We start from the raw sequence: 104,744 nt of genomic DNA on the forward strand, positions 1-104,744 counted from the left end.
CTAGAGGGTAATTGATGTAATTTGAAGTCTAGAGGGCCACATAAAAAACTACAGAAGGCCAAATTTGGCCCCTGGGCCTTGTGTGTGACACATGTGGTGTAGATGTATGTTTAGTGTTGTTATCCTTCCACCTTTGCCTCTAAGCTCCACCCTTCTTCCCATGAGAACAGTTTCCTCTCAGCAGGACTCTGCTGCCACCATGTGGACGGTGTGTTCATGTTAAAGTGCAGCGTTAGTTCTCCGCCACACTAACTGTTTTGCATGTAAGTCGGAAAGTTTGATTTAATTTTCCTCTGTGCAGAGCCCTTTCTTCCACATTTCCAGTGAACGTGACATCGTGACTTTCTTGCAGATTCTGTTTCAACAGTTTTCTTGACTTCTTTGGCAGCAGATTTGTAATGTGCTGTAGCAGTAGTTACAGTCAGCTGTCTCCTGCCTGAGCTGTGGATGTCTGCAGCTCCTCCAGAGTTACCTCTTGGCTGCTCCTCTAATCTATGAGACCCCGATCCAGTCTACAGTTGGTCAGATGATGTGGTGATCAGAACTCTGAGAGACTCTCCACAGCTTCCTCCCTGAGCTGCTGCCGGGTTCCTCCGTCTCCATGATGCTCTTTGTTCACTAATGTTGTCTAACAAACCTCTGAGCCAAAGAGTAGAGCAGCTGGATCTGCACCAGATAACATTCCCCACAGCAGGCCTCGGTTTACTGATCATACGACTTCTGAAAGCAATTATTTGCATTGGCTTTTATTCAGGGATTTTAGGATAAATGCTAGTTAAATGCTTGTCCTTCCATTTCTCGAGTATATCCAAACATTAGTATGAGATATTTATTATAGGATGAAATATTTTGAAGCTGTGAATGCTAATTTAAAAATGAATAAAACCGGTTTACTGCAGTGATCAGTTCCAGCATCCTCTCCTCATTCTCAGCAGATTTTCGATGATTTGCTCCCCATGGTTGTTTCTTTCCAGTCTTCAGGAACTTGTTAATTATGGATTCCTGTAGTTTAGAGGTTAATTCTTATGAAGATGCCACTTCATTTTGTTGATTTCTTTTAGTTGGCTTCATTGTTACTTAATTTTTAAACAATGTAGTTTTCGGTGCTCTGTCATCATGACCCTTTGACCAGTTTCTTAGTAGTTCTCTTCACATTTCCAGCTTGTTTTTCCTTGCTTCATATTGTAATGATAAAAGACAGTCAGCATGTTTTACAGTGTTGACTCACCTTCTTGTGGTTACAATCAGCTGTTTAATATCACTTTTCTCTTGTTTCCTGTTACTCTGCGAGTCGACATTATCAATAAGCTCTGTTTCTACCTGCTAACTCATTTGAATATTTAGTTTGTTACTGTAAGATATTTTGTCTTAAAGGATTCAGATTGTCTCTTTGCCATTTTTTTTTACCTTTGTTGTTTTGGTCTTTCTTTCTGCATTTTTAGGATAATCACAGCCATCTACTTTATGTCTGTTTCAAAACCAGCAATTTATCAAACAAATGCTCCATATTCAACTCATTATTAGTTGTAAGGAATATGGCATGAAAATAAATACAATCTACCAGCAGGCCATCACCTGGTTCAATAAGGGTTCCTAATGTTTCATATCTTGTGTGAGGCACAATGACTGTATTACATACAGTATTGAATTTTAATTTCAGCTCCAAACGTTCACAAGAAATTAACTAAAAAATATTGATTGTGACCTTGATTAGATTCTTTTTGGCTCCAAAAGATTTCTGCACAAACCTCGTCAGCAGAACCGGTTCATACAGCTGACAGCAGGGAAAAGTGGGTGAGATCCTAAATCTGCTGGAGTTCCCAGAGAGGACCTGGGCATGCACAGGGAGAACATGCGAACTGCATGCAAAAACACCGCCGGCCAGGATTTGAACCGAGGACCTTTATGCTTCAACTGCACCCTGCAGCCCCTCCTGCGTGGAGGGGGAGGTAACAAGTTAATGAAGTCTTGTTAGAAAACTCATAATCACGTTCAGTCAGATCTTCAGAATTGCTTTAGTTTGATTTTCCAAATTAAAAAATAAGGTTTGCACTCTTTCTTAAAAACTCAATTCAAAGCATTCATTGTTTTATGGTATCATTTTCATGCGTGTTTATTTTTGTCTCAGTGATCGGTATCATCCAGGAAAGAAGCTTTTTTTCAAGTGACCCAAGATGCTTTGATCTTAAAGTACATTACAAGCATGACGGTGCAGCAGTGGTGCATGTTCACTCACCCACGGAGTAATCACTGACTTACCTCTTGTCTCAGTCAGAGGCCATTTATAGTAATCAACCAACGGCGTTTTCTCAAAATCCACAAATATGATTTTATGGAAAGCTGAGAAATGTTCTAATTCTACTGATTAATTCCATTTTACAAACTACTTCGTTTAGCCTGATTGAGTTTCAGTTTATTGGACCACAATCCTAAAGCTTTAAGACATCAGATGGAGATGTTGGTGCTATTTATGAGTTGTAGTACCACAAAGATGGTGCGATAACTACAGTGCTCTAAAAGTATACATACAAAGAGCAGATTACAAATCATTTCATTTATTAAAGGGAAAATAATCAGTCAGGGGGGAAATACGTTTGCATAGCACTTTAGGTGGAGTGCTGTTTAAGATGACTGTATATTAAACTATTAAACTATAACAATTTAAATGCACATCCATGACTGCTGAGATTAGACTCCAGACTGATGTTACCATTGGTTGTAAAGTTGGGTTGCTAAGATACCATTGCAGGCAAGAGAGAGACGGAGGCAGTGGGTGCTGGGTGCATCTGTGGTTTTGGGGGAGTGAGCATGTGGAATAAGATGGTGCTGCCACTGAATACTTATCAGACAAAAAGAGAAGCGGGAGAGAAGGATATGAGGTGGTGGAGGTGTGGGGGGCACGGAAAGTACAGAGGGGTGCAATGTAAAGAATAAGAAAGAAATTAAGAATATGCAAAAAGTCACTGAAGGACAGGAATGGAAGGTTGTGAAGATTACCTTCTGACAGTGACGGGTTGTGGTGGGAGTGTTAGCCGACAGAAAATGGAATCGACTCTGTGTGAAAGACCTGAGGGATCGGAGTGGGCTGCTGAATGTAGGTGGAGATGAGAAAGCAAGAACTGTGAATAAGAGAGTGCGATCAGGCTCTGCCTCACCTGTCATCATAGGAAAATAATATATAATGATAAAATAATTTATATTGCTATTTTCACCTTGTGGTTTGTATAAAGCACCTATATTTCATGTAGCTTAACAAATTCTGATTGGTTTTTCTTAAAAATCGCTGGATTTTCGCATTTTCCCTTTCAAATCCTCGGAAGCGCAGCTGCAGGCAGTTCTCTTGCCTCATGGCAGGGGGCGCTCATGATCCCAGACATTGTGACTCTGCAACTGCAGAGTAAGAGACAGTAACAGCGAGCTAGCCATACAGTAAAGTCAAGTGCAGCGATATATTTATAGTTTTCTCCTCTTACCACAGCAATCACTTATTAATAATCGCAAAAACCATAACCTACTGCAACAGACTGAATGTTCTGCTCTTTGTGTGGGAAATATTTGAATATTTGGTTTTTTTGTGTGTGGCGTTGTTGTCAGTTGCTATGGCAACGAGTCTGCGCTGCGCTGATACAGAGAGCGAGTAAGAAGTGGTTTTGAGTTGTACTTTAACAGTTTTTTCCCTTTGCTGTGGAGCCCAGCACGAAATGAATAATATCTACATGTCCAAGTTTGATTGAGTTAACGGAATTATTCTACGGCGGCAGCGCGGCTATGGATGACGTAAAAGAATAGTCTTTTTCCCCTCCAGCTTTGTCCGCATGCGCGAAATTTCCTTATGTAAACAATAACATGCAAGGGGTCTATATTTGTAAATCTGATTATGATTAAATCAGTGCCTCACCGCACGTCACTGCAGAGGATACACAACAAAACTAAACGTATACTTGTGACAGAACAATACAAACCAAACACTGCTTGTTATTTACTAGAGTAAGGCAGTTCAGCTAATATACAGGAAGTTTGATAACATCAGTCATAAAGACAAAATAGCAGTATGTCTGTATTTTTTATATATTTGGGTGTTTGGAGAGAATTTCACATCAGTTTTAACTATTTAATACTGATCAAATGAAAGTAGCATCATCAAACCATGAAAACTGAAAAGCCAATTTAAAACTTTTGATCTTTTAACTAAACGAATTTAGTAAACAGTAAATTCCTCATAAATGTATTGTTAAACTCTATCCTAACCCTAGCATATTTCTACTAAAAACACCTAACAGTTGCATTACAGCAGATGTACGTAATGTGGTTACACTGTACTTTGACGGAGGTCTGTCCTCACTTCACACAGTCCCAGTCAGTTAGTTTGATGTTCCTGACGGTTGAAGTGAGAGTGAAGACCTCAGTGAGACGTAAAGAGCCACCAGACGCCTGCAGAACCCAACCATGGCTGTAGCAGTCTGGAGCAGATCTGAAAAGAATTTGACATCAGCCAGTTCGGTCTGAGTCGGCACGATTTTCAAAACAACTTCCACTACATTCTGCGTCACTCAGAGAGCAGTTGCTAAGTTCTAATGCCCTATAAGGTTATCACAAGACAAGACAAGCAGCAACCTGTAGTCAATGGAAAGGAGGATCATAAACTCATCTGAGTTATTTTTCTAGTTCCAACTGTACTGCGTGTTGATCTTTTTTTTGTTTCAATTTTCTGCATGCTAGAAATCTCCTGAGAGCTCCTGACCTACTGCCATCTTAATGCCACCCAGGATTTGTTGCCAAGATCCTTCAGAGACCAGGCCTTTTCACAGTGACACACTCTTAAGCCTGTTTGAATTGTGTTGGAACATTTTTAAAAGTTATGATTTTCTTCCATTTAAACAAAAAATTCGAGGATGACACAACAACCCAGTGGTCACACGTGGAACCCCTCTGGAATGTTGCCTTGTTGCACCGTTGGGTCCCGCTGCTGCTGCCAGATCTCTGTCAGAGAAAGGAGACAGCTTGCACTAGTACTGCTGCAGAGTGAATGAGCTTTAGTCAACACTATTAACACCTCACCACAAAATGGAAACTGGACATTTTATTTGACAATCACTCCTTCTGGGAAGCAACTAAACTGTGCAGCGCTGCTCTGAATAATGGTGACTCCTTGCTTAAAGTGGCGCTCTCTCCTCTCAGACTCGGCCAGGCTGGACTTGTCTCCACACCTTCAGAGTTGTGAAGTCGACGAGAACAATGAAGCCACAGACATTTACACTGTTGTGCTGCCACAGCGAAGGCAGTGAGAAGGCAGAGGCATTAAAAATGAAGTATAAAAGGAACTTGTTTACGTTTTAATTCATAATGCCTGAATGCTTAATGAATAAAAAAAAAATACAATAACTGCATTGTTGCAGTTATGCTGGACACTCTCTCATTGTTACCTAATGATAATAAGAGGTCACAATAATGTATCTACACAGTAATACCTGCAGCGATCCACATTACATGAACATCAGGTCAAAACATAAACCTATTTATAAATACCGATGAAAAGTCAACTCCAAAAAGTCTAACATTCCAGACATTTAATTTTATTCCTGAAGTTTCTTTAATGGTTGATGTCAAAGTTTTAAAAACTTTATGTGTTTTCTGATGAAGAGGCTGGCCGGCTGATTCCTCTCTGGATATTTATTAGCTGCATCAACACAGGTGGTAAATGTCAAACAAGGACCTGATCCAGGCTGGAAGGAGGCGATGTCCTCCCTGCCAGACTCCGTTTTATAGAAATTATACTCACATGTCAAGAAGATTACATCGTCATAAAGTTCCTTATCATTTAAGACGGACTGGTTGAGGGATTCAGAAGAGTGTGTGTGCGTCCAGGGAATGTTTGTGCTTCAGTCCTGCGTTATCTGCCTCGCGACCTTCACCGCTGGCTCCAGTGTGGCTCCTCAAAGATTAACACATCGCTACGGCACAGAAAACTGACCCAGCCATTCTGACCCGCAAAGCCTTGCAGGTAAGTAATTATTATCCTTCCATAATTAGAATTTTTCCATCTTAACACTGAGAAAAAAGTTTGAAGTAGACAGCTTGTAAGTTTTCATGGAGCCCCTGAGGTTTAAGAGGCTTAAATTCTTTCTTCAGTCATAATGAATTGTTGAACTGAGTCCATCAGGCATCGTTACCTTCAGCACAAGTGACCAAATAAATAAACTCAACGAATGAAGATGAGTTGCACTAAAATATACTGTGGATTGCTCTCACAGCAGCACCAAAATAAAGAATAAAATTTGAAATAACTTATAGAATAAAATATTGTCCAGTCCAGTATGAATATGTACACTTAACGACCAAGTTTTGTATTGTATCTGGCATTGCTAAAACTACAGGCAGACTACAATTATAAAACAGAGCAGAAAGTCAACACCATCAGTCAGAATTCTCTTTCTGTTCCCCATTGGCCCAGTTCAACGAGAGGAGGAGGCACAGACTGAGGAAGGCTGATTATTTTATATTGGTTGACAAAAATAAAGGGACAGAAAACTCCAGTATGTAGCTGGAAATGAATCAACAGACAACATATAAACATTTCTGAATCTTCAGCCATTTCTGATATGAATATGTCTGTCAAACTTGCATTTATCAATATTAAATACATTTTCCAAGTACCAAGTACATAGCATAATTCACACAACTGCAACATCACTTACAACTTCACAAATGGTGTTGCAGAGATAGTGTAATATAAATATAAATATAGAAATAGTGTAATGTAAATATTAAAACCATATTAGCATAATGTCATGTAAGCATCACTAACATGTTAAAACAAAATGTTTTGGACTGTCTTCGATAAAAAATAATAAAAAACTTGTTTTAAGATAAGATAAAATAAGATAAGATAAATCTTTATTGTCATTGTCACAAGGACAACGAAATTCAAAGGGTGCCATCAGTCGGTGCACATGCCCAAAAACAAAAAATAACTGTCTCACAATTCACACACAACGCAAGAATCAACAAACAACTGGCAAAAAAATAAAAATAAGAACAGCCACATTCTCACATACATCATTTATGATGATTAATGGTTGTTTTTGATTGGATTTAGTTTTGTAATTGTTATCGGGTAGAAACTGTCAGCAGGGTGTGTTTATAGTCAGAACAGACAATTAGAACGGTAATCATTTATGACTTTATTTATCTAATTATGTCTTTAGCTTCTTAAACTCCTTTTTGTTTTCTGTTGTTGTTGTTTTTGGTTGTTGTTATTTTTCCCTCTGATCTCCGTTTGTTGTCTTTGATAACTTATGACTTGACTAACCGTTTCCTCCAGAGTCAAATCCTTGTACATTTGAAGTCTCTCGGCTAAGTTGGTGTCCCTCAGTCCCTCAAGGCGATATCTTATTAACTCAGCATGCAGTGGACCGTAACTGTGGTTTTCATCCAAAGTATAAAGTGAGGTGACAAATGAGTCAACAGTCTTATTAGCTTGCTCTGTTGTTTGATTAAACTGGGCTCTCTCATGAATGTTTTTTTTTTTTTTCTTGGCACAAAATGTGCATATAAATTGTCTCTTACTGCCCTGTATTGCTGTCTCTGCCTGTCCAATAAAGTGAACTTTAGCAGTGCAGTTAGCCACTCAGCTAGCAGCTAGAGAGAACAAAGATGGCTGCAGCTTGATTAGCATCGGGGCAAGCATCTAGAGCTGCGGTTTGTTGCCTCTCATCTCTGGGACTGGAGTGAACGTAGACAATGTCACAGACAACATGTCTTTCTGGGGAACATATAATCCACAGATTCCTTCTGTGGAATTTTAAATAAATCAAAGCCCAAGGCTTATTTCTTCGGCCAGTATGCAGCTTCCAATTGCACAAATAGTAGCCTGCAATTGTACTTTGGATCCAGCGCTTCTTTAAAGAAACATTACCTCCCTTTTTTAGAAATTAGTCCCTCCCAGGCAGAAAGAGGAGAGGGACCTAATCACGCAGTGACAGCCACAAACAGAGCAGCAGCTTCTAGGCCTGTCATGTTAACTCACTTTGCTGGATGATAAATTGTCCCAGAAATGACTGCATTAACAAATCAGAACCAGGAAGAGGGTCTCTGAGCTGTAAATCATGCTTGTGTACATGCTGCTCATTGTGCTAATGTTGGAGAAATAACTTGCCGTTACAGGAAAACTGTTTATCCGCCATCATTGGTGGCCATGCTAGCTAGCCTTAGCATTCATTTAGCAGAGTGCAAGGGGGAGAGTGTGAGTGGTGCGTACACAATCTGATTGACAGCGCTAAAACCCTCCTCCTGCATCTGATTGGTTGCTTTTGACCTAGTAGTGTATTTCTGTAGTTAGTACTGATGAGAAGCCAGAGGAGCTTAAGTTTATTGCTGCACTGTCACATTATGGTTATAGTTTTAATAAATATGTAAGTTAGTTTGCAAGTTACATACTGCAGCTTTAGGTCCTTGTCGTGGGGTTGAATACTCAGAGTTTTCTTTCCACCTCTTCGTCCTCCTGGAACCAACAGTGAGTTAATGCAGTGCATTCTGGGAGTAACGGTTTTTATTCCAGCCTCTTTGTTCCCTGTAGTTCAGTCGTTCATGGCTGAAGGGACAACAGTGGTGTTGGAGACTCCATAATTAAAGGTAGAGATATAGTAGGTATAGATTGTGTGATAGACTGAGGTAGAAGGAGCAGCTGAACAAAACAAAGAAGAACACTCCAATCCTGTACGGGTTTCCCATGGCTACCTTTGTGAAAGACACCAAAACCAAAGCAGACAGCAGGCTGCACAGTACTGAGGCTCAGGGCCACTTCAATCTGACAAAATTCGGCCCAGATAAAGAGCTGCACAGATAAATGGACAGGCAGGTAGATTCTCTCACACATGCATCCAGAAGCTGCACATTATTAACTTGCATACTCAACACAGTTACAGCTCTGAAAGCAAAATGAGGATAAATATTTGATAAGGGAAGCCTTGTGAGTCGTATTTGTAGACAAATCACGTTGCTCCAATGTCAATGGAAGACAAAAATAACAATAACACACCCTGCTGGAAAAGATCTAGGTCAAACACATTGTAGATTCTCCAGATCTTTATGTTTGGACTACACCAACAGAACAAAATTCAACATATTCTCAGGATTTTGAGAATTTTTTTCTTTCTCTTCCAATTTGTTTTGGTCTAGTTGGCTAAAAACTGCCATATCAAGGCAGTTTCATAAGTTGAAGATAGTCAATTTTGTCCCAATTCAAGCATTCCAGTTCATTATGTATCATTAGCAGAGGCACCAGCAACGCTCTGATTTACTGTTAAAGGGGCAGTGATCTGTAAAATAAATTTTACATCCTGTTACGATTTTATTCCCTCATCGAAAACATACCATGCAGTTTCCAAGCTTTTGAGCTGGAGGATCATGGAGCAGCCCTCCCCCGCGACTTCTCTACTCAACTCCTTCAGACTAGCCAGCAGCAATTAGCAAATACCTTGTGCAGCTGCACATCTGCTGAGCTCATTATAGCAGCTATTCAGAGCAATGCTGGTAAAAACGTTGTTAAACAGTTAATAGAGGAGCCTTGTTGTGATGACTTCCTGAAGGCGGAGATTCAGAAAGAGAATGAGTTTCTTAAAGAGACAGAGACCTCTGTAGTTAAAGGCGTTAAATTAAAAAGTCAAATTACTTTTAAGTCATATCTTATATGTACCAAATTTTTGTAGCAACTGAAGGTAACATAGGTTCTTGATTGTGCTATAAAATTTCACTATGTGCCTGGAAAATACATATTTGTATTTAATTTGTGTGCATTTAAAATGTGTACATTTTAATTTTAAAATGTACACATTTTAAATGCACTGGGCCCTCTGGCTCTGTTTCAGCATCTTAGCATATTTGTGGTGCATAAAACTGAATACTGCTCCTTTTTGTTTGGTTCTGGATCTGGTTCTGGGTTGCAATGAGACAACCAGTTTAAATAAAAACAATTTATCAACTAACAATATTATTTTTAAAGTCTAGTCTAGTCTGGGTGAAGTGCTCTGTCCTACTGGTTTTAGTCAGTGTGATGTAAGAGGAAAAAATGACTAATTTGTAAGATATCAGTTACTTTTGTACATTTGTCTCATCAATGATTTTACCATAGTAGTTCTGCTTATTACCTGAACCCGCTCAGTAAATAGTGTTAACTCTGACTTCAAAGTCATTAAAAAAATTCACAACATTGTGAAACTTCCTCTTAAAGGGGACAAGACGGATTGAATCTCACAGAATCTCACAAATAAAGCCAACAATCGACAGACTCTGAGATACGTTTGCCTCACAGAAAAGTGCAAAGCAGCAGTGAAAATAAAAGCTATTTTGAGCTTTCCTTTGCCTCCAGTAGTCATAAATCAGAAATATGAGGAATCGTCAACAGCACTAATGTCTCCTCACAGAAGGTGAATGGGCCATAAAGATCGCAGGTTCCTGACATGATGTAATTGTCCGTACCGGCTGATGATCCACACCAGCAGACGTGTCCGAAGGCCAGACGAGGAACATGCTGTCAGAATTTATATCTCCCACAGCTGCAGTCTTAAAATATTTTATTAATTTTCTTCCACAAAGCATTGTCGTTTTTATGTAACTGTTGTGCTTTAAAATAATGTCAGGTTTTATCATTGGGCCTTGGGCGCTTCACATTATTAAATCTACTCATCCTTGAAAAAAGGGTAGAACACCTCTGGTGCTGAAAACACTGTTGTATGAAGGAGTGATGTCCTCACAAAGGCAGTGAAACATTTGTTCCATAATCGTTTTTTTTTATTTTGTAAATTTTTTTTCCACACAAAAACAAACTCCTCTGTACGATGTAACTTGCTTCCTTTACATTAGTATTTATTTTTGCCACAATATTATAAATTCCAGTGTATGTAAAGAAAGCTTTACAAACACCAAGGTGACCAAAGATCCTTTGTTACCCCGACTAGATCTGATCTGGATTCTAAATTCAAAAGATGTTATTTTACCTCTGCCCTTAAACCAGTCTTATGCTCAATGTACAGGCTTTAGAGCTCTTCTGGTTTGTCCAACATTAACCCAAAGTCTGGTACAATTCTGTAAATACACTGTGTGCTATCACAGTTGAAGAAAGGATTCAATGGGGTATTAAAAACAGCTATCTGGGCGTGCCGTGGTGGCCATATTTGGAGGCCTTGAGGTCTCGACGCGGCCGTCGCGGATTCGACTCCCGGACCCGACGACATTTGCCGCATGTCTTCTTCCCAGTTTCCTGTCAGCCCACTGTCATATAAGGGATACTAGAGCCCACAAAAAGACCCCCTGGAGGGGTAAAAAAAAAAACAGATATCTATTGTATGGATCCAACACTGTGTATTTTTTTTTACCCCTCCAGGGTTTTTTTTGTGGGCTCTAGTGTATATGAAAGTAGGCTGACAGGAAAGGGGGAAGAAAAGAGGTGAAGACATGCGGCAAATATTGTGTGGTCCGGGAGTCGAACCCGCGACGGCTGCATCAAGGACTCAAGGCCTCCAAACATGGGTCGCGCTAACCACGGCACGCCCAATCCAACACTGTGTATTATTATTTTTCTGTCTTATGTATTAGTTTTTGGAGGCCTAGACGTATTTAAAAATTCACAGAATCTTAAAGACGTGTCAGTTGTTCATGAAATACTCCAATTTTAGGGTTTTCATAAACGCCTAAAAACAACAGAAATAGCTCCAGAGCATCATCAGCAACTTTCAAAACGCCTTCCCCATTTAGCTTACTTTATCTCAGCGGTGAAATTTGGTACACTAGTAGAACTTCCCCGCACTTACACAAACGTCTCCACCCATTTTCTAAAAACTATTTAGTTCTATCCTGTTTTTGCCATTTTTAGCCTATGTATCAATCAATCAATCAAATTGTATTTGTATAGCACATTTCAGCAGCAAGGCATTTCAAAGTGCTTTACATCATATCAAACACAGAAACACAATGCAGCATAGAATCAACAATCAAAACACCACATTAAGTCAGGTTCCATCAATGTTTCAATCAACTTGAAATTCTAGTTGAGTTTTAGTTGATTTTCTCCAATTGTTTGTTTTGTTTTTTGCTGATCGGTTCAGAAAGACCTTATTTTACATCTGCATTCTGTTTCTTCATGGTGCTGGCAGGCTGTCTCTCAGGCTTTTCACTGTTTCACTGTCAAGATTAGTGTAGAAGGAGCCACAACCAAGAATTGAGTACAGAAAACATGGACATTACAAAATCATCATGCTAGATTCAAATGTGACCACATACATTTTGGGTAATACATTACATATCACTGTGTGTGGAATTAATCCATGTGCTATTTGCCTGAACTTTTTCAAGAAATTACATGTTCCATGATATTCTCATTTTTGAGAGGCAAATATTTATTTTTGCAAAATGTATTCTTAATTTGAAGAAAAATGCATCAAGACGTTTGCTGTGCTTCTTGTCTTTCATAGTGATCGTTTAATGTGCTGTGAAACCTGTTTTATTTTTTTAACTTGGGACAACCATATTAAGATTTTTTTTAATTGAAATGATGTAAAGACTCTTCCCAGCAGCCCAGGTTGAATTATGTCTGTATAACAACCTTGGATGCAAAGTTGTTGAAACTCAAGTTGGGTGGAGAACGTCTGTGAACATCATTTTCTTTTCCCAGATTCTCTTTTGGATTCAGGTTTGGTCCATGAAGAAATGGAAACGTAAATGTCTTGTTAGGTTTACAGCTGGTCCGTTTAATTAAATGTTTAGTTGTGACATGGTGACTCCCTTCACCTGAACAGTCTGAGTGGTTTAAATTAGTGACGTCACAGGCATCACATTTCTCAATAAAATTAGTAAATATGTTATATTTTGTGTTTTACATACCATCAAAACCAAATCATTTCAGCACAGATATAAAAAGCCAGTCAGGTTGTAACCTCATCTCAAAGTTTGAAAAGAGCTCAGTGCTAAAGTTGTTTGCTGTCCCCTACTGGACAAAGGTTTAATGTGTATAAAAGCTAGAAAGAAAAATCACATAAAATTACACATAATTACAAAGTTATTACATTCTTTCCTAAATATTCTTGTGATGTGACAACTCCAGAATAAATGACTAATTGTTTCTTGATGCTCTTTGCATAACTTACCGGTGGGGTCTATTGTTCCGCACTTTTTAATGTCTACGACGGCGTATTAGGGCCATTGCAGATCAAGATAAAAAAAAAAGGGTACATTTCTGCCAAAAAAAACTCAGTAATTTTGAGATTAATCTCAGAAATGTTTTAGAAAAGAACTTGGACATTTCTGAGTTTGAAGTCAAAAAATGGGCAGGTTCAGAATTACAGATCATATGTGTCATTTTATGTTATTTTTCTTAAAAAAAAAATAAATAAATAAAATGTGAACAACACATATTAGTGTTGTACACTCAGAGAGGATATAGGATGACAAGAAGTTCTAAGTTCGTGCTGTGAACTGATGGTGACTAAGTTATTACTGGAGAATGCAGCAGCAGGGTTTTAGTATCAGTATCAGTGACATTTGGCAGTTTGATCCATTAGGCCAGGCTCCAAATTATTTTTTTAAGCTTTGATGTATCTGTTGTGTTGCTGGTTCACAATAGTTTCTGTTACTCGTGGAACAAAATTCTCACATTTGTATCAAACTAACTACTAGCTGATTTTTATTTCATTTCTTTCCATAGAGTTGTTTATTAAATATTTTTGCACTTTTAGAAAGAGCGCCTCTACAATGTTAAACCTTCAGAGGATATAAATAAATTTCTGCCTGACAAAAACACACAAAAGTAAATCACTTATAGCCTCACAGCTATTAGATTTAAGAAGAAACTTTTGGTACCTCTGTAAAGGTAAGATGTCATAGAATGGTTTTCTGGTGTCAGCACCATTGTAGCTTTGACCCTGCCTGAAATATTAGGGACAAAATACAAAATATTTTGCATTTTTTGAACCTCGCCAAAATTTTCTTTGAAATAAACATTGCAAAACACTACCAAAATATTATTTATAGCACAAAAAAGTAGTACAGACTTTTAAATCTAAATGTTGTGTAAAAGTATACCAAATCTGGACTCAATCAGATGAATCATATTTATTTTAGAATGGTATTAGTGAGAAATTTCTTAGGCGGAGAGGCCATTTTGGCACATTTATCCAAAAATGTCACCAAACTGTGCCAAATGTGTTTTTTACATCAATACTGGGGGTTTGTTAAAATTAAATAGCTTATTACCATCTAATGATACTTTCTACATATAATATAACCATTGGTCATGACATTTACCCCATTTATATGCAAAATGTACCATTGTGCACAGTATAATATGTATAATAATGATGAACTGAAAGCTCTTTCTTTGATTCCAAATAGAAAATTTTTATTGAAACAAGGTAAAACTGTCAAAAATACTTTTTGAAGTAATTTCCAAGAACAAATAAACAATTTTGAAAATCCACCACCACCACCACCACCACCACCAAAAAAAAAAAAAAAAAGTTCAAAAATAAAAAAAAACTACACAACTACACTACCACAAACTACAACTTTTTGTGGTAGTCCTCAAAGCAATTTCTGTCTGGCTGAAGACAGAGGGCAACGTTACATTTGGGACAGTACAGTGGTGTTTTTCTCTTACTGCCATTCTGCTTGCACCACACACAAATCCTTCGCTTTTCCTCTGCTGTTCCCCCAAAGTATCTGGGAACTGACCCAGGGCATTTGAATGCACCGGGTTGAGCCGAAAATGATGTGCTTGGTTGAGGACAAGCCGTTTCTCCTTTGGACTCCAGTATGAGCTCCTCCATGAGTTTCTCTCTGAATTGCCGTTGGGAAATGGCCTTTTCCTCTCTTTTTTCTGCAAGCATTTTGAACATAATGAAACTATTTACAACAGAAATGTCAATAAAATGGTAAAAAAAAGTCTTATACCACTTCATTGTCTTGTTTCTGACTGAGTAGTATTGGATCAGGGCATCAGACAGATCAACTCCTCCCATAAATTTATTGTAGTCTTTCACAGAGTCAGGAACGGGAATATCTTTCACTACCCAGTGCCCTGCCTCTTTGACTCTCCTCTTTACAGTTGCTCCACTGAAAGATTTGTGGAAGGTGCTGCAGACCGTCACCTCCTTGGAGTCCTTCCACTTGTTAAATAGGAGTCCATCTTTTCTGATCCACCGCATCTCTCCCTTCTGTGCAGATCTTGGAAGGTTGTTCAGTGTTGTTTTGAAGAATCCCACACGATTTTCCCGGATGGTGCCACATGCAGCAGTGCTGTTTGAAGCCAGTTTTTGAAATAGGTAAGGACTACTGTAGAAATTGTCCACATATAAATGGTAGCCCTTTCCTAAAAGTCCAAAATCCATGAGGTCCATTACTGATGTGGTGCTGAGATCTTCTTCCCGAACAACGGCAGACTTCCCCTGGTAAATGAAAAAATTCCAAGTATAACCAGTCCTGGAATCAGCCAAAACAAACAGTTTATACCCAAACCTGGTAGGCTTGTCCCTCATAAATTGCTTGAAGTCAATTCTTGCTTTACTGGCCACCATCCGTTCATCAATACATATTTCTCGCATTGGTTGAAAATGAGCCTTGCAGGCAACTCTGATGTCGTCATAAAGTGGTTTCAGTTTGAATAGCCGATCATAGTGAGGAGTTCCCTTTTTTTGCTCATTTTCTTCATCTTTTTTGATGTTGGACAGGTGAAGGGACCAAAGGATGGACTCAAATCTGTCACGGGTCATGCAGCTACGTGGAAATGGAAAATTATATGGCCATTTTGTTCGCCAGAAGTCTGGCTTTGAAGGTACTTGTACCAGTCCGCTGAATATAATTATGGCTAAAAATTTGTAAAAATCGCCCACTGTCAAAGGTGACCATTTGAATTTTTTTCCAGCTGCAAGTAAACGGTGTGCATTTTCATTTGTGTTTTTGATTATTTCCCGAATGGTGTAGGCACTAAAGAAAAGCTTGAACAAGCTCAGGGGTGACCAACCTTTTGTAGAGTCAATCTGAGGTCCTGGGTCTTTCTTTGGAGTAAATAATGGACATCCGGGCTCCGTATCAAGTTCCTCTATAGTGTGCCAACAATCCTCGCCTTGTTGTTGGTGCGCTGAGGAGCTGACTTTCTGTTGTTTCCTTGCCTTTTTGTGTGTGGTTGTTGTTCTTTTTGGGGCTGGAGCGCTTCCACGCCCTGAAGACCTCAAAGGAACTGTTGGAACATATTCTTCATCAGCCTCTCCTGCACAATCTCCACTGTGGAAACAGAATGAAATATATTGAAGACTAAATTTGACAAAAAATGACATACTGAAAATGAAGCTGCATCACATAGTCTTATAAAATAAAGCAAACACACCAATGTTGCACTGTGACAACACATTTCTTATTTTGTAACAATTTTTTTTGGCATAATGGACATCTTACCTCAAAGAAGATGAAGAATCATGAGAGGTGGGGGGAGGTTCAGCTCCATCTGAGCTTGATGGTTCGGCTTTCACTTGACTATAAATAACAATAAAGTATTTGAAGAATGAGAGGTTTATTACAAAGTAATGAACCAAAGTAAACATGAAATCCTTACTAGTAAAATAAAACATATTTTAGTAAAACATAAATAAACAAATAACCACATGGTTTTACTTCCTGCCGTTATTACAAGCATATAATCACAGAAATAAATAAATAAATAAATAGAACCAAAACATCAAATATATTGTGCGAAATTGCGGGGGAAAACTTACATATCACCGAGATCAAGTCTCTCAGCTGTGTCCGGCTCTTCCTCTTCCTCCTCGTCCGAATCCCACCAGCTATCAGAAGAGTCTTCCATCTCAACATCGCTCCGAAACATTTCTTCCACTGACATCTTCCTCCGCGCCATTGCAGTTGGGCTAATTTTTGCTAGAGTTAGCTCCGCTCGTAGCAAATCGAAAAACCGTTGTTCTGTCGCAGAAGGCACAAGTGACATGAGAATTCTCGCTGTACACACCTTATTTGAATGCTTCGAACTACACCCATCGAAACCTATCCCGAAAAGAACCATTCACTGAGCGCATTTGAATAGTGTAGCTAGCGCACGGAGAGCGCAGACGTTTAGATCGGGTTCCGGAAAATACGTCATGATTTTGCATAGCCGACATCTTGTGCCATGCTCTGAGAGTCTTTCCACTGTCTCGTGAAGCCACAAAATGGCCGTGATGATCAGCTGATCGGGTGTTTTCCGGGCAGTTGCGTCATCGCCCGAGGACCTTTATATCTCATCAGCTGTTTTTAAATAGCTCTAAAATCTTAACATTGTGGGCAAAACCTTTATGCGGAATAATTTTTGAAAGATTAATGCCTCTTTTAGAGGATGATAATAATAAAAAAAAATTAAAGGCACGTGGAGCCTTTGTTTACAGAGCAAGCCGAGGTCACGTGGCAGCTGGACCCACCGGTCGGGACAACACAAAGCCATGTGTTGTCTGACCCGTGTATCTATTAAATGAGTGCTGTAGAAACGTATGAATTAATTACAGTAGTTCTCCAACACCGCTCACGACGTTGCTAGCTGCTGCTAGCTTTAGCTACATTCAGTAAACATATTGTGAAGCACAGCCGCATTATTTAAAACCCAGGTTAGATAGAAATGAAGCAAGCGGTGGTTTACTGTGTTCTCAGTTGATCTCGAAGAGAACGAGCAAAGTATACAAGTTCAAAACGGAATGTTTTAGCTGCCATGCTACATGGCCCTGACAGACAAATATGGCGGCAGTCACCAGAAAGGCGAGATGCTACAAGACTTTAATCGTTAACTACTTTGAGAAATCTACAACGAGCAGCAGAAATACATAATAGAGAATACTTATTCACACTTCAGTAATATTACATTCTCCACAGTATGATAAAAAACAGTGGATGGAGGTGGATTTTACAGGCAGTCTATCATACCTCTCTTGGTAGTGATGTGCCGAGGCTTCGAGGCGTGTGTCGAGTAATGGAGGGAGCGTTTCCGTAAAGCGCGTATCGAAGCCTGCTTCATTTAGGGGAGGAGCCGAACACAATGACGTCCGAAGCCTCGTTTCCCGGCTGTACCACGTGACTGCTTCGGGAAGTGGCTCAGAGTTTGGCGCGGGGTTTGACAGCTTTAGAAACCCCACAGGCTCCATTCAAAATGTGGGTTGTTGTAGGCGAGTTGCGGTCAGTTGAGAGAGTGGATAGAGTTTTGATAGTTTGGATAGCAGAGTTTGTATAGTGGTTATTTAGTTTGAGACAGTTAGTTTGGTGTTTGGAGAGTTTAGGAGAGAGAGAGAGAGAGAGAGAGAGAGAGAGAGAGAGAGAGAGAGAGAGAGAGAGAGAGAGAGAGAGAGAGAGAGAGAGAGAGAGAGAGAGAGACAGACAGACAGACAGACAGACAGACAGACAGACAGACAGACAGACAGACAGACAGACAGACAGACAGATAGATAGGAGATTTAGGAGCGCGAGGACAGGATAGGAGTAGGATGGAGCCGGCGAGAAAGAGGAGGATTTCCCCTATGTGGGAACATTTCTATTTGATAAGCCCTAACAAGGTAAGGTGAACTGAACATTTGCAGATGCATTACGTTTGCTTATGAGGAACTGTATTTTTCACTGTTTCTTATTTTCTGTAAAGGTGAGGTGTTTATTGTGCTCCAAGGAGTTGGGGTACAATAATAATACCTCATCCATGTAGTGTCAAAAAAGAGAAATCGTTTGAAACCAAAAACTGTGGAGAAATTGTTGTTTCTTAATAAAAATGCATGAAATCATCCAAGTTACACAAGCATTAGCCTATTCACCACCCCCTCCCTAGTTCCACAAGCACTTTCACTGTCCTCTGCCTGATTAAGCCCAGGCCATTTTTCTAGAGTCACAGAAAACCATTATTACACAACATGCCATATCACATGACACATGACTATTTTGGGAATAATTACACACAGAGAATACATTCAAACAATATTTTATTATACACATATGTGTATGCATAATTTATATAGACAAATGATTTCGTCCTACACCTTTTGTGAAGTTATTCCCAAGAGCCTTAATAGACAAAAATTCAATGCATCACACGTGTTAAGATACAGCTGGCTGTGATTATACACCTGGCCAGTAGGTGGTTTCGTGTGCACATGAAGCTTCAAGAAATGAACCCTTTCTCGAACCAGTTGGCTCAAGTGGTTCAATGCCTCATGAGGCTTCATCTCACCATCACTATCTCTTGGACATTGCTGCGAAAGGGAAAGAGGAAGGCGAAGAAAGGAATTATGGGATATAAAGTTGAACACAAATCCATCCGGGTCATCAGTCTGTGAGATGTTCAGGTGCTGTTGGAAAAATGTAAACCACTTTACCATTCAATTCCATTGCTTTAAGATATGGCTTTTTAACCGAGTTTAAAAAAAATAAAAATCCAGACTATAATTTATAAATACATAAACAAGTAATAATGATATCCATAAAGCAAAACTCATGCTATTTACTATTTTAAACTCTATTGAACAGCTTCTGTGTAGTTTATATGTTTCCTCAAACCATTACCCAGATATGCTTCGGTTAGTGAAGAGTACACAGTTTAATATGATTTGTAGTCAAATCTTAATGCTGTAGTGATCAGGACAGCTTGACTTATTTCACTATTAAAATCGCTAGTTTGATGAAACCTCAGGCTACCACCCAACACACTGCTACTTTCCTCTATTTCAGCGAACAAAAAAAAATCCTCATTTATGTTACTGTCCATTTTTACAATAAAGGCATTACTGAACGTTTTTTTTCTTCCACTTCTGATAAAAGTTAAAACATTAGATGAGGAACAGCCCTAGGATCAAGCTTTTCAATATCCAGATTAAATCCCTTTAAATTAACATTTTGGCCTCAATTTATGTTTTCCAGTGAAAAGAATTGAAGTATGCACCGATTACCATCTCTAAAACCCTGACCTGCCAATTTGGATTTTGGCTAATACTGATTTTCTTTCTCTGAATTGTTAATATATCAAGAAAGTCACTTAGTTGCCAACAGTGGGGTCACTATTAACTGCAAACATGCAAAGATGACCTGGTCAGCCCAACCTCTCTCATGCAAGGTCGGCTGATCTCCCAAAATTAAGAAAATCAGGGCCGATCTTGCAGCACTGATTTCTTCACCTCGACGCCTCCAGGTGTTATTAAACATATACCCAACTACATTTTTAGATTTATGCTCACATTTCAGTGCACCATCTAGTGGCAGCTCCATACGTAATGCAGGATCATTTAAAACTTGGACACACAGAACCCATCACTGAGCTCAGTTGTAGATGAACAATTTTATCCCGTCCGTTCTGGTATGAACGCCAAACAAGCAGGACAAGCAGCTTGGTGAACAGTTTTTATTGAAAACAAACAGGTTCTCTTCAGGCGATGCTGCCAGCATTGGAGGCGATCCTGGGCCACAGGTCAGCGCACTCTTTGGCCACTGGTCCTGTGATGGCTGAACCTGAACATGGATACAAATAAAAATCTGTCACTATTGGCTAAACATCAAGCTGGTTACCAAGTAAGGCACAATTCAAAGGTTTTACATTAAAACTGATAAGGAAGCCAGACAATGATGTGAGATATGAATAATATGAATACTGTCTCATCTCTGATTGAGATAAGTCAGTCACTGGGTCACTGCCTTCTCACCCAAAGAGATGAACTCAGTCTGCCCTTCTACGACAACTCACCCAGCCACTGAGCAGACAACGCAAGTGCTTTTTGAAGGGAGTGTTGGTTTAACAACTGCACCTAAACTAACCACGACATGTTGATGCCCTGGGACTGAACAGACCCAACCATGAGTGTGTTGGTGTTCCCTGGTTTCATCCCCTGGTTCTAACACGGATCTCTAAACCCACCTTTCATTTCTCCTTTGTTGTTGACGATGACACCAGCGTTGTCTTCAAAGTACAAGAACACACCGTCTTTTCGCCGATACGACTTCCGTTGCCGTATCACAACCGCAGGATGCACTGAAGGAACATTAGAAAACCTTTAGCTCCTGGAATGCATTACATCTATAATTTAACTCATTAAAAAATGGAGTAAAAATAAAAAACATTGAATATTTTACCATGAACACCTGATTTATGTTCCTGTTAATGCAGGACGATACGGCTGACAATGTATCACAATATAAGGGGTTCATATCAGACGATAGATAATTATTGATTAGTTTTTCGTTTTAAATATCTGACATGCTGCTAACTGCTAACACAACCTTTCCTGTTTTAACTCAGAATGATAAGATTATTTTCCTGGCTCTCCCTCAGACCAGCTGTTAACACAATGCTCTGGAGGGTCAAAGGTCAACACTTTTACACCATAATTCTTTTCCTATAAATTTCTGAGACGATCACTTCTCAAGTGTTAAACTGAAAAGTTACTTGAACCCTAAAATCAGCATGCAAGTCTGTCAATAAATAAATACATAATCATATGATCAATTAATGTGACCTCTATCATTTCTACTTGGACAAATATTGTTAAACAGAAGCTCTCCTATAAAATCGTTGAAAAGCCGCCATTTTGAAAAAACATTTGGCAGCCACTGTGAAGCAGTGAGTGTACACAACTTTTGCCTGTTATGTACACAAATATTGTACACAATATTAAGCTGAATGATTAATACTTTCTGAAGTGCAATTTTGGTTACAGAAACTTCATTATGCATTTTAATTACGGTTTCGTTTATGTATTTCAAATATTTTTCAATTCTAGTGTTGAATGTTCTTTAGACAATAACGTTTTATTTTTATTTATTTTTTGACATTTTAGAGGTTGTATTATGTTTGTTAAATGACAGTATTACCATTTATTGCTGTAATTCCTGGGACAATCCATCATCCCGCATAATTTATTATGACGGCCCGTATTGTGAGGATTAACTGACGACACAGAAGCATCAGTATGAGCGGAGGTGCTGCAGGCTGGTCAGACTCACCCTTCTTCCTGAGCTCAGGTTTGCCTTTTTTCACTGTGGCCATGACCATGTCACCCACTCCTGCAGCCGGCAGACGGTTCAGACGCCCCTTGATGCCCTTTACAGAGATTATGTACAAGTTCTTGGCACCTGTGGGACAGATGGGGCCCCATCAGTGAAAACAAGCGTCATGGGAGACATGAAGACATTAAAGACTGAGCAGCTTGTCTCATCCCTGATTGAGATCAGTCAGCCACAGTGAAGCTGCCGTCTCACCCACAGTGATGACTTACTGTCTCCTTCTACGACAACTCACCCAGCCACTGGGCAGACAGAGCAAGTGCTTTTGGAAGGAACATTAGAAACAAAACCTACCACCATTTTGTTTCATGTGGAACAATGGCTCTCCAAGTACAGCTCTGCCTGAACTTGATTAATAGTTTAAGAGAAAGAGACATGGGGGCTGAGTACTTAAGACCAAAGTGTGTGATTTAAGAACCATTATGGGTAAAAATAGAAATGTATAGCATTGTTTTAGATTTAGACTGCTAAATTTAGATTATTTACTTTTTAAAGGCCCCCTCTCTGATGACATCATCTTTCACTGCAGTCTGGAGGTCCATCATTAAGAGACGCAACATCACTTCAGACAAGAAGTCCTTGAGGCATTCTTTAACCAGGTGAGTAGTTTCATTTTATTAGTACGTCATCTGGTATTTATTAAAAACAGCAAAAGCAAGAATTTTTAATTTTTGAGAACCTTCCCCAGACTTTGTGGCTTTAAATGCAAAACTCCCATTCAGAGCATGAAGCTCTGAGTGGGAGTTTCAGATGTGTGCTCCCATTCATGCTCTGAATGGGAGCACACATCTTAAAAGTTACTATGATACACAGAGATGCAACTGTAGGATCCAGTTGCTTTTTTCTGAGTGGAAACCAAAAAAATAGTGTGAAAAACTGAATCTTAACCATATTAATGGCAGATTATTGTTCTCACAAGATGCTTCATTCAGTCATTATTCATGGAAACAACATAACTGCCCGTTCTCGTCATCTGCTGTTTAAACATATGTATATCTTCGGCCACATACCTGTGTTGTCAGCACAGTTGATGACCGCTCCCACTGGGAGACCCAGTGAGATACGGAACTTTGCACCAGATGAACCACCACGTCCTGAAATAGAGAAAACATCATGATCTTCTGCCTGGAGCCTGTCCTGAAAATTACTTACTTTAAACTGCAAAAATATAAGTAACAAGTTGGACTGTCACTATGTTTGCAGATCAGCTGTAATAAGCAACTTGAAAACCCGGCTTAGTGCCAACCATCACTGAAGTGACCATGTGAAGTTGTCTGCTAGTCTGTCTGCTCAGCCAGTTCTAATACAATCATTCATTAAAGTTAACAAAGCCATGTGTTGTCTGACCCGTGTATCTATTAAATGAGTGCTGTAGAAACTTATGAATTAATTACAGTAGTTCTCCAACACCGCTCACGTTGCTAGCTGCTGCTAGCTTTAGCTACATTCAGTAAACATATTGTGAAGCACAGCCGCATTATTTAAAACCCAGGTTAGATAGAAATGAAGCAAGCGGTGGTTTACTGTGTTCTCAGTTGATCTCGAAAGAACGAGCAAAGTATACAAGTTCAAAACGGAATGTTTTAGCTGCCATGCTACATGGCCCTGACAGACAAATATGGCGGCAGTCACCAGAAAGGCGAGATGCTACAAGACTTTAATCGTCAACTACTTTGAGAAATCTACAACGAGCAGCAGAAATACATAATAGAGAATACTTATTCACACTTCAGTAATATTACATTCTCCACAGTATGATAAAAAACAGTGGATGGAGGTGGATTTTACAGGCAGTCTATCATACCTCTCTTGGACATTGCTGCGAAAGGGAAAGAGGAAGGCGAAGAAAGGAATTATGGGATATAAAGTTGAACACAAATCCATCCGGGTCATCAGTCTGTGAGATGTTCAGGTGCTGTTGGAAAAATGTAAACCACTTTACCATTCAATTCCATTGCTTTAAGATATGGCTTTTTAACCGAGTTTAAAAAAAATAAAAATCCAGACTATAATTTATAAATACATAAACAAGTAATAATGATATCCATAAAGCAAAACTTATGCTATTTACTATTTTAAACTCTATTGAACAGCTTCTGTGTAGTTTATATGTTTCCTCAAACCATTACCCAGATATGCTTCGGTTAGTGAAGAGTACACAGTTTAATATGATTTGTAGTCAAATCTTAATGAATGATTGTATTAGAACTGACTGAGCAGACAGACTAGCAGACAACTTCACATGGTCACTTCAGTGATGGTTGGCACTAAGCCGGGTTTTCAAGTTGCTTATTACAGCTGTTATTACAGCAATGGAATTGAAAACAGCTTTGTATTCAATTAAAATGCATAATGAAGTTTCTGTAACCAAAATTGCACTTCAGAAAGTATTAATCATTCAGCTTAATATTGTGTACAATATTTGTGTACATAACAGGCAAAAGTTGTGTACACTCACTGCTTCACAGTGGCTGCCAAATGTTTTTTCAAAATGGCGGCTTTTCAACGATTTTATAGGAGAGCTTCTGTTTAACAATATTTGTCCAAGTAGAAATGATAGAGGTCACATTAATTGATCATATGATTATGTATTTATTTATTGACAGACTTGCATGCTGATTTTAGGGTTCAAGTAACTTTTCAGTTTAACACTTGAGAAGTGATCGTCTCAGAAATTTATAGGAAAAGAATTATGGTGTAAAAGTGTTGACCTTTGACCCTCCAGAGCATTGTGTTAACAGCTGGTCTGAGGGAGAGCCAGGAAAATAATCTTATCATTCTGAGTTAAAACAGGAAAGGTTGTGTTAGCAGTTAGCAGCATGTCAGATATTTAAAACGAAAAACTAATCAATAATTATCTATCGTCTGATATGAACCCCTTATATTGTGATACATTGTCAGCCGTATCGTCCTGCATTAACAGGAACATAAATCAGGTGTTCATGGTAAAATATTCAATGTTTTTTATTTTTACTCCATTTTTTAATGAGTTAAATTATAGATGTAATGCATTCCAGGAGCTAAAGGTTTTCTAATGTTCCTTCAGTGCATCCTGCGGTGGTGATACGGCAACGGAAGTCGTATCGGCGAAAAGACGGTGTGTTCTTGTACTTTGAAGACAACGCTGGTGTCATCGTCAACAACAAAGGAGAAATGAAAGGTGGGTTTAGAGATCCGTGTTAGAACCAGGGGATGAAACCAGGGAACACCAACACACTCATGGTTGGGTCTGTTCAGTCCCAGGGCATCAACATGTCGTGGTTAGTTTAGGTGCAGTTGTTAAACCAACACTCCCTTCAAAAAGCACTTGCGTTGTCTGCTCAGTGGCTGGGTGAGTTGTCGTAGAAGGGCAGACTGAGTTCATCTCTTTGGGTGAGAAGGCAGTGACCCAGTGACTGACTTATCTCAATCAGAGATGAGACAGTATTCATATTATTCATATCTCACATCATTGTCTGGCTTCCTTATCAGTTTTAATGTAAAACCTTTGAATTGTGCCTTACTTGGTAACCAGCTTGATGTTTAGCCAATAGTGACAGATTTTTATTTGTATCCATGTTCAGGTTCAGCCATCACAGGACCAGTGGCCAAAGAGTGCGCTGACCTGTGGCCCAGGATCGCCTCCAATGCTGGCAGCATCGCCTGAAGAGAACCTGTTTGTTTTCAATAAAAACTGTTCACCAAGCTGCTTGTCCTGCTTGTTTGGCGTTCATACCAGAACGGACGGGATAAAATTGTTCATCTACAACTGAGCTCAGTGATGGGTTCTGTGTGTCCAAGTTTTAAATGATCCTGCATTACGTATGGAGCTGCCACTAGATGGTGCACTGAAATGTGAGCATAAATCTAAAAATGTAGTTGGGTATATGTTTAATAACACCTGGAGGCGTCGAGGTGAAGAAATCAGTGCTGCAAGATCGGCCCTGATTTTCTTAATTTTGGGAGATCAGCCGACCTTGCATGAGAGAGGTTGGGCTGACCAGGTCATCTTTGCATGTTTGCAGTTAATAGTGACCCCACTGTTGGCAACTAAGTGACTTTCTTGATATATTAACAATTCAGAGAAAGAAAATCAGTATTAGCCAAAATCCAAATTGGCAGGTCAGGGTTTTAGAGATGGTAATCGGTGCATACTTCAATTCTTTTCACTGGAAAACATAAATTGAGGCCAAAATGTTAATTTAAAGGGATTTAATCTGGATATTGAAAAGCTTGATCCTAGGGCTGTTCCTCATCTAATGTTTTAACTTTTATCAGAAGTGGAAGAAAAAAAACGTTCAGTAATGCCTTTATTGTAAAAATGGACAGTAACATAAATGAGGATTTTTTTTGTTCGCTGAAATAGAGGAAAGTAGCAGTGTGTTGGGTGGTAGCCTGAGGTTTCATCAAACTAGCGATTTTAATAGTGAAATAAGTCAAGCTGTCCTGATCACTACAGCATTAAGTATCTGTTTTGTAGATGTGGTGCAAAGGTTTGGATTCAGATAGAAAACCAGTTTGCCAGGAACCTTTCAGGCTGCTGATCTATAAAAGACCTGGATAAATGATTGGTTGGTTTAGAAAATAAGGTTCTGGTTTGGACAAGGCGATTCTAGAGGAGTTGTGAAGATCATCCAAACAGTAGGGGGCGCCTTCAGAAAGTTTAAAAAAGTGACCAGATGAAAATCTTGAGTGGAGGAGGGAATTGTTCAAAATTAAGAACCATAATAAAATTACAGAGATTTATTAAACGAGGAAAATGGGCGTCCAAAAACTAGATAGTCATAAAGGACACAAAAAATCACGGATAAATCAACACAGATATTTATGAAAAGATTTGGTCTGTGGCAGGTTCAGAACAGGAAACATCTGTATGCGACACATACAGCTCTACAGAAACAACTTCTATTTGCTCATCAGAATTCAATAAAACCACATAAACATATTCACATTATCTACAAATGTCTATTAAATACATAAGGAGGTTCCTGCATCTTTCTCCCAGTGTTAGTATTTATTTAAATGTTTTCACACGATACATTTATAATTTCACTCTTTTTGTGGTGTTTATTGCATTAGGTTGTTTACTATTTTGGGTGCACACATTTAGTAAACACCTTTTGTTTATTTGAATCATTAACTACTTTTTTTTGCTGAGTTTGAAGGACTGGCTGGGGGAGAGGACTGGTTGAAAGACAAACCATTATTTTTATTTTTATCTACAACTACTACTCAGTGGTAGTTGTTATTGTGTCTTGTCTCTATGCTGTAACTGCGAAGTAATTTCCCTGCTGGGATGAATAAAGTACTTCTATTCTATTCTATTCTATTCTAAACCAGGAAGTGGAACAAACCATCAGGCTGCTGGAAGCAGGACTTGATGTTAAAGAATCTGCCTCTCTCTCTACTAACAGTATAACTGCTAGAACATTTTTGGTGTTAGGTTGTTTTGTTGTAGTCAAAATGTTTTGGTTTGAATTAGTTATTTATGTATATTAATTGTTTGTCTTTGTCTTTTCTCCACCCCTCCTCGTTTGTGTAGGCCAGTCTTTGTGTATAAATCCCTGTGTGTTCATTGTGTGAGGTCAGTTTTTGGTTTGTTATCCTGAGTTAGGTCTGCCTTAGTTGATTTATTTTGGGCCCATTTTGTTATATTTTTGAGATTTGATGTTGGAAGTCTTTTTGTGAAGAATTTTTGGGAAAATAAATAGAAAATATTTTTTTATATACGCCTTTGTCCTTGTGCCTTACTGGTCGGACTGTAACAAGGTCCAAGTCACATTTTTTAGGAGAATTTAAATTTTCTCTTGTTTTCTGCAATAAATGTAAAAAACTGAAAATGTGACTCATCACATCGGCTGAACTGCACAGTAGCATCAATTCAGATCAGTTAATCATAACCAGATCAATTTCTCATAATCATATCAGAATATGTTAACAAGATAAGTTTATCTTAACCAGATCAGTGTAGCTCCACTCAGTCTGACAGGTGAGACAGAATGGAGTCAGGATGTGTTGCTGCAGGTGAACATTAAATACGTTAAAATATGGTAATATAATCAAATATGTTTTTGTAAATGTATATATTTGTTAGTACAATATTCACATGTCATTACTGTAATTCCAGTTGATTAGTGTCACAGTTAGAGCTCCAGACAGAAAGGTCAGGTAGTCTCAGTGAGAACATCAGAACGGTTCTGGTTCTGGTTCTGGTGTGATGAGGTTTCTTCAGTCTGTAACAGGAATTATTCGGACTTTGACAAAAACTAAACAGAATCTGTGTGTCACAAACAACAGATGTGGGCAACATCTGGCTTCCACCAGATCTCACCTGTTTGAAGTTGTGACAACAGTCGCTACGTTTCCGACACTTTTGACCATTTCCTCCATGTAATGTTGCTGTTAGTAACTCTAATTTGATCTAATTTCATCGTTAGGATGTATGTCAGTATTTATCAGTGAACCTAAACTTAACTTAAATAATGCTGAATGCTGGTGAGCATCAGGAACCAGGGGCTGGAGTCATGATTCCCAAACATTCACTGCTCTGAGTCCCACTGACTGAGAACTGGGGGTTGTTTGTAACTGACCAGTAACTCTGCTTCAGTCAGTTTGCTTTAGGGTATCAGATCCAGTCTAGGGAACAGTCTCCCCGCCACGTCCTCATCCATGGGGGCGTCGGTGCGGGTACGGAGTGTGGAGCTGGGCAGGGAGCGCTGTTCGCAGGTGGCCTGGGGGTGGGTGTGCCACGTTCCGTCCCTGTAGGTGCAGTAGCACACCGTCTCCTCGTCGATGTTCACACGTTCCCCTGCCGGGATCACCCTGCTCCCGGCAAAACAGTTGGGACCTAAAAGCAGAGAGACGGTGCAGGGCTTCACCCAGTGCTTCCCCACAGGCATTCATTCGGCTACACATAAATGTTAGTTAATCAGTTAAAATTTTACTTTTGGAAAAGAATAGCAAATACAAAACATGGTTTCACTTATTAAGGAATAAAAGTAAAGAAGTAAACCACATACTCTGAAGGTAGCAGACCTGCATCTAATCTTCTGGTTTGAAGAGTTTCAGTCTGGTTTCAGAACTAATCATAACGCTGAAACAGAACTACTGAAAGCTACGAATGATATTCTCTTGGCTTCAGATAATGGACTATCTGTTCTGGTTTTGGTCTCAGAGCTGGTTTTGATCCAGTCCAACACAATATTCTCTTAGAACATCTTGAACATGTATGTAGATATCAAAGGAGCAACTCCAGACTGGTTTAAATCCTGTCCGTCTGACAGGTCCCAGTTTGTCCATGTAAACGATAAATCTTCCCTCTCCAGATTTACTTGTGGAGAACTGCAGGTCTCTGTGCTTGGACCGGTTCTTTTTGCAGTATGCTTCCAATTGGAAAAATCACCAGACACCATGGGAATAATTTTCACTTTTATGCTGATGATACCGAGCTTTGTCTGAGGTCCATAAATCCTGATGACTCCAATCCGTCAGGTTTTATGGCCAGACAGACGTTGTTTTTGGACCAGAGCCACTGCCTTTTATTAATACCTGGATCACGAATGATGAATTTTAGCCTTTATCTCAATATTTTATCATGATAATTTTGATGAATGCAAAATGCTTGTTTGTTGTGTTTTCCTCATGTAAAGCACATTGAATACATTTTTCTCCTGAAATGTGCTGTAGAAGCAAACTTCCCTTGTCTTGATGTTCTCTTTCTGAAATACTGTGTTACTTCTATGCTAGTTCCTTCCTCGCTCCTTCCAAAAAGTTCCACTTTTGTCTCAGCCGTCCACAGAATATGTCCCCAAATATCTCTGACCCCGAGATGCATTTAGGTAAATGTGGCTCTTTGTGTACTTTCAGGTCTGGAAGCCATTTTGCCCAGCCTCTCTTATTGTTGAATCATGAACTCTGTCTTTATATGGCATCTTGGATGACCTGTTGATGTACTCTCTGAGTGACCCGTTCTTGGAAAGAAATGAGCCTACTTCATGTTGTCAGACAGGTTCTGTTTAAGTGATTTCTTGATTCTGCACACCTGGTAGTAATCACACCTGGCTGATGAAACTGAACTCATCTGTCCACTAATGAGATCAAATTCTTTAAAAAGAGGGCAGCACATCTTAATACAGGGTCAGCTTATTTTTTACTTTTAACAAATGAAATGATATTTTAAAAACGATTTTCTGTCTTCACTCTTGCTATCTTTGATATTAAAATGTGTTTGATGAACTGAAACATCTAAGTGTGACTCATTGGAAGGGAGCAAACACTTCAATGACACAAAAAAACATTTGATCATTTTCATCTCTCAGTCCCAGGCGGTTCCTTCATGTGGCAGCGACATTTGAAACAATTAGCAGCAGCGGGAGGCGGAGGGGACAGGAAGCTCAGTCAGTCTGAGGCCAGATCCCACCAAGACGCAGCTGACATGAGGGAAATTGGAGCGATGGCAAAATAAAATAAAAAAAACAATGACGCAACAAACCAAACCATCTGTTCCGCTGCCTGTAAAGACGTAACTGGATGGCACAAATTTACTCTCGCTGCCAAAGCAGCATGACCCCGGAAGCAACACCCAGAGCCTGCCCAGGTTCCAGTTGAGGTCAGACCATTGCTTTGCAACTTGTGTTTTTTATTTTTTTTAAAAAGAAAAAGAAATGCAGCAGTGCACAATGATTAGATTTTTCTGCAGCTCTCCACACTAATTCCACTAATATTTAAGAGGGTCTTAAAGGCTGAGAGGACGTGTGTGTGACATAACAGGGACGCTTCTGTAAGCTGCAGGGAGGCTGAGGTGATGTAAGCGGCGCTGCAGGGTGAACACACACACACACACACACACACACACACACACACACACACACACACACACACACACACACACACACACACACACACACACACACACACACATACACACACACAAACAGCTGCAGTAATGGCCTCAACTGACTTGAGGTCTGGTCTTAAGTGATGGGGAAGAGAACAGGCTTTAACTTACTGTTAGTTTATAAATCACTGAACGGTTTAGCACCACAACACATTACAGATCTGCTGCTGCTAGATAAACATTCTCTGGTTTTCTAGACACAAACTCACCTGGTTAGACTTGTTTTTGAGCCATCATAAATGAAACATTAACTAATATTTTGATGTGAATTGATGGCACTTGACAAAATGAAATGTTGACTGGTTTTCTTAATTGTTGATGACTTTGTGTTTTTGTGTTTTTATGATGTGAAGCACTTTGAACTGCCTTGTTGCTGAAATGTGCTGTACAAACAAGTAAGTGAAATGCTCAGCCATAACAATATGACTGGTTGTGAGTGAAGAAGGTGGCCTGGTGAATTATCTGACACCAACACACATAAAATCAGACATAATATCACAGCACAATGATGCAACCAACACAAATTTTACACGACTTCAGTCAGTCCTCTAGGAATCCTTCTACTGACACAGAGCTAAACGGGTTTAAATGACCCACATCTTAAAATGTACACTAAAGCCAACGTATAGGTTCATTCCTTGTAATCCCTGAATTCTAGTCCTGTCATCTGCTTTTACTAATACATGTGAAAGAAAGGTCTGCTGTCAGGAAGTCAGTGACCTTTCAGAGTGGAACCAGGACAGGATGCGACCTGTACAATAAATCCAGCCAAGAAAGTTCCTCTCACTCTGTATTCCACAGTGGTGTTCTAACCAGGCTGAAGCAGCTGCTTTTCTTCCTGTAAAGTGCCTTGAGGTGACGTTTGTTTCTAATAACATAAATGGATTTATCTGAACTGGGAACTGTGTCTTTGCTCAGCCACATTCAGGAGCCTCTGGAGCTTCACCGGTACTCACAAGTAAGAAGTAGAGTCTGGGCAGGGATTAAAAGTTTAAGATGAAACCATTTGGATGTTTGTTTGCTTGTGTTTTTTACTGTGTTTTGATTCTTAACCGTTTGGGGGCCAAAGTGGGCCCCAAAGCAAGCTGGTGCCAAGTTTTGTCAGATTAGTTTCAGAGAGCTTTGAGTTCTTTCAGAATAAAAGAAGTTTATTCTGCGTTTTTGCTTCCTCTCCTCTCAAACCTGCCTGGATATGACAGAACAGTCCCTGAAGATGGAGAGAAGGGTGAGATAGTCGTAGTTAGTGGGTTTTGCAGCAATGGCAGCACTGATGCCATTGCTGCCAGGTTCCACCAGGTGTTTGCTAATTGCTGCTGACTAGTCTGACGGAGCTGAGTGGGGGAGAACTGCTCTGAGACTCAGAAGTTTGGAAGCTGCAGCTCAGAGGAGGAGCTTCACCTCAAGGGCGGGGCTAGGTCCACCCAGGCATTTTGCACTGTGGAATGGTTGCCATGGAGATCAAATTATTTCTCATACATGAAAAAAAATCAAGGCAAGGCAACACTACAGGTATGTTTTTGATGAGGACAGTTGTTTATGTTTGTTATATATGTGTGTGTGTGCGCAGGGCTTGTTGTTTATTCACTCTTTCATCTATTGTTCCATAATAACACACCTCAGATACTGAGAGCTGTTTGGTTATTATTTCCTAATAATCAGATGGGGCCCTGACTTAATGACTCTGATTAAAACCTCCAACTTTGGCTCTTGTTAAGAGTTACTCTTAGCTAAACCAAAACATTACTGTACAGTAACTCAATGCATTTATTCTTATTAGACAGATATTTTTTTTTATTTTGTGGTAGCATGTCTAACTAATTTCAAATCGCCAAAGGCAGTAAAGTTTGACAGTGACATGACTGGAGCTGGACCAGTCTTACCAGTCTTACAGATGGGACAGCAATGGTTGGGCTCATAGGTGGGGTTCACGCAGTGAGGGGCCGGGCAGTCGGAGATGCTGCAGTACACCTCTCTGTTGGCCTCGCAGCGACACCGCTCACACCTCGACACCTGGAAGACACGAGACGCCGCGGCCATGTCCACTTCATTCCCAAATTATTCCCAACGGAAAATCTCAAAAACAATTATAAAATATAAAACAAAGTCATGCTTTGAAGTTCGAAAGGATCAAGCATTGTCACAAAGTGGAGAAGAGTTTGGAAACAATAGTGTGAACTTGATTCGCTTTTTTTTCTGTTTCAAATTAACACTTTGAAACAGACATGCAGACGGTATTTGGCTCGGGCTGCACCGATAAATCGGCATCGATTTCCTTAATTTTGGGAGATTGGTGATCGACCGATGCTTACATGTGAAGCTGATCTTATCCACTGATCTTATCTACCTCAGCAAAGGTCTAAATATCAGTCGGAGGGTCAGCCTCATGAGGTGAACCGGCACAGGGAGTGGAGGAGCAGGACGGGACGGGACGGGACCGGACAGAGAGGAGGGATGGAGAAGTCTGATTCTGTCTCACCCTGAACTCCTCCAGCAGTCTGTAGGTTTTGCCTCCGTAGACGCAGACTCTGGCCATGGCCTCACACACAGGGCAGCACGCCTTATACCTGATCCGTGTGCACTGCGGGTGGATGCGGGGACACCTGGGTCGGACGCACACGGGGCCGTCCACGGTGCAGGTGCAGGGGCACGCCGTGGGGCTCGGGTAGTAAACCTCTCCGATGCTGTACACGAAGCCATGGTCGTCAATGCACCACTTGCCCCGGTAGTCCCCAAACTCGTAGTCCGGCTCTGTCTTGGTGGAGTACTCGTCCGCCGCGCGCCCAGGAATCAGCAGCAGCGCCGCGAGCGCAACGGAGAGGCCGGGGAGCGCGCGCTTCACCATGGTGGCCAGGTTGAAGTGAGCGGCTGCTTCTGCTGCGCTCCAGTGAGCGCATCCTCACACTCAGCGCATCCTCACACTCAGCGCATCCTCACACCGACAGGGCGGCAGTGACGCGCGTGGGCGTCACTGCCGCCCTGCATCCCGCTGGTTCACCCAGAGGCTTCAAAAGTGTCAGGTTGTTTATGGATCTAAAATATTGATCTGACTAAACTCTTAATGGATTTCTGTCTTTATGGTTTTTATTGGTTCTCAAAAGAGAATGAACTTTGGAAACAATCTGCCACTTCATTAACAATAAAACCAGGGGCCCCAAACGGCACGAGGTTCTAGTCGGGGGACCCTTTGCAAACTCAGACTACGCTACTAATGACACTAATTTTCACTTTTTTTCTCACTTTTATTTACTGTTCAATAATTATTACATTCATTTAGCATAAATGCTAACGTCATACTTTCTGATTTTAGTTGGCAACAAGCTATGTGGTGGAAAACGTTTTGCCAAAAGATGACAGGCAAATAAAAAAAATCACTTTAGGACTCGGGGCATTATTTTAGGAAGGTCGCAGTTATGACTTTATTAATCTGATTTATTGTGTGCTTAGCTTTGTCACTTTACTTTTATGCCTTTATTTATTTTACTGATGTTCAGCGCCTAGTTTCAGCTGTTATTGGTGTTAATGTGTTTTATAAAGAAAGTTCATGATGACGTTGAATACATTACCAGATCAAATTTTCCACCACAATCCCCTCTTTCAATAAGAAAATTTCTTATTTTTATATTTATCCCATAAAATTTTATTTCCTCTCTAAAGTTGAGTTTTTTTGCAGCAGGGCTGCTGGACGGTTCCTCTGCTGCTTTTCCATTTCTAGTTTGAGGAGTAAAGCAACGTGATACATTTGACTGATAGCCAATCAGAAAGAGGACTATGGTAAACATTGTTTTTAATTTTCCCTTTGTGTGGCAACAATAATACATAGCTATTTTAACCCAGATTTTATAATGATTAAAATAATTACATTCATAAAATCCATTTATTGGATTACATATTTTCCTCGTCTTCCCTCTAACTTCCTGAGGTAATAATTTTGGTTGCAATTTCATAAAAGAAAAAATGTGGGTTCACTTTTCAGTTATATGTTCATATTTGTAATTCATTTAAAAATGTCAGTTTCATTCTGAACTAAATATTTAAACATTTTTTGTTAAGTGAATTGAGATGACTGAATTGCCCCTTTAAGACTAAAATGAATTGAACTGAACATAAGTTCACATGGAAAGGTCATAGTGCATGTTAGGTTCATGCTGAAATGTCATCTATGAGCTAAATATGGCCAACATTTTGTGAGTAATGTACATCAAGGTAAATAAAATAAAAAAAAACAGTCATTCACCCACAGATTGGGAAATCAAATTTATTTGAATCAATAAGATCAGACAGTACAAAAAGAGGCAGATTACTAAAAGGTCCATTTCAAATAAGAAACCAGTCCTTTGAATGGATAAATGAGGTTACCTTTGAATGGGTGGTCCATGCACTTCTCTGATGTATGTAAATGATTCTAATGTCAGCAGAAACAGGTAAATAAAAGACAGTCAGTAGAAAATATGATGAAAACCATTACAGAAACAACATGGAGGACATATCTGGTGTTTCAGCAAAAACATGGGGATGAAAGAACGATGCTGACTTTAAACTCACCACATCATCAGATATCAGCTGGTTTAGTTTTATTCCACATATTGTAAAGGTTCCTCATATCTACAGGAACCTCAAACTGTTGCAGATTCATACTTATCTGAGCATGCAGAAGGTTGGGAATCAACAGAAACCAAACAGAGCTTCTTCCAGCCAGCTGAGTCAGAAATGTTTCAGAAAAGCTGAGTTGGTCAAAGTGAAGGTTTACAGGTGGAGTATAGTCTCAAGTGTGTGACAGGAAAGCAAGAAGTAACAGAACCAGTTGTGTGTTCCCTACAGACTAGCAGAACGTTGGTCTGTCAGGTGAGCGGATGGAGCAGTAATGAACCTGTCTGGTTCACAACTTTACCACTAGAGGGCCCACCTCTACAGCTACTACTCTGTTCTAACTAAACTCACACATCGTACTGTTGGCTACTCTGATTGGGCAAAAGTAGAGGTGGTGGGGGGGCTACTTCTTCTGAGGAGGTTGGGGGTCCTGCAGCCCCAGGGTTGGGGGCTTCCTGTCCCACTGAGGGGTCCGATGACGCTGTGGCCCCGACGCTGCCATCTGCTGGAGGGGGCAAGCTGTTGCTATCATCACTGGGGGCGCTGCTGACCGGAGTGCTGCTCTCCCTTGGGGGCTCAGGGGGAGGGGCTGCTTTATCAGAGGCAGATGGGGGGTCAGGCAGGGGAGGGGCAGCAGACTGCTGGTCAGAGAGAGGCTCAGCCGGCGCCACCTCATCTGGGGGAGCAGGACACACACATGTTTACACACTTAAAGGTGACCCATCATGTTTCTTGAACAGGTTAGGGGGGAAAAAACAACCTTTTTTGCACAAATCATTCTTAGATAATGAGATTTTATACTGTTCAGTTCTGCCTACTGTGAGCTCCTTTCACAATGAGCTGTTTTAGTCTGCTGTCACTTTAGACCAAACAAGCTCCTGGCCACGCCCCCTCAACAATGTGAAAATGGCTGCAAACAGGTGTGCATCTGTGAAAAGCAAAAGTGGAGCCTCCTGCACAACCAACAAGAATGCAGCAAGTGGTTTTTGGATGGTAAGTCAACAACAAAGCTGGTCTTTTCCAACAAGTTTTGCTGTACAGCGAATATAACAGGAAAACCAGCTGAGCAAACGGGCTGGAGCTACAGTGGGGTTGCTACAGATCTGCTGTTGGTGTATCAACCTTCCAGACCTCTCAGGTCTTCTGGTTCTGGTCTGCTCTGCATCCCCAGAACCAAACAAGAAGCAGCATTCAGCTTCTATGCACCACAAATTTGGAACAAACTTCCAGAAAACTGTAAAACAGCTGAAACACTGAGTTCCTTTAAATCTCAACTAAAAATCCTCCTGTTTAGGATTGTATTTGAAACGTAATCAATTACCAATTTTATGATGGAACCTGACTTAATGTCGTGTTTTGATTGTTGATTCTATGTTGCTTTGTGTTTCTGTGTTGATATGATGTAAAGCACTTTGAAATGCCTTGCTGCTGAAATGTGCTATACAAATAAAATTTGATTGACTGATTGATTGCTAGGTGACCAGCAATGCCTGACGATTTGTGACATTACATTCTGGTTTTGAAATGACTCATCTTCCAGACACCAAAAACATAAACTTATTGTGCTGCTTTTAGAAGCAGTAGTAACCACATGGAACAACAAAGACGCACAAAATATGAATTTTACACAATATGTCCACTTTAACTCTGAAAATGAATCAAATATTTTGGTTAAAGTGATGAGTTTTATAAGAAAGCTCCATTGCGTGCTCACAGCGTGGAAGCATTAGTACCTGTCTCCATTGCTGTGGGCTTGTCTTCCTCTGTGGTTCCTGAGGTGGTGCTAGCGTTGCTCTGCTCTGCAGCTTTGTTGGCTGCAGCTTCCTGTTGCTGCTGCGCTGCTTTCTCTGCCTGCTCGGCCGCTTCTCGCTCACGTTCCTCGGCTCTCCGCCTGGCCGCCTCCTCTGCAGCCGCCATCTCGGCCGCCAGCTTCTCCATGTCCACCTCTACCTTCAGGCTGCACAGCTGCACACGAGACAAGGCCAAACACAGCACTGAGTACAGACAGGCTGTTTCAGGCAGGACGGTTTTACAACATGAACAACATATTTCCTCCACAGTTTTAACAGCTGTGGACAATACAACTTTTATTTTTTTAAATGCCAGACTGTAGAGGTCTGGCATTTAACAGATCAAACTAAACTCAGATACTGGTTGTTAAAAACATCTTGAGGCGACCTGGAGACGGGATTTAGGATGAACCTGGCACCTTCCAGCACTAGATATTCAAAATTAATGGTTGGATTTGATTGGATAACAAAACTTCAACAAGAGAACCAACAGCAGAAACAATTGACAGAATTCTCAAGCTCATTAAATAACATCATTTGTTGTTATGACTATACTTGTTACTTATGATGTGTCAGGGATAATCATATTTTACATATTCTTTTAAAATCATTTTTATCTATTTGCTTGTTGTTGTTGTGGCAAAATAATTTCCCACATGGGATTAATAAAGTTTTTCTTTCACAGAACGAGAATAAAATTGGAAAGTTGTGGAAAGAAAATATCAAAGTGGACAAAAATGTTGCGTACAAAACAGAAAATCAATAACTGAACTGGAAGAAAGCTGAAGGCCAGGGGGAAAAAACATGTCCTGATCCTATTTTTATAATTTCATAATAATTTCCACAAACACACATTACACCTGTAGCTATGGTGAGGCTGGATCTTATTTAGCTCCAATCGTTGAGTGGAATCTCACCCGCTTGAGTTCAGTGTTGAAGGAATCAGTAGTCTCCAGGAAGCGTCTCTTCTTCTCTTGGTGGCGATCTTCAATCTGCAGAAGCTCTGCCTCCAGCTTTCTCTGAAATGACCCGCAGACAGCCACTCAGAGGAAACCACCATCAACCTTAGCATAACCAACAGCAACACGCCTCATCCAGCCAACTAACCTGGTGCACCATGAGGGACTGGACCTGCCTCTTGAGGACCTGCATGCGGGCCGTGGTGACCACAGAGCGGACGTCGGGGACGACGATCTCGCTGAGGATGTCGCTGATGAGTCGGTGGTTCCTCTGGAAACGAGCGGCCGCCGAGTGCTTCACTGAAAAGCCGTCATCGTAGTCTGGGCACAGAAGGAAAAGCCAACATCATGCTTCAATTAGCAGCTAGCTAAACCAGAGCTGTCCAGTTAGCATGTAGCGCCTCAGCTCCCTGCGCTGGTCCTCTGGAGGTTCAAGGGGGCTTGTGAAAGTGAACTTGCCATCGGGGTCCTCGGCAGGCTGGATGCTCATGTACGGCTCTCCCTTGTCCATCCGACTCTGCCTCTGCCTGCTCTCCTCCTCCAGGGCAGCTTCAGCGCGGTTCTTGGCGTTCACGTAGGCCAAGTAAGCTGGAGAGTTGTGGTAAGCTTTCAACGAGTCGTTGTACTCGATCTGCAGGCAAATACGCTCAGTTAGGAGCCAACCTCCAGGAACGGATCAGCAAACATCTGGATAACGCTAGGAGGGGTCCAACAACTGAACCATTCATTTAGGAATCAGTTATTGATTCCTAAATTAATGGTTTAGGAATCAATATCCACATTATTTATTTGCATATTGTAATGTATTTCTAATGTAAACTTTAAAAATACGCAATATGCAAATACATAATTTTATTCTGTTTGTAAATAGGAAAACCTTTTAAAACGCAATAACAGCATTTCTTTTGTGAATGCTTAATCATAGCAAAGGACACATCGGCAGCATAAACAATCCTATCAACAGGTACAGTGCAGAGCTAATCTGATGACTGCTTTCTTGATTAAGTAAACAGATATCAAAATATGCTTAAGAGATTTTTTTTTATTCTTAAATTATAATCAGGTGAAGCTAGGACTATGCCACTTCAGGAATTTAGGGTAGAAGACACTTACGTTTTTTTGTCATCTTGTATAAAATATTTGGAGGGTTCTTGTACACTTTGGACTTAATTATGTCAAAATGTTGTTTTTGACATAAAGAACATTTTGTCAAATGTTTTGTACTCACTTTTGACTGAGTACAAAAGTGAACAATTAAAAACTTTAGGGCTGAAATGATTCTTCGAATGATTGGAGTACCTCGGTTATTAAAATTCCTCGAGGAAAATTTAATAATAATCGATAATCGATAGATTTCCCGATTAGTAAAATATTCGTTTACAACAGCCCTAAAATAATTACTGTTCCGCCAAGTCTGGTAGCAGCAGCAGAGAGCAGACAGCTTGCAATAATAAAACTACAGATTTATCATTCATTCTATGAAGTCCTGTGTCTAACTGTTCACTAGTTGTACATTATGAGTAGCATAAGTGAAAACGCACTTCACTGCTTCATCACAATATATAGACTAATCAAATATTGACTGAATTGATCTAGTAATAACTAGGTCTTGGACTTTAATCTGTTCATTTTGATGGATTATGGATTAATAACATATATCTTAACGTGTCTAACTTTTAAAACATACAAACGCCCTGATATGAAACCTTAGTATTTTGTTTCTAGTATAAAAGTAAATCTGAGGCGAAACAAAGCGATGAAGGACAAAGCTGCTTCAGATTCATTTCTGCTTCTAAAACAGATCTGCTGAAAAACATTGTTCTTGTGTTCAAGTTATGCTAAAAGGAGTTAGCCTGTGCGTGAAGCTATTAAAGCCTTACATCTCCATGCTGAACACGTAGCAGCAGCAGAGACGTCCCCAATGCTAACGTTCCATGAACGATCCTTCTCCCCTCACAGAGGACTGCTAGAGGACTGAGTACGAACCTTTTCAGCTTCGTACTCATTCAGGTAGTCCTGCTTCTCCTCGTCAGTCAGGTCCCTCCACATCCCTCCGATAATTTTCCCAATCTCCCAGAGCTTCAGGTCTGGATTGGAGGCTTTCACCTGGTCCCATACCTTCAGGGTGATGCAAGATGCAAACATACGGGCACAGACCATCAGATCACATCCACTTTAATGAGAGAACTAGAAGACAACAAAGAAATAAAGGAGGAAAAAAAACAAAGACAGAAGCAGTAAACTAGTATTTATTTTTTGCAGAAAGACTTGAGGAAACAAAATAGAAGTGCATCTCAGTAAATTATAATGTCCTCAAAGAGGGTTTTTTTTTCAGTAATCCAACTCAAAAAGTGGCTAAAGTGGGTCATTGCTATAGTAATAACTGTGTGTAAATAATGTGTGTTGCAGTCAGAGTAATCATTTCAAATGACATTAAATTTGCGTTGTATTTGGAAATAGAAGGTGTCAAGAGTCTGCAGAGTGGAGAGAAACAGAATCCAAGCTGCTGAGGTGTAGAGAGGTTTCCCAGTCAGACCAGCGTTTCCCTCTGCAGACAAGTTTTATGGAAATCCTGCTTTTGCTTTCCAGGATGTCTTGGTACCGGCCCACTCCACAGAGAACCAGAACCTGCTTTAATAAACAGAATGGCAGCACGTTGTAGCAGCTCTGTTATTTTCATTGACATTTTTCAGTTTCACTCCTCTCTTTCTGGGAAAAAAATGCTTTTTATGGACAACTGTTCATTCTTGTTTTCGATTCTGTCCAGCTGGATTGATTTTTGCCAATACTTTTAATACTTTGTTCTTTTGCTATGCTGCGTAACAATAACAACATGATTTAATTTCCCTTTGGGATCAATATAGTATTTAGCGAGATCACCAGTTCAGCACCCACTATACTGTAACACATCATTCTAACTGAACTATTCAATATTAGGCTAATAAAGTTATTTACAGCCAGTGCAGATCTCCTCTCTTCACCCACATGCAGCTTTGCGTGGTCTGCAGCTGTCAGAGGTTTGGTTTTTAGTACAGCGTCTGTCTGGGGTTGCCTCCCGTTCAGCCTGCTGCACTTTTCATGTCTGATGGCTTATTTTACCAACTGCCCTGATGACTGCAGCTACATCTTCATTTTTCCTCTAATTGGGACCAAAAGAGGAAGAAATTATCATTTTCATTTGTCCTCTGCATGCTAAATATGAATGAAGTTTATTTTTGGTAAAAATTAACTGTTTGAGAAAAACCCCATCACCATCGATACGTGACTCTTATTTAGAGGAACTCAACACATCTCACTGAGTCGATCTTACAGTGAACAAAACTTTTTTCATATTCCTGGTAATTAATGCCACAGCCACTGAAGTTGGGGAAATTTTTCCTGTTTATCGGCTCACATGCAGATAATGATATTCACTAATGTCAGTTTGGTAGCATAACTGTGATAAACAGCTGTAGTACACTGACAACATGTTGGCTAATGCTGATACGGCAAGATAAATACAGGGTAACCATGGCAACCAGTGACAGCTTAAAGGCCAGCACTTGCCTGTGTTTACAAATAGGTATACCTTTCAGAAGGCAAACCTTTCTATGGTAAAAAATATCTTTTTGTTGGTCTGTGTAGTATTCTAATTTCTGACAAGTCGATTTGGAGTTTCTAATAGCTGTGAGCCAGAATAATCCAAACTTACTGAAATGCATGCTGGAAACATAGAACTCCATCTGATTCTTCGAAATGAATTACTGAAATAGATTTGGATTTCCCTGATATTGTAATTCACTGAAATCCACTTGGAAGATGAAACATGGAGCTGATGGATTTATGGCTGCACAGTCAGAGAGCAGAATGTCTTCAGCAGCATGTAAGGATGAGATTAGAACTGTAAAACTATGAGAGCAAGAGAGGAAATAAGAGCAGCAGAGGAAGTGAATGCAGCATCAAGAAATAGAAGATGCTGGAGAATTAAAAGCTGATAGAATAAGAGTGGAGTTGCTCCACTTAGTGGTGGAGGAGGAGGTGGTGGTGGTGAGGCGTCATGGCTTGGCTGTTTCCCGCCCTCAAACCCCTGCAGACTGTCAGGGGAGGGGAGGACAAGCAGTAAAAGCAGACACCGTAGATGGGTGTCTTACCTTCCTGCTTACCTTCCGGCTGTACCGCATGTAAGGCATCAAAGGCTTGTCTGGAGGTTTGGGAGGCTTTGGGACGGTGATCCCTGACGAGTTCTGGGGAAAAGGAGAGGAGAAGAGAAATGAAAGGATTTCAGGTGGGACAGCAGCATGGGGGGGATGAGGAGGGAGAGACAGCAGGTGAGGAGGAGGAGAGAAGAACAAAGTGATCATAGAACTCCAGCTCTGGAGGTCCACTGTGTTATCACACACACCACTAATCCCTTCCTCCCTCTTTCCTCATGGTGTCAGCTCAGTGACCTTTACCCTCTTTAACAAGCAGTCAGCTGTTTGCAGCAGAGCACCATCTTGGCTGTCATTAGGAGAGTGTTAAATACACTGCTAGCTCTACAGCAGCTAGATGCTACAGGTCTGTTCCAGGGTTGTATGAAGAGCAGATGGCAGTTGAAACCACAAGTTTACATACACCACTTTTCCCCCCACTCAAAGTCTTAAGTTAAAGTAGACCAGACTTTTCTAGTTCTCAGTCAGTTACAATCACTGATATTTCTATTTGCTAGAACTCAGAATGTGTCATTTATCTATTGATGTCTTCAGAACCAGACATTTCCATCCATGTCCTCAGGGTGTGGTAGAGTTGCTCTGAGCTGGATGGCGTGGGTCAAAGGAGTCCTGGTCTGTTGGTCCTGACAGAACCGGCTCAGGTCTCCTCACTCACACACCTACAGCTTCTCTACTGGCCGTACATCACAGTTAAGATGGTACAAGCATCCCTGTTTTTCCTCCAAATGTAACCATGGCCATCATCTACTTGTATTTCCATCTGTGCTGAACATAAAACCAGTCACAGTAGTGTGTTGGTTCTGACCCACTCCAGGTTCCACTAACGGCTGGGATGTTACTGCACTCCTTAATGATTACCATTTGGTTTTCATGGAGCTGAATCCAACCAGATTATTCAAATTAGAGCATCTACATAACATGTTTTTATTCCCATTAGCCATTTATTCTGATTATTCATGTCCATGTGAATGTGGCTGATGTCCCATCAGCTTCAACAGCATCTTAAGGGCTTTAGCTTTAGCTCTGGAGTCAATCTGCATATTCTGGACCAGAACCCGTCTCCTTGCTGAGTGGAATAGATTTCTTTTATTCTAACTGAAATAGAACAAGAAAAGTTTGGCCTGATTTTACTTTAAAAAGAGAAAAAAAGTGTCTTTTATTAGGTGCATCTTCTGGTTTCAACTGTATATCCAATACAACAACAACAATTATTTAAAAATTAAGTCGGCACAATTTAAGTAAATTATTAAAAACTATCACTTAAAATAGCAAAAGTAATATTAACTGCAATTATTCCAGGTTTTTCCATGTACTTGTGATGTTTTACCTCCATACAATGTCCTCACCACTCTGAGCTTTAGTGTCTGTTAACAAAACCGACAGCAGGCGAGGCCACAGAGGACAACTCAGCCCTCATTTCCAACGGTACGGGTCGGTTCAGTGTGCCATTTTATGATCCAGCATATTCGAATGTTTCGACCTCCAGCTGGACTCCGACTGGGCAGGCGCTGCTAAACCCAAACACCTGACGTAGCGTCATGCTAAAGCAGCAACAAACGCGATGCACCGCTATGTTTTGTCACAGGTAAACAGAATTTATCTCCTTTTTTGAAAGAAGAACCAATTTTATTACCTAAAATGCAATAACAGCATTCCTTTAGTGAACAACTGATTGTTCACTAAACGATCTGCAGTTAAAAATCCTTCTGACATCAACAAGAGCTCAGCTCTTTCTGCTGGAATTATCAATACAGTGTAGGACTGATGTATTTACTGGATTTACTGATTCAAAATTGGAAATTTTTCTTAACAGAATGTGAACCAGGTGAAGTTAAAACTGCTGCTTGAGAAGTTCTAGGTAGAACAGATTTAAAGACAAAGTTTTTTTTCTTATCTTCATACAAAATGTCCATATTTCTGTATAGTTTTGGCTCTGTGTTTTTTCACCAAAATGGCCTTTTTGTATTCTGTAGAGTCCTTTTAATTACTAAATTAGTTGAAGATTATTTCAATAATGAATTCAGCCTCATTAAAAAAAGAGGGTTAAAAAAAACCTTTTTGCATTCACACACATAATTATTGTTTTCTTAATGCTTCCCGGAAAAGTCAATAACATATCAAATCATATTCCACCCCCACCACCCCCCAAATTTCCAAGTCCCGTTTTGAAATCCTTCTTCCATTCATTACCCTGCTGGAGCCTCCGGAGCTCCCTCCCAGCCGGAGGTTGTTGTAGGCCAGATGGCTGTAAGGGTTGTAGCCCACAAACCCTGGGGTGGAAGGCATTTGCTGATGGAAGACAAATGAGACAAAACACGAATGAGAAATGGCTCACAAACAAGAGGAGGAAGAGGGACAAACATAAAAAAGTAAAAAGAAAGAAACAAAAAGGAGTGGAAAACATGAGCAATTGTTTTGATGACCTCAACATGCAAGGGAAAAAAGAAAGAAGTGGCCAGCAGGCTGGCATTCAGAGTGAGAGTGCAACATGTCAACGCTGCATGGAGAATTAAAGCTTAGTTTAGTTTCTGTGGAGAATAAACTCTGGGCCCGAACCGTTCACAATGTTGCACCCTGCTGCTGAATGCGAGAAAATGAAATGCTGGGAAAAAAAAAAAAAAAACACAGACCGCTGACTCAAGTTCAATAAGATGTCTACCCAACCTAGGAGGATAGAGATCTTGACTCAAACAGCTACATTCTGTTCAAAGACTAGAAATGGTTTTAAAATGGAAAGAAGCAGGAGCCAAAGTGATTATGGAGAGCTGAACAAGATTTGTGGCAACCTTAGTGAGTTCAGATAGAGAGAAGGAATATGGAAAAGCAAAAAGTAGAGGACAGCAGCCCAGCTGTTGGCCAGCTAGGAGGAAAAGAGGCTGCAGCTGCTGGTTAGATACTCACTGTTGTTGGGGCGGGAGGGGGAGGTGGAGCGTAGGATGGGCGCTCTGTGCAGGAGCAGAGAAAAGAGACGCATGACAACCTGAGTCTGATCATAGTGCTCAGAATTACAGCTGCACTCAGAAATCAGAGAGAGAAAAGAAAAATATCTGGTATATATATATAGTCAGTGAAGAGTTCACACTCACACAACCCTCAGAGTGGAAGATGCTACTAAAGAAAATCCCAAACTAGGAAAAGTAGGTGCGTTTCCACTGACCATATAATTGCACAATTTCACATTTCAAAAATAAATCTACTTAAAGGAAATGTGTTACGTTTTGGTGCTAGGAAGAGATGTTTTTTTGGTTGTATCAAAGTTGGTTTATTTTGCAAAATTGCAATGGAAGCACTTCTTTTCTTATCACATGAGTCACATGACCAACAACTGGATGTTGCCACTGACACAAACCATGAAGAAGATGACGGGAAGCAGTTGGAGAATGAGGACGCTGCATGTTTATTAATGACTTATCACAGGAGCAAACTTCTTCACGTGTTAAATAATTGCGTTTATTTAATGGAAATTGTGTTTTTTCTACATTGACAAATTTGTGCGCACATTTGTAATGGCAACGCAGCTTCTGTTAGCCATTTTCAAAATCAGCGAGGTTTTTAAAACAAAATGTTGTATCCTTCTATCAGTGTTCAGAGATGAGGTCCATTGGACCCCACAAGTTTTTATTCTGTGCTCGCCGTCCGGCAGGGTCGCACTGGCCCCACGAGCGCTTTACCGCAAGAGGGTCAAAGAAGAAAACCATTTTTCTCCTGAAGAACGTCTGTGTTTATTCAGATCAGTAGAAACAAACAGAGCAAACCTCTCCTGATAATAAGAGCTGTGAAAAGGCCCCGCCATGTGGTTTCTGAGTTTCTGCAGCACCGGAGTCACATGTCAAAAAGCGAACACAGTGTGACATACAGACGCTAATGTTAAAACAGAAACTGCAGCAAACTAGATCATCAGGTCTGATATTCTACAGACAGCTGGAGGATTTGAAGCATTGAAATAATCTTTTTTTTTCCTGAAATCATTTAACAAATCATTATATTTACATTCAACTAAAAATGTCAGTAAGTACATATATCTCCATGTTACTCTCAGAAATCTGCATTTTAAGCAAAAATTTAATAAATGATTGATAAAAATAATTATTTAGACAAAAAGGTCCTGATCACAGTCATATGCATATATTGCACCTTTTATACAATACGTGCATGCATATTGATATACATTATACATATTGTATAATATGTGTACCATAAGTATATTATGCATATTATATAATATACATAATACTACCCAATATGTAATATTATGTAATCATATACATATTATTAATCTTGTACTCCAATGGTGAGTAAATACAAGAAATGTTATTCTGAAATGCACAAACCTGTTTATGTTTTTGAATGACTAAGTGGCTGGTCATATATAATATGAGGCCCATATTCTGATATGGGCCTCATATTAAATGCTTAATATTTGTATTATTTGTAGTATTAACATTGTTACAAAACGTTCCTTGCAGCTGCATAAGGGAAATAGGAATGTTAGAATCAAAATCATTAATAACGTGTTTTTACACGTTTATACTTACTTGACATCTTTGCTGAACTCTGGATTGCAGAAATCAGGCTGTCCCCATGTTGGTTAAACTGCAAAAAGAAAAAAAGCGCTAAGGCTTCAGCATTTTCAGCCACTAAAAGACAATAATCAGAACCAAAATGTTTAAATTAAAGAAATATTATGTGCGGACTCCTAAACGGTCTCGAAATTACTGCATATCTGCGATAAGCATCAATGAAAGACGGTCGACTTCTTTTAGAAAATCAGGCTAACTCTAATAGGCAAGGCCTGCTAGCTGAAGGGCTAACACTAAAACAGAGGAAATTGCGCCTCGGTAAACATAAACAGTCTGACAGAGTTCATTTAAACGACCCGTTTACACGCAGAAACATAAACAGAACCAAAATAAGTCCGCTGCTGAACTATTCACAGTCTAACTCTGGTCGGAGGAATGGAATCAATATGTTAGCGATGCTAAGCTAACAGTTATCAGAACGTAACAAACCAGAAAGAGCTCACGAGCCTAGCTGCTAAGCTAACCAAAACCAGCACATTTAGTACATTTTAATTTAACTTATTTAAGTATTAAACAAAAAAATTTTTTACACGCACAAAGAAATTACTAACACACTCACTTTGTCACCCTTTGTTCCCTTCGATAAGAGGCCTCCTGTTCCGCTTCTCTCCCTTTCACGCACAAACCGGTAATGTTTAAACAAAATAGATCCTTTCAGAATAAGAGCTTGACTACACGGGCGCTGGGAATTTTGCTCTTGTCCAGGGTGGATAGGGTACCCAAAAATTGTTCTCAAGAGTAGCACTACTTCAGGATAAAGTATAAGTAACTTAAAAAGCAACTGTTCAAGAATTCACTCAAGTAAGACAACAAAAGAATTTTGAGTAAAGACTACTATCACTACTTTTCTAACTATTATTACTAGGTTGCTCAATCAGTTGGGTCAGGGAGAGACAGAGGTAGATGAAAAAGCTTTTTAAAAGCTGACAAAATAGCATAGTAGCGACAGAAAAGAACACATTTGGATTAACTAGAAAATTATCCAGTGAAAATAAATGATTGTAAGTTTTTTTTGTCCATTCAGCAGTACTTCATCTTCTAAATTAATTTGATCAAATCTATGTTCTTGTGTAATGTTTCAATGTCACGTCGGCTACCTTACAGGAATTCACTTTGAGTAAAACCGATAAGCTGTTAAAGTTAGAGGAGACAGACAATAGTGGATGAGAAAAGAAATTAGAAAAGTTATAAACATGGAAATGGTGGAAATAATCTAACATAAACCAACACACCTCATATTGTTAGTGGTACTATCAGAGCTGATAGATAGACATTTGTGAACAAACATGAAAACTGAATGGATAAGTGTCTACACACTGCTTTATTATTATTATAATAATAATTATTATTATTATTACTATTATTATTAATGTTTGTCCTGTAACTGGGTTGCTGATTTAAACCACTCTCCGTCTCAGTCATCGTCGTTGTGTCCTTGGGAAAGAAACTTCAGGTGGCACTGTCATGGCAGCTTCTTCTCTTTCAGACTGCCACAGGGCAGTGTGTGTGGGGGGGTGTGCGAGTGTGTTTGCGTGTGGGGGGGTGGGGGGTGAATGTAGTGTGAAGCGTTTGGTGTCCTCTGGACTTGATAAAGCATCATACAAATGAAGGCCTTGGTTTCCATTGCTCAACAAAAGAAGGGGATACCGAACATGATGAAAGTGTGAAAGAACCAAACCAAGATATATCTGTGAATGTGAATCTTAAAAGTTTATTGATAAACTCATTTCTGGAGGGAAGAGGATTAAGAGGTTATTCTGAAGATCACAGCCTCCGAAGTTCTCGTCTGCCTCATCTTTCACCAAGACTTCAGGCACTCTCAACATATCTGTAGTGCATAAAGCGCCCCTAAAACATTAAAATCTAAAACATTTGTTTTGTTTTGGGTGCTTCTGTGCTTCTACAGAAGGGTCTACTTCTTCTTGGTGTTCCGGTGCTTGAGGTGAGTCTTCAGACCAACAAGGTCGATGTAGAGGATTTGGTTGAGGACAGCCGAGGCACAGAGCAGTCCACCGTGCAGGGCCCCAGCCAAGCCATTGCAGAACACATCCTGACCTGAACACACACCGTGACATGAAGAATCAGACTCTTATAAAGGCACTAGAGAAACAACCTCCATAGTAGCTTTGAGATTATGATGTTACTGGGTAAGATGCAAAGTCTTAGTTGAGGTAAGTCAACAACTCTGTGCAATCAGGAAGGTTTCCTTAGATGTTCTCCTACAATTGAAACTAGATATTTACATATACCATATGAGAAAAGTAAACCTTCTCTGTCTAACATTAACATTTCCTGTTTCTGCTCAATTAGCATTACCACATTTTTTTCTTCTTGTCATATGCCACAATTATGAGAATTCTTATTATTTTCTTCAAATTCTCAACCTTCCACAAGCTAAGATAATATGCTCTAAAGCTATTTTGGAATGCTTATGAGGAATTTGAGCTGATATTTTAGTAGCTAATTTATAACAACCAAGTTGATTGGAGGAACACCTGTGGATGTATTTTAGGGCAACACTTCAAACCCACTGCTTTCATGAAGGGGCATTATAGAAAACTCAAACGGAATCAGCAAAGATATCACAAAGAAAGAATTGTGGCGCTCCAAACATCTGGTTTGGTCCAGTTTCAGATACTTGAAGGTTTCACATTCATCTATTCAAACAATTAGAAACACAGATATCAATACCAAAATAATAATAATGCCCAACCATCACACATCACACAGGGTTCTGTTTTCTGATGCTTTGGTGTTAAATGTTTGAATCAAGAACAGAACCAGTACATTTTGTGAAGATGCTAGCTGAAGCTAGTAGGAGACTCTCATTATCCACAATAAAATTACATGCTTTGAAAAGTCACTCAGAGGGACAGAAACCATTACTCCAGCCATATAAAAAAAGTTACACAGTTATTATTATAATTAATACACTATGGTCAATCTGCTGTGCGGTTTTGGTCGTGCTACCTGTGAGGTACAGCCCGCTGACGGGGGTCTGTGGTCGTGTCTTAGCAGATGTTTCTGGACCGAAGCGCTCCAGGTTGTGCTCTGCACCGTACATCTCACCTCTTGGAGCGCCCAGATAGTGAACATTAGTTAGAGGTGTAGCAGCTTCCACCATGACCACCTGAACACAATCATACAACAACAGATAAAACCAATACCAAACATATTTTTCGGCCATAATTTGTTGAGGATGGTCATTACGACTTCAGTCTCCAGGAACAAATGACACTCCATTCAGATAGAAGTTCAAGCTGAACATTGCACACCTATGCAAGCAGGTCATTTCACCTATTTAATTCCACTATTGGACATTAGCTTTATATGTATAACTACCAACCACCTCCACAGATAGATATCAAAGTCTAATGTTGTACATTCTTCCAACATAGCTGGGATATAATTTGTGATGAAAAGGTGTGAAGCTGATTGCTATTTTAAGAAATTGTTGTGAAAACACACTAATGTAAATTCAACTTCAGATGAATGCAAGGCTGATCTGGTTCACTGTGCCATTACTGATTTGACAAAAAATAAAATAAAAAATGTAGAAATAGATACAGAATACATGAATTGTGACATTTCATCTTGAAAAACTCAGATTTTTAAACCATGTTTTTATCGTTTCTGATAAATAGATGTACACAATTTGCTTTTTTTAAATAATCAGGTGATCAAATGGATAAAGCTGGTACCGGTAGTTTGTACTGTATAGTTCTGGAAGCTTGCAAGTATTTCATAAATCAGAAGAAAATTAAAAATATTGATGAATTTACGTTTTTAGGTGTAACTTTGGATCCTAACCAATAAAACGTATCAAAACGTTTATAGTGTTTCAAATTTAGCTTAGCTAATTTTAGGTTTATGTATGCCGATCTCTTAGTAATGAAGCTTCCCATATTATCTAAATTCTTTGATTTTTTATTCTGGTTTTTATATGGCTAGCTTGTTGTAGGAATGCAAAACAGTTTTAAAACCTCTTGAATCAATGTCCAAAAGTGCCTTAAAGATTCGATCAAAGAGCTTAATATGATCTTTTAAACTTTAAAAATCTGACCTTTTATGTAAACATTTGTTTAGTTTATAAAGTTCTTCGTGACATTCTTGCTCCACCTTCAAGAAAGTTTTTTCTGAGATCAAATAACAGGAATAGAGTCTAGAGGGCGCCCTCTAGAGGTGATTGCAGCATCCCAAAATGGAGGACTGCATTTAATGAACGTGATGAGCCATTGGAATAATTTGCCAAACGAGATTACATGTTCTACTTATAAATCTTTGCACATTAACTTGCATGTTAGATGAGCAGATTTGGACTCATTGCTGATTAAGGCAAAGAAATTGTTTTATGGACTGTCTGTTGGTTTGTTGTTTAGTTTGCTTGGTTTTAGTGAGACTTATCTGACATCTATTTAATTATTTACTAAACTTGCATTTCACCACTTCATAATCTGTTAAATAATAATCGATTACCATCAACCTGTTCAGGGGCTGCAGGTGGAAATTAGCATTCTTTTTTAATCACAGTTAGCAGAGGAATTACCTCACAAATAATTTTTGTCTCTTTTCTTACTGATAAAGGGCAAATTTATGCAAAATCCAACAATGACTCACTTTATCTCGAAGTTGAGGGAAGATGGTGAGAGCCCATTCCAGCAACTCTTGGGCCATACTGTTTTTCAGGTCCAGATATTCTGGACCCCTCTTGCCAACTTTGGTCTCTTTCCAATCCTCAAACCACTCATAGCGGGCCATGGTGAGTAATGTCATACAGGACTTACCTGTACAAACACAGGAGAATACAGAAGAGCAATACGTGGAAAAGGAGGTTTGTGAAATTTGTGGGTCAGATCAAGCAAAAACACTGCAGTGAAAGACGTCTCATTCAGGAAGTCACAGTGGTCCTGGCGGGTGAATGTGTTACCTGGGTGTCTGATGGTGGCTGTTGGATCTTTAGCCGATGGGAAGGTGATGAACATCATGGGTATGTTTCCTAACACCTGCTCTCTGTTCAGAGAAGAGTACGCCTCCATACTGCAACCGCGGCAACATGCCCCCAAACACAATGACATGAGCAATACATTATTGTTATGCTTCTTTCTTTAAATGTTTATACCCCTTAAACCTTTCCAGATTTTTTCACTTCACACTCATAAAACTTCAGATTTTACTAAGATTTTATAAGACAGACAAACATGAACGGTGCAGAAGTGAAAGGAAAATGATATATGGTGTTCAGAGGCTTTTTTGGAAATAAAATCCAAATTGAGTCAAGACGTTGTAGAGCTGTCCTTCATGTCGTTTACAGCTGTGAGTCTTTGCTTTATGTCTGCAGGTTGAGAGACAAAATATTGATCATTCTTCTTTCCTAAGCAGCTCCAATTCAGTCAGACTGTATCTAGTGTGTTTGTTCCCATCAGTTTTTAAATCTTGCATCAGATTTGGAGTTGGATTTAGGTCTGGATTTGACTAGGCCATTCTAACACATAATACTTTGAGCTCTGGCTCAATGTGCACAATATTTCAGGACTGCCCTTATTTTTCTCCTTCAGTCTTCCCATCACCTCTGACCAGATTCCCTGCCCCTGCTGGAGAAAAGCATGATGCTGCCAGAGGCTCTGAGTTCAGGATGATGTTCGATGCTGCTTTTACTCCAAACATAACATTTTGTATGTAGATGAGGAAGCAAAGCTTTTTCTTAAACTGATTAAACCAATGTACAGTGTTTAGTCAGAAAGAATAAAACATGCAGGAGCAAACATACAGTGAGTCCAAGTCGTTGCCTTTATACATCCAGAAGTTCTTAGAAACAATGTTCAGCTCTTCCTTGGTTCCATCCAGACCAACAAAGACCAAGAAGGAACCCATACCATGACGAAGCATGCCTAGCAGTGACTGGATTTCTACACATACACGCACACGCCCACACAGACACACACACACACACACACACACACACACACACACACACACACACACACACACACACACACACACACACACACACACACACACCCACACACAATACCAACAAAGACAGGAGACACCAAATGAAGAAAATAATATCAGAAACATGTACAGTTAACTGAGTAGAAACATTTTACCTGGTTTTTCCTGAATATGCTGGGGTAGAAATTTCTGGAAGGTGTTGAAGATTCCAGCGTCAGAAATGACAACAGGGGCGAGAACCTCAATCTCTTGTTGTCCTTTGAGAACCGTCACACCTTGAAAACGTGCAAAATACTTTATGGTGGTACTTTAGAGAAAATTTGCAATGTGGCTCACCTAGAACATGTTGCAGATGTTATCCTGGAGTTACAAATAAGGAAAGATAGCCAAATCAAGCAGCTGATAACACTACGTTTGAGTGATGGAAGCATAGTTTTTGTTTGCTTTCATATGTTGAAGGGAAGATTGGATCCAAAACAAACACAAGAAGCCATTAAACAATCATTCAGGCATTCACACTCTTCTACTTCGTTGATTTTTTGGGCAGCAGTTGTTTGCACTGTGGCCATGTTAAATTTGGTTAGGTTAGGTGGTACTTTATTGATCCAGAGGAAATTATGAGGTAGCCTGTTGCTCACTAATTCCTGCCAAAAGAAATAAAACTCATAAATCTTGAGATTAAGCCTAGAAATGTTCTAGCAAAAAGTTTAAATTTCTAATGCATTTTCCTCCTAAACAAACCGAGTCAATCCAAGTGTGGTCTCTAACATTTTTGCTTTAACTCGTAAGTAGATGACATTGACGTGTTATTCTTAAAGTTTACCAAAACTTGACCAAAGGTCTTCCTCTGCTCACCACAGGCCGTCCCCTGACTGTTGATGAGGATGCGTTGAACAGGCGCCCTGACCAACACTTCACCGCCTGCCTGCTGAATGACTGGAACAATGTGAAAGGCAATTTCACTGGCCCCCCCGTACGGGTAGTACGCTCCACGTTTGTAGTGGTGGAGAAGAAGCGCATTGATTAGGAAGCTGGACTCTTTAGGAGGGACACCTACAGACGACAGGACACAAGAACCGTGAACAATGCGTGCAGCACACAGCTGATGAGCTGAGGCCTGGAAGTGATGAGCACCGTAGAAAAAGTAGGCAGAGAGCGCCTGCAGGTCCTTGTTCTGAGTGAGTCGGGACATCATCTCTGAATGGCTGGTTGTTGCTAGGCGAAACACAGGAGATAGTCTATCCAACAGTCCAGTCCAAATCAGAAGGTTAACCACCGGGTAGGGCAGGATCTTCAAAATGGCAATAAGTGGAGTTCTCCGAGAGGCGTACTGCAGAAGGACAGAGTCCAGATTATTTCTCAGAGTAATGCACATGCTATCCTATCAAACAGCTGTTCATTCAGAGATGAAGCTGAACTATTTTTCATGGAGCTGCTTGTGCGACCACCACCTCCACTGCTTTCAGTATAAAAACTGCTGTAGAACAGCAGCAAACGCAGCAGTGGGAATCAGCATGATATAAACATGATATAGATGTTTCTTATTTGGGCATGTAGCAACATAAATCACACAGGTGAGTCTACTGAGAGGTTGAGACCAAGTGCCTGGACCGAGTGTCCACTGATTAAAAGTTCATTAATGCAGCGGAAACCAGAAGTTTACATACAACTTTTCTCTCACTGTCTGCAGGCAAATCAGACCAAACTCTTCTTGTTTTAACTGAGTTATTTTTCCAAAAATATTTCTAATCGATAAATGCAAAAATAATGAGAGAAAGAATATGTCAGTGATTTATTTTCTTTATTTATCCCCTTCAAAATCAGTTCATACTGAATAATTACTTTTTAACAATGAGGAAAAGCCTAGATGATGATGTCACAGCGTTGGTAACTTCTTGTAGGTTAATTGACACATTTGAGTCAATTAGAGACTCACCTGTGGATGTATTTTAAGGCCACACCTGGAGCACTCTGCTGGACATGTTTTTGGTCTGAAATGTAAAAAGCCAGATTGCAATCTGTAAATGTCTACAGGGTAAAAACCTTCCTATCTGGAGACATGTCCTATGGTCCAATGGGATTAAAGTATCCACCAGAGTTTACTTTATGTAGCGATGGCCATAATGATCATTGTTACATATGGAGGGAAAAGAGGGATTCTTATATGCCTCTGTGATGGTTTTACTCTGTCCACTTGCAGCACCTCATAACTAACTCCCATGCCCGGTTCATTATGGATGTCACACATACACACACATGCCCACGCCCATACACACACCTTCATCAGTTTCATAAACTCATCAATGGCTTCCTCTTCTTCTGGGAACTGCTTCTTCAAGGAATCTGCCATCTCAGTTTTCCCTGCGTGAATATGATACTCCCTGAAGGAAGACAGGATGGTCAGGTTTAGTTCTGATGGTGGGACAGCTTCCTGGCTGGAAACATAACATGTGATGAAACTATTGCTGGAATGAAACATGCATAATTATTCAGTAATGACCTGCAGATGGTTTCAAAGAGTGTGCACCCTTCATAAAGATGAACTTTTTTCTATATTAAGAAAAGTGCCATGGATATTACTTATAGGACAAAATATCACGTAGATGATGACATGGAATACCTGCAGTGGCCGGGCGGTCCAAGAAGCACAGTGTCATAATGTTGTTCCAGTTTGACAAACTGCAGCTGTCCCTCAGTGATCTGATCCAAAGCGACCCTCAGCAGACTGTTCTCATGAAGTTGGCCCAGATAATGGATCCCTGACGGAAGCAGGACAAGAAGGAACTGAGGTATTTTTAACATTTTAAACAGATCATTTATAAATATTTTTAAACTGATATTTTTCAGTTATTTTTGTGTATGAACTAATTCTTTTTGTGGAGTTCATATTTTGGTTGTTCTTATTTATTGATTTTTGTATTTTAGCTATAAAACCATGCTTACTTTGACTCAATGATTTGATCTCTTTGTGATAAAAACAAAGAACATCTGAATCATTCTGATATTTCAACATTTGTAGTACAGGAAGGTTTTTGTTGCCGGTGTGTTGTGCTGAGGAAACCTACCCACATCGAACTCAAAGCCCTTGTTTTGGAAGGTGTGTGTGCAGCCCCCAGCAAGGTCATGCTGCTCCAGGACTACAACTTTCTTCCCAGCTTTGGATAAAATCGCTGCAGCTGCCAAGCCTCCAATGCCGCTGCCAATCACCACCGCATCCAGAGCCGGTGGAACCCGGTCGGCACGGAACCCTGAGGGAAATGCATCATCATGTCAGGCTGTGAGCTTGATGCTGCGTTCCATTTGTAGTCGGAACTGGGAACTCCCTCTGAAGTTGGACTTTCCACTTGGAAAGTGAAAGAATTTTTCAATCGCCTGACTTTGAGATCCAATATGGCCGCTCCTTGCATAAAGCGATGGTGGAAGCATTTATTTTACATGACACAATTTAAAGATTTAGTCTAAAATCAATGATACATACCTGCAGCTCTAAACTGAATAAATTAAAGGTGGTGTTTTGCATATGGGAAGTACAGCTTTAAAGGATATTCATAGGAGGTACTATGAACAATAGCTAATTGAAATCCCTGCTTTACCCAAGTAGGATGTTATTTTGGGTGTGACGTCAATCCCATCTCTGGAATGACGTTATTAATTTAACATGCTGCTTTCCTTTTGAAAAAGGAAAGCAGCATGTTAAATTAATGATGGCCTTGACAAAAACTTCACTTCAAACTGTTAGCCCTCAGCGGCCTTAGCGTGACGCTCAGGAGGAGCGCAGCGAGGTCATCACCACCAATTATTAATTTCTAAAACCACACACACAAAAAAAAACTTATAAATGCTGGTTCCACTTCGTAAAATTTATATTTTACGTAATATAAATTTTTATATTTCTGTTTCTGTTTGTTACTTGAATGAACAAACAGAAAAGCAGCTTGATAAAAAAAAGATGCAAAAATTAAACAACTTTCTTAAATGAATAATACAGCCTGCACTTTTCAGAGGCTGCTTGCAGACATGTTCAAGAACTTGACAAGAAAGTCCTATAATTTACAAAGGACTTTTCGAAATCCTCTTGAAACTTATCATGTATCTTTATCATGTTTTTTAGAAAATATCTGGTAAATTCTAAAGAAGTAAGTTGTGGAACGTACAGGATGGATTAGGCTGCTCCAGATGTTTTTATGATGTAAAGCTCTGAACTGCCTTGTTTCTGAAATGTGCTATACAAATGAACTTGATTGATACCAGTCATTATAAACACTCTCATGTTACTAGCTACCTGCAGAGATATATAAAAAATACTGTCAATTTTTTCCCCAAAATGTATTACTGTACCAACTACTGTAATACAACTTGTCAAGAAAAAAGCAGTAAAATAAGAGCAACTTACAGTCATTGCTTCATTACTGCCTTCTCTTTGTATACATTTCCTCTCTTACCTTTCTTCAGTCTGGCATCCCTCTCGTTGCTGTTGGTGACCAGGGGTCCTGGTGGTCTCAGACACCTCTCACTGAACACCTTATAGTGCTTCCCAATGATCAGGAACAAGATGAGTGCCACCAACAGACAACTCAGGACAGCAAACACCCACAGCCACATGGCAGAGGAGAACTTTACTCAACGCGACAAAGATCAAAAGAAGGAATGCAGAGGAGATGAGACAAAGGTCAAAGCATAAAGTGCAGACGGGGAAGGAGAATCTGAGAGTTGGGTAAGAGGAAGAGCAGAACTGTCACGAAGGCGAAAAACTGCAAGTAGTCTCAGTTTGGAAGCAGTGAAAGGAAGAGGATTAATGGTTATTCACATCAAGAAGTCAGTAAAATGTGGTAAAACATGTGACAATCAGGACTTTAAGAACGGCAGAGAAGATTCTTTACGGCAAGACATGAGACCAGCAGGAAAGAGAGAGCAGCTTGTTCATCAGACCTGCAGTGTGGAGTCTTCACAAAAACCCACATGAACTGCCCCTCATTACTGAACCACCTAGAGATGAAGGTTAGTGTTCTTCCTTCCACAAATATAAGTCTGCGAAGCCCAGTCTTCCATAGTTCTTTGATAAAATACATCACAAATCACAGTATGTTATCTTATCTTATTGGTTTGTTTAAAAAAGACAGCAGTCATTGGGCCAAAACTGAGGTAGCCAGAGGAAATACATGAGGAAATTATGCAAACCCACACAGAGATGGATCGAGTCCAGGACATTTTATCCTCCCTCTGAAATGCTGATAAAACTGTTCCATCAAAATATAAAGTATACATATAAAAGTTCTGCATGATTTCCAGATTTAGGTTTCTCAGGAGCATGTTCTAAGATGAAAGAAAATCACACATTTAAATCAAACCAATAATTTATTCTGAAAAGATTAAAGCATACTTAATGGAAAGCTTCCATTATTACATAAACAAAAAAATAAATCAGGCTTAATCCAGCATTCCATTTACAGTAAGACAAAATATGTTTTTCAGTCATCATACTTGTAACAGTTTGTAGTTTTTGAACTATACAAAGTTATAAAAATGGACTGAGATATCGGTTGTCAACAGGAAATGGAGGATTTTCCAGTTTGACCAGCCAGTCGGAAACTCAAAAATAGAATTTCTTATTTGCGAACACTGCTAACGAGAGAACAATCCAAGTTAGCAATTTCCAGTGTCAGTAAGATGTTTGAATTAATGTCTGTCTGTGAGAGAAAGAGTGAGAGCAAGACTTCAATATGATTCAATAATTTCATATGAACCGAACCAGGAGCAGCAGAAAGGAGACAGCTGGAAAATTCAAATGGGCATCTTTCCCATTTGAATGAGCCTCAGATCCATATTTATAATTAAATAGTTAAATATGATTGGTTTAAAACAGAGGTGTCTCCAGACTCTGGCCTAGCAGATAACAGGAGGGAGAATGGAGGACAGCAAAGTAGCTCTGCTTTATCCTTTAGAGCGTTCAACCTTGTTTATGGAAAATTATGATTCTGAAAACATTGACAGCCTTTTGGAAATCACAGACTTTCAGTTTTCTACACACAGGAAAATAACAATAGCTGCACTCCCCACCCAGGGGCTCCTAAAAGACGGAAAAGAATCCATAACTATTTGATCTTTCTTTTAGAACAATACGACATTTATTGGGATTGCTCTCACCCAGTGTTGCCTCTGATCCCAAGGTAAATATATTGACCAAAAAATGTTTTGAATATTGTTTGTAGTATCTTCTGATACTATAGTTCTTAACCAGAGTCCACTAAATTTTTATGAGCAAATCAAAGCTTTACTAGACAGCAAATTGACAATACAGTGCTGCTCAACACATCTCTAATACAAAACAATGTCTGCTTTATCCAAATTGTCAAAAAATAATTAACAGCGTGTCATCATTTTTGAGCAAGTTTTACATAATATTATGGAATGTTTCAGTTGTTCATATCAAATACAGATATGTTTTTTTACCATCTTCACTGTATACACTATGTAGTAGATATACTGGAAGAGATATGTACTGTAAACCTATATTTGAAGACACTTCTTGCTTTAATTATTAATACAGAGAATTATCAGTTTTATAGATCAGAATAAAAAACAACTGCTTCTGTCCTAAGATGTAGCAATATTCATAAAGATGAAGGAAAAAATGCCTGTATTACATTTATTTTATTTTCAAAAATTGAGTGAGGTTTTGGAATGTCCTCAGGAGAGCAATAAAGATATTCTCAAACTTTCCAGGTGATCGGAACCTAAAAGCTCCCAGACAAACGTCTGTTCTTCAGGAACATTTAGGATCTAAAGCATAGATAGTAACTAAAAATCTCTTCCCAAAAGGAACTAAAACCACCACTGCCAGGTAACAATCAGTAGTTATTAAGTATTTAACAAGCACCAGTTTTTTTTGTTTATGACTCGACATTGTGCGTTAAAATCATCCAGTAGCTGCCAGTCAGAACCATGATCAGAAGCTGCGTTTCCATTGACCATATAATTGCGAAAATAGAAATTACAAAAATAAATTTGCTTACTGGAAACTCGCGGTTTTTGATAAAAATGCTTTTGTTCTGGGATGAGGTGATTTTCCGTGGTATCGAAGTGTGATCAAACAACTGGATGTTGCTGCTGGAGGAAAAGACGAAAAAGATGTCAGGAAGTCCTTGGCTCGTTCATTAATGACTTTTTGCGTGAGCAAACTTATTCACGCGTGAATTTAATTGTGTTTCTTATTTAATGGAAACATCGCAATTGCAAAATTGTGTTTTTTTGGCATTGGCAAAATATCAACAATGTTTTGCTGAAATTTGTAATGGAAACGCAGCCAGTGCGGCAAGTAGCAGTGGGAATGTGAGAAGGAACAACATAGATCTTGTGTTATACACTCATGGGTTATAAGCATGTATTTAAAAATGGCCTTCTGGACATTTAAACCAATATAAATACCTTTTATACCATTGTGTATATACAAGCTATCTACAAAAAGAAGAGATCTAGTTAAACAGATCTGGATCAGCGCAACATAAAAGTGTCAGCTGGGATTGAGGGACTGTTTTAAAGCGACGCAGCGTTTTTAAGGAGCATAACGTTGGGGGTTTCTATCAGAGAGTCCAAACTGTGTAACACGTCAGTTCTCAGAACCGCTGCTGCTCTGGTGATCTGTGTTACGGTCTGAGTCCTTGGCAGTTGTGTTGCAGTTTGTAAAGTCACATAATCAGAGAGTAAGGCAATATTATGGGATGACTGAAAGCATTCAGACTGTGATTTGTTTCAACTGGCTCAATTAGTTTTACGGCTGACTCACACTGAAAGAGTTTCTTTCAAATGCAGTTTTATGTTCGCTAAATTTGTTTCACAAAACCCACAGATCATTGCCTTTTAGACAGACGGAAGAGTTGACAACATCTAATGCCTCAGTTATTTAAATTACAATGAATCGGTTTTGTATATTCTGACCATCTGCAAGATCTTAACAATATTATGTCACATGCTTTGGGTTAATATAATTCCCATGTAAAGGATAGTCTGTCCAGCTACTGGAAAAAAATCTCCAACTTCTTTATTTCCATCTCAACAGCAGGGTTATACTAGAAAAAAAATTGCATCTGACAATCTGCTGCTGTTTTTGCAATGAAAAAAATGTACATTTCACAATAACTTTACCACCGTACTGCTTCTGTAACATATACAAAAATGCTACACTGCATTAAGAAATTCAGTATCCTTAAATATATTACAGGCATACAGTGTCTGACTACCAGCTTTTCCTAACAAAACAACCCAGACCCACTGAGGCGTGGAAGGCCTCTGAAGGAGAGCTAACCAGGGGGATAGTCTAGCCGCTACACTCAGTTAGCATAACGACAAGCTTCTCTGTGTTTTGTATATTCTCTGCACCAATATGTTCACCACCAGATGTTGCTTGTCTGACTTAATCAGCTAAAAACTTAATGATTCTTCAATAAAAGCCTATTACTGCTGCTAAGGCTGTAGTTCACATGAGCGGCAGCCATATTGGAATTTGTGGTGGAGATTGATGGAGCAACACATGATTTAAATAAGCCGGGGTTAGTCTGGTACATTATTGTGTATGAATGTCCAAGCAATTTGTACGTTAACAGCAAGTGGAAAAATATTTGATATTAGTTGGCAGGATCTGTTTTCTGTCTGAAATGAATCTCTTGGCACATTTTGACCCCTAAAGTTCTGACCTCCTTTATGATATGTAACCAATGGAAAAATAAATGTCTGAAGTTTGCAAGTAAAACGTAAAAATAGAAAGTTCTGAAGTCCTCAGGGTCACAGACGCATGCATGTGCATGCACAGAGTCTTACTGAGAAGACTTCAAATCATCCAACAACTTTTTGAGACTTTAGTGCACCTGAAGCCAGCCGGGCCTTTACCATCCAACACACTAAGTTCTGCAAGAGGAATTGTACCAAAGGATGCCGAGTCCTCACATCATGACAGTTTTATTCTACACACACTTTACACACACAGTTCCTGCTGTGGTCCAGGTGCATTTGGTCCAGGATATGCCAGATGTCTGTTGAAACTGATGAAAACATGAGTCTTGAGAATTGAAACAAGTGGGCAGAGTTCCCAGGTCTTAGAACACCCAAGTGACTGGGACCCACTGTGGGTTTTTGGAAACTGTTTCCAGAGCTGCTTTGACGGTGCGATAAGTCTCATCAAGGTTCTCATTGACGATGGTGAGGTCAAAGAAGTGACCAAAGGCAGCCTGGATTTTAGCACTCTCGTCACATGTCCTCTGCAGCTCTTCGTCCTGCAACACAGAACACACAGATTGGCTCTCCGCGCACTTCTGTGACACATTTTTCAGTGCTCTAGAAGAAGAGAAAAGGTTCATTTTGCTCATACTGTCAGGGCCTTTGTGACCACCCCAGCCTCCACAGCCGAGTGATTCATCGCTTTGAGCACCTCAAAATCAGGAGACTGCAGGAAAACCACGTAGGGCAAGAACTCCGAGGTCCGCAGCACTTTGAGAGACTAGAAGCAACATGCAGAGTAAATGGACACATTAGATTTTAACTTTAACATTGTATCAAAGTTAACACTTTTCCTGTGCTTTAGAGAGCATATCTTAGAGTTCATGACAAAAAACTAAAAGAGCTGAAAGAGGAGTACTTCATGACACACATCACAGATCTTACAGGCAACAGAAAGTTTCTCTGCCCGTCATTACAGTCATGGAACCTGGTTTTTCCACCAGCCTGGTGCTGGTAGCCTTCCACAACAAATCACAAAAGTGACTTTGGTAGGCTGACCGCTCCTGGAGGGCTTGATCGTTGGTTCATGTTTTCTCTATTTAAGGGTAATGGATCTCACTGTGGTGGTCTGGAGTTTGACAGTAAAATCTAACTCAGTTCCTCCCTGTTCCCATTAATGCCTGATTTAAGAGGGAGAGCGGTCATGTTTTCCAACAGGACCAGGTTGGTTTAGTATGAAGCCCCTCAGAGGACTTGGGGGAACATTTTTCTTTTGCGTTGTATTGCGATAATGTATTTACTAGTCACTTCATGCGGCATGTTGAATAATGACAGTCTTTCTGCTCCAATAAAAGATTTTGCAAGGTTTTTCCATGTATGTTAGTGTCTCGTTTGTGAGATATCTGAAGTTGTATGTCTTTTTATTTAGGACACAAATGCACCACAAACATATGTGCAGAATGCCAGTGGCAAAATATTTCAAACATGAGTTTTCCCTCCCAACTCTAAGGCATAAACATAACAAAAACTTTCTGTAAGTAGGAATGAAAGGAAGAAAAAGTACATCCAAACTATTTGAACTGTTTTTGAGTTATTTTCATGGGGTAATAATATCGCCATCTGACAGCTTTCTGCACCAAAGAGTTAAGAATGTATGAAAATGGTTATACAGGTTCATTAAAGGTATACATAAAGACTGATAAAAAATATAAATTTTAAATGTATACTTATCACTATAACAAAATATGGCAGGATGTATGTACTAATTTATTGCTAGACAATGCAAAAGAAAAAAAATCCCCCATGCTCCTTTCTGTGCTCCATAGTTTAGATAGATTTTTTCTTTAATAACACTAAAAGCTGCTTTTTGTCTTTACTTGACTTATCTTTGATACATATTAAAGTTTGTTGACCAGAAGCATTTAACTGTGAAAGAAAAACAAACTGAAGGAATCTGTAAAGGGGCAAATTCATATTCATGAATTGGAGCTGAACAGCTGCTACAAACAAATACGTAAATATGTCTACAAGCTCCTAAAGTTCTAGCTGTAGGAGCTTGTAGTCATGGCAACTGAACAACAAATGGACGATCATGGCTGACCCTCAATATTTCTAAGAATTATGGAAAAAAATAATAATAAAAAGAATCTCATAACACCTTTACTTCCAGGGTCAACTTAAAACGGTGAGAAATTTACTACAGATAAATCTGTGTAAGTAACTTTTATTTAAAAAAATATTTCTTTACATATTGGTAAAACTGTCACCATGTCATGACAATATGAGACAGATTATCTGTGAAAAAAAGTCCAGCTCCTCCACAAGAAGAAATTTACATTTGACTATCTGAAGAAATGCACAGCTCCCGGTCAAAAACAGCCAATCAGAGCCAGTAGGAGGGTCTTAGCGCTGTCAACGAACCTCATATACATGCTGCTAAATGTGATAATGTCCGAGAAACAATTTACTGTTCTGGGAAAATTGTTTATCCCCACTCACCTGTGACTATGTTAAATAGCTTTAGCATTCATGACAGACTCTTTTGTGGTGAACTAGCTGTAACAGAGAGCAAGGGGCTGGGCATGAGGAGCACATACAACAGGATGATTGACAGCGCTAAAATCCTCTTCTTGACTCTGATTGGTTGTTTCTGACTGAACTGAGTATTTCTGGAGCTATCACTGGGAGAAGGCAGAGGATTTTTTTTCACAGATTATCTGTCTCATGAACCACATGAGAAGCCAGAAGAGTTTAGACTTTAGCTTCCCGTTGGGTTTTCTGTTCTTCTGTTAGGTATTTTTGTAGCTTAATTACACTTAAATGTTTCAGATTCTAAAACAAATTTTAAGATCAGGTAAATATAACAAGAGATGCTGTCACAACAAAGTGACAGTTTTATCAAGATTGTAAAAAGCATGTTTTTAATCTAAGTTTTAATGGTTTTAAAATCCCAAGGAGAAGGTGAACGTGTCTACAAACCTGTGGGTTGGCATCCAGGATGCAGACGCGTCCCGCCTCCACCACCTCATGGATGGAGTCAATCTTTAAACCGTACAAGTTGCCTTCATATTCTCCATATTCAAGATAACGGCCATTCTTGATGTCAGCCTCCATCTTGTTGCGGCTTGTGAAAGCGTACATCCGACTCTCACGTTCTCCCTTTTTAGGCTTTCTGGAGGTGTCTGGATACACACAAAAACACAGTCATTTCCAGATTTTTAGAGGGAGCGTACTTGTTGTCAAAGATGACAGAAATCTTAAAAGTGTCCTCTGAGCTTCAAGTCAAATAATGGAATCACTGAAAGCCGTCGGGTTTCCTACATGGGATGGTGGTGCCGAAGAGCTGCGGATCCCTCAGCAGCAGCTTGGCCTTTAGTCTCCGCCTCCCAACGCCCTGAGCTCCAATTAAAACCAGAGTTTTTCTTTTGAATGGTGGAACCTTGGCCACCTCCTCATATAGCAGGATTTCATGTCTGTCAAACTCTATGAAGGAGATGAATGGTTAAAGGAAATGAGGTAAGCAACTTAATAAAAAGGAACATTTCAGAAGGACTCAGGGAAGAAATGTACATTTTCTGAAGTAAAAACAGTGAAATCAGACGATTACCTGCATTTTTTGTGGTCACATACATCATTTTCTTCTTCTTCTTCACTCCAAGACCAGTGCAAAGATTTCCTGTCACACCATAATAAAACAGTTTTAGTGTAGCCAGGCTTGCATTAGCTGACTGAATCGTCTCCACAGACTCAGTGGTGGATCCATTCAGCTGCCATTTCATGCAGTCGTATACAAAAAATCTGAATCTGTGTTGAAGTGAAAATAACAACCTCTAAGCAGGTATTAAACATATTTTCATTAAGCTCATATTTCTGATTTAAAATGTTGATATTCTCATCCTAACTATGTTTTCATTGGTTGGAAGCTGAAAATCATAACTAACAGAAATAAAGCTTGAAGTTTTCAGTCTGTTAAGTATTAATTGACATAATATCTTTTACTTAGTTAAAGATGTCACTAACTTTTCAAAGTATTCTAATTTAAAGAATATGACAGGACAGAGGTGGGAATTTACCAGCAGATGGCAGCAAATCCCTGGAGTTTTAATCAGAGTTTAGTTCTTTCAGTCCACATACCTGCAGGTGCCAACTCCACATCCTTCTTCACAAAAGCTTTTCTTTTCTCCTCCAACATCTGACTGGGGATCAGCCCTGTACTTCCACCCTCCACATGTCGGGCCTGAACACCATGCGCAGCCACACAGCAGTGTTCAAAATATTAGTGTTTAAAACAAAGACTGGAAAGTCCCAAGCTCCTATGAAGGATACTGTTACGGCCCTGGGCCTTAATGGCTGGGTTGCAGGTGTCTTGTCTGTCTTTGTGCTCCTCCCCTTTACAGGTGCTGCTGATTTTATTCATTTGGAGCACAGAGCATTTAAACCTGGCTGTCTCCACCTTCTGGGTCGCCTTCAGCGTCCACTCTTCCTTGATGCTTGCGGTGTTTTGTTGCCAGGCCTCAGCTCCCCTCCTTTTGCACATTTGAGTTTGTTCTTGTTTTTGCACTTCAACAACTCCATATGCACTCATACATCACATCCAAACATTTGCATTACACCACTGATACTGACATCCTCAATCCATTGTTGTTTGAGTTAATAAATATTCCTTTTTTATGCACTTTAATCCCTGCATGGTCTCCCGTTATTGTTATGAACTTGAGCCAGTCGTAACAGATACTGAAGCAAATTTTATTTTGTAGTAAAAAAAAAAAAGGAAACGGAAAATTAGGACGTTAAATAAAATGAGTGTCTTGATTGTTCTTATACTCAAATATCTCCTGCAGAAACATGAAAATGTTTGTAGGTTTTGCTTTACTAGCTGAGTAGAAAGTACTGCTGCTGTTTCTCTTGTGTCTGCTCTGTTTTCTCAAACCCCCAGTTGGTTCTGGTTCTGCTGGAAGTTTCTTCCTGTTAAAGGGGAGTTTTTTTCTCTTGTGACGTGCATGCTCAGTATGAGGGATTGCTGTGAAGTCAACGACAACATGAGCGTTTTGTCTGCTGTCGCTACGTTCTCGTCTGTGAAGAGTGAATACTTCGACTCAATGCCTCCATACAATCTGCTGGGTTTTGTTAGATTAAAAACGCTTGTTTAATTTGAATCAATCACTCTCGGATTGATTCAGAAAGTGCAATTAGGAATTCTAAATATAATGTAAAATAAATAATAAAGCAGAACATTGCTTAGAGCATAAAGTATAGAATTAGGCCGAATAGATCTGCCCTCATGGATCGGGTTCATTGTGACCGAAACCCAATCTAAAAGATTTTTCTAAATTGGAACCGATCCAATATCAATATCTGGATCGGTGCATATCTAGACTGTACAGTCTGAGCAGATAAATCCTACATGCTACAATTGCTTTGTGTGTAAATCTCTTACCTGCCACCAGTTGACATCATCTTGGTTGACTATCTGAAGGATGTCTCCTGTCTCAAACCTTAAGCCTGCTTCCTTACAAGGAATCAGGGTGTCATTGGCTGGGTCGTAGTCATAGTGACACTTGAAAAACACCTGGACAAATTCAAACAAACAGGAGGCTTTACGTAATGGTTTCCCCAACTCATTGGTTCAACAGGCATCACGTTCATTCTGGATGACAAAAATCACAAATTACAGAAGAGCTTCCAGCAGGAGGTGGTGTTAGCTTGTGTCACCTGTCTTGGTGGAATGGTCTCATGGTAGCTGGGCAGAATCTTCAGAACCACAATGCCACTGGCTGCCTGTAGCTCCTCCAGCAGCACCCTGGGGTCCTGGCTCACATCTCGCCCGTTCACCTGTCAGAACACAAGAACAGTATGTTCAAATTAATTATTCACAAAGCTCTTCTCTACGATGAAGCTGTTAGGTGTTTTTCTATAAACTGTTGCATAGAATGAAATAAAAAAGTTCAATGTACCAATAACAACCAGGCAACACTGATGTACAGTATACCAACCTAATTTGTTGTGGAGTATTAGCTTTTTCTGATATACATTTTTATGTTTTTCTTGTTTATAGTAAGAGAATTCAGCATTGGATTCTGTGTGTGTGTGTGTGTGTGTGTGTGTGTGTGTGTGTGTGTGTGTGTGTGTGTGTGTGTGTGTGCGACAAGAATCTTTAATTTGACTGTCTTTTAATAAAGATCTAACCAAGAACTCAGTTTTCAAATCAACTTGTGACTAGAAAATCTATATACAAAACAACGGTTGCTCTGTTTTTCACATGCAACATTGCTTAATGTGCTATCCTTGATTAAATACATTTAAATTGAAGTGAATCACAACATTGGAGCTAATCTTGCAACATTAACATTTTTCACTTATCCATGCTGATTTTTAACAGATTTGAAGTTCTCTTTAAGGATCCGAATATAAAAACAGCATTCATCATATTTTTAAACCATCCTTCAGCGAGGCGTCAAATATTTAAATCAGGAGATGTGATATCACGCTGTTTGAGAAGAAGAGCACAGTCACATTATAACATGGTTTTCCCATTTTAAAGCAAAGGCAAAATCATTCGATTTTAAATGTAGACTAGCTTTAGAGCTATATTAGCAATTGGCACAGATGGTGCAACATCTTTACAGGCAATATATGTATGTCTATTAAATATAGGATGATGACAACCTCTCATTAGCAACTCTATTAGCAACCATTTATTTTATTTCTTGTGATGTTTGTAATATAAATAATATTTTTCAAATGACTTTATTATTTAATTTCTGACTTATGTTTAAAATATCTGTACAGAAAAAAACTGGAACCAAAGTCACATTTCCTGTTTGGATATATAAACTTGACCAGAGAAGCTAATCCTGACTTAAAATTTGTTTTTTCTCACTTTTATTCAGACTTGAAACTTTTTTACATTTATTTAGAATTAACGCTGCCTCATACTTTCTGGTTTTTAGTTGGCCATGAGTTTTTAGGGTTTTTTTTACAGCAGTGTCCAGCTTTTCCCTTTCTTGCTATGCTAGCTTGAGGAGCAAAACATTGGGATAAATTTAGCAGCCAATCATAAAAATGAGCAAGGCAGATAACATTTGAGTAAGTATTATTCTTTATAACAATGATTTTAAAAAAGATGATATATATATATAATTAAAATTTTATCTTTAAAAATGTAGTTAGATCATTTGTTTTTAATTTTTCGGGGGGTTTTTTATCATCTTTGCTCAAACTTTCTGAGGCGGTCCTAACCCTACAAAGTCCCCCTACTTTGAAAAATACTGATGTAGATTATAGTAAAGAAAGTCTAAGTGCTCAGATTCAGAACCTAAAGAAAGGTAGAAATTGGATAAATGCCTCTTTGATGATGTCTCCAACATGCAGGAGGCCTTGCTGGTCAATAATCCCTCCATGGAGGATCCGGGCGATCACCAGCTCTCCACCTTCCACTTTGAACGTCACACCCTGAAACAACAGGCAAAAACTGTTTGAGTGAATCCAGAAAATGCTTAAAGAACAACAATCAACAAATGATAAAACTATGACTCTGTCAGGAGACATATTGCTAAAGATCCGGGAGAGAATCAACCTTACCATTGTCTCTGGAACATGATTGGAGCAGGACACAACCACAGCACTCAGCTAAACCATGTAGAAGCTAGGACATATGGTGGAAGTTCTAGATGCATTTTCTATAAGAAGGAGGTGTAATCTGGCAGTGTCATGGTTCGGTGTTGCTTGTGAACTTCACCTCAATGTTTCAAAAAGCGGATCGTTAGTCACAGTAAATTCGTGGATCTACAATTAGTGGAATATATTTCTCATTACACAAATATAGGTCGGTTTTTAAACTTTTTCTCCTTTATAGCTGCAGTATAATGTTTCTAACGTTTATAAAAATATATATATATTTTACATGTTTGTTAAAATTATCACTATGTCATGACAGTATAACATGAGAGATAATCTGCTTCCTCCTAGCCACCTTATTCCGAGCCCCCATGAGGCTTTGCGTGATTTATGGGCGCGACTTCCGCCGCAAACCGGAACCGCCATTTGTTTACATCTTAGCAACTCGCTAACCGGCTTTCGTAAGAGCTTTTAGGCTATAAAATATGTGGGAACACCAGCTATCAAAGTTTAAATGTGACAATATTGTTTTACCGCAACCTACAGCTATTGCGGGGAGGGATGGGAATTATGAACTTTATTATTTTTAAAATTCAAACGAAAAATAAAATTCACATCACACCAAGCTAATATTATGTAGTTCTGGTGTTTTATACTGTCGGTGCAAACCTGCAGCTCAGATCTCTGACCAGCTTCTCTGCTTTTCTCTAAGTCAGAACTTCAGAGAAACGAGCTGATAATTTACGGTCAGTCCGTCACAAAACGTAACGATCGTGTTCCTGTCGCTCCCTGAGATTAAACTCACAATTACGATCATCTGTAGTGAGACGCTCTCTGATAGCAGACGGTGTGTCCGTGAACAAGTTTTACTAAATATTGAATTATAACCAAAAAGAGAGCTGTAACTTCTATCATGAATATAGACTAGCAAAAAAACCCAACAAATTACAATGAAATACTGCTAATTCCGGTGGGCGCCGGAAGTAAGACCCATAATCGTTTCTCCAGTAAGCCTCGCAGGAGTAAAGTGGATAGACCTGCTGTCATCTGAACTAATAAAGACCTCAACAGAAACAACCAATCAGAGCAAGGAGGAGCATGGTAGTGCTATGAATCATCCACTTGTATGCACTGCTCAACCCAGCCCCCTTGTTCTCTGCTACCCTCCAGCTAGTTCACCACAATAGAGCCAACCACGACTGCTAAGGCTAGTTAGCATTCAGATTCATTTTATTCGTATCCCAATTTGGGCAATTAATATTGCAGAAATTAATGTTGCAGCAATATTAATTTCTGCAATATTAATATTGCAGCACCGTCATTAGCATGGCCACTAATGACGGTGGATAAATGGTTTTCCTGTTGTTTCTCCATTAACACATTTAGGAAGTTGATTGACAGCGCTAAGACCTTTCCCCTGTCTCTGATTGGTTGTTATTGAGTGGTGCATTTCTAAAGACAGAGATTGCAGCATTAGGAGAAGGAGCTCGATCTTTTCAGCTTATCTGTTATTCTGTCATTATTATGTAAAGTAAAAAAGAAAACCTAATAAAAACAAACATATTTTGTAAAAGTTATATACTGCAGTCTTAAGAACTGAAATTATCCATTGAAAAATGTTTTTTTTTTTTACAAAACTCAACTTTGTCTCATATTAAAGATGTTTGATGATCTGAAACATTTAATGTGATCAAAAAAGCAGAAGAAGTCTGTAAGGGAATAAATACTTTCTCACTGCACAAAATTAAAGCACCCAACATATCTACAGTAAACTATTTTAATCATGTGTTGTTGTTGGGGATGCTGTTGACATTCACTTTGAGATCAGATATTTTTTACAGGGAAAAATAATGAAAAGCTAATGTTTGCTGATTTGATGAAAGTAGAAATGTTTAGCTGTAGCAGGAATACAGGCAGTAGAGTTAATGTAGTTCTCACCAGATGTTCCCCGGCTACTTTGCGTATGCCAACCATGCGTATGGCATCAGAGGGCAGGGCCGGGTTGGTCGTCTGGCTGTCTTCCTGTTCATGATCAACACAGTCACATGGGCTGGGAGGCTGGCTCTCGCATGCCTGGGAGGCCACTGAATCATGAGTCTCCAGTAAAGACTAAATGGAAGAAAAAGACATAGAATTCTAGTTTAATATTCAAATGTATCTTTAGTCAGTCAAAGCTCCTGCTTAAAATGCAGCGTGGTGCATTTGTGTACATTCCACACCTGGAAGTGAGGCTGTGTGAGGATGCGGGCCAGCTCAGCGGCGGCGTCAGAGTGCTGCATGAACGGGTCCAGATCCCTGAGGATCTCCTGCAGGAGCTCCACGTTGTTCTCCCTCACTGGCGACAGCCTCGGCTCCTTGGGGCTCTCCTCCTGCTCCTGACGTTCACCAACAGTGAGCCGGGGTTTAATTCAGTGGAAATGACACTAGCGTGTTCATTTTAAATCTCAGATCCACTTCAAACGTTCGTATTTGAGTGTATGCCTCACCAAAGGGCTTTCCATAATGCCTTTGAGGTAGATGAGGTCCAGGTCGTTGGCGATGGTGGAGCTGGTGGTGCTGTCACTCATTGCGTCCAACACCTGGGGAGCTGACACACACACACGCACACACACATGCATACATACATTCAGCTGATGAGAATCAACATTACGTTTAAAAAACGTAACTTTCTTGTATTCACTTGATGCATAGAGAAGAGCCTTTAGGTGAAGAAAGGAAGGAGGATTTGTAAAAAATAAAAAACAAACGGACAACAATAATCTTATGGTGATAACTGCGAACATGAAGAATTGTGTCAGGTCTCACCAGGCTCTGTCCTGGTGGAGGCCACAGGCATGGCAGAACTTCAGCCAATCTAAGAGGGACAAAGAGAGGGAGAGCAGGGTGGAGGAATGGCTGCAGAGTTTAAGCAAAAAGATGACAGACCTGAGAACAAACTTATCATTAGTTAATTTATATGTTCCAAACACAGCCAAATACCTCAAACGGTTTGGGGGAGAACATGTTTTTACTAAAAACAATTTGAGGGGCATGCTGTGGTGGCGCAGGGGGTTAGCCTTTGGAGGCCTTAGTTCTTGACGCGGGCGTCGCGGGTTCGACTCCCGCTCCCGGCAGCCTTTGCCTCTTTCCTTTCTGCCTACTGTCGCAAACAAATACGAGCCACTAGCCAGTGTTGTAGTACTCGAAAACGGTCTTGGTCTCGAGACCGGTCTTAAGACCATTTTTTGATAGTCTCGGTCTTGTCTCGGACTCGACCACATTTGGTCTCGGTCTTGTCTCGGTCTCGGACATTGAGGACTCGGTATTTTATTTCAAGACCGGTCAAGACCACAACTGTGAAAATAACGCTAAATCATCAGTATCAATTTCTTTAAGATCCTTCTTTTTATTGGATGCACTCCTGATTCAAATCCAAGCAATAACCCGTCTCATTGGTAAATGCATGTTGTTGTTTTTTTAACTGCTGTCGCCCCACCCCCTTTCACCTTGAGCGCGGACTGCAGCACTTCGATTGAAAGTTACAAGTGGTTGTCTGAGAAGGGGATAAGATGTCGGCCAAATCATCGGTTATAAAATTTGGCTATTTAAAGCACAAACAATACATTTGTAAAGCAACATTGAGAAAAAAGCATACAGCGCAATGTAAGTTCTGCAGTGCTTCACTATCAGAGACGGTCGACACCTTGAAAGAAAGCACAAAGAAAGGTAAGCTGTGTGTAAAAGTGATATTAGGAAAGCTAGCAAGTTAAGCATCGTGCACGTTTAGGTGCAAAAATGCTGCAGTCTCTAATCTTTCTGAAGTGCAATGAAACCTTACTTTAAACTAATTTTATGTATCACCTACTTTATTTCAACCACTGTTCAACTACATGGTTATCCTTGTTCTCGAGTTTTGCCATTGACGTTTTCTAAAGCTTTGGCGTATTATGAAACTGCTTCCAGTTGTATAATTTTATTTTTGAAACGCATGCAGTTGGGCCTCTAAATGTCAGATTTCTTTATTATGTATGTTATGTATAAGTTGCTACATCCATTCAACAGCAGAGTTAAAGATGCAGTATGTAACTTTGTTAAAACAAAAAAATATCTTTGTAAAAGTTATATAGTTTTTTTTATATATTTATGTCACTATGTTGTGTCAGTATGTTATGAGACCGACAAGCTGTGAAAATATTGAGCTCCTCTGCCTTTTCTCCATGTTCCCAGTGCTAACTGGAGAAATACACTGCTTGGTCAAAAACAAACCATCTGATCCAGCAAAAGGGTCTTAGAACTGATAAAAGTCAGTCATGTTTTTGTGCACGTATTTCAATGGGGTTTGTATTTCTGCAGATGGCAGTAGTCGCTCAGGGAGGAAGTGAAGGAGATCAATCTTTTTTTCAACAAATTATCTGTCTCATAACATATTGTCACAACTTGGTGATAGATGTAGATTTATTTAAGAAAAGTTATATAATGTAACTATAATCTGTATACGAGAGAGAAACGAGAGAAATGATTGGCATTTTTTCAGTTTTACATATTTGCACATGGTTTTGAAATAGCACATTTAAAAACAACATAAATGTATGTACTGTTCATGAAAGGCAGAGAAAATACTATTTTGATCGACTTTGATTGTTTGAAATTCTGTGATTACAACATAGAAGTACTAAATAAAGATGTTTATGTTTATTCCAGTTCTCTGTGTAAAATATCTAGGTGTTTTTACGTGAATGTGGGTCTTTTAGATCAATTTTAGTGATTTTGATCATGTTTCACATTTTATTGTCACATACTGGCGCTGGTCTTGGTCTTGACTCGGTCTCGACTTCCCTCGGTCTTGGTCTTGACTTGGTATCGGACCCTAAAAGTCTTGGTCTTGTCTCGGTCTCGATACACTCTGGTCTTGGTCTTGTCTTGGTCTCGGGTTAGGTGGTCTTGAACACAACACTGCCACTAGCGCCACAAAAACTCTTCGGTGAAAAAAAAACAACAAAAAAACCCAAACAATTTGAAACATCTGAGGTGCATTAGATTCAGCCCCCTTTATTAGCCCTCAAATCAGCTGATTAATAACTAGAGTCCACGTGTAATCTAATCTGGTTGAATCTCATCTAATGCGCTCTGGTCAGTCCATCATCTGAACATGGAGAGGAAACTATAAACATTAGCCAGAGAAGCAGCCAATAGGCCCATAGAGGAGTTGCAGAGATCCACAGCTCAGACATCAGGATCTCCCAACAGGAAAACAACTAGACTTCACAACTCTGGAAGAGTAGCAAGACGAAAGATCATGCTTCCAGAACTCCATGAAAGTTCTGTTTGCAATTTTCCACAAATCATGTAGAGAAAACACAGTAAATAACAGGCATGTTCTGGAACACTTTAATCAGATGAGACCAAAATCCTTTGGCATGGATGGAAAACACTATATGTGGTGAAAAACTGACCCACAATTCCCGCAGTGAAACATGGTGAAGGCAGCATCATGCAAGGGTTTTTCTATTCTTTTCTCTGAATACAAAGATACACCACACATTTATTTATTTATTCTGAACCAAAGTACAATTTCAGCAGATAAACAGTTTTCCACCGTTAGCCCATTTAGCAGCAAGTACCCAAGGTTGATTGGGAGCGGTGGATTTCTTCAGAGAATAGCAGCTCAGGAAGGAAGAAAAGAGGATAGATCTTTTCACAGATTCTTTGTATCATACCATTTCAAACACACACACACACACACACACACACACAAAGCAGGCAGTGACGTCAGCAAGAGCAGGCGGAGCTTCTGCGATTGTTCCAGAATGAAGTCTGGCACAGACTGATGAGAGAGGGATAGGGAGGGGAATGTGGGTGTAACTAATCTATACATCACCATGACAACACGTTCAGCTACGCTTATTTTGACTAAGTAAGAACAGACCAGGGCGCTCTTTACATGTGACGATCTATGCATCTATCGTTGTAACGAAAAGCTGCTGTGAAATCACATGGCTGCCATGACAACGGCTCCTCCATTAGCTTTCACACTCACATCGATGCTTATTGCTGCAGTAGGGATTATACAACACCTTAGGCAAGAGCACAGCAGACTGGGAGGCAAAATAAGGATCTCGAAGAAAAACTGGATTGACTGAAAGGCGATCATCATGTCTGTCTTCACAGACTTAATAATCGTCCACGCATTTCTGATGGTGTCACAATCTTAGGAATTCGTCGAGATCCAAACAGTGATTTTAGGTACAGCGAGATGTCAACCCAACTGCCTAAAAAATCTGGGCCAAAAATCAAAGCCAAAACTTTGTTTCATAAACACGGACCTTTAGTTATACCTCATTAGATAGGCAGATATCTGTATTAATAGGGAAAAAACTGAATTATTTTACTAAAATTATAACAGCATACAGTTATGGTGCTAAAAAAGGAAGATCATTAAAATATAACATCAAATGTACAGAATAATACAAGCAGAGTCCACCGTGCTACCGTTCCATTGATGCGTTTTTGAACAGGGGTGCTCATAAAGCTTCAAGAGCCTGTGTGTGTGTAGGGGGGTGGGGGGGCGTGTGTGTGACTGATGATGCTGAATCACTCTTTACTCCACCAGCTTCCAGTTTCTCAGCTGATTTAGAGCAGACACTGAAACACAAGCATGTTTCAAGACACTAAGTTTCAGTAAAACCTTTGTTTGTTTTGTTTATTTGTTGTTGTTTTTTTACAAACTGTGGTGAAGGCCTGGCAGTAGAAGAGGATCGCTGAGACTTGCTGTCAAATGCAGTGAGGTACAAAATTATCTAAACAAGTTCAGTTTAACTTCATCAGAATAATATCCACATTTCTGAAACAGGACATTAGCTTGAGCATATAACTTATGAATCTGAAGGTAAATGTATTCATCATCTGCTATACAACTTGAAGTGGGGAATGCTTTACTTTTGTTCTCTTTAGTGCAACATATCAAAACAGTAACATTTTATCGATTGAACTTAATGGAACAGAATTATGCGTTTTACAGGCACATAGTGCTATTTTATAGCACAATCAAGTTGCTATGTTAACTACTGTTATAAAAATTTTATATATATGTCAAATATGACTTAAAATTAATGTTACTTCCAAATTTAATGCCTTGAAATTGGGCCTCTGTCTCTTTGAGAAACTCCTGATCTTTCTTAAACTCCGCCTCCAGGAAGTCATCACAACATGGCTCCTCTATTAACCCTATAACAACTTTTTACCAGCACTGATGAGAGGAGAAGCTCCTATAATGAGATCAGCATCTGCTGGATTTTACATGTACTGCCCCTTTAACATTATGAATGCTGTTGTTCCTACATATATTTCATATTAGCTGCTCAGATATGAACCATATAGATTCCTCAGGTCATCAGACATATGCTCACTCTGTGCAGCGTTTAGTTACCATCGCCCTCAGCTCTGGAACAAGCTGCCTGAAAACCTGAGATGTGCAGAAACTGCTGGCTTTAACTCAGAAATGAGAACATGACTGCTTACTGCAGCTCCCCCCAAAAATGTTTTATCATTTATATCATTCTTTAGCTTTTTAGTGCCTTCAATTTTGTCATTTAGTTTTTAAATTCATTTTATCTGTTTCTGAATTGCTCTGTGTTTGAATTACGTAGTAAAAAATTATAGATGCTGATAGATGCATTATTGCATCTATCAGCTTTTTCAGCATACCAATGCGTGAGCATAAAAACCATATTTATTACTTGATAACACTGAAAACATTGACAGATACAAGTACAGATACAAGGAAGGATGGATGAATGACAACAGGATAGTTTCCTTTTTTATACTTAAGGAAAACAAATCAAACATAGTTTTCTTCACTTTTGTTCATCTTGCAGTCGGCCATTGTTGTTCTTGCCCCCCCTCACAAAATGCCATTAATGCAGACCCGCCCCCACCCACTCATCACGGCGCCGCCTCCATTCATCTCCCACCGTCACCCATCTGCTGTGCTGAGCCATGAAACAAATGGCACAGGCACAGTTAGCACAGCCCACTAAGAAGTGTTAGTACAAAGGCTTGGAGAGCAGCCAAGCCTGGTTCTACTTGCTCTGCTTCTATATTTTTAAAGAACATAATTATTAGAAATGAGATCTCATGAAGTATTTCACGTCCTATAACATTTTTACAAATTCAGAAGATAATGTTCTAATCTGCAGCATAAGATAGAAGTGTTGTTTATGTGTAGCCTCTTTAGATGTGACTGTGGGGTGTTTACAACTAGTAAGGTCGCCCTTTTACTGCTGACTGGAATCAGAAAATATCAGAAGATTTGGTAACTGTGTAGAAAGAGTTAAAGTTAAGTACCTACAATCTTTAGGGAAATGTTTTACTAAATGTTAAAATAAGACTTAAGAGAGTTTGGAATGTCGACTAATCTTTTTGGCTTTTATTTTTAAAAAGTCAAAACAAGATGCTGTTTTTCAGTGTCTGCCCTCACAGTGAGGGCGACTGGGTCAGTGGTAAAGTAGTTGTTTTGCAATTGGAACAGTTGTTACAGGTTGATGTGTCTCTGGGCAAGGCACTTATCCTCAAGTTGCCTTCTGACTGGTGTGCATGTGAGGGTGAATCAGTCTGAACTGTAAAGCATTTGAGTGATCAGTGTGACTGGAAAGGTGCTGTATAACATCAGACCAATCATTGAAGGAAGACTAAAGGAGGATCTTTTGAAATGTGTCTTTTTTAAATTCCTTAAATAGAATTTGTAATCAGCTAAAATTGTATTATTTTGTAAATGTGACCTAAAATCTAGGTAATGGAAACTGATGTGTGCATCTCAACTCTGAGGCTGATTCAATGCGATCGTTGGCAGGACAGGAGTGGTTCACTGGAATCACAGAAATCAAGCTGAACCTTGAATAGGTTAGACTTCAATCTAACATATTGCTCAGTCCTGGACTGAATTATTCTACAGTCGTCACAGATGCTTTAAAATATAGATGATAATTTCTGAATTCTTTATTCTTTTTGTGAGAGAGCAAATAAAAAAAAGCCTATAATGTACTCAATTATGAAAACATGGACTCTGTATGTACATCACAATAGTGATTCTAGACTCGTGTATAGCAGCAGTTTGTCATTTTGCTCTCATTCATCCAGTCATAGTGTGCACCTGCTTCTCTCTGCATAGTCGTGGGTGGTGTGGGGATGGAGGTACAGTAGGTGGGACACACCATGTACACACACTCACTCACAAGGACAATTTAAAAAGCCCAATTTACCCAACAAACATATTTTGAGATGTGGCAGGACGCTGTAGTACCTGGAGAGAAGCCATGTATGCTCCTGGAGACAAAGCAAAGTCTGAGCTGCAAAAACAACAAAAGATTGCTAACTGCTGCGTCACCATGCAGCCAACTAACACAGACTTAAAAGTAAAGAGTAAAAATATTAACAAAACAAATCACATTGTTTCAGTGTGTTCTTTTTTTTATTAACCAAAACATGTAATTTACAGAATCTATTAGCTCCATACAACAACTCAGCCTGCGGCTTGACCAGGTTAGTATTTCAGTAGCCATTAGTCCCAGAGCTGATCAAAGCCAGTCCACGGTGAAACAGACACTACGCGAAATTAAGAAGCAGGGAATCAGATGTCTGCAAGTCTGTGTGCAAATTAAATTAGATATATTTTTAAAAAGTGCGTGCATAACACTCCTAACACAATAGGATGCTGAGCGCGGCTCTAATTGGTCTCAGAGGTCATTTATAACCAAAAATGACACGCCCACTTTCAAAATGCCTTCAACCCAAAGTCTGACCAGACAACAAAGAAACTATTTACCTCATTAACAGAACCTCAGTGTACGGTCATACATCACACCTTCAACAATACAGCTCCGCCAGCTCTGTGAGCAATAAACAATCGAGAGGACAGAACGCAGCAGTGAGAGCTGCAGGTCTCTGGCCGCTCTTTGTTTGGGGCCGGAGACCCGGCAGACCCCCGCAGACCCCGCAGACCCTGCAGACCCCGGAGACCCTGTCCCTCCTACCTCTGAACTCAGGGAGACAGGTTCCCGCTGGTCTCGTGCGTGTCTTGTTGTTGTCTTGCTCGTTGTCGACGTTAAGAACCGCGGCGGTGTCAATGTGACCGAAAAATAGCCGCAACTTCCGTGAAACTTCAAAATAAAATATTTGGACTTCTGACGGTAAAACACAAAGAGCTGAGATCTCCAGGGCACGAGGCGCACCGAGCGGTTCGCGTCTCACAACAACAGCAGCCTCAACATTAGCATTTGTTGCACTGCTGAATTAATGGAACCCCAGAGAGCCCCTCCCTCTGCGCACAACCAAACACACCTCCACTCCTCTAAAAACCACATTTGGCAAAAAAAAAAAAAAAACAACAAAAAAAACTTTTTAGTATGACAACATTTTATGAGACATCCATCCATTTTCTAACACCCTTGTCTCCAGTGGGGTCAGGAGGGCTGCTGGTGTCTATCTCCAGGTAACGTTCCGGGCGAGAGGCGGGGTCACCCTGGACAGGACATCTTGAACCAAATCACATAAAGAAATACACTAATTTGTCTAATTATTTAGAGTTAGCAGTTAGTTGTGTTTGTGTTCTAAACAAAGCCCCTAAAAGAGATCCTGGAGTCTTTAAATCTCTATTTTTTCTTTAGTGTTATGAAAAATTTAACAACTCTTTGTTTTCTAGACAACCTAGGTGACTGAATGCAGGGCTCTGAACTATCTGCTGGTTCTTTAACTAGGTCCAAAACGAGGCAACACTACCACCCAGGGGAAAGGGTTGGATGTTGCATCTTAACCCAGGTAAATAGATTAGAAAATGTAGTGGCAACAAACAAAGGAAGAAAAAAATATTATTTTATGAAGATCTTGAGGTTAAGGCTGTGCATCAAAAGGCAAAAAACAGAACATTTTAAAGTATTATAGTAATTACATTAAGCAAGTATTTATACTTGCTTTTTTAAGGTTTTGTGTATCCTTTAGATAATGTTTAGGCAAAAAGAAACACCACTGACACACTCCTGTTCCTAAACTCCTTAATGATGTCTATAATGACATCATTACTTTGTGTAACACCCCAACACACACACACACACACACACACACACACACACACACACACACACACACACACACACACACACAACAGACTGAGATGAAGAAGCGGAGCGTAAGATTGGATGCTGTGATGGTGGAGTGTGTTACTGTTTGACATTTTCAGACTGAGTTGAATTATATTCCAATTATTTGGTTTGTTTGCAAAACATAAGTGCCAAATGAAATGACCGTTCTACAATACCTACAGTTTTGAGATCACTGGACACTAATTGTGTCCTTCACACACTAAGGACTGGATGTAGTGTGAAGTGCTTTGGAGTAGCTGGTCTTGAGAAAGAGCTCAAAAGATTTTGACCATCAAATAAATGTGAATATCAAAGAAAAATAACCTGTACGAATGCTAACAAGCTTAGGATGGTGATTTATCTTTGAAAGAAACTAAGAATCGACTGTGATTAGTCCTGACAATATTATTCTTCCTTCTTGGTTGAGTGTCAGCAGCCACACCCAGACCTGGTTACAGCCAGACCTTTAGAACCAGCCTATTGTACAGAAACTGAAATTATGACATAGAGATAAAGATCTCAGAAAGTAACACATCAGGTCTTCATCTGAATAAATTAAAGAACAGTTGAAAAATTTGAGTAATGTTCCTCCTTTTTGTGTATTTTGTCTATGTATATGTTTTATGTGTTTTAGCTCCATAACCTCGATGTCTGACCATTTTCATGGTAAAATTGGTTTGAATCTGGATTTGCGCCCCCGTGTGGCTGTTTGTGTGTTTGTTTCTGTTCTGCGATGGATTCTCTTTATCTTTTGGTAAAAGATCCTGTGACAGTGAGGACACCACTGTTTGTATGACATCGTGTTTTGAATTACTAACTATCATGATGTTACACAAACTTATGACAACATGTTAATATTGGTCTTCTACACCGTGCAGCTCAACCTGTTCCAGACTTTCATCCCATAACAAGGACGTCATAAACAAACGTTAGTCACACAGAAAATGGTTTTATTCACACCCTCTGTTCTTCCTCTCGACAGTGGCAACAGCGAAACAGAATGTCTTCACGACACAGTGATGGAGGGACACAAAGACACGGCTCCCCGTTCGACTGGCTGCTCTGACCTCACATGTTTTAATCTGGACACTGACTTACGGCACAGCACTGTTAGAACAACAACGTTGTCGAAATGACGAGAGACAGAGAGAGAGCTTGTGCTCCGGTCAGCGATGGTCATTCTGTTGGCTTTAGAGGGGGTGAGAGGCACCTGTTGGCTCCTCCAGGTGCATTCTGGGAAGGCCCCAGAAGAGAAGCACTATGAGGAGGAAGGAGGGCTGCAGCGTCACCACATGAAAGAGTCATCGTATCTGTTGAGAGGCAGACAGAGAGAAGCCAGTCAGCGTCTGGTTCCTCCACACACACACACACACGCCCACGCACGCTCCCCCCAGGGTGGATGAGGTGCTCCACCTTGATCTCTGGTCTCTGCTGCTGTCGCCTCCAAACAGCAGTTCTTCGACCACGTCCTCCTGAGCCGAGCGCTTCCCATATCTGCAGAGGGGAACAGACACATTAAATCTGAGTTTAAATCCAATTAAACTGCAGTTTTATCAAAGATAAAATGTGTTTTCAATTGTATAATAACTCTTATATGACATAATTTATCTTGTCAATAGGATGTAGAATGTACACAATAAGTGAAGTGAGTGTTTGTGTGGAAAGCTGTGATGCAGAGTTACAGTCATTGTCCCCCTTTCACTCTTATCACCTTTACTTAAGGTGGGGCATCTGGGGCATTTGGGGCATCAGGGGCATCTGTTGCTCATGTGAAGCCATTGCATGGTTTACCACACAGTAGACTGCGGGTGTTTTTCTAAGAGAAACAACAAAACTCCCGCAGCCCGAGCTGCAGCTCCTGTTTTTCCATCAACACACTCCACCATCACAGCATCCAATCTTACGCTCCGCTTCTTCATCTCAGTCTGTTGTGTGTGTGTGTGTGTGTGTGTTGGGGTGTGCATGTGGGTGTGTGTGTGTGTGTATGTGCTGCCTTGCAGGGAAGCAATCAGGCAAAAAATACACATTTGGATTCCCAGCTGTTACCGTCTCATACTGTAGGATGTTTTCCATGTCTCATAATGGTCAATTCTGCACCATAAATCTCCAGAGTCGGTCCAGCCAATATTTTCTACCTGCATGACTGTTATTATCTCATTTCTACTTTCATCTGAGACAATAGTGAAAACTTTAAACCTCATGTGCATCTCTTTTATGTTGCCGCACAAATATTCACATACTGTATATTTGTTAAAATAACTCCACTCAGTGGCACATTTCACTTGATCGGAGAATGCTATTTTTAATAACTGTAGAGTATTTTATTTTTTCTTGGTTGTAAGTTTGCTTTTACTGTGAAGTCTCATTTAATTTTTCTGTTTTCATATTTTTACCATAGTTTGAATCTGCGTGCTTCACCAATACAGATATCCTGACTGGTTTTTAATTTTTACCCTCCGATGTGGAATTTAGTCAGTTCTGTTACGAACACAGATACAAGTACCTTTAAAATAAAATAAGGTATTACAGTTCAATATTTCTTCCAAATTCTTTCTGAAAATGTTTTTTTTTTTTTTGTGAAAATGACTAACTGTGAGTCTGGTTCAGAGCCAGCCCAAGGAATAAGTGAATTGAGCACAAGGTCCCTGGGCTTCAGGGGCCCCATAAATGCTTAAACATAGACAACATATCTAGAAGTTCAACATTTGATTACTGAAAATGAGTATACTATTAAATTTGATTTAACCATTTCAACGGAGATCAATTGAAACATTTCAAATTGTTTATCATTTAAATTTAGGATTTAAAGAAATTGGACATTTTTATGTTGTGAAAGTACAAATAATAATCTTTGTAGTTTGTTGTGTTACCATAGCTACAATCCGATGCTAGTGAGTTCAGTCTTGGTGGTTGAGTTTTATTTGTTCACAAATACATCTCAGCAAATAACCAATTATCAGTGACTGATTTTAAGCTTGGCCTATAAAACTTGGCTTCCTGTCCCAGATTCCACCAAATGTACAGATTTGATTTATTTCTCTGTTACCTTTGTTGTTTATCTTAGCACTTACATTTTGAAAGCACACAAAAGTGTTTTGTGTGCTTTTGTCATATTCAGACAAAAAGCACACAGAACACAAAAATAATTCCACTCTCCCACAGTTTCCTATAAGTAAGGCTCTGCTCTTTAAACTCAGTGGTGTGTATATGAAGCAGGAGAGTGGGATCAGTAACGAATTTTATTGGTCACAAAGTGTTTTCATAAACAAGTCTCCAGAAAGACATAAAAGAAACAAATGTGTTTTTCTTGACTGCATTCTTCCAGCCTTCAAGTATCAATAAGCTATTTAACTTTCATGAATGAGAGCAGATGGCCCCTGAGCCAGACTGCTTTAAATAAAAAAGCTCAACACTGCATTGCACCTGAGAACATCAGGCCTGGATTTGGCCCTGATAACTAAATTTGGGATTCTCTCTGGGTCCATCTTTCTAACTTTTATTGCTCTGCTGCTGTAGATTTGGGGGCCTGGAGGTTCAGGGGAAGAACCGTAATCTGATCAGAGCGGCTTCAGCTAGCTGCATGCATGGAGGAACCCCACGTTGTCGACGCTGTGGGCAGGACTGGGGAAGCGGCTGCTGTTGTGACTCAATCAAAGAAAAATGTATATGATCTCATGTGGAAAAGTTGAAAGAAAAAACTAAATTCAAGGGTAATTCTTTTATCCTAATGCAGTTTTTTGTATTTATTTTTAACGTCTTGAGTTGGGGGGGGGGGTCTACCTGCAAAATGGTGGAAGTTGTTCAGTGGTAAAATAAAAAAAAAAAAGTTAGCAATTAGAAAATGATAATGTCATGAAATGGATTTCTGCAGATTGCAAGGTCATCAGAATAGAATGAATTCTTTTACAGTTTTAAAAGACGGACTTTTTCTTTCTGTCATCATTAATGAAACTAAAACGAGTTCCACACATCTGCCCTGAACCGCCGTGCCCTGCTGGACATGGAGGACGCGCACTGACCTCTGCCTGGTGATCAGGTTGATGTAGTGTCTCAGGGCCGTGTAGTACTTGGCCAGTTCTTCAGGCGGAGCGTCCTCTCCAGGGTTCTCTGGCTTTGGAGGGTAGGCGTCTGCCAGCGCTCCCAGACAGACCAGCACACACAGCACAGCGGCCACCAGCATCGTCCATGGCCTCAGCATCGCAGCCATCTGCAGTAGTTGGCCCAAGCTGCCAGAACAAAACATAGAAAATACAAATAAAATGGGGAAAAAGAGAAAAGTGGAAACAAAATTGATTTACTATTTTTAAGAGCATGATATTTGGAAGTTCTTAGAGAGGTTTTGAATTCTAAAAAAAAGGGGTTTATTAATATGAGGATATTTTGATAACAATGACTGGTGTCTCTTAGACTTTGCTGATGTTCATGGGTGTTTGTGTAAATATCAAACTGAACTAAAGCATTGATTCTGTGTGCAGGAGGCAGACGAGTCAACTTCTGAGGAAGCTGAAACCCTTCGCTGTGTGCAGGAGATCATTCTGCGGTTATTGCTGTCTGCAGGAGCAGAGGTCAGTGTGCTCTTCAAAATTTGGCAAAATCCTTGGAAAGAATGTGAAAATGTTTCCATCTGCTATGGGCTTCATAGCAAGCTGTTCTCCATTATGAACTGTTCGCTTTGTTCAGGACGGCTGACCTGTCTGCAACAGATCCACCCAGACCCAGCTCTGCTGTAACCACAAATATCACAGCAGGGTTTCCTTCTGCCTGTAGCCATTCTTTATAAAGAGCAAAACTCTGTCTACAGTCCATGGAACTCATCCCTGAACACCTGTAGACAAGTTGCAGTGCATTTGTCTCTTTGTTAATTAGAGAATATTTAAAATCCTAAAAGTTTGATTTTATTCTCATAATTTGCTCTTTTTTATTGTCTTATTTAAAATAAATACGTGATATAAAAAAAAACACGTCACTTCTGTCTCAATTTTGATTTGGTATAAATGTAAATATATAATCACTGAAAGTCTACAGCGGGCCTCCTACTAAATACCGTTTATTGAACTATTAAATATCATCCTGGATATCCTGTGTTCTGGTCACAGATGGGTGTTTACACATCCTGCTTCAGTGGAGGTTATGCAGATGTTTTTTACCCACCTTTATAGGCGACCAATTAAAGTAACCTTCTATGTGCTACAAGGAAATTATTAATTTTTTTAGTTTTTTATGTGTGTGTTTTTCTGTTGTTTCTTTTTTACTCTTTTTAACCCAATAAATAATTGCTAACTAGCAGAAGTTTCCTCAGAAATGTTCTGGCCTCTTCAGGAATAAATCTGTCATACTTTGAAAAAGAAGTAATGTAGCCTAATGACGTCAGAACCAACATACCTTCAAGGAGAAAGTTTTCAATTAAATATGCAGCTAAATTTAATTTCACATGAGATCCCTTCATGCATTCATGGAAAATGACAAACGGACAAATAATTTGAATGCTTAGTTAAACATTATTCTTCTTATTATTATTATCATAAGACTCGTGCATATGTGTCGTCCCAAATCTTCGAATACTTTCAAAAATATACTGCATGTTGTCTTGTTCGCTCCTTTTCTCGCACTAAGTGAGGAGACCTCTGCTCCTTCAATGAGCTGTAACAGGTTGGGGGCTGTAACGCGCTGCAGGACGTTACTTCAGATCATTCTGGGCTCAGACTGTGGCTGAGGCCCGACCTGCCGAGTCTCTGTAGAGTAATGATTTCTCCGAGACAGGAAAAGAGAAAAGCAAAGCACGGAAGCGAGGTCCGGGCCCAAACGGAGTCCAGAGCTGTCTGTGGTGCTGAACGGACTTTCATCAGAAGCTCGTTAAATTTCAGATGAGCTCTGGGAGACGAACAGAGGCTACCAGCTTCATGTCTGCAGCTAGATTCAGCTGGGAAGTAATAATAATAATAATAATAATAATAATAATAATAATGTACAAAAACCTGGTAGCAGACGCTCCAAAGCTGCACAGTAAGGCTCTTAACGACATGCTGACTAGTTGAACTGAAGGGAGAAGCTGGAGGTGGATGGAGACTTACTTTGTGAAGTTCCAGGCAGCAGCTGGAGCCACAGGTGGTTTCTGACGGCAGCAGAGGCTCTGGGTTCTGCAGTCCTTCTCTTCCTCTCCTCCTCGGTGAGATCTCACTCTGCAGGTCGACGCACCTTGGTTCCAACCTGCAGCTGAAGTGATTTATATGGTTTTGTGCCAGCAGAGATGGGAGGGGTTAGACCAGGAGAGTGACTGCGTCAGATGGTGCTGATGATGGAGACATTACTAATGCGTTAGTTGTGTGTTTCTGATGCAGCCAACAGATGACATTTTGAGCCAAGACATTCAGAAAGTCGTGTTCATTGGAAATTTTATACTTGCGTTGTGTGAAACCAACTTCCAGATGGTCCAAACTGGGTCATCCAGCTATCATGTAGGTGTTTATGTTTGTGTCAACCAAGATTACAGTTTCCCAACAGCAACTTGACCCACATCTCTACTGTGAAAGCAAATAGAGCAGCTTATATTTTAATATGAACCACAAATGGTTTTGCTCCTCTAAAGCAGCGTTGGCTCTGAAAAGCTCTTTTTGTTGTGAACAATGGGTCTTGGTATTTTGCTGCCCACTTTAGTTTTGTATTTGGATCATTTTGAAGTTTTGTTTACCATCAAGAATCTTTTCCAGATCCTCTGAGCCACAGTCCTCTACAACTTTTAAAATGGGTTTGGGGTTTAGCCAACGGCTCAGGGTCCTAAACAAAGCCTGAAGATCCAAAAGGCCCAGACTGTATTTATGAAGCTGGCCGTGGGTTGCCTTGAAATTTTAAATCAAAATTGAAATGTGGACCATGAAGTGCACAGGAAGTCAGAGCACCGAAGGCATGAACAGCAGTAAAGTGTCTCTGCCGTCGGTTTTAGTCAGCAGCCTCACTGCAGCGTTCTGTCAGACTGAAGGCGAGTCAGGGAGCTTTGATTCAACAAATAAAAAGACTATTACAGCAGATCTAGCTCATTCTGTGATACAATTGGTCTCAACTTAGCAATGATCCTTAAATGTTTTATTAGTTATGAATAAATATTTTACAGTGATTGTCAAAAGATGAGGAAATGTCAAAGAAGACACCCAGATTTGTGAGACCAGTTTTCACAGAAGGAGCTGAAGATGTGAGATGCTTCTTGATTAAATGTTTTTATTATGGTGTATATTCAAATATGTTAAAAGATATATTCTTTTTATTACTGGTATTGTCATAACTAAGTTCAATGTGCAGTTTTGTAACCAAAACAATGTCTTTAGCAGATTACTTTGATCACATGAGATAAAGTTTGTGTCTTCTTTAGATTCCAAGAGCAGAATGTGGCAGGAATGGACCTTACCAAGCTCCGCCCACAACCGACCCACGTGACCGCAAGTCTCACAAGCAAAGCCTCCCAGCGCGTTGTTTCTATGTAAACATGACTCGATTGGTGCATAATTTCTACTGGATTTTCACAATATATCAGCTACTAAATGGACAGAGGAACTAACAAGTTCATGTCATCATCTGGGAGGAGGTTACTGGTTTCTCAGTCACAAACTGGTTGCAAACCTGAGGCCAGCAGGTGTCAGTCAGTTATGGTAGATCTGAACTTTGACCTCAATATGAGAAGCTACAGACTGATAGGAGGAACCAAAGAGCTCTGTAAAGGTAAAGGCAAATCTTCTGAAGCTGGGATATAATTAATTTAATTTCACATAATTACCACGGTAGAAGCCATTTGTTTGTTAAAATTTTATGAAATATATTTGTTCTATTTGATGTTTGTTGTGAATGACGTAAACTCACAAACGAACGAGGTAATTAGTCCAACGTTTAGAAACTACAGCGGCTGTAAATCGCCACAGCAAAGGGAAACAAAGGTAAAATAACCTGAACAGGTGATCAACTCAAAATCACTCCTACCTTTTTACTCTCTCTCTCGTTGTAGTTAAAGCACACCTGTTACCATGGCAACCGCCTGCGCCCCGCAAGACGAGCAAAGATTACGTTAAAAACATAACATTCAGCCTGTTATGATATCAAGTTTCCAGGCTTGATATTTATTTCTCGATTATTAATCAGCGCTTCCCTGAACACAGCGATGGTTGATGGACTAGCTGTACTTGGTGCTAGCGTGGCTAACAAGAGTTACAGTTTAGTCCAAAGGCTTTTCTGCTAGAATAAAATCTTTAGTGTATGTCAGATACAGACACATTGCATATTGATCTGTTTAGCTAACGTAAGACTGTGTAGCAGACAGGCTTCAAGGTGTAGAAGTTGTATCAGTTCTGCCATTATGCTGTACTTGGCTAACGGGAAGCTAAGTGTGTTTGTGAGACGGCCACGCACGTGATCACGTAGAATGGGCATCAGCCAATGAAAAGCGGCCCCTCTGGTAATGTCCATGCCTTCAGGCTGTGAATCTGATGTCTAAGTCAGATGAAGATGAGGATGATGATAATGATGGGGCCTGTTAATGGTTACTAGGAGACGAGGTCAAACTTAGGTCACTTTCACTTGAAACAGCAGCAGCATTTTAACAGCTTCCCTTCTTCTGTATCAGATTTAAAAGAGTTCCACTGAGGATTTATTATCAGGTTCGATGACATTAGAGCTACTGCCTCTTGGTTATGAGGCTGCTGTTTACTCTCTAATTTCCTTTTATCGACTGGACAGAAGTTAAAATGTCAGCTTTTTCCAACCCACTCACGTTCAGTGACGGACAGAGGATTTGTGTTGCAGTCAGATCTTCCCTCGAGCCTCTTCTCCATTCTGGCATTGACTAATTGATTTTTATTCAAAGATACAAATATCTAACACAAAGGATTCATCAGAATCAAGAACTCAAATTACAGCTGCAATCCTCAAGTTGAGCATTTTCTCATCAGATCAATACTTCTGATTGATCCTCCTTTATCTGGCCATGTCCATCCATCCATCCATTTTCTTACACCCTTGACCCTAGTGGGGTCGGTGGGTGCTGGTGCCTATCTGGCCATGTCATTAAGGTAAAAACTAAGTTGATCCCAATCTTAACAGAAACTCGAAGCATGCTGTGAGAATACAATAGAGTCCAGTGTGGTTAGAGGGAGATGGAGGTAAACTGTGGGTATTTATTTAGCTTCAAACATTGTGGAGCCAAAAAGCAACAAGAGTATTCTCAAACAAACATTTCCAAGCTGCTACCAGAGACTGTTATTGAGACCTGCCTGAGATTTCAGAGTGTTTCTGATAAGAACACAGCAAAACAGAAGCTAACCAACCAAACCAGATGTTTTCTAGCTTTGGGAAGAAGAAAACGTGTGGGGTTGACGATTTATGCATAATCCAATCATTTTAACCCATTGAAACATCTCTGTAGCATTCTGACAGTTTAGACCTGAACACGCCCTCTGGCAGAAACCATGTGAAACATCTGACTCAACTTATTTAGCTACTTAGCTTGTTATGAATTTTTAAAAAATTATTAACGTTGATTTAGGCGACAGTGTCAACAGCGGTAGCAGAATCTGACACATTCACTTTTACCACCAGCTGATGTTGAGGAAGGTGAGGATCTTGGCGAAACTGTTCTTGGGCTCATGGAAAGCCCAAAAATCTTTGAATCTCTATTCTTGACGAAGGGACTTGCCAGTGCCTGACTGCTTCCACCTCGGCTGCATCTGCCTGGATTTCACCCTGGTGCTGATGAGGATGTTCAGGGTCCTCATCCTGGCCCAGCACCAGATCTACATGCTGTCATGTAGATGTTGGAGAACTTGACGATTACAACACAGCTGCAGAGAACGACTGTGGAGCAGGTGAGGAAACCAAAGGGTTAGTCACACACTAAACATGCTTAGTTTAGAGGAGTGTGACTAAAGACTTGTGTGGGGTTGCTCACTGGAGAGACAATTTCACTTTCTTCTAAGCACACAAAACCCCCTGTGCCTCAGTACTTATCTGCAGGCTTATCTGAGAAGACCCTTAAAGTGTCTCCTCAGTGACAACCATCCTTCCTGGTTGTACTCAGTTGCTTACACAGAGGAATTTCACTCTAATGAAAATTCAGACAAATTATAGTTTTCCACACAGATTAATATACTAAACATATGGATTTACTATCACAGGGGGGCAGTAGTGAGTAAACCTTTGGGTTTACATAGAAGTAGAATGTAACGGTGGATCAATGTGTGTTTATTAAGCTGCAGACAGGATGAGTTTATTGCCTGGGTTATCTAGTAGCCGTCGATATGAACTCGTCTTCCCGAAGCACCAGTGGAAGAATAAATGAACTGTTCAGCTGTCTCCTTTTTGCCTGGTTCTGTCAGTGAGGTAATCCGCCAATGGAGACATTATCCACAAGCCTCTCCACTGAGGAGCCTGTTTAGGGACTTCAGGTAAACACATCCACAAGTTCTTCCACCTCTATCTGGGACGGTATGGTCCACATTATGGGAGTAATATGAAGATGGAAGTCCTGGTAACAGGTTTTATTTGAACTTTATTTGCCAGAATGTGTCCAGACAAAACATAATACTAAGATAATACTAAGATTCTCTACATTAGTACTATTGTCCTAGAGACAACAATCTCTCTCTTGTGTGAATTCAAAAGCAAAATGTCAACATTTAAAAGATAATACCATTCTTACTCAAATGTGTTTGTATACAAGGGCCAGAAAATCTACTGCAAGAAGAAGCCAGAGCATCAGACATGTTACCAGACAGCTACTTTAGGTTCTGGGCTTTTGGTACCAGCTGGTGTAACTGCTAATTACAAATGACGTATTTAGCGAGATGAATTATAAAGCTGTGGATTAGAAGGTAGGACAGGATATGTAACAGTAAACTGTTAAATTATTGGAAAGCTGTGAAATCAAGTTTGAGTTTCCACACCAAGAAATTAAACCTAATAATTTAAATGTGATTATTTTTGCTGCAATATAATATAGTTCAGCAATAAGCAGAAATGAATTGATATGTATTAAATTTAAGAGAGCCAACACACACACACAGAAGCACACACCCCTACACGTCTAAGTCAGGCCACTTTGATTAAGCCTTTATTGGAAAGGAGGAAATTTATTACGGAAATCAGAATAAGAAATATTCTTTCAGTTTGGACCATGACTATACTTCATATTTTCTCAAATCACCCTGGAAGCCATCTCAGTCATTGTCTCCCAGAGTCTAATCTTCTGTCATGTGGAGAAACCAGAACAAACATGTCTCAATTCTCCATCTTTGTCAATTCACTGAGCAAACTTGGGAGCCAAAAGCTCAGTAAGAGAACATTAACGTGTGTGCTTAATGGAGTGAGTCGCTCTGTTTGGAGAAACCGGAGCAGCATAGTTCCTTCCTGAAATGCTGCCTGTATTAACCTGCTGCTGAGAAGCTATTAGATATGATGGCTCCTGTGTGTGTGTGGTTGCGTGTGTGTGTGTCACTGTGTGGTTATTTCCCTAAGAGCTTCCGTTTGTCTGGCCACAGTTGTTTTATCGGGATCTGCCTTGAGTTGTAAAAAATCAATGAGGAGAGATTTTAAAAAATGACATAGCTGACATTCCTCTGTTTTATTCTTTGTTTTTTTTCCCCCACAAAAATGCACAAACATCAAACTCAAACTCCAAACCCGGTCCTCAGATCTACTCCTGCTTTGGGTGTTTCCTTGCTGCCAAACACCTGAAAGGCTGATTAACAGCTTCTGCAGCATTTGGTGCCTCCAGAGGAGGTCATGCAGTCATTTGAATCAAGTGTGCTGGAACAGAGACAAATCTAAATCATGAAGGCTAAGGGTACTTAAGGGCCAGGTGTGGGAACATCTGATTTAAGGTATGAGGTGCTGCACATAAATCTGTCAAGCCCACCTACCCTACCAAGTAATTTATTACTCATTTTAAGTTCTATAAGTTTAATATGTTTGATGAGCTTTCCAAAAATCAACAGAATTCAGATTTTTCTGCATTCTTTTCAAAGCATATTAGACAAATGATCAACTTGCAGAAGCCTTCCAGTTAGGTAAGCATAAATGTGATTTAGTTTTTGCAGGAGCTGCAGTAATTAGCACGCTGTTAGCCGTCTCATGTGGAACCAAAACTAGAATGAACAAGTAGAAAGTAAATGTCAGTATTCCCTCAAAGGTCAGTGCTCACTGTGCATATTTACAAAATTCACTATAAATAGTCTGTTTTAATTGCCCTGAGTATGTCAGTCCAGTGTCCAAAATAATGTTGACATTTTATGCTTCTGCAAAGCACCATCATATATAACCATGTTGTTTCTGGACTAGAGAGGGATGATCTCATTTCCAAGCTCCTGCTCAGGCTGAGCCAGAGAGATTCAGGCCATCACAGATTTCCTCATCACCACGGAAACTGAGCAAACCGGAAAGAGAACCGGAAAACAAAAATAAGAGCTAAAGAGAAACCCAGCAAACCACCTCAACTGTCAAGAGGAGAGTTCAGTTTGACTCACTTTATTTATATAGTACCGATGTAGCACAAATATCATTTCAAGGCGCTTTACAAAATATAAAAGAAATTGCAAAGTGCTTTGATCTGCGTGTGGTGAGAGATTAATACAATTAAAAACTGTAACATGGGATAATGTGGAATAAGTGAAGCACTGTGAGTTTTTTCCTGATGTACTCTCAGTGCAAATGTATTCTGTCATTTGTAATTTCTTTTTCAGACATGAAAGAGAGAAAAAAATGCGTAAAATTGGAAGCTGGTTGTGATATAAAAAAAATCAAAGATCTTATTTTCAATCCACAGCGTCCGGCTCAAACTTTTACGTCTTCACCTACATAAGTGGTGCTGTGTGATGGAAAACTGTAACTGCAAATACATTCTACACTTTTCATTTCTTTATTGAAAAGTTGAAAGTACAAAACCAAAGTAATAAATATATTGATATTGTTTATCATGCTAGCGAAGCCATCATGTTTGCTTTTGTCCAAATTCATCTTTTTAACTGTGCTGTGGTGTTTTTTGTTTTTTTTTTCTCATTTGGCCTCTGACCTTTTCCCAGCGCACTGCACAGTCTACTATGTCCTTCTACTATGACCAAGACAAATGTGGACAAATATTACAATATTTTGTATAATATCAAGGAGACTTCCTCCAATTTAGATCTTCCTGTCCAAAGCAAATCCTCTCTAATGTTGTTCTACTTCAGCAGTTTTTACTTCCATCTGACTGTAATTTGCTTTTGCGTAATCTCAGCATAATCACTGAGCTTATTGATGGTTTAAAAAACACAAGAACATTTTCATATTAACCTCTCTGTGTCAATTTGTGTGTGTGTGTGTGTGTGTGTGTGTGTGTGTGTGTGTGTGTGTGTGTGTGTGTGTGTGTGCATCAGATGTTATCGGCAGCAGCGCTGTAAAGGTTGAAAGCGCTCAGAGCAGGAAGCAAGAGTGGCAGGAAACATTTAAAAAGTACTGATAAACCCACAGTACAGTCCCTGTCACTGAGCATCAACAGACACTGCTGCACACACACACATGCACCCCCTCACACACACACATTCAAAGTCACATAACTAAGACATAGAACATAGAACAACATTGTAGAGTTTGTTCTGTCTTCATTGAACCTTGAAGAAAGTTAAAAGCCACAACTAATGCTGCTGGTATGTTGCCTGAAACAGATATATGCATTTTTAAACATAAACACACAAACACGCACATGCACCCCCCCACACCCCCCCCACACACACAGCTTTTAAAGGCTGTCTCCTGTCTGGATGCTTGGGAGCCTTTCGGTGTTTATCCAGTCTGGGATTGGTTTATCTCCATCTCTGCTCTGTCAAGACAATATGCCGTCCACAGTTTGCTGATAAGCCATATCAGCACTAAGAACACATCGCTCCAATGAATCCGTGTCTATGCCTGACCTTTATTCAAATCATTAATGTATTTTTTGCATGCAGGTGTTTCTGTTTTCCCTCCTCTGAACATCAGTGAAAGAAGCACACTGTGGCGCCTCACAACATGCAGGCCTGAGGCTCTTCCCACTAATTAAACAGAAGAACAGATATTATTACAGCCATGATTAATGAGCTCGACTTCCATCGCTATTTCCTTACATGTTTTGTTTACCTTTCATCACTAAGCAGTAAATGAATTTGTCTAGCAGCCAGCTTTATCATCTGTTCCTGATGATGACTGTGGTGTTAAGGTCTGTCATGGCGTCTCAGGACTTGGCAACACAAGAGAGAGAACAGAAACACACACCGCCTTGCAATAGTTGCATTCGTTGAACGTAAATTAATTGTTGTTTTTTGTTTCTTTCTTTTATTGTAATGTCTTTAGACTCACTCAAAAAAATACAACAAGGGCGTGCCGTGGTGGCGTAGCGGTTAGCGTGACCCATATTGGAGGCCTTCAGTCCTCGACGCAGCCGTCGCGGGTTTGACTCCCAGACCCAACGACATTTGCCGCATGTCTTCCCCCTCTCCTTCCCTGTTTCCTGTCAGCCCACTGTCATATAAGGGACACTAGAGCCCACAAAAAGACCCCCTTTTTTACCCCTGGAGGGGTAAAAAAAAATACAACAAATCCCAATATACATTTTCTGTTTCACTCTTTGTAGACTACCACTGTTTTAAAAATGGATCTATCCTAACCTTTGAATCACACTTCTAAAAAGCAGTTATTTTTCTAAAAGCAAAGTAATAGAAAAAATAAAATCCCCATGAAATAAAAACAATAAAGTAAAGCAAAGCAGTTTTAAGTTTCCTACTCACTTGAGGAGCAGAATGTTAACATGTTAACAGGTTTGGGAGTGTGATTGATTGAATAAAGGATTTATTGTAAAAGGTTTGAGTGGTTGCTGCAACCAGAAAAGCATTCATTTTGGGGGGAAAAAATTAAGTTCCAAGAACTGTTAGATGAAATCACTCAATCAGGTTTATTTGTATATTGTGCACAATACAGAGAGCTGGTAAGACTATCAATAATGAAGCAGTTCTGAATGCAAATACTCTAGTGTCCTGCTCTAGCAGGCAGAATCAACACAAGTTTTATACCAAGGATCCAAACTATGGAAGAAACCAGACTTAAAACTGCAACTTCAGACTTTTCCTGTAAGTTATATATATAACTTATATATTATATATAATATGTGTGTGTGGGACGGGGTGCGTAGGCGTATGTGTGTGTGTGTGCGGGGGTGTGTTTGTGTGTGTGAGTTGAAATGGGACAACTGTTGTTGTGTGAATCTTTTTTTTTTGGCCCTCTTACTCATATTGTAACAATCTGAGCATGATGCTCCCGTTCTGTTGGATTATTTCCAGTTATAACTAACCTGAATGAGAATGCTGCATACAAACCTCAAATTATTACGTCCAATCTGGTTTGGGAATGTCTCAGGGTCTGCCAGAAAATATTGATAGGTCCTGGCTTAGGAACAAAACAAATCATTTCAATATTTACGTCCAGCTCATGTGAGTTTTGGGTTGTGTTTTTTACCATTGCATGACACCGGCAGGCCCAAAATCTGATTCCGATTCCAATACCGATATCTGAGGTTTAGTATCAAACAATATCGAGCCAAAATCAAAAAATTGTGCAGAATTAACTTAAAATATTTCATTTTAAAACACAGACATAAATGTTCTAAATTACAAATTTATTTGCTAATTCTGCACCAGTACAGCTCACCGACACACACTTCAGAATCTTGGTCAAACATGTAAAAACAACAACTTTCATTTGTTTAGTTGGTGCAATTAGAAGTAGAGCAGCCAGTGCAAAAATAAATATTAAATAAACTAATAAATACAACAGGTTGACTAGTTTGGTCAATCATGTAAAATAATCTGCAACAAACCTTCTTCCAAATGGTTCAGAAAGTGCAATTAGGAATTCAAAATTTTTGCTTTCATCTAAGTTGTGAGAGATCTTTAGTTACTGCTTAGTCCATATGTATGTAAGACATGAACTACACATGTCCTTTCAAACAATGGAGCTGGAAATACATTAAGAACTAAACCACCTGTTGCCTTTCTTGGAAAATGTGGGACTGATGTTTTTAGGGTTTTATTTCTGCTATGATGAAAACACAACATTTAACATTAGAATATTGAATCACACTAATAACATTTTTATAACAGGATTTTTTTTTAAAAAGAACTAAGCAAAAAAACTGAAGAACTTATGCTAAATGGGATAGTACTAAGGGCAGCTTTTAGGAATGGTATCATTTCAAGATTTTTTTTTCTTTTACCTTATTTGGACACTCAATATTAAATGGTTTCCAATGTGCTATTGTCATTATATTTAAAGAATCTTTACAGGTTAGTTCTAATATAGCGAGTGGTGAACCCAGAGATGTTATGTTGTCAATAAACATAAGTCTAATATGCAAAATAAAAAATCTGTTATAAGATTCAAAAAGGCAGAAAATACGTAAGTCCTTAAAAAAAAAGCTTTGTGTAAAATCAGTAAGAAAGAAGAAAGGGGCTGAAGAGAGCACGAAGAAGCCCTGGGGCTTTAGTCAGCCTTTGGCTTAATCGATAAGCTCATTTCAGCAATTGATCTCCAAACATTGTGAAGACACCTTTTACCCTCTGAGAGAAAATACTAAAACGTGCCAAGAGCAACAACAACATGTAATCTCCCAATCTGGGACAGAGAACCTCCCACTTTGGGAAACCAAACGTTTTTGGTTTCCCAAATAAACAAGTCTACTTACTTCTTATATCTTCTTAATAAACAAGTCTACATACAAGAAAATCTAAAAAAAAAAATCTTATTTAGATTTTAGTAAATATGCATGTGTCAGACTGTGCTTATTTGACATGTAAGGTGTGGGTTGATTCTTTCATGCATGTGTGAGATGTCTTTTAATCTCCATGGCAGCCATTCAGCTGTGCAAAACATATGGTTGGACCAGCACCGCCTTCGAGCCATAGCTAACATGACGTCCCCACTCGGCTCCTTCAGACTAGCCAGAAGCGATTAGCAAAACCTGGTGGAACTGTGGATATGCTGAGCTCATCTTAGGAGCTACTTCTCAGAGCAATGCTAGTAAAAACATTAAAGGGTTAATAGAGGAGTCATGTTTCAGAAAGAGCAGGAGTTTCTTAAGAAGACGGAGACTCAATTTCAGTTACAAAGTTAAATTTCTTTAAAGTCATAGTTGATATATCCAGCATTTTCATAACAACTGAAGGAAACATGGTTGCTTCATTAGGCTATAAAATGCCATCATGTGGCTGGAAAATATATGATACTGCTCCTTTAAAATCTGGATGACAGCCAAAGCTAAAATCAAGTTCAACATTTCTTCATAATTTTAGGTCCTTCTCACCATTATTATTATCCATATGAAATATGAAGAAATAATTAAAATCATCCTTACACTATACATGGCGATAAACAACAACAGATGAATGTTAATAACTATGTCATTGCAGAAAGCAGGGCCATTAAAGTAATGTGCTTCATATGAAGGTTTTATTACCTGATGTGAAGATTATTAGGTTAAAGTCAGATAAATAACATGACCTGCTTCTGTTGATGAATGTTTTGATCTAATTCCTGGAGCCTCCAAACAGCTCAGAGGTGAATGGTTTTCTGCTGCTGTCTTTGCTTTTTCCCTCCTACATTCTCAGATGCTCAGACTACAGACCTGCTGGTTTCATGTGCAATGATAGAAGTCTTTAGTTCCTGCTGTGAACACTCTCTGTTATCAGCTTGCTCTTTTGTTTGCAAAATAATGTGGTAATGCGACATTTGTTTTCTTGTGTGAATCACTTACCATCTTGTCAGAACATTAATACCATTTGGTGGACATTTTGATCCAAAATGACTCAGAAAATCAAACAAAAGTTTGTTCCCTTTTTTGCCCACTCTCATCTTCAGCCGTTTCTACGGAGGACTTTGCACACATCACACTTGAGCAGCGAATGTATTATTCAAAAGTGGATAATACATGTCAGGGGCTCTTCTTTAGGCTACAAACACAGATCTCAGTCTAATTTAACTCATCAGTCAGATGTTGGCAGCTTGACAGAAACACTAGCGTTTGTGAAAAATTATGCATTTCTTTATTGAAGGACCTGTAGAAAAACAGAAATGCCCGCCTGCAGAATGAATTTTTCACCAAAGCATCTGGCATGAGATCATCAGTCAGACAACATCTAGCTGTGGGCTCTTCTGCAGTATTCAAAAGATTTAGTATATGTTGCTAATTAAGTTTGTCATCTTTGTAGGTGTGTGTGTGTTCTTGTTTTTACCATGTCGTGGGGACCTCCTCCCTCATGGGGACCTAAAAGTTGGTCCCTGTAAGGAAGATGGGTTTAAATGACCATAAATGACCATATAAGCCATCTTAAAGGTGCTGGTGAAGTTTCAGCAATAGCCCATATCACATGTTTTTCTGTCACTTTTGTGTTAGTGTGTGACCCGATACGGCCCCCTATAGTTTCAGATTGGTACTCCACTTCATTGTAATTCACACACTTTTCCAAATATGGTCAGGTACCACCTTCTTCATGGTCCCCAAAAAGAAGGTTATGGCAAGAACTTGAAATTATTTAGTTTAAAAGACTATATCAACTTAAAAGATAAAATCCACAACAATAACTGAAAATGGACATTTTTCTACAAAGATTAACTCCACTGATTCAGTGTTTAGACTTTTGATTCTTTCAAAATGCCCACCATCAAGAATTGTTCGTATGTATTTATATTGTCTGTTTACTGATCTTTAATAAAGTCAAAAAAGACAAAAATGGGGTTCATTGTTTGAATTTATTAATAACAGAGTATGAAACAGAGTGCATAAAAGACTCTAAAGGTGTAAACATTTGCACAAATATTTAGTTTAGTAATATTCAACACTACAGTTTTGAAACAGCTCTATATATTTGTTTATACCACTTTTTCAACTACAGTTATTTTGTAGTTGGAAAGGGCAAATGTTTTAGTCTCTACATCTGCATAGATGTTGAAGCCATAAGGTAAAACACTAACAGCAAAAGAACTTTACAGCTTATTGACCCAAGTGGACTGTACACAAATGGAGAACCTTTCAGTTTTATTAATAATTAAATTATAAAAAATATACAATATATTTCTTCAACTACACAATTAAAATTCTTTTGTATTTACTTTCAAATAAATTGCCCATAGCGTATATTTAAGCTTGGGGTCATGAAACAAAAAGAGTTAAAAATGGGTTTAAAATACTCTGTTTCTGATAGGGACTTTGTAGCAGTCACTTCTCCTAGATTAATATGTAGAAAATGTCATAGCCAATTGCAAAAGGGCAACAGGTGTGCATTGCACTGAACTTCCTTCACCAGTTCTTGATGTTTAGAAGACAAATAGTAGCTGTGGAGACTAAACTTTTTTTAAACAAAAGAAACCTCTAGTAGAACCTAACAAAGTGTCAGTGACTATTTGCCATAAACAACTAGGATTTGCATGCTGTCATCTTCTCTGGTGGTGTCACGTGACTGGCTTAATTTTAGCCTTTTCTTTCTCCAAAACCCATGGGCCCTGCATATTTAACGAAATATGCAGGGCCCATATCACCATAACTTTTGATAGGAACAAGTTACAGCAATGGGACTTACATTCCTGCAATTGTTTCAAAGATTAGATGTCAATAGGCATATAATAAATTTGATTCCATTGATTGATCATTTGAGGCCTTCTGAAAACAACTAAATGTGTCTAGGTCGCAGCTATGACCCCAACAAGAAACTTTCTATGGAAACTAGGGTCAGAAAATGTTCCCTGGGGGTTCTGGGTTTGATCAGATCGTAGCTCACTGCATCAGTGCATCATCCAGTGCATCATACACTGCGTTATCCAGTGCGTTATCCAGTGCGTTGCATCATCCAGTGCACAATGCACTGCATTATCCTGTGCACGATGCACTGCACATATCCAGTGGATAGTGCAGTGCATCTTCCAATGCATAATGCACTGTATATGCCGGTTTAATTGAATGATGAATTTTTATAGTGGGCCCAATGCTCATCAGCCATCCCCAATTTTACAGCCTTCAGGCCATCAGTTGGCCCACAGCGGCCTCAGGAACATTTGGGTGACCTTTTGACCCCAAAATTTCCATCAGTCCGTTGTTTTGAAATGCAAGTAGATTGAAACTGAAATTTGTGTTGGGGATTTTGTAGGTTCAAGTGACATCTAATGTTTTTTAAAGTGAATTTGGGGATTATCGACTGCCAGTAGTATTTTTTTAAAGGTTTTATCGGCTCTAGTGGCTTTTATTTGATAGTGACTTAACAGTAAAATGGGTAATGAGAGAACAGGGAAAACATGCAGCAAAGGCCGGGAAGCAAACCTGCGACAGCTGCATTGAGGACTAAGGCCTCCATATGTGGGTTGTGCTTAACCTCTGCGCCGCCACAGCATCCCCTACCAGTAGTATTTTAAAATTCAGATTTCTCTGTTGATCTATATCTAACACTCTGTCTTAAATTAACACATTCATAGTGTTAACTTTTGACACTACACACTAGTGTTAGGTAAATCAACACTGATGTGTGTCAAATTTCAACTAAGTGTTGGTTCAACTCTATCACAAATAACACTTTCAAAAGTGTTACTTTAACACAATCAAGAGTGGACCAATATAGACATTTTTCAAATTTGCTGTGTTGAAGGACAATTTCATTCATAAAAATGAAACACTGCAGACTCATTCAGTAAAAATCACATTATTGAGATGAAGCTGCTTTGTATTTAGGCTGAAGTGATCGCCAAAGAAAACAGCATCATCCTCAGAGGAGGAGTTTCTCCAGGGCAAACAAAGAGTTCCTCCTGAGTCGAATGTATGATTTTATGATAATGATGACCTCATGACTCTCCTCCATGAAAACAGGGAGCTGTTTTCACTGCAGAATGTATGGGAAGCTTTGTCTAGGGATCTGTCGTCATCTCCAATTTTTGTCCAGTTTTCTCCACACATGCTGACACACACACACACACACACACACCCACACACACACACACACACACACACACACACACACACACACACACACACACACACACACACACACACACACACACACACCTCTATGACTTGCCCTCTTTTCTAAGAACGTCATTCCATAAATACGTGAAGACATTTGTTCCACCAGGACTTTAAAAACGCCACAGCTTACGCACATTCAGACCAATAGATGCAGTCAGATTTATGTACGCCTATAAACAACAAGCTCCCTGTGAAGTCTGTGAAGACATTTTATTTCCAGATAACAATTATGACATTAGAAATGACTGTTATTATCTTTTTGATTCACAGCATATTTCACACTTAGTCTGAATAAGCAATACTAATAAGGGCTTTCTATTCTTAATCCACATGCTTAAATATGACGTCATTCCAACCTTTGCAGTTTTCACAGCTTCAGCTCTTCTGAAAAGGCTTTTCCCAGAAGAAAATGTCTGTTCATGACAATCTTTTATCAATCTTCTAGAACCACAACTTTGAGGTCAGACACTGATGTGTCACAATAACATCCTATGTTAGCAACAGATCATAGACAGAGAAAGAAGTAAACTAGGAATGAGTGGGCCACGGAGGACTGAGGAGAGCAGACAGGGACATTCAGAGTCTGGTGAAGATCTACAGATTACAGGTTTGTCTTGAAGGCACAGAAACATGGATGATTCTAAGCTTGTTTGCTTTTAAATTCTGATGACCATTCCAAAGTTGCCATCTTTGGACCAGAACCTGTGAAAAATGAGTTGCTCAGTCAATCACTTGAAAAATCCTCTTGCCACAATGTGAGAGTATAAAGTCGGATCACTTCCTGCCTGAAGATAATTTTGTTAAAGGTGGTTAATGACACCTTGTTTCGTACAAAGCTTTTACATTCTTTTCCAGCTTTTTACAATAAATGATAACAACATAGAATCTATTTTTTTACACTCCAGTTTTAAATGATTTTTAAACCTGATAATGACCAGATAATGGTACCTGAAACCTGCAGCAGCGTTTTATTCTTTTTACTGTTACTATCTCCAGTCATAAGAAGGAGCTTACAGTCCGTGTGTTTTGACTTTTTTCCATTTTACAGTAAATGAGGTCAGTGGGCTCCAGGGATCACTTTCTGCTAACGGTCCTGATCCATGTCCCACTGCAATTATAAAACTACCACTTTAAAGTCTTTTGTTTGTTTTGAGTTTTTTTCAGTTTCAAAACTTTGGAAGAAACACTGACTATTAGCACCTGCATGTAGATGATGTTTTGTCATTTGTAATTGAAAACTATCATGGGGGTGATGAAGCAGGACCAAAATTGAGACAAAACCTGTTAGGATCCTGGTGAAGAGCAGGACTTAATCATTAAAACAAAGAAAAACGTGCAGGTTTTTTAGAGAATAATAGTAAAAAAACAAATGAAACCAGAGCCAGAGTCTCCTTTCAATAAGATGTCAGTGTAGTGCAGCTGTGACTGGAGTTTTTCTCTGGCAGTATGGAACATGGAGTGATGCAGTACTTCCCTAACTGCTGGGCCTCAGCTGGCTGCAAGATGGTAACAACAATTAGTTTGAACTTTTTCTGGCATCACCGTTATTCAGTTTCAAAGACCTGTCAACCCAGTAGATGGACAGACGTGGTCCAACAGTGACAAGCATGCAGTCCACTCAAAGTACCCAGAGCTTCGAAGACAGGAAGGAACATATTCTGGTGGCTGTGATAAGATCCTACTGGTACTTAGTGGATAATGTTAATATCAGTTCATGTTGTCCTGTCAGTGGTGAAATATGTTTCCTCCTGTAGAGAGACAGGAAAGTCATCTGTCACATGCTTCGGTTTGAGGTTTAAAAATCTCCCTCCACACATGGAGAAAACATGGAAGAGTGATGAAGTTTCCCAGGAGGCTGGTCGACCAAAATGACCCCTAGAGGTCTCAAAAGACTACACAACAACAACAAGCCTCAGTAAAGGTCAGAGGTCATGTCCCCACCAGAACAAAGAGACTGAACAAAAATGGACATGGACATGTGGGTTTGGATTTTTTTTCTCTCCCTTAATATTAAACACCTTCTCTGAAAAGTGCCTTTTGTGTTTTCTTGTGTTGTCTTTGACGATTTAAATTGGTTTGAAGTTTTGAAACACTGAAGTGGAACAAATATGCAATAACGTAAAAGGAACTCAGGAATGATGCAAACATTTTTTACACCACTATATCGAAAAACATGACCATGTACTGTAGTCCCACCTCTCATGTCAGTGATGGTTAGAGTCAGTGCCGTTGCCCAGGCTTGCAGGGCAGCAGTTGCCCACCTGCCCTGAGGGCTCTCAGTCTCTCACAAATACTGTTTTGTTTGGTCACAGACAGGAAAATGTTGGTTTTCCCTTGCAGGTTTTGTTTTCCTCTCTCTTATCATCATGTTTGTTCCATGTTTACTTCATTTTCATGCACACAATCAGCTTGTACTTTAACTGAATAAATATGACAGATAACTATCTTTCTTAACATAAGACTGTTTTAAAGCTACAGTTGCTAAGCTACAGGCAGCATATGTGCTAAACATGGCAATAGACTGGCTACCAGAGCAGATAGCCTGGCTATATAACCAACTTGTTAAACTCCCAGTGTTACTCTGCAGCAATCAGGATCGAAAAAATGCAACATATTTAGTTTTTGCTGAGGTCTGACTATCATAGTCAATGCTATAATATTATAACTGCTACAGTAATCAATAGTTGTTTCAGATAACATGAAAACAACTGGACCTTGTTATACATAGCAGTGAGTACCGTTATGCTATATGATTGTACATGCGGTCATCATATTGAGAGAATGTCATACTGACCGATGCCTCGCCATTATTACTATAATTAGGATTAGCTTTCAGTCTCCTGAGAACTTTAACAGTTTAGTTAACCTGAACTGCCACACAACAAATTCTCCAGCTGTCAAATCCCTGTCACCGGTTTAATCTGCATGTTTACGGCCACATGCAGATTAATGGAATGGAATGAATGGAATTCAGCCCCTGAGGGATCCGAGCCGTTTCAAAAATGAAATCGAAAAAGGTTTTTCAGGACTAAACTCCATTAGAGGAAAGTGAGAACGTGGATATGTTTTGGGAATTCAACTGAGCTAATCCTTTAAAACCTGTTGCTGTTTACTGTCTTCCATCTGCTCTCCTCCTCCTCAGCTCCTCAGGGCAGGACAAACATTACCCTGTCTCTGTCTGCACCGACTGCAAAACAAGACGAAAGGAAATGTCGCTGGAACCTTTTAAAGGTTCTGATTCAGTCTCTTGAGGTGATTTTAGTGATTAGGACAGGCCTCTGCTC

General features: G+C 39.6%; 7 protein-coding genes and 2 long non-coding RNA genes across 10 annotated transcripts; 2 read left to right on the top strand and 7 right to left on the bottom strand.

Annotated features, from left to right (window-relative positions):
- Positions 1 to 14,479: 14,479 nt before the first annotated feature.
- On the bottom strand, positions 14,480 to 17,982 carry LOC111611568. The gene is made up of 5 exons (XM_023348507.1): positions 17,947 to 17,982; positions 16,758 to 16,959; positions 16,441 to 16,518; positions 16,010 to 16,269; positions 14,480 to 14,866 (listed from the first exon to the last, which is right to left on the bottom strand). Exons 2-5 carry the CDS (start codon positions 16,895 to 16,897, stop codon positions 14,550 to 14,552), a joined length of 795 nt encoding a protein of 264 aa, XP_023204275.1. The 5' UTR covers positions 16,898 to 16,959; positions 17,947 to 17,982; the 3' UTR covers positions 14,480 to 14,549.
- A 2,399-nt stretch (positions 17,983 to 20,381) lies between these two features.
- rpl23 (ribosomal protein L23) lies at positions 20,382 to 23,950 on the bottom strand. The gene is made up of 5 exons (XM_023348441.1): positions 23,855 to 23,950; positions 23,061 to 23,144; positions 21,991 to 22,119; positions 20,906 to 21,019; positions 20,382 to 20,502 (listed from the first exon to the last, which is right to left on the bottom strand). Exons 1-5 carry the CDS (start codon positions 23,865 to 23,867, stop codon positions 20,420 to 20,422), a joined length of 423 nt encoding a protein of 140 aa, XP_023204209.1. The 5' UTR covers positions 23,868 to 23,950; the 3' UTR covers positions 20,382 to 20,419.
- A 1,143-nt stretch (positions 23,951 to 25,093) lies between these two features.
- On the top strand, positions 25,094 to 25,734 carry LOC111611564. Its single transcript, XR_002754086.1, has 2 exons — positions 25,094 to 25,210; positions 25,614 to 25,734. It is a non-coding gene; the product is annotated as an uncharacterized LOC111611564 (long non-coding RNA).
- A 1,568-nt stretch (positions 25,735 to 27,302) lies between these two features.
- LOC102226950 (von Willebrand factor C domain-containing protein 2-like) lies at positions 27,303 to 33,841 on the bottom strand. Its single transcript, XM_005811742.2, has 3 exons — positions 33,402 to 33,841; positions 32,806 to 32,935; positions 27,303 to 28,876 (listed from the first exon to the last, which is right to left on the bottom strand). The coding sequence occupies exons 1-3, from the start codon at positions 33,765 to 33,767 to the stop codon at positions 28,647 to 28,649; spliced, it is 726 nt and encodes a 241-aa protein (XP_005811799.1). The 5' UTR covers positions 33,768 to 33,841; the 3' UTR covers positions 27,303 to 28,646.
- A 1,325-nt stretch (positions 33,842 to 35,166) lies between these two features.
- On the bottom strand, positions 35,167 to 47,666 carry LOC102226691 (SWI/SNF-related matrix-associated actin-dependent regulator of chromatin subfamily E member 1-like). Of its 2 annotated transcripts, none has more exons than XM_023349307.1 (11): positions 47,591 to 47,666; positions 46,987 to 47,044; positions 45,353 to 45,396; positions 44,642 to 44,740; positions 42,404 to 42,484; positions 40,248 to 40,379; positions 38,721 to 38,892; positions 38,410 to 38,582; positions 38,220 to 38,321; positions 37,246 to 37,477; positions 35,167 to 36,188 (listed from the first exon to the last, which is right to left on the bottom strand). In XM_023349307.1, the coding sequence occupies exons 2-11, from the start codon at positions 46,991 to 46,993 to the stop codon at positions 35,860 to 35,862; spliced, it is 1,371 nt and encodes a 456-aa protein (XP_023205075.1). In that variant the 5' UTR covers positions 46,994 to 47,044; positions 47,591 to 47,666; the 3' UTR covers positions 35,167 to 35,859. The 2 variants fall into 2 exon arrangements, with proteins under 2 accessions (XP_023205075.1, XP_023205074.1); XM_023349306.1 differs by having other exon boundaries at positions 42,392 to 42,484.
- A 1,056-nt stretch (positions 47,667 to 48,722) lies between these two features.
- Positions 48,723 to 57,948, bottom strand: LOC102226433 (putative all-trans-retinol 13,14-reductase). The gene is made up of 12 exons (XM_005811740.3): positions 57,426 to 57,948; positions 56,049 to 56,231; positions 55,604 to 55,742; positions 55,262 to 55,364; positions 54,118 to 54,313; positions 53,839 to 54,036; positions 53,139 to 53,258; positions 52,799 to 52,937; positions 51,959 to 52,068; positions 51,649 to 51,815; positions 50,002 to 50,161; positions 48,723 to 49,086 (listed from the first exon to the last, which is right to left on the bottom strand). Exons 1-12 carry the CDS (start codon positions 57,583 to 57,585, stop codon positions 48,944 to 48,946), a joined length of 1,818 nt encoding a protein of 605 aa, XP_005811797.3. The 5' UTR covers positions 57,586 to 57,948; the 3' UTR covers positions 48,723 to 48,943.
- Positions 57,949 to 58,319: 371 nt separating this feature from the next.
- LOC102223423 (MAGUK p55 subfamily member 2-like) lies at positions 58,320 to 79,577 on the bottom strand. Its single transcript, XM_005811728.2, has 14 exons — positions 79,317 to 79,577; positions 72,115 to 72,163; positions 71,796 to 71,896; positions 71,529 to 71,684; positions 71,248 to 71,418; positions 69,037 to 69,144; positions 67,405 to 67,524; positions 67,130 to 67,261; positions 65,827 to 65,929; positions 65,300 to 65,368; positions 65,014 to 65,175; positions 64,672 to 64,874; positions 62,345 to 62,473; positions 58,320 to 62,249 (listed from the first exon to the last, which is right to left on the bottom strand). The coding sequence occupies exons 2-14, from the start codon at positions 72,143 to 72,145 to the stop codon at positions 62,073 to 62,075; spliced, it is 1,662 nt and encodes a 553-aa protein (XP_005811785.1). The 5' UTR covers positions 72,146 to 72,163; positions 79,317 to 79,577; the 3' UTR covers positions 58,320 to 62,072.
- A 2,128-nt stretch (positions 79,578 to 81,705) lies between these two features.
- Positions 81,706 to 86,633, bottom strand: LOC102223162 (peptide YY-A-like). The gene is made up of 4 exons (XM_005811727.3): positions 86,492 to 86,633; positions 84,440 to 84,646; positions 81,834 to 81,914; positions 81,706 to 81,730 (listed from the first exon to the last, which is right to left on the bottom strand). Exons 2-4 carry the CDS (start codon positions 84,625 to 84,627, stop codon positions 81,706 to 81,708), a joined length of 294 nt encoding a protein of 97 aa, XP_005811784.1. The 5' UTR covers positions 84,628 to 84,646; positions 86,492 to 86,633.
- On the top strand, positions 83,975 to 85,188 carry LOC111611635. The gene is made up of 3 exons (XR_002754137.1): positions 83,975 to 84,130; positions 84,896 to 84,985; positions 85,101 to 85,188. It is a non-coding gene; the product is annotated as an uncharacterized LOC111611635 (long non-coding RNA).
- Positions 86,634 to 104,744: the final 18,111 nt, after the last annotated feature.

Source organism: Xiphophorus maculatus, chromosome 16, assembly GCF_002775205.1.
Source record: "Xiphophorus maculatus strain JP 163 A chromosome 16, X_maculatus-5.0-male, whole genome shotgun sequence".
NCBI lineage: Eukaryota > Metazoa > Chordata > Actinopteri > Cyprinodontiformes > Poeciliidae > Xiphophorus > Xiphophorus maculatus.

Bases quoted from the DNA above. Each gene is read 5' to 3' on its own strand.
- LOC111611568 (XM_023348507.1), bottom strand. From the start codon at position 16,897: ATGGCGCGGAGGAAGATGTCAGTGGAAGAAATGTTTCGGAGCGATGTT. The intron at 16,519-16,757 runs GTAAGTTTTCCC...TGTTATTTATAG, and splicing joins AGACTTGATCTCGGTGATAT to TCAAGTGAAAGCCGAACCAT. The intron at 14,867-16,009 runs GTTGGTCACCCC...AAATGCTTGCAG, and splicing joins TCAGATTGACTCTACAAAAG to AAAAAAGAGAGGAAAAGGCC.
- rpl23 (XM_023348441.1), bottom strand. The intron at 21,020-21,990 runs GTGAGTCTGACC...ATGTTCCTTCAG, and splicing joins ACCTGAGCTCAGGAAGAAGG to TGCATCCTGCGGTTGTGATA. The intron at 20,503-20,905 runs GTGGGTTTAGAG...ATCCATGTTCAG, and splicing joins CAACAAAGGAGAAATGAAAG to GTTCAGCCATCACAGGACCA.
- LOC102226950 (XM_005811742.2), bottom strand. From the start codon at position 33,767: ATGGTGAAGCGCGCGCTCCCCGGCCTCTCCGTTGCGCTCGCGGCGCTG. The intron at 32,936-33,401 runs GTGAGACAGAAT...CGTGTCTTCCAG, and splicing joins GACTGCTGGAGGAGTTCAGG to GTGTCGAGGTGTGAGCGGTG. The intron at 28,877-32,805 runs GTAAGACTGGTC...CTCTGCTTTTAG, and splicing joins CTGTCCCATCTGTAAGACTG to GTCCCAACTGTTTTGCCGGG.
- LOC102226691 (XM_023349306.1), bottom strand. The intron at 40,380-42,391 runs GTAAGACACCCA...ATCACCCTGAAG, and splicing joins GCCGGAAGGTAAGCAGGAAG to GTATGGGACCAGGTGAAAGC. The intron at 37,478-38,219 runs GTGAGATTCCAC...TCTCGTGTGCAG, and splicing joins TCAACACTGAACTCAAGCGG to CTGTGCAGCCTGAAGGTAGA.
- LOC102226433 (XM_005811740.3), bottom strand. From the start codon at position 57,585: ATGTGGCTGTGGGTGTTTGCTGTCCTGAGTTGTCTGTTGGTGGCACTC. The intron at 55,743-56,048 runs GTAGGTTTCCTC...TGCTTCCGTCAG, and splicing joins GGGCTTTGAGTTCGATGTGG to GGATCCATTATCTGGGCCAA. The intron at 53,259-53,838 runs GTGAGCAGAGGA...CACGTTTTCAAG, and splicing joins CAGTCAGGGGACGGCCTGTG to GTGTGACGGTTCTCAAAGGA.
- LOC102223423 (XM_005811728.2), bottom strand. From the start codon at position 72,145: ATGCCTGTGGCCTCCACCAGGACAGAGCCTG. The intron at 65,930-67,129 runs GTAAGAGATTTA...CATGGTGTTCAG, and splicing joins ATGATGTCAACTGGTGGCAG to GCCCGACATGTGGAGGGTGG. The intron at 64,875-65,013 runs GTAGGAAACCCG...GTGTGTATCCAG, and splicing joins CTTCGGCACCACCATCCCAT to ACACCTCCAGAAAGCCTAAA.
- LOC102223162 (XM_005811727.3), bottom strand. From the start codon at position 84,627: ATGGCTGCGATGCTGAGGCCATGGACGATGCTGGTGGCCGCTGTGCTG. The intron at 81,915-84,439 runs GTCAGTGCGCGT...TCCCCTCTGCAG, and splicing joins AACCTGATCACCAGGCAGAG to ATATGGGAAGCGCTCGGCTC. The intron at 81,731-81,833 runs GTGGAGCACCTC...GCCTCTCAACAG, and splicing joins AGCAGAGACCAGAGATCAAG to ATACGATGACTCTTTCATGT.